The sequence below is a fragment of the Ursus americanus genome, chromosome 7, assembly GCF_024610735.1.
Source record: "Ursus americanus isolate L20-20 chromosome 7, mUrsAme1.1.p, whole genome shotgun sequence".
NCBI lineage: Eukaryota > Metazoa > Chordata > Mammalia > Carnivora > Ursidae > Ursus > Ursus americanus.
Window position 1 is genome coordinate 50,707,579 of NC_142133.1, and position 144,179 is coordinate 50,851,757.

Below are 144,179 nucleotides of genomic sequence, written 5' to 3' on the forward strand. Positions count from 1 at the left end.
AATGAAGGAAAGGGGAAAGGAAGCAGGAAGGATGAGAAGTACTGTGCTAGTGCTGCTTCACACACGCTGCCTGAACACCAGGCAGGAGTCTGCTTGGCAGATGGCCCACTCAGCCACACACATCTCCTGACAGGTGGTGCAGAGAAAACATGCCTTACAACAGTCCACCTGGGGGAGAAGAAAAGAGAATTTATTTGTCTGGCTCCTTCTGGTCTTGTTCCTACTGATCGATTTGCCTTGATCAAAATTTGCTCCCTGTATCAGGCCAGGGAAGTCTGGGGATATTTTGGTTTCAGGCAAATGACTTGTAGTGAAAGGCAGGTCTCTTCAAACTTCTTAAAGTCTCTGTCTTAGTCCATTTGGGCTGCTGTAACAAAAATACCATAAACTGCCTGGCTTATCAACAATAAACATTTATTTCTCACAGTTCTGGAATCTGGGACGGCCAAGATCAGGGTGCTGGCAGGCTGGGTGTCTGGTGACACCTGCTGTCTGGTTCATTGATAGCTGTCTTTTGCTGTGTCCTCACTTGGTGGCAGGGGCAAGGGACTTCTGTGGGGTCTCTTTAGAAGTATACTAATCCCATTCATGAAGGCTCCACCCTTATGATCTAAGCACCTCCTAAACGTCCCATTTCCTAATACCATCACATGGGATATTAGGTTTCCACACACGAATTTAGGCGGGACACAAACTATTCAGTCCTCAGTAACCTCTCTCCTGTTGGAGTGAAGAATTCTGAGAAAAGGCATTCAAGCTACACCCTGAAGGCTGACATTCCAAATAAAAGGAAGAGAATGAACCAAGATACCAGGGTTGCGAAGTGCAAAACGTGTTAGGGGAATCCCAGTGGACATAAAGTTTCAGCCAACTTTACATTTCTGGATAAATAACTTGAACTTTATTTTTTGGCAATAGGACGCTTATCAATACTTTTAACCTAAAGATACCACGCAATTGGAGATTAGAGCTCAAGAAAGTTTTCTAGTTTCCGTAAGTGCGATATTGTACAGTTGAATCCACAGACACAGAGGGAGCGATAAAGCTGGATTCTTAACCTGGGTCTATGAATGGGTCCGGAACCCAAAAAGTTAAAGTGCCCTGCCAAAGAGAGAAAATCAGCACGTCCCTTTCTGTCCCAAGCCTGGAAGTACATACCTCCCGTTTGGGGGTCAGGAGACTGGAGTGAAACTAGCCCGAATATCTCCTAATTCAGAGTTAAGAGGCAGTTCTAGTTGTAATGACATGACTGGAGAAGATCTGGACGCCAAGATGGACCTGTCACGGTACACACTCCGGCAGAGGCAGGCCGGCTTTGAAGAGCCGCGTTGCGCTAAGGGAGGTTGAAGCAGCCTGCAAATCCCGCGCCGCGCTTTCTTCCCGCAGCTGCGCAGGCGCTAGGACGGAGATACTGCCGCGCGCCTCCTGCGACGCCCCACCCCGTCCCGCCCCTGCGCGAGGCAGGACGGGAAAGCCAAGATGGACGCGTTCATTTGAACCTCTCGCCTGAGTGGCTTCCCAGCACTTCAGCCTGTCGTCGCAGTCACGCCAGCAGCTGCTGCCCATTCTTCCTCCGGAATAGGGGAGGGAGAGGGAATGAGAAGCTGCAGCGGCCGAGGAGTCACCGTGACCGACCCCGCCGCTGCCCTCGGGCCCCCTCGGCCCCGCGCCTCCGGGGAGCAGCCGGGGCTCGCCGCGCCTGACGCGTCCCGAGTTACACAGGTGCGGGCCCGGGCCCGCAGCGTCCGGTGGTTCACCGCATGTCCTGTGACCCTCGCACCCGAGGTTGACCTGCGTTCGGTGACCGGAGGGCTGGGAGCCCAGGGGCAGGCCCTGAGCGCGCGTTCGCGCCAAGTGGCCCCCGGCCTGCGGACTGGGCTTTCCGGGGTGCACCTCCCCGCGCCGCTCCTCGCTGACTTCCTTCCTGAGCTAGAAGCGGTGTTCCATGTGGGCCTCAGCTTCTACATCGGCCCCTTGCTCTGCCTTTTTGCGGAGACTCTATGCAAGATGCCTTTCCTGTGCATTTGGGTCTCTTCTTGAAGCAATTTTGTGGTTACCTTTGGCACGGTAGTTTTTGTTTATGGTAAACAATGCCGATAACTTGATTTATAGCTTATCAGTGTAACATAGTACTTTCATATGTAGCTTTTTATGTTGCCCTAATAAGTAAACACACAGAAATTTGGGGGACTATGAAAGTATTAAATATATTTTAATCGTACAAAAAGATGTTGCACTGTTAAAATAATTATGTAATAATGTAATTTTCTCAAAGTTTTAATAGAATAACATTTCGAAATTGCAAAACTGAAGTTGGATAAAGTCGCAAGTTTAATGCTGGCTATCCTGTTGACTAGGAAATAGGAAGACCAGCAGTTTTGTTGTTTTCTTGTAAGTTTTATAAGGCACGTTATTAGTTATGTTCTAAGTTCAACTGTTCTCGATTCTGAATTTTAGCAGGAGGAAATAAGTGCCACCATTGTGACATACAGTTGTCTCAGGAATAATGTTAATTCACAATAAAATAGCTGTGCACCTCTGGTTGCTGCATAGGATCTACAGAGGCTTTGAGATACTGCAGCAAGGAAAACTGATGCCAAAAAAACCTCAAATGAGAAATCTAAATCAAATTTAATTAAACTCTTAATTATGAGTGCTTTTCAGATACTAAAGGTTGTCTGTGGTGCTGACATCAAATGTTTGTTTTGATTTCTGTGTTTGAGGATTGCAGTTTAAATGTGATGCCACAAAACCTATTTTGAATGTAGGTTTTGTCTCAGAGACAGAACTGTCATCCACTTTATATACCACATTGCAGAGTATCAGAATTTTATTAGCTGTCGATTACTGTATATAGAAATGTCTTGGAGGTAAAGGAGCATTTTTCCACCCACAGCTCATCTACATCTAATGAAATTGTACTGTAATAGATTGTGTTAATGAAAAGCTAACACTCTTAAATTTGCTACAAGCATGACTATTCCATGGCCGGGGTTATTCATGCCTTGGTTCTGGTTTGACCAAAAAATGGAATTCATTGTAGTTATATGTTTAAATGAATTGGGGTGTCAAAACTGCTGATGACACTTGATAGTTATTAGGTCTTTTGTGGACTGGTCAACTAAAAGCAGTACTTCAACTACTGATGAGTTAGAAGTAATATTTTTTTGTTTGCTTCATTCCAATATGCCAGTGATCCTTTAGGTATGCTTTTCATGGAATCTGGAATGCCCTTTGATATTATGATTACTTGTATACCTACAATATGATAGGGTTATTTGACACTCATCTAAGGATTAATGACTCTTCTGTAAACCGTTATGATATTTTCATTCAGGTTTTGACTTTAGAAGCTGACCAGAATGTGTTTGAATTCATGCAGAAATAATGTTGATATTTGGAACCCATGTCGAACTTCTATGAAGAAAGGGCAACGATGATTGCAGCCGGGGATTTGCAGGAATTCGTTCCTTTCGGTCGAGACCACTGCAAGCACCACCCTAATGCTTTGAACCTTCAGCTTCGCCAGCTGCAGCCAGCCTCTGAGTTATGGTCTTCTGATGGTGCTGCTGGCTTGGTGGGATCCCTTCAGGAGGTTACAATCCACGAGAAACAGAAGGTTCCATTAAGTTTCCCATTACATTTTTGAAACATATTTATAATTTAAGGCTACTCAGATGAAAGAGAGATGAATATGATGTAACTTGTGGAGTGGAGATTCAGATTTGGTAATTTCAATCAAGGCTAAAGTGACGATATTATTGTATTATAGTGTCACAGCTGTTTAGACGTGTAGCTCATGGTGTCATAATGAGTGTCAAGTTCAGTAGTATGATTATGGTCTCTTTTAAACGTCCTCTTCACTTAGTATGTAGAGACCAGATTTCATGTTATTTGATGAGTAGATGGTACAGTTAGAAATTGTCCCTACTGCAAAAGATGTGCATGTTTCTAGAGGAGAAAAGAAATGCTACACAAGTAGATAGAGTAGTAATACTTAAATAGGGGAATGAGATGCAAGTATGTATCAGAAAATCAGTCTTTCCTGCCTTATTCCCTTTTCCTATCCAAAATACCAAATCTCAGAGAGGGGAGGTTTATGTAGTTAGAAATCTAAACTTTTCTTGTTCCCATTCATTTTGATGGTTTGGACAAGGGAAGGAAGGTGAGTGTATATGCAGTTGTGAAACAGGGAAATCTGCATTATGCATAAACTCTGCCAGTGATTCCCATGTGTACCTCACTACTCCCTTTCCATCACCCCCGCATGTGCTTAATATACCTTTTTAGTGTCCCAAGTATGTTGGTTTCATTCTCTAGATAAGTATAATTTTTGTTTGTTCATATTTTTGGCAGAATAAATGTATTATAACATAAGGCAGTTAATATGGAGAATTTTTAAGTGAATTTTTGTTCATGAAATCCTGTAAGATTTATAATACACATCCATTCTGTTAATCAGTGGCACCAAACCTTCTGAGAGTTGGGTTTGGATTGAGTCTTAATCCACAGGCAGAGAGAGAGAGAGTAGGAGACTTGTATCTGGATGACCATTTGATTTAATTAATAAATCTTGTTCCATACTATTGAAAAAGAGAGTGCTTTAACATGTCTTACATTTGTTAATTTTTAAGGAAAGCTGGCAGTTAAGGAAAGGTGTCAGTGAAATTGGAGAAGAAGTGGATTATGATGAGGAACTCTATGTGGCTGGAAATATGGTGATCTGGAGCAAAGGAAGTAAAAGCCAGGCATTGGCTGTTTATAAAGCGTTTACAGTTGACAGTCCTGTTCAACAGGTGAGTTGATTTGAATTTTAGCATTTAGTTGACTATTTAACACTTTTTTTTAAAAAAAGCTTTTATCTTAGAATTTAACAGAAATGATAAAAACATAGCTTAATGATCCCAACAGCTGGATGTATATTTTAAAATGTAGTGAAGATAATGGTAGGAAAATAAAAATTTCATTTGTTTTCTGTGTCATTACTTTTTTTATACTGTCCTTTGTCAGTTTAATGATAATCTTTAAACATTGTCCTTGATTAATTTGATTGTCAATAAAAATTTATAAGACATTAAGGGTACAAAAATATTTTAACACATGATGATTATAATTGATTGCAGAGTTTTGAATAAAAAAAATTGGGCTCAGAATAATACTCACAGAGAAAGGGAAAGGAAAAAACATCTAGTTTACTATTGTTGTAGTTGACTCTTAAGCCTGTGTTCTGAAATAGGTAACTAAAGGGAAAGAATTAAGCATTTGCCATGCCTTTTTGGAAGACAGGCAGTTCATTTCCAGTTAATAAAGGAAAACCCTTATTTATAAAATGCTGGTGAATAAATAAAAAGGGAATGGTAAGATTAGAAAATGACCATTTTTTTAACCTCGCATGTAAACTGGTAGAGACAAAGACTGTAAACGGACACTAACACTGTTGGGTAAAAGGATACAACCAGAGCACCAAGGTGTCACCCTGTGGCTTACTTGTTAATGTGAAGGAACAAATGTATCTCTACTTGTGAAGCATCTGTTGGTCTCCACCTCAACCAAATTGATTGAGTTTATCATCACTGGTAGTGGGGAAGAGGAGTAATACGCACCTCTAGCTGTAATGCAGCATGACGTACATGATGTCATTTACTAAGTTGTCTTCTCAGAAATACTTAACTTCACTATCTAGGTCTAACTTTTAATCATAGGAAATATGGGGATAAGAGGATCAACTTTTAAAATATCAGGAGATGAGGAATGGGTTGGATGTGTAGATGAAACAAGAATGGCCAAAGCTTGATAATTATTGAAGCTGGTGGATGGGAATTCATTGCTATTCTGTTTACTTAATATATATTTGAAATTTCCCATAATAAAAAGTTTAAAGAAAAAACGCCATGAGAAAACAATTGGGGGGACGGTCTACATTCTGGTCTCTTTAAAATGTCAGGGAGAGGTCACTTCTCGCCTTTCTTTTTTTTTTTTTTTTTAAGATTTTATTTATTTATTCGACAGAGATAGAGACAGCCAGCGAGAGAGGGAACACAAGCAGGGGGAGTGCGAGAGGAAGAAGCAGGCTCATAGCGGAAGAGCCTGATGTGGGGCTCGATCCCAGATCGCCGGGATCACGCCCTGAGCCGAAGGCAGACGCTCAACCGCTGTGCCACCCAGGCGCCCCCACTTCTCGCCTTTCGGCTAAAATCAAGTGTAAAAAGTCAGGGAGAAAGAAAGAAAAGGTGGGGATTGCTCTAGATTAAAAAAGACTAAAGGGGCATTCAAATTTTGAAATTTGTTAAATGGACTTTGAATCCTGGTTCTAGAAAATCAGCTAAAAACATTTTTTGGGAAAATTTGAAAAACTTGCAAATGGACTGGCTATTAAGTGATGTTAGAAAGTTATTTTCTTCTTAGGCAGGATGATGGTTTTGTTGCTATATAGGAAAACATCTTTATTTGTAGGAAGTGCATGGTGAGGTGTTTAGGGGTAAAGTGTCATGATGTGTAATTCAAATAGTGCCCCCTCAATCCCATATATACACAAATACATACACATAAACAGATAATGGCAAAATATGAATAACTTAGATTTAGGTGAGACAGATTTTCAGTGTACTACTTCAACTTTTCTTACTGAAAATTTTCAGAAATAAAAAGTTGAGGGAAAAAGGAATACATTTATAATAGTTGGATTGGTAGACTGTTTATAAGATTTTGGAGGTTTTTTGACTAGTGTTAAATTTCTTATTGGTAAACACTGAAACATTTGTACCAGGACACTGCTTATTTATTATTTTTACGTTAACTCTTTCCTCATGAGCACTATACTCTTCTAACAATTTATTGGGAAAGATAAACTGAATTATTTTGAAACCTAAGGGCATGTGTGAAAGTGTTTCTGTTCAGAAGTGTTAAAGTCAATGATCTTTTTTTTTAAAGATTTTATGTATGTATGTATGTATGTATTAGTGCTCATGCCTGCGTTCACTTGTGCAAGCTGGGGAAGGGGAAGAGGTAGAGGGAGAGAGAATCCCAGGCAGGTTCCACGCCCAGCATGGAGCCCTATGTGGGGCTCAGTCTCATGACCCTGAGATCACAACCTGAGCTGAAATCAGGAGTTGGACGTTCAACCAACTAGGCCACCCAGATGCCCTGCCAGTGATCTTTTTGATGATGATTTTTCTGTATGTAATTCATATGATTAGTGTAGATGTGAAAAATGGACTTGATGATAGTTCTTTGCTTCTCTGTTTCCATCTTCGTTTCTCCCAAGAATGATTTCCTGTTTACTGGATTCCATGGATATGTGGTTAGATGTTTTCTCTCTTTTCTCTTGTCTCCTTTCTCTTAAGATTGCTTATAAGTAGGGGTGCCTGGGTGACTCAGTCGGTTAAGTGTCCAACTCTCAATTTCTGCTCAGGTCATGATCGCAGGGTCATGAGATCAAGCCCCAAGTCAGGCTCTGTACTGGGTGTGGAGCCTGCTTAGGATTCTCTCTCTCCCTCTCTCTCTCTGTTCCTCCCCCTCCTCCCCTGCTCTTTCTCTCTCTCTCAAAAAAAAAAAAAAAAAAAAAAAGAAAAAAATGGTTAAAGTGGTAAGTTTTATGTTACATGTATTTTACCACATTGGAAAAAAAACATAGGGGTGCCTGGGTGGCTCAGTCGATTAAATGTTTACCTTCAGCTCAGGTCATGATCCCAGGATCCTGGAATCGAGCCCTGCATTGGGCTCCCTGCTCAGCAGAGAGGTTGCTTTCTCCTCTCCCTCTGCTGCTTCCCCTGCTTGTGCTCGCTCTGTCAAATAAATAAATAAATAAATAAATAAATAAATAAAATCTTTAAAAACAAACATAAAAATGCTGTTAAATAATTTCAACAAGTGATTGTCATGCATGCCAGTTGAAGTCTAATGGCTTTTCCTAGTTTGTATTTTATAAGAGGGGCCTTTTAGAAAGGAAAGTGTTAATTTTTCTGAAGTTTTTTTTCTAAAATGAGTCTAGGACAGTCCGAGAGTGATAAGATCTTTGGGTAAGTCTGGAGATTATAAAATAGCGTGGTGATTTGGAACTCTTCTGATAACTTTAGCTTTCTAAAATTGATTTGCAAACATAGTTTGTCTTTTCTTATAATATTTGTCATTAATTAGTCTAATTTTATTTTATCTTATTCTTTTTTGTTCCCATGGTGTGTGTGTTGAACTGATAAAGAGGGAAAGGTATATGTAGGTGTCATTGTTACTAGTCAGATGCCATTAGTGAAAAGGTTATTATTTAGATACCATTTTCTCAGGTAAGCATTTTGTTTTAATTTTAGGCATTGTGGTGTGACTTCATCATATCACAGGATAAATCTGAGAAGGCCTACAGTAAGTTTCTTTTTTGAAATTTTATTCATCTTACTCCAAATGTTTATCTCATTTTTTTTATTGTTGTTCAGAATAAGTAGCCACTAATAATAGTGATTTAGCCTAAGTATTTTTTTAATGGTACATTAAAGAATTTATGCTGTTGGGATTGCAGTTCATAATTGTTGAGATTTTTTTTTTTTTGGAAAAAAATGCATAAATCTTGTTGTACCCTTTCTTTTCAGGTAGTGATGAAGTAGAAAAATGCATATGTATATTGCAAAGTTCGTGTATTAACATGCATAGCATAGAAGGAAAGGATTACATAGCTTCTTTACCTTTTCAGGTGAATTGAATATTTCACTGTTTTTGTGTTTTGTTGTAGAATATTCTTGAATTAATTGGTTGCAGAAATACTGCTATTCTTATGCTTTGTTGTAATCAATAATGTCATTTTTATTAAAATAAAGTAACCAAATTTTAACAGTTTTAATTCTTACCATTTTTCCATCCTTTGCATAAAAAATAAATTATTTAATGAAGTGGATTATGGAGTTTTTTTCCTGAGAGATTTTTTTCAGTTTAAGTTACAGAAAGAAGTCATTTTGGTATATTAAAGCACGTGAACAAGATTAGTCTTTTTCCTGTTTCTCATTATCTTTTTTATACCTAGTGTTACTGTTAAAATTTCATCACATTGTCATTTTGGTATTGTTATTAGCCAGTGGCAGGAATTTCTGATTGAACTCTTAGATTTGATCTTGTCTTGGACTTTAAAAAAATATAGCTAATGATCATTGTTTTGTGAATCTTTAAATTGGAAGAAAATCTAATGTTCTATAGTTTCCTAAGCACATATAAAGAGTCATTGCTTTTACTTCTTTTTTTCTGTCCTTTTACCTGATAGGTTGCAAATGTTTGGCCCACCAAATATGGATTGTTGTTTGAACGAAGCAGTTCTACACATGAGGTACCTCCAGGTCCACCCAGGTATTCATTTTACTCAGTTCAGTGTATTATTATTTGGGCTCTTTTAGTGTTGGTTTTGAGGTAAAATTGTTTACCTAAAAGTTTGGGATGATGATAATTTCCATGCTAACAGCACAGATAAATGCCATTTTCTCGCATCTCAGTATTGTATACTTACGAGGTCTACTTCTGACTTGGCACTTAATTATCTACTGCTTTCCTCCTCTCCTCCATAGTAAAATTAAATGAACACATACTTACGGATATAAAGACTGTTCTTAGAGCTGTCATTGTTTCGTTGTGTTACTTTGGATAAGTCATTAGAGCTTTCTTAGCTTTAGTTTCCTTATCTGTTACAGAAGTACTATCATTTACCTCTTAGGATTTATACAAAGATAAAATGAGCTGATGTATATAATCTTTGACGTAGGACTTAGTATATATTAGATGCACAGTAAATGGTAGGTGCTTATTGGTAACACGTTTACCTTGTGTCCCTAATAAATTTTGAGCTCATTGAAGGGCAGGAACATATAGTACCTATCATAGTCTGGTGCAAGTAGTAGACACTGTTTTTAAAAAATTGCTTATAGATTTTAATCTTTCTGTGTTTAGATAGATGGCCTGTTTTTTTTTCTCCTTTTTAAATCACTCCTTAAAAAAAGTAGCCTTTTTATTTACTTGAAGTTTTTCTTCCTTTTTTTTTTGACACTTTTTTGTAAATGAATGTGGGACACTGAATTTCTTTCTTAGCTGCCAAAGACGCACTGCCCCTAAGAGAGGTTTAAAAAAAAAAAAAAAAAGATTGCCTTATGCTTATTACTCCATTGGCTCTGTATTGTGAAGATTGCTATTTGTAGAGATTCCCTGGGCTGTATCGATTTCCCTGTGTGTGTGCATGCATAGAATTACCATGCACAAGAAAAGATATTTCCAGGAATGAAATAGAAGATACTGTGAAAAATAGTATGTAAAAAATTTAGAGGCTTGCTTTTTGAGATGGTAGATTTCCAGTTGCTTGTATAATCTGGAGAAGATATTTCTTTGCACATCAATGGATTCATTTTGTGTTGGCGATTGACTGATTATTTGTTTATTACTAGAGAACCTTTACCCACTATGTTCAGCATGCTGCATCCACTAGATGAAATAACCCCACTTGTTTGTAAATCTGGAAGTAAGTGTATTTTTATAAATTCTTTCATATAAGCTCTTTTTTTTAAGGTTGGGGCATAAGAAGAAATGAAGGAGCTTTATGAAAATTGGGCTTGTTTTATGGAAATAAACATTTTTATTATGAAAATATATATTAAAGCAAGAATTTCTTGAATACCATGGTATTAACTATTTTAATAGTTATTCTTTTATTAAAAATAGGGCCTATAGGGGCGCCTGGGTAGCGCAGTCATTAGGCGTCTGCCTTCGGTTCAGGGTGTGATCCCGACATTGCGGGATCGAGTCCCACACCGGGCTCCTCCGCTGGGAGCCTGCTTCTTCCTCTCCCACTCCCCTGCTGTGTTTCCTCTCTCGCTGGCTATCTCTCTGTCACATAAATAAATAAAATCTTTAAAAAAAAAAAAATAGGGCCTATAATCAATCAGGAATATTGATATATTCGCTAACCTATCTGTAAATGAGTGTGGACTCTGTTCCTCAGTAATAAGTAAATGAACAATACTTAGATGAACTAAAATTGTTGTTGAAGAAAAAAGTGCAGATTTTTAAGCCTGTACTGTGTACATTTTAATAATTCATTTTCTCTTTATAATAAAATAATTTGTGGAGATGTAGAACTTTTAATATTTCCTACAGGTATTTCTAGGTGCTTAAGAATTTAAAAGTGGCCAGACATGATAGGTAATTATAAATAATGAGGACTTGAAAACTGAAAAAAATGTTTATTTTTCTTGACCAATTTTACTTGTAGGACTTTATCCCAAGCACATATTCTGAAATTCCACTGAGGTTTTAATCTTCTGTATTAGAGCTTGGCAAACTACAGCCTATGGGCTAAGTCCAGCCAAAAGCTTGTTTTTGTATGTCTTATGAGCTAAGAATGGTTTATATCTTTTTAAAGAGTTGTAGAAAAAAGCATTATGCAGCAGTCAGTATATGGTCCACAAAGCCTAAGCTATTTATTCTCTGGCCTTTTACAGAAAAGTTTGATGATAATTCTGTATTATATTGGTAACAATTACGGACAGCCTAAATAAACATGTTAGAGCCTGTGTCCGAATGGTGTGAAGCATTATTGATCACATTTTTGAATAATATTTAATGACCTCAGGAATTGCTTATTCATAATGTTAAGTAGAATAGAAAACTGAATACAGTGATTCTAATTTTGTAAATGCATGAGAAGTGTATGTATACGTGTAGGTAAAAAACACTAGAAGGAATACTCCTTAGTATATTAATAGTGGATATTTTGAGATGGTGGAATTATGAGTGATTTTTATTCATTTCTTTATAAAATACCTCTTATTTTTATAAAATAATTATTTAAAATTAAAAAATATTTTAACAGAGGGAAGCATTTAGGAAGCTGTTAGATAAGATTATAATATCAATTCAGGGTACTACAGAAGTAAAAGCTAAACTCACTAGGAGAAATATTTTGCGTGTATACTCAGTAAATAGTGTACTGTTCAGCTCTGTTGATAGAGGACAGATTTCATACAGAAGAAAAACAGTCAAGAGGTCAAACTTGGCAGAATAGTTGCTTGCAGTTTACAGATCAGGCAGTTGAGTAGCCACAGACCTTCTACCTGTGGGCGATGGGACAGTGAGTCAGCACACATCTTCAACATGTAATTGCATGTATGTGAAACTGAAAATGGTAATGTATTCTTATCTTTATGTATTTTGAGGAAGTTGATGCCCAAAGTAAATTTAAATTCAGGGTAATTATATAACATATTAGTGGATTTTGTATCTTAATTGGCTGGGTTTCTCTTTAGGAATTCTAGAAAGTCACTTCATAAAGAACTGTCTTGCAGAGTTCATTGTTCAATACCTGATCCGCTTCTCTTTCATCATTAAGGTCTTTTTGGTTCATCAAGGGTGCAATATGTTGTGGATCATGCAATGAAAATTGTTTTTCTCAACACTGATCCTTCCATTATAATGACCTATGACACTGTTCAAAGTTTGCATTCTGTGTGGGCTCTCCGGAGAGTCAAAACAGAGGTAAGGATAAAGGCAAGTCACTTCTTAGTATGAAAGGATAGTTAACACTGAAAACTTTCACATGTATTTGGAAGAATCATTTGTGAAATGCATTGAGCTTCTTAGGAAAAAAGAAATATTGTGTCTTTAATAACTGGCTTCTACCCTGAATTCTCACCAGGAAATTACCCTTTTAATCTAATTATTGCCTTTTTTTCCCCCCTTCTCATCATTTTGACTTAAGGAAGAGAATGTTGTCTTAAAGTTCTCTGAACAGGGGGGAACCCCACAGAATGTGGCCAGTAGTAGCTCCCTCACAGCACACCTCAGAAGCCTCTCCAAAGGAGATTCCCCCGTGGCTTCACCTTTCCAGAATTACTCCTCCATTCACAGTCAGAGTCGCTCGACCTCCTCACCCAGTCTACACTCTCGTTCACCTTCTATTTCCAACATGGCAGCTCTAAGGTGGGAATTAAGTGTGGAAGTGTTTCCTTGTTTTAAACAAGATTTCCCAAGAAAGAGATACCTTCTTTTCAAACTTTTCTTAATGTTTTGAAGGATTTAAAATCTCTGTTGACAGCTCTTGGGTATTTTTTTAGGGAAAGTAGCAATTATCCCAGTTGTGTTACTAAGTAAAAGTTCTTTTAAATGAGTCCTATTTAGAAGCTGCCCGTGCTTGTCATAAGATTGGTTGCCTCATTTCCGTCATTAAGTGGCAGCAATTTGATGAATATTAATTGCAAAAATATTTCGGTTTTTCTTTTCTTCCTTTCTTTTTTTTGGTCTTTGCATTAGTTTTTTCATTTTTATTAGTATCTATCCGGTAATATGGGGACATAGTTTTGTTGGTATATACATACCTGAATGTAAAGGAATGTAGTTTGGACCTTTTTGAATTAAAAAAACAGTTCATGTTCTGAGGCAGAAAATGAACTAATTTTCAGTTTTAAAATTAAAGGATGAATTCTAACAAGAATTTTAAATCTTTAGAATATAATAAAACATGTTAATATGAACCATTTAAGTAGTTATTCCCTTTAAAAAATGTATTTTTGACTGGGATTATGCCATGAATGCACTTGATACATAGAGTTTTAGAAAGTATGATTGGGAAGCATGTTCTGTCAGCCTGCCTTGTTAATTGTGATGCCCTCTCTATGTTTATTTTGCAGCCGTGCTCATTCTCCCGCCTTAGGAGTGCACTCTTTTTCAGGGGTGCAGAGGTTCAACCTTTCAAGCCATAATCAGTCTCCGAAGAGACATAGTATTTCTCATTCTCCAAATAGTAATTCTAATGGCTCCTTCCTTGCACCAGAAACAGAGCCAATTGTTCCTGAACTTTGTATTGACCATTTATGGACAGAAACAATTACTAATATAAGGTTTGGGATATATATTTTTCTATTCAAAGAAAAATGTTGATGAAAGTCTTAGAAAATACTTGGTGTTTTTCTTAGAGTTTCCTTTTAATCTTTTAATATAATCAGTTATTAATACTTATAAAAATACAGAGATAAATATTAAGGCTAGCTCAGTTTCAATAAAGGATGTTAATGATATTAAAGTGATTATAAAAATATTCTTTTATTTCCTATTTCTTCTTTAGTAGTAAGAATCTCTCAGATTTGAGGTGTTTGACGTTTTAGGGAGAAACAATTTCTGTAGATGGAACTTGGGATTTTATAGTGTTTTTTAAAAGTTTTATCTCTATGTTAGTTGAGTGTTAGCTGTTATTTATGGGAAATGCAACTCAGACCTCTGTTCCGTGTGGTCTTTCTCCTTTTACGTTCTCTTTGGTCATTCATTAATTCAGCCAGTTCCAGTGTGTGTGCTAGTGACTGTGGTTTAACAGGCAAATTGGTCACTGTCCCTGTCCTCAAAAAGAGACAGCTAAAGATGGTGACCCAGAGGCACTGCCTACTCGCTGGTAGGGCTTTGGGAAGTATTTGCTGGGTGGGAAAGGGAAGAAGGACACAGTAGGCAGGATGATCAGAACAGAAGTTTAGAAGTATGAGAGTGTGATATGTACAAATACTCTCACTTTGCTTATGCTGGAAGGAAGGGCAAGGTTGAGAAAGGGGAGGCTGGAGAGAGAGATTGCCCTTTAGGGCTGCTCTCCCTAATGAGGGCTGTTAAGAAGGTGCTTTATATGTGGGTCATAAACTTAGGGGAAAGAGCAGAGCAATAAATGTGGGAGTTGTTGGCTTATAAGTGGTGATTGAGGCAAGGGAGGTGGATTAGAAGTTAAGGAGTGTGTAGACATTGGGCTCCTGGAGGGCCTGCGGATGAGCTTGCAGTTGCAGAGGTTCTAGTAACCTAGCATCATATGGTAATCATGTGCATGTTGGTTTATAGGACTTTTCCTAAGGCGAGGGTTTTAACATTCATTAGATTCTCATAGGGGGTCTGAGACCTCCAAATAATGGATCTGGTGGTATAGAGTCAGAAGAGAGCTAGGGACTGAAGTCTTGGAAACTTAAGCTTTTGGGGGTAAAAAGAGAGAAGAGCTGCTACAGAAAGAGCAGGAGAAGCAACAGAAGTGTCATGGGACACTGGAAAAGAGAGCCTTTCAAAAAGAAAGCTGCCAGTATTTCCAGGTGGTGGTGAGGTGTGGCACTAAGCAATGAGCTCAGAGAGGAGGTACCTGGATGGCAGTGAGTTCACTGGTGATCTTGGCTGGAACACTTGGAGAGGGGCTGTGGAGGGAATGGGGTGGAAGAAGTAAATGGGGACCAAGGAAGTGAACGTTGGCATACAGATTATGTTATGGATTGCCTTTGAATGGGGATAAGGATACAAAATTAGAGGGATTCTCAGGGTCATGGGAGAGTTCTGTTACTGCTTAATTACATTAGAGAAAATTAGTCTTCATGACTAAATACCTCAGTGTGTATCTCTAAAATGTAAGGACATCTTACCTAACTACAAGGCCATTTTTACACCTAGCCAATTAACATTAAGTCCTTCATATCATTTATTATTCAGTCCATCTTCATATTTCAAGATTTTTATCTTAATATGAGAGAGTAGGCTGCAAGGGCTATACTCAGTGTAGGGAAAGCATTGAAAATGAGAGAGGAAATGATGGATAGAACGAGGAGCCAAAAAGGAGCACAAGTGGAGAGATTAGCCTTCAGGAGAAAGACAAAAGACAGTGATGGTTATTAGATACATAAGACAGGAGGCTGGGCTCAAGCCTTACAGCTGCATTTTCTCTGTGACGCAGAAGGCAAATGCGTGTTCTTAGGGGTTAGGGGATAGGTATAGTTGGAGGAAAGTAAAGCTGTGACTGCAGTGTTGAAGTAGCTTCTCTGTTTTTGTTCTTCATAAAATAAAAATTTCCAACATTTAAAAATAATTTGTCTTTAAATATATCTTGGTAAATTGAATATGTTGCAGATTCTAATTTTACAGAATTATGGTCTTCTGTTCTACTCCAAAAAGAAATCTTTGGAAATTAGAGATATGATTTCAGAAGGAGGGTTGAGGGGGGCGCCTGGGTGGCTCAGTCGTTAATTTAATGCATCTGCCTTCGGCCCAGGGCGTGATCCCAGGGTCCTGGGGTTGAGCCCCTCATCTGTCTCCCTGCTCAGTGAGAGGCCTGCTTCTCCCTCTCCCACTCCGCCTGCTTGTGTTCCCTCTCTCGCTGTATCTCTGTCTGTCAAATAAATAAAATCTTAAAAAAAAAAAAAAAGGGTTGAAGTAGAGCCTAATCTGTGAGAGAGAGAAGAGGTCATGTCGGAAGAGGTCTGACCCCTTATACCCTTTAAGGGATAGGGATTCAAGTTTGCAGCTTTAGCAGTATGTAACTTTACTAATATGGAATTAAAAAGATCATTGATAATGATTAAATTTTTTGTAATTTATTCCCAAAAAAGCTGTGGAATGGACTCAGAATCAAAGAACTGAAAGGAATTTCAGAGATCATGAAGGTCCAATCCTAGAGGTGTTATGGGGTCTTCAATGTTAATGCTTGGCCCAAGTAGTTTTAAGATTTCTTTCAGGATATTTTCATTAAGAGTTACTGTGGCAGATTTTAGAACCAATGCTGACAATTATTTTATAAATGTATCTACTACAGAGAGAAAAATTCACAGGCCTCAAAAGTGTTTATTACATCTGACCTATGTGGGCAGAAGTTCTTGTGCTTTTTAGTGGAGTCTGAGCTCCAGTTACGGTAAGTGCATGTACTTCCCTTTGATTCTGTGTAAATAAACTTAGGGCTGCTTTTTCTTTCTTTTTTTGACTTAAGTAGCTTTATTGAAATAATTTACATGCCAAAAAATTGACATGTTTTAAGTGTACAATTAAATGATTTTTAGTAAAATTATGGAGTTAATGCAACCATCACTACAATCTGGTTTTATAACACTTCTGTCCCCTTAAAAAGATCCCTTATGTTTGATTGGCAGTCGGTCTCTCTTCTGATTCCCAGCCTCAGGTAACCACTCCATACATAGGCTTTCTACCTAGTAGATTTACCTTTTCTGGAGATTTTATAGAATCATACAAAATGTAGTTTTTTTGTGGGTAGCTTCTTTCACTTAGCATAATGTTTTTTAGAATCTACCGTGTTTTAACATGTGTGAGTACTTTATTCCTCTTGCAGTATAGTAGTCCATATGTAGATACACCACATTATGTTTAATCCATTCATTTGTTGATGGACGTTTGGTTTCCACTTTTTGACCATAGTGAGTTATGGCCCTGTGAACATTGGAGTGGGAGTCTGTGTGGACATACATGATTTCTTTTTTCTTGAGAAGATATCTACAAGTCGAATTGTTAGGTTGAACCATAAATTCATGTTTAACTTTTTAAGAAGTTGCCAAACTGTTTTCCAAATAGGCTACGCCCTTTTCTATTCCCACCGGCAATCTGTGAGGGTTCTGGTTTTTTTATTGTGTTGTCCGTTTCTTTGTAGCCATTCTAGTGGGTTTGAAGTGTTCTTAATTTTCATTTCCCTAATGACTTATGATGTTGAGCATCTTCTCATGTTCTTTCTAGCCATTTATCTTTTTAGGTAAAAATGTGTATTCAGATCTTTTGTCCACTTATTTACCTTTTCATTTGGAAATAAATGATAAAACACAGACAGTTGCAAAATAGTAGGGGAGCGGTCCTGTGTACCCCGCACTCTATCCCCCAGAGGTAACATCTTAGTAATTATAGTACATGATCCAAACAAGGAAATTGACATCAGTACAATCCACACACCTTATTCGGATCGCATCAATTTTACATGTACTCATTTGTGTGTGTTTATATGATTCCATGAAGTTTTCTCGTGTGTAGATTTGTGCAAACGCCACAGTCAAGATATAGAACTTCTTTATTACCTCAAAGATGTCCCTCATGCTATTGCTTTATAGTTCCGTACACCAGACCCACCCACCCCCATCCCTGTCCCCTAGTGACCACTAATCTGTTCTCCATTTCCATGATTTTATCATTTGAAAATGTTACATAAATGGAATCATACGATATGTAACCTTTCAAAATTGGCTTTTCCTAGTGAGCATAATACCATATAGATCACTCTAAGCTGTTGCATGTATCAGTAGTTTGTTTCTCTTTTTAATTTTTAGCTGTGTAAAGTTTCAAGAAAGTAATGATAAAACTCAGCTCATCTTTGGCTCCATCACCAACATACACGCAAAGGATGCAGCACCTGTGGAGGTAAATGCAGGCACATATCTTGAGACGTTGAAAATCATTATGTTTTATAATTTGCACAGATTGGCAAGTAAAATTTTTGTCTTTCTGTCAGAAGATAGATACCATGCTGGTCCTTGAAGGCAGTGGAAACCTGGTGCTGTACACAGGAGTGGTTCGGGTAAGTAGTAAGTAGCCTTTCATCCTTTCGTAGGACCACCTCCTTGATGATGATGATGATGATGATGATGATTTTTAAACATTCTTTTTTAAAGATTTTATTTATTTATTTGACAGAGCGTGAGCAGAAGCAGGGGAAGTGGCAGGCAGGGGGAGAGGGAGAAGCAGGCTCCCTAGTAGTTCGTTGTGTGGTTATACTAAAACTTTTACCATTTTATCATCACTGGGGGTGTTTATGTTGCTTCTGCTGTTTCCTCTGGTAATGCTTTTTTTTTTTTGAAGATTTTATTTAGGGATGTACTGTATGGTGACTAACATAACATAATAAAAAATTATGAAAAAATAAAGATTTTATTTATTTGAGAGAGAGGGAAAAAGAGAGAGAGAAAGGAAGCACGAGCAGGGCGAGGGGCAGAGGGAGAGGGCGAAGCAGACTACCCGCCGAGTAGGGAGCCTGATGTGGGGCTTGATCCCAGGACCCTGGGATCATAACCTGAACCGAAGGCAGACGCTTAACCGACTGAGCCACCCCTCCTCTGGTAATGCTTAAAAAAAATTCTTACACATAGTCTCTTAACCTTTAGAGTATATGCATATTCAACTTGGCCATGGTGAGGGGGATGCCAAATTGTCTTCCAAGGTGTAGGTTGTACCAGTTTACAACATCTCCCCTTACTCTTGCCTTCAACAGTGTATGAGAGTTCCGAATGCTGCTTTATGTAACATTCTTGTGAATCCATAGTACTATTTGTCCCCCCCCCCCCCCAAATCGGTGCTTTGTTAAAGCCAGGTGAGAATGGAAGTCTAGGCGCCCACTTGGCCTTTGCTGACAGGACTGAGAGGTGGGACATAGTTTTTCCCATGGTATTTGTCTGGAGTAGATTGCTTATTGTCTAAAAGTTTCGATCTTGTTAAGCTATTCCTTTCTGATTTTTTTGGCCAAGGAGAGAGGTATTTCTGGGGCCCATTTTTTGTTGTCTGCTCTCTTAATGAGATTGTGGTCTGCCACAACTTCTTTGTGGTACCAACTTCTTTGCTACCCAGAGGCCAGCCTGAGAACTGAATGGTGTTACAGATCAGCATTTAGTTCTCAGATCTTTTACTGTGTCATTGTTGGTCAGTTTCATACATAGCTCACTCAGAGGCCTGCCCAGGATTTCATACACATATTTATGGAATCCTTTTCTCTACTTACTTCCTTTCCATTCTTCCTCTCACTCCCTAAATGGGACAGAGGGGGGTTACTGCCTTGTTATTGCAGGGTGGGGATGGAACACAGTGCTCCACCCATAATTTCTGGGGAGGACAGAAGGGAATAAGTATGCCGGCTTATTATTGTGGATAAGGATGAAAGCCAGTGTTCCTCCCCCTTATAGCTTTTGCACACCATGGGGAGGTACAGAAGGGCTACCTCTTGGCAACGAAGGCGGCAGCGCTCTGTCCATGGTCTCTGCACCTACAGTGCTTGATGAGAAGGGGAGGAGTACCACCTAGTTACCACCGTGCAAAATAGGCCTGGCCACAGGTCTTATGCTGGGGGAGGGATGCCACCCACTCCTCACAGAGGGAATGACAGAATTCTGCTCATAATCTCCAGAACACAGCTCCTGGTATAGAGGAAACAGGGCCATGGCTTTTTAGTGTTTCCTGTAGTGGAGCAGGTATGGTGAAGATGTCTCTGTCTTGCTTGGTCCCTTTTTTCCCGACAGTTTGTCTAAAAAGACCAGGATTTCTCTTGGTTTGCAGCTGTGGCCATTTTTGGGTTGCAGGCCCCTTGAGAGCTCAAGACCTGGTTAGGGGAAGTGTGAAAGAAACAAAAACGCCTAGGGAATTCATCATAGGTTATGCCTGGTCCTCAGGTCCTTAGCCAGTGTCTTCTTTACCTTTCAGAGTCTTCTCCATTGCATTATAGATTTTGTGCAGAATCTATTGTAAACAGCGGGAGGGGTAGCATGAAATGTGCCTACTCCATATATCATTAACTGGAGGTCTCTCATAGCTTTTTATTTTATTTCTTTAAAGGTTTTATTTATTTATTTGAGAGAAAACATGAGTGGGGAAGGAGCAGAGGCAGGGGGAGAAGCAGACTTTCCACTGAGCAGGCAGCCCAATGTGGGGTGATGTGGGGCTCCACAGAGGGCTCAATCCTAGGACCCTGGGATCGTTACCTGAGCCAAAGGCAGGCGCTTAACCGACTAAGCCACCCAGGCACCCTCTCGTAGCTTTTTAAAAACTTTATAGATACTAGTTTTCACCCTCAATTTGTTTTCTAATCCTGAGGATTTTATTTGGGTAACTTTGTTAATTTATTAGCTTTTGGGTAGTATATGGACATAAATATGGATTTTCTTAGAATTTCACTTGAGTTCTGAATATTTCCTTTGAGTCTTATCAGAGTTTTCAGCCTGTGTGGATCTGAACTTCTGTTGTGTTTTTCCTGAGAACCCCATCGATAGCCAAAATAAAGGGTGATTAGCATGGATTGTCAACTCAGTCTTTTAATGAAGAATTTATATGAAGGGAATATTTGAGAGTTTATGAGGGAAGGAGGCAGATTATGAGCTCAAGAGCACAGTTTGGATTACATTGGATTTGATTTCTGGAGCATCAATCAGCTTCATATTTTTGGCCACTTGAAAGTAATTGATGTTCATTCTCTCTGCCCGGAGATTTCGTTAACAAGATTGCTGCTTATAGTCTCTGAAAGCTTAGTGTCCCTGCTCTCTCTACCACCAATATGGTAGGAAAATGCATAGTATATGGGATTTTGTATAATGTTCTGACTATATTAGCATTCACTTGCTTTCCTGCCACAAATAATTCCTCCATAATGAAGAGAAGGAATCAGACCAAGAGAAATTATACCAAGATATTTGTAGTTGAATAGTGGAATTACTAAAATCTTAGTTTGGTTTTTTTTTGAAGTATTTATGTGAAAGAGAGTGAGAGAGCACAGCAGGGGGAGCAGCAGAGGGAGAGGGAGAAGCAGGCTCCCTGCTGAGCCAGAAGCTCAACGCGGGGCTCGATCCCAGGACCCCGGGGTCATGAGCTGATCCAAAGGCAGACACTCAACCGACTGAGCCCCTAGGCGCCCCTAAAATTTTAGTTCTTTTTATTCTTTAGATGTGTTTGGTGTGTATAAAATTTGGACTAACAAAAAAATTTATGCTTATGTGCCATGAGGTTTTATTTAAGGATATGATACATTAAAGCCCATATTTTTTCCCCGCATCTTTTTATTGCTTAAAGGTGGGAAAGGTTTTTATTCCTGGACTGCCAGCTCCTTCCCTGACGATGTCTAACACGATGCCTCGGCCCAGCACTCCACTTGACAGTATCAGTACTCCCAAGCCTCTTAGTAAACTACTTGGATCCTTGGATGAGGTGAGTAAAGAATTAGGTGTTGTCAAAAATTAGAGAACTTTTTTTTTTTTTTTTTAATTTGACAGAGAGAGAGACAGCGAGAGAGGGAACACAAGCAGGGGGAGTGGGAGAGGGAGAAGCAGGCTTCCCGCTGAGTGGGGAGCCCGATGTGGGGCTTGATCCCAGGACCCACGGATCATGACCTGAGCCGAAGGCAGACACTCAACGACTGAGCCACCCAGGCGCCCGTAGAAACTCTTAATCATAGGGAAGAAACTGAGGGTTGCTGGAGGGGAGGGTGGGGGGGGGATGGGGTAACTGGGTGATGAGCATTAAGGAGGGCATGTGTTGTAATGAGCACTGAGTGTTATATAAGACTGATGAATCACTGACCTCTACCTCTGGCACTAATAATGTACCATTTGTTAATTAATTGAATTAAAATTAAAAAAAAAAACAAAAATAAAATAATAAAATATTTAATTAAAATTAAAAAAATTAATAGTGTTTTAAAGAAGTTTGGTTTAAATATTAGTTCTTCCCATGGTTAACTTTTTTCTGTTTTAAAAACGACAGAATTGGAAGTTTAGCTAATACTTGGTAGAATATACATGTTTTCAAACACAAACGATTCAGTAAACATACTGACCTCCCTTGTGATGTGTAAGGTGCTACGGAGATGAGAATGAGACATTCTTTTTCATCTAGGAACCTCATAATTGATTTGGGTGGAACAGATGTACTGTCTGCATGAGAAAGTATAATTTAAGGTAGACTATTAAGACTTATAAATGAGGAACAGAGAGTACCATAGCAGATTTGCTGATAGGAAGATACATCCTGATAGTTTGATGGGGCAGGACCAGAGGCTCATATCTGAGGGGCATGTCTGACTTGGTTTGGACCTTTAGGATAAGTAGGATATCTGTAGATGGAAAGGGGCATTTGGGGAGAAGAGGAATCACGTGGGAAATGGCTGTGGAGGCAGGTAAGTGCATAACATTTTTATGCGTATTCGTATTTCCATCATGTTGCATATAAGACAAGTCTGTGGAATGAATGAATGCTTATAAAAGTACAAGGAGCCTGTTGGGGCAGGGCAGGGAATGGGTAATAATAACTTGTTTTTGAGTGTTTTCTATGTGCTAGGCATTGTTCTAAGTGTTTTATATGTATTAACTCATTTAATCCCTTAGAATGGCTTTTTTGGGAAGATACCACTCCCCATTTTACCAATGGGTACATAGAGGTATAAGGAGGTTACTTATCTAAAGTCATATAGCTAGTAAGCTGGGATTTCCACTCTTAGTAACATGTTCTTAAAGGCAGAAGGGATGAAAAGGCTTTTATTCTGAATGCTATCACCAGAACATTACAGCCTTTTGAGGATGGAGTTATGAATGTTAGGCTCTGTGTTTTAGATGTTTATCTTGGGACTTAGACCAAAGAGATTCCAGGTGTTGTTTTTTGTGTTAATTCAAGAGGAGTGAAGAGAATCCAAGTTATGGCGGCATATTAGAAAGGAGGGGAGTGACTGGTGAAGTGGAAATGGCAGAATCTGTCAGTTGATTGGTTTTGTGCTGTGCTGGGGAGAGGTGTTGGGGAACAAGGCTCAGTGTTCTCTGAGCAAGCTACGTGAACACCCATGCTTACTGAGTTAGGAAGCCTGGAGAAAGGAGGTCTGTATTTGAGAGGCATTTGGGTGCAGATGTTTACAGGAAGTTGAAAGTGAAGGTTGGTGCAAGCAATTAATTGTACTGGTCAATGTCTAGGCCGTGGTTTTATTTTTTAAATATGTGCAGCATTGAGTTCTTTCCCTTAAAGTAGGACATTTGCAGAACTATCAAAAGGGAGCTGGAGAAGTGTCAGAGTTTTGTGTGATTTGGAAGAATTTTTGTCTTTTGTAATGTAAAATGGTTTCTAACTTTCTTAGAATTCCTTTAACCCAGGAATGGTTAGTGTCTTTGTGGTAGCCATGGGGTCACAAGATGATTGTATTACACATTGATCAATGGCTTTCCACGTCTCTGGTTGATTGTGCAGCTAGACTTAGATTCAGGACCAGTGGAGCTCGGTTTTTGTGGCAGCTGTGGGAATAGAAGCTTGAATATAATAAATAATCTTATACTTGATGGGCTGTCAGTGTTGACAAGATATTCACTTAGAGATGTCCTATAATTGGAATTATGGGAATACAAAAAGTGTCAGTGGTTAGGACTGGATCTAAAGCTGGAAGCATCTGCATATAATTAGTAACTAAGATTATTTAGTATTAATTAGTAACTAAGATATGTTTGCGTATCTACAATTGAGCAAAGTAAATGTTCTCATACTTTCAGAACAAACATTTGGCTGTAGAGGAGATACCACTTTGTACCCGTCTTGTTTCTTTGCTTTCTCATTGCTCTCTTTTCCCTCTGGGGTCTTAGATCCTCAAGACATCTCTGGGCTGCCTGCCTCAAGTTACAGTTTGTGTGTCTAGCTGTGTAGGATTGCCAGAAGTGTTGCTGTTTCTTCTTCCTCTTAGCGGTGGCGTTTCTTGTGCACTCAGTGTATCCATACTCCCTACCAAATCCCCACCAAATATTGCACATGCCAAGAAGAATTTTGGGCCACCTCCCTGTGACTCCCTTCTTTTCTCCTAGACCTTGGCCCCTCAGGTGTACGCTGTCTCCCTAGCTCTCCAGTGCTGTTGATCAGATGTTTCACTATTTTACTGACCTTTTCTAGTTGCTTTGGCTGAGGATCTTGGTCTGCCGTAAGGTGCTTTGTCATACTCAGAGCAGAATGATTTTAAGTTATTACGTACAATTGTTAGACCATGTACAAAAAGAGATTTCTTTGTCCTTAATTCCTCAAAAAATATTTCATATGTGTTGTATTTCTGACTTTTTCAGGTGGTTTTGTTCTCCCCAGTTCCGGAACTGAGGGATTCTTCAAAACTTCATGATTCTCTCTATAATGAGGATTGTACTTTCCAGCAGCTTGGAACTTATATTCATTCTATAAGAGACCCTGTCTGTAACAGAGTAACTCTGGTAAGTATATTTATTTTTAAAAGATTAGGTAGCTCTCTAAGAAATATGACTATCATTTCAAATTTGTCAGAGTGCAGAATTTTGTCTGAAAAATAAAAACAAATATTTTTCATGATTTTTAAAATCTCTTACAATGTGTCATTTTTTGTACTATTTTACTTTAAAGTAATTCTGCTTAACTTTTCTACAGTTGCTTTATTATTAAAAAATTATTGAAGGGGCGCCTGGGTGGCACAGCGGTTAAGCGTCTGCCTTCGGCTCAGGGCGTGATCCCGGTGTTGTGGGATCGAGCCCCACATCAGGCTCCTCCTCTATGAGCCTGCTTCTTCCTCTCCCACTTCCCCTGCTTGTGTTCCCTCTCTCACTGGCTGTCTCTATCTCTGTTGAATAAATAAATAAAATCTTTAAAAAAAAAAGATTATTGAAAACAAATCTTGTTCAAATAGTTTAATTTTATGTTGTTAAGATTTTTGTCTTTTCATTAAAAGTTCATCTTTTTTAGTGATGGTGACTCTTAGTGTATGTATAAAAATTAAACATTTCATTAAAACAAGAACTTTTGGAAATGTTATTTATTTATTTTTAAAGATTATATTTATTTGAGAGAGAGAGAGAGCATGAGCAGAGGGAGAGGGAGAAGCAGACTCCCTGCTGAGCTGGGAGCCTGATGCAGGGCTCGATCCCAGAACCCTGAGCTCATGACCTGAGCCAAAGGCAGATGCTCAACCAGCTGAGCTACCCAGGCGCCCCTGGAAATGTTTTTTAAATAAGCAAATTTACAGTTTCTGAAATTTGGACATATTCAGTTCCATTTGAAAAATACTTGTTTTTCATTTATTTTATTAAATTTTACTTTGACAGGCAGTCTTATAAAACATAGCCATTTTTAAGACATTCAGAGACTTAGAACGCACAAATTCTATTTACATGCTCCTGTTTGTTTCCATTCTTTCCCCTAGGAATTGAGTAATGGCTCCATGGTTAGGATCACTATTCCTGAAATTGCCACCTCTGAATTAGGTATGATTGAGGTCAGACCTCACTTCCATGTATTCTCAGTTTGATTGATAAGATTTGTAGTATTTGCTGATTTGCAGTAGTAATTGGGATTTTAAAAAATTTGCTGTTTTTGAAGCCATGGGATTGAAATTTTTACTTTGCAGAGAAGCTGGGGAGCACTTTTCAGTGTTTACTCCATGTGTTCTAAGGCTAGGGGTATACTTGAAGGATGTGCTAGTTGTGTTTCTCTGAGATTTCTTACGTTGAAGAAGGCCATACAGTGAGTGGACATGCCTCTTTCAAGAAAATCTGAGAAACAAGGAAGCCTAAGCAACTAAAATAGTTTTTGGCGTGTGTGATGGCTTTTAATCATATAATAAATGTTTCAATTGTTAGGTAAATTGAGAAATTAACATAATTGCCTTAATTGAATAAAACTTAATGTTATAGTCAAAATACAGTTAGGTGTATTTTAATAAAATTAAAGCCTGCTTAAGTTACTATTGAAACACAATTTGGAAAATACTAGGAGAATATTTCTGAATAAAGAATGGTAAAACTTTAGAATTGAAGGGATTTGTCAACAATCTTAATGTATAAGAAAACTCGTAACATCTATTAGTTTCGAAATCTAAGTGGCAAAGCAAAGCATTGGCAGATTGTGTGATTTCTGGAATTTGCTAAGTAGGATAGAATGACTTTCATTTTAGGAAATATCTTTCATTGGTGTGGTAAAATGATTCTATGAGTAGGTATAGGATACCTTACTCTTCAAAGAGTATTTAGCCCATAATTTCAAGGCCACGTACCTTAGAAGTATAAGCCTAAATAAAATACATAAAAACAAATAACGGATTAAATAAAATGAATAAAAGTGAAGGAAAATCTTACTCTCTTATAGCCAAATAGAAGTCACTAAATTTCTGTACTTCACTTAGAAGTTTCTATACTTTACTTATAAACATTCCTCAGCCCCTCAGGCAGTATCTGGTTTACACGTGTTTTGGATTCAACCATGACAAACTTGGTTATTTGGTTTTCTAACATTTATTCTAGTTGACTCTAATCTTTGCTGTATGTGTACACACATAGCAAATTGATGAGAGAGAATATGCTGCTGAGGATGGCCTGGTGACAGTGGCAGTGGGAAGGGAAGACGGGAAACCTCTAAAGATAAGATGTGAGAATACAAAAACATTGCAATTTGGGGCCACTTAACAACGAAAAGCAGACCCAGGCCTCTTCAGCGCAGTAGCCTGACAGTGTAGCACTGTGACTGATATTTCTACAATGGCTTTGAGTCACTAAGGAAGGTGAAAATTATGTAGTATTGGCTGATGCGTTACGTAAAACATTCATAAAATGAATGGTGTTGGAAATAAAAGTTATAAAGTTTTGGCTAGCAGGATGTTAACTCATTGAGAACATCTTTTAATGATAGTTAAGCATTGCTATTTGAGGTTGCGTGTATTGAGTATTGTGTATGAAATACTGAAGTATTTCAGCAGTATTTTGTGTGAACTTATTCATGTAGAAATTACATGTTTTTGATAGAATGACCTTTAATTTATTGTCCCTACTAGAGTATTTTTGAGAGCAAAATGGGGAGCTATTAGTAATTGCTGGGGCAGTGGGTATAAATCATTTCTGTCTCAAACAATCTGTTGATTGTCTTATTTCTGATCCAGAGTCAGTGAGCGGAAAGCTGCCCTGAGACCTCTTTCAATTCCTGTTGAATTCAGTAGTTGGTTTAAATTTCAGGTGATCGGCAGGGAATGTTTGCATCCCGGTGGCTCTGTAATGACAGTTTTCTTTTCAGAGTAATTGGCCTTTACACAGAAGTAGTTAAAAAACTCTTATTAAAAGGGGAAAAGAAATGCATATGGGAAGCATACTTAAATTAATCTTTGTTTTTAATAGTGCAAACATGTTTGCAAGCAATTAAGTTTATCCTGCCAAAGGAAATTGCTGTTCAGATGCTTGTCAAGTGGTATAGTGTCCACAGCGCTCCGGGGGGACCCAGTTATCACTCCGAGTGGAATTTATTTGTGACTTGTCTCATGAACATGATGGGTTATAACACAGACCGCTTAGCATGGACCCGAAATGTAAGTACATGTAGTTTTTTTTTTTCTGAGTTATTCTGTTGTTGCCAATGTAATGTTTACATGATTGGTAATACAGTATTTAGAATACTTAACAGATAATTTACTAATAGGTATACCTTTTTTTTTTTAAAGGTCTTTTTTTTTTTTTTTTTTTAAGATTTTATTTATTTGTCAGAGAGGGAGAGAGGGAGAGAGCACAAGGGGGCGGGTGCAACAGGCAGAACAGGCAGATAGAGAAGCAGGCTCCTTGCTGAGCAGGGAGCCCAATGTGGGACTTGACCCCAGGACCCTGGGATCATGACCTGAGCTGAAGGCAGCCACTTAGCCAGCTGAGCCACCCAGACGCCCCTACTAATAGGTATACCTTAATCAACAAAATGGAATAATACTAAGGCTTATTGTGTCTATCTATCTATATGGTAAATCACATGTCATTTAATATTTAATGATAATGTTTTACTAGTAATTATTGAGTTTTATAACATGGGAAAGCGTGTTTGACTATAATTTCTCATTTCATCTTTGTAAAATGACTGCAAGTTATGCTAGGATTAGTGATAATCATCTTGGTTTTATTAATGAAGAAACTGAATCACAGAGAGAACACAGACTGGTGATTTGCTCAAAACAGGGCCTAGACTGTGTCTTCTGAATGGTGGCTTAGTGTTCTTTTCTGTAGTCCATACTGTTTTCACGCACAACTTGCTAGTCTGTGGGGAGGAAGGTTTGATTTGAGGGCGATTTAAAGGGATTTAGCCTAAGTGTCTGATAATGATGCAAAGCCGTGTCCCTCTCTCTCCACTCCAGAAGCTTTCTTAATAGGTAGGCCTTTAACAGGTTATTTACAAAACCAGCAGAGTAGTGTCTTTGGTATTGGTGATTCCTTTTGGCTCTAGAGATAACTCCCAGGACAGTCTTGCCTGGATCACTCTGAAGAAATCACTCCAGAACACACTTACCTTTGTCTGGGTAGCTTAGCTGTACGTTTTAGTCTTATACTAGTAAATCCATTTAAAAAATCACTTTTTTCGGGGCGCCTGGGTGGCGCAGTCGTTAAGTGTCTGCCTTTGGCTCAGGGCATGACCCCAGTGTTCTGGGGTCGAGCCCCACATCAGGCTCCTCCGCTAGGAGCCTGCTTCTTCCTCTCCCACGCTCCCTGCTTGTGTTCCCTCTCTCGCTGGCTGTCCTGTCAAATAAATAAATAAAAATCTTTAAAAAAAATCACTTTTTTCTTCATTATGAATATACGTTCTGAGGAAAATCTGGAAAATGGGAGAATTAAAAAAATAATACTGCTCAGATAACCACTCTGAACATTTTTATATTGCCTTTTAGATAAACACGATATAAATGAAAAGTTCCAGTACCATTAAAAATTCTTAGGAAAAAACCCCTCATTTTATCATCTTCATAGTAGGCTGCCATGTGGTTTTATCATAGTAAGCCAACAGCTACTAATAGAACGTTGTTAAATCAGTCTTTTTTCTCATTAGGAATAATTTGTAAACACAGATCTTTACAGTTCTAGTCATTTCCTAAGAATTTAACCTTAGAAGAGCTATTACTAGGTCAAATAATTTTCAAAAAGGTTGTCCCATTGACATTCTCACTAGCTTTATTTAGAAGTGCCCATTTCAGCATAGTGATGATTTGTGGTGTGGTGAACCTTTGCCGACTTAGTGAGACATTTTCTCTTATTCCTGTCTAAGTCAACGGGAATGGGTTTTTCAGATTCTCACTGGTTATTTATTTACTTATTTATTTAAGTAGGCTCCATGCCCAGTGTGGGACCCTGAGATCAAGAGTTGGATGCTCTACTGACTGAGCCAGCCAGGAGCCCCTCTCATTGGTCATTTATAGTTGTTAATTTTTGACTCACATTTCATGTCCTTGCCTATGTTTCATTCTCTTCTCTGCCCAACAGCCAAGGTAATCCTGTCTGACAAAGTCAGGTCATGTCACTCTGCTCAGAATCCTCCAGTACCTTCCCTTCCTACTCAGAGTAAAAGCCAGAAGCCTGCAAGGTGCCATGTCATGTGACCCATCCCTCTCTTACCTCTCTCATCTTGTCTCCTCATCCCTGTCTTGCTCACATTGTCCTCCCCACTGGCTTCCATTTCTTTTCTTGGAACACACCAAGCATGTTCTTGCCTCTGGGTCTTTTCACTTGCTGTGAAATCCAGAGGAAAAAACCTTTCCCCCACACAAGACAAGCCTAGGCCTTTTTCATATGGCACCTCAGTGCAGCCTGCTCTGTCCATTCCATGTGAAATTGTTACCCCTCCCCATACTTTTTATCCCCCTTACCTGTTTTATTTTTCCTTTAGCACTAATTAAATATGCTGCATATTTTACTTATTTATATAGCTTGTGTGTCTCTCTTCCTTCTAGATTGTGAATTCAATGTAAGCAGGGATTTTTGTTTAGTTTTGTTCACTATCTCTAGGACCTACAGTAGTGCTTGGCATATAGATAGATGCTCAGTGTATTTGTTGAATGAATGCCCTTTCACATCTGAATGAGATATTATTTTAAGAATTCGTTTTTATTTTATCATATGAAAGAATTTCTCTCTGAAATTTTCTTGAGAAAAACCTTCCTGGGCAAATAGGGACAATTTTCTTATTTTAAACAGTTTCATGAAAATTACTTTAGTCCACATTTTCCCATTCTTCATTAAATATGAAGAAATCGAGCCTTACTGGAAACTAAGGATTTCTGCAGTGCTTGAGCTTCTTGTAGTTCTTCTGTGTCACTGTGCTGTGGGACTTGTTGATGAATGCAGGTTGTTGTGCTCCGTTCTCTAGCAGAGAACCAGGGGCCCCCCTCAGGTTTCCATGCTAGGGGGAAGACTGAGCACCCACCATTTTTTCTTTTGTAAAGAAGAACAGGGCTTTCTGACTTATTTATTGGATAATAGTCCTGAAAGAGGGAATAAGGAAATCAGTTCTGAGGCTGAGTTGCTTTCGCATTTATTTATAAGACTGCATGATTAAACCCTTGCTATTCTTTTGTCCGTACATCAAAGCTCAGGATGAAATGGTCCTCAGTGACAAATGGTTTTCATTTCGCTTTGTTCAGATATATCCTTTTTTGTTTTCATTTAAATAATGGGGTGGAGAGTAGGGAGTACAGAATTTTTGCCAATGACTAGGTCCATGATTTTTGGCATTGTTTTGGGTCTTCCTTAATTTATTGATGTGTTAAATGGAGGTCTGGACCAGATACTGTTTCCTTCTGGTTCTCACATTCTGTGAGTGGTTGCATCTGGGGTTGACGTTTTGTGTCCTTCAGGATGCTCATATTTTCGTTAGAGGTTGAACCTCTGCTGGGGGCCAGGCGTGATGCCTGGCTTTTCAGATATGCATTAGGCAACATAGTTCCTTTCATGGACTCGACAGTCTCAGGAGAAGGCAGATAAGTATTTTACATCAGGTTATGATAAATGTCAGGGATCTGCAGAAGCATATAACAGGGTTGGGTAACCTGCAGAATATTAAAATAATGAAAATAAAATAGATCCATATATGCCACAAAGAGGTATCTGTATCAGATAATTTCTGTGTTGTTTTTCATAGCACCAGGTCTTATAAATGTGATAACCATAACAAGGACATTCTTTATGACTGTGGTACTTAGAATATGTGAGAGAGAATGTGTGTATGTAGGTGTGCGCGTATGTGCTAAATTTTGGTTGAAGGTTTAGGTAAGATAGCTAACAAATGCATCTGTTGCTTTGATTTTACTCTTGTCATTTTTTTTGGATAGTATTGTGTGTGAGTTGGACTGTGTTTTTTTTGAATGCTTCACAAGAAAATCTTTTCTCTTGATCAGTTTTAAAATTACTCAGTTTTAAAAACTACTTTATTCCATTTTATATTTGATATTTAAATGTCATATTTATGAATATTTAAATATAAGATATTTAGCTTTAAAAATTACTTTATTGCTATCTATCTTTATATGAAATCAACTTTCATATGGGCGATATTGATTGACAAATATGTAAGTTTTTATAATAAAGCATTGGAAAATAGCCATTGCCATTTATGGACTTATGATTGATTAATTGCTAGTTCAATGACATGTGAAGTAGCAGAGGTGGCAAAGGTGATGCTGGGGGAACTAAGACTGAACTGTGAAAAAGGTGCTTTTATGTAACTGTATGAGTTAGGATAGGCTAAATATAACAAAGTCCTCAAAAGGTATAATGGCTCACACAATAAAAATCTAAGTCTTGCTCATATATAGTACTTAGCAGGTGAACAGGCTGCACAGTTACTAGGGACCCAGGCTGATGGAGCATCTGCCGTCTTCAACATGAGGCTTCAAAGATTCCAAGATTGCCCTGGGGTTGACTCCATCAGTCAGGTACAAAGGAGAAGAGCCTGGAGGAGCATACACAGGAGTTTTTCATGAACAGGGCCTGAAAGTGGTAACATCTTTTCTTTTCTTTTTTTTCCTTCTCTTCTCTTCTCTTCTCTTCTCTTCTCTTTTCCTTTCCTTTCCTTTCCTTTCCTTTCCTTTCCTTTCCTCCTCCTTCTCTTTGTCTTTCTCTTTCTCCTCTCCCTCTCTCCCTCTTTCTTTCTCTCTTTCTTTTTCTTTTTTTAAAGATTTTATTTATTTATTTGTCAGAGAGAGAGCGAGCACAAGAAGGGGGAGCGACAGGTAAAGGCAGAGGGAGAAGCAGACTCCCTGCTGAGCAAAGAGCCTGATGTGGAACTCGATCCCAGGACCCTCGGATCATGACCTGAGCTGAAGGCAGACGCTTAACCGACTGAGCCACCCAGGCATCCCTATCATCCACTTTCATTCATAGTCACACTGTCATAGGGCCATACCTTTCTCTGAGGGAGGCAGGGATATGTAGCCTAGCTGTGGGTCCAGGAGAAAGAGGAGACTCTTTACTTTGAAGAGTAGCTACCTGTCTCTGCCATAGAATTGTTAGCCTGTCCACTGTAGACAGACTCTAATAATAATGCGTGCTTGTTTCTGACATTTGGCTAACATTGGGTTGTACTTAGCATATTTGGGATATGGCTAAAGGTTCTTGTTTTACTAAAGCAGTGGTGATCTGTGTCATCCCAGAAGTCGGGGAGGAAAGGGAACCACCATTGCAGTGCCTGTGAGCCGAGGCACTGTACTAGGTGCCTTGTATATATGATTTCATTTCTTCTTCACAGCCCCCTGAGAGGAAAAGTATTCATGTTTTTCCAGATGAAAAAATGAGTTTTGGTGACTTTCCTTAGTTTCCATAATTGGTGGAACTGATAGCTGAATTCTTTAAGATGATCAGTTAATTTATATGATTTTATCTTTTTTGGGGTTTTCTTTCAGTTTGACTTTGAAGGATCGCTTTCCCCAGTCATTGCACCTAAAAAAGCAAGGCCTTCTGAGACAGGATCTGATGATGTAAGCATTATTATTTCTTGATACTACAAATTAATTTGCGAGTACTTGTACTGGAATCTACAGAAGTGGTACTCTTACTGATTTGTGTGTATTTCTAACACCCTTTGCTTCATTTTGATACTGAATAGCGGTTATTTTGAAGGTTGGATATGTTATGTTTCCTGTGGTTATTCATATACTTTTGTCTTTAATGATCATCTAAAAATGACTGAACATAGATAATACTGCATGATTTGAGTTTGGATTTGTAGCTGTTTTACTGCTAATTAATCCTCTGGCTTAGGTTCTCAATCATATTAGATTCCATGGGTATATTCTTAAGTGATTCAAAACAATTTTTTTAAAATTGAGGTATAATTTACATAAACGAAATGCCCAGATCTGAAGTTTACAGTTTGATCAACTTTGACAAATGGACACTCATTGTAACCCATACCCCTCTCAAAGCACAAACATTTCCATTATTCCATAAAGTTTCCATGTGCCATTTTTAATCATTCACTTCCTTCCCTTCCTCTATTCTTGAAGCAACCACAGATTGGAATTCTATCACTATAAGTTAATTTTGCCTGTTCTAGAACTTGATGTAAATGAAGTAATGTGGTACATAATCTTTGGTATAAAGGTTTCTTTGATTTAGCATGATGTTTTTGAGATTCCTCCCAGGCGTGGCAGATATCAGCAGTTTGTGCCTTTTATTGCTGAGTAGTATGAATATACCATAGTTTGTTTATACATTCTTCTGCTAATGGACACCTAGGCTGTTTCCATTATTTGACTAAATTTTGGTTGGATTATGAATAAGGCTGCCATCAGTATTCAGTGACAAGTATTTGTGGACATATATTTTCATTTCTTCTGGGTAAATACCTAGCAGTGAAATTGATGGGCCATTGCTGGATCCCAAACTCATTATACCTCATTACAATCTGACCAGTGATATATGAGAGTTCCTCTTTTCTTCATCTTGGCCAACATTTGCTGTTGTCAGTCTTTTTCATTTTAACCATTTGAGTATATATAAAGTAGTTTCTCTTAGGTTTTAATTTGCCTTTTCCTCATGACTAATTGTGTTAAACACTTCTTTATGTTTTTATTGGCTACTTATCTTTTTGTCAAGTTTCTGCTCAAACTTTTTATGAGTTTTTAATTGGATTTTTAAAAATATTTATTGAGCTGTAGAAGTTCTTTGTATATTCTGGATATGAGTTGTGTACGTTTTGGGAATATTTTCTCTTCAGTATATGACTTAATAGTGTTTTTTGATGAACAGATATTTAAAAATTTTCGTTACTCATCAATTTTTTACTTCTATGGTTTGTTCTTTCTGTACCTGGTCCAAGAGTGTTTAAGTTAGAATAACACACTGTATTAAACCTTACAAAAACATCAGTGAATTCCAGGACCTGAAAATAGCATATCATATTCTCTCAACACGATACAATAAATCAAAGTGGAAACCAGAACAGACTCAATACTTGGAAAATGGAGTACAATCAGTGTGAATATAAAATTCAGTTGATTATTAGGTTGTAATTGCCAGCCCCAGCATCTTATAAACATACTAACTGGACACAAGTAGACTTCTCACCTTACCAAAATACAGATCAGTGTAATGGTCACTAAACTTGCCTATCTACACTTCCCACCTTTTATTCTGTACTTTTGGCTTCATAAGAAATCACCTAAGTTAATCTTAATTTTCTTTCTCAATCTCTGTAAATCGTGGGGGATTCTTCTCTCAGTCTCTTTCCTAATAGGGCATGACTAAAATTTTTCAAATGGGTTTTGAAGTGGTTTGTCTTAATGTCTATTGCTGGCATCTAGAAATTGCTTAGCTATTTTGATGTGGGTCTAATTTTTAAGCTTTGTGATTTTTTTCAACTTAATGTGAAAATAGAACTTGAATTGTTTTAATGATGACATCACAAGGAGGCATTATTTTAAAAATTAATATCTTCTTTATTTTTCTCAGGACTGGGAGTATTTACTAAATTCAGACTACCACCAGAATGTTGAGTCTCATCTTTTGAATAGATCTTTATGCTTAAGTCCTTTGGAAGTTTCACAGATGAAGGATGAGGATTTTTCACAGAATCTTATTCTGGATTCTTCTACACTTCTGTTTACTCATATACCTGCAATTTTTTTTGTTCTTCACCTTGTCTATGAGGAGCTTAAGTTGAATACTCTAATGGGAGAAGGAATTCGTTCACTTGTTGGCCTTCTTGTTCAGTTGGCAAGGTAAATATTGTTTGTAGATTAGAAACTGCCAAGAGGTTCTTAGATGACTTGATCTCAGCCCTGAATGTCATATAGGAACCTTGCAAATAAATTTCTGAAATCTACCTTTTCAGAAAACCAGAGCATTTTTTATAAACCACAGAAGTGTTTGAAGGTACTGGCTATGAAAAGGCCTTGTGGGTTTTTATGGGGTTCTTAGTCTTTGTCCTAAGTTTAGTGGGAAGTCACAAAAGTGTGTTAAACAACGGAGGTGACCTGTTCAGCTCTTCATTTTGACAGGATGACTACACTGTGGTGGGCGTTCTAGAACACCTGCTGTTTTACAGTAATACCTAAAGGCAAATAGGAGGTATAGTTAACACAATCGTAGTTTACATATATGAATTGTAGGTATTGTGATCCCTGTTTTAATGATGATGAAACTTGTCTAAGTTTGTTTCTAAGAACATGAATATTGTTTGTTAGTTGAGGGTTCTTTTTGCTGTGTTTTTGTTTTCTCAGTCTGTGGTTGTCCCTCTCTTTGAGGCTCTTGTAGTGTGTCCATAATAAGATTGTGTTTGGCACTGAATTCTGAAGGTCAGATTTGGGTGCTATTTCAGCCTTTGTGACCCTTGGTAGTAAAGAAAGCTGAATTTGAATAGAAATGTCAACCTCTGAGTTAAGATTATAGCACATTTTCTAATTTCTGTGATCTTCCTCGAGACTCTGAAATTCTTTTCTGAAATATGGCAATTTTAATTGATTGTCAGTTTTTTTTATGACAAATCATTACTAGCATGAAAATTCTTTTGTAATGAAATGACTTCCAAACCATAATCGTGGCTTTCTGAAATAAGTAACATTTTTATAATGTTTACATTCTTAAAGCTATTTTTTACATATGTATCTTATTTAATCTTCAAACCTTCTGCATGAGTAAAGGAGAATTTACCTACTTTCTGGAAGAAAATATGAGGTTCATAGAGATAATTTGCTGAAGACAATAAAACAAATAATGGAAGAGAAACTAGTTTTACCCCCATAAAATTTATCTAGCAAAAAGTTTAGGTTGCGTTTGTTATTTTGGTCACTTCAAGGTCCAGAAATAGAATAAAGGGACTCTAGATTTGATGATATTCTTTGTCATAAGTTCTTTAAATTGAAAAGTTGAACCGATGAATCCTAACTCTGTGGGGGAAAATGCTTTAATACCTTTCTTTTCATTTCTTTTTTATATGCACTTATCGTTTTAGGGATTTAAAATTGGAACCTTATGTAGATCATTACTATAGAGATTACCCAACACTTGTCAGAACTGCTGGACAAGTGTGCACAATTGATCAAGGTAAGTGTTTAAGCCGTTAAACATTTTCTAAACTGGGAGTGATGTTTGCTTATATCTTTCTCAGTGAATAGCAGTATATTTCTTACCTCTAGTGTCTAAGTCAAAGGTGGTATCTTTCCATCAGGTAGATTTCAGTTTGTAGTGTTTGAGCTCTGACATACAGCGCGAGATAACATTAACCTCTTCAGTGTCTGGGAAAAATTTTACCCATCCCCAAGTGCTAAGGATGCTTTGCTGTAGAGCTGTCTAATCAGTAGCAAACAACCAAATGTTACTTAAATTAATTCATACTGAAAAATCAATTCCTTATTTAGTTGCAGTAGCCACATTTCAAGTGTTCAGTAGCCACATAGGGTAGTGGCTGCCATATTGCATAGTACAGGTACAGAACATTTCCATCACCACTCTACCACCATAGACCTTGAACTACAGGGACTCAAGATCGGAGCCCAGTTGTTAGAGTGGAATCCTAGGGTTCTCTTGTTTTCTCACCTTTAGGATTAGGGTACAAAATTTTGGTTAGATTCTTTATATGCCTTGAGTACAAGAATTTGCTAAATTTCCATTCAGAATGGGATATGATAGTAGTCATTTAGATTCCGCATGTTATAATATAGTCAGTTATTTTCTGTGACAGAAAACATGAAGTATTTTGGAGAAAAATGTTATTCTGATTGTTTCCAAATGGCAGATACTGATATTTTCCCTTTAGAATAAAATGGTATTGTGGGGCACCTGGGTGACTTAGTAGATTGAGCATTCGACTCTTGATCTTGGCTCAGGTCCTCATCTCACGGTTGTGAGTTCAAGCCCCATGTTGGGCTCCGTGCTTGTCGTGGAACCTACTTTAAAAAAAAAAAAAAGAGGAAACGGTATTATCTTAATATATTCTTGTGTCTTTATAAATGTTTATCTAATTCTAAAGGTCAAACAGGATTTATGCATCATCCATCATTTTTTACTTCTGAGCCACCAAGTATTTATCATTGGGTGAGTTCTTGTCTGAAGGGTGAAGGAATGCCACCCTATCCTTACCTTCCTGGAATATGCGAAAGAAGCAGACTGGTAGTCTTGGTATGTATTGCCTACCTTGTTTATTTTTTTCTTTTTAAACTTAATTTTTAAAATTATACCAAAAAATTTACTCTTTTTCATTTTGTGTACATTTCTGTGAATTTCAACAAATGTATAGGTTCATGTAATTACCACCATAATTAGGCCACAGAACAGTTCCATCACCCCCAAAACTTCCCACAAGCTTTCACGATTCATCCAAGTTGTTGCCTGTGTCAGCAGTTTGTTGCATTTAATTGCTGAGCGCTAGTCCTTCGTGGGATGTTTCTCAGTGGTTACCCATTCATCTGTTGAAGATATTTGGGTTGTTCCCAGTTTTTAGCAGTTATGACTATAGCTCCTATAAACATTCATGCCTAGGTTTTTGTGTGAATGTAAATTTTTATTTCCCAAGAGTAGATACCCAGATGTGGGATTGATGGTTATAAGGGTAAGTATTTTTCAGAGCAGCCATACCATTTTACATTCTCACCATCAATTGTGAGAGTTCCAGTTTCTCTACATCCTTGTCAGTGTTTGGTATGGTCATGATTTTTAATTCTTGCTATTTCTGATAGATGTGTAGTAGTATCTCATTGTGGTTTTAATTTGCATTTCCTTAATGGCGTATGATGTTTAGAGAGTTCTAGATAGGAGGTTTTGTCAGCTATGTGGATTGTAAATATTTTCTTCTGGTTTATAGCTGTCATGTCTGATCATTTTCTTAATGTTTCTTTTAGCAGAGCAAAAATGTTTAATTTTATTGAAGCCAGTTTATCCAGTTTTTCTTTTATGGATAGTGCTTTTGGTGTCTAAGAATTCATTGTTCAACTTTAGGGCACAGTTACTGTCTCCTATGTTTTTTTTGCAGAAGTTTATAGTTTTATGCCTTATACTTAGATCTATAATCCATTCTGATAATTTTTTTTTAAAATAAGATATAAGGTTTAAGTTAAGGTTATTCCATTTGGGTGTCCAGTTCTTTTAACACCATTTGTTGAGAAGACTCTCCTTTCTCTATTGCTTTTGTACTTTTGTCAAAAATTAATTGGCCACACTTTTGTGGATCTATTTCTGGGCTTTCTATTGTAGTCCATTGATCTGTGTTGCTGTCCACACTGCATTCATTACTGTAGCTGTATAGTGAGTCTTAAAAATTGGTTAGTGTGACAATTCCTTTTGTTACTCTTCTTTTTCAGAATTGTTTAGCTATTTTAGTTCCTTTGCCTTTTCATTTAAATTTTACAATCAGCATGTCGGTAGCTACAAAAAAATCCTACTTGAGTTTTTTCTCCAAAGAAACACATCTTTACTTACTTTAAAAAATTAGTTCACTTTGAATAGTTAATACATATCCAGGGTCAAACCTTCAATAGAACCAAAGGACTTTGGTAAAGGTGTGTTCTTTCACGCTCCTGTTCCTTAGTCCCTTCTCCCAGGAGCAGCTGGCCTACAGGTCCTTTGTGTACCTTTCCAGAGATGGGGCCTTCCTGGGCTTACAGGAGAACCCCATGCTTTTGTCTCCTCCACAGGTTATCACTGGTTGTCAATGTCTTTGTACCCCACATGTCTTTTCCTTAAAATGCATACTGCTCTGCTTCATGTTGAGAGAGGCTTCAGAGTTCCCTGTGGCTCTGAAACAGACATGTAAAATAGTGGTTCTGCTTTTTTTAAAAAATGGTGGTAAAATCTACATAATGTGATATTTATTATTTTAACTGTTTTTAAGTGTACATTTAGTTCAGTGGCATTAAATACATTCACAGAATATTAAGAGCAGGTTAATCCCAGAACTTCCACATCCCTTGATGCTTGTGTCGAAACATTTAAGCGAAACCACTGAATATATTGGTCCTGTCCAACTCTGCTGAATGGGAGGTAGACCTGGTATAGTCTCTAGCCACAAAGAGGAGCCAGAGAAATACGAATATACCAAGTCGGTCAGCCTCCAACTTAAATTATGTTAGTCAACTTACAGGTATTCATATTATGACTTTTTTTTTTGTTAGATATGATGTTAGGTTCAGGAATATGTCATTTGCAATGCTTGTATTGGTTTAGAATATAGGATTTTTAAGATTGTCCAGCATTGTGGTAAAATTTTAATAGAATTGTGCTACTTTCTTTCAGGAAAAAAAAAAAAAGCTACTTGCAGGTGTAGCTCTTGGTGGTAGTAGCAAGTAGCAAATATTCAGATGAGAACTTTGAAGGCCAAAGTGGAGAAGGGTTTGGGTCAAGGTTAACTTAACAGAAACAATCCAGGTTTCCATCAGTTGATGAATAGAGAAAGTTTGGTAAATCTGCGTAGTGGACTGCTACTCAGCAATAAAACAAAGCACTGACGCATGCAGTCATGTGAATGAATCTCAAAGGAATGCTAAGTTAAAGAAGTAGGGCACAGAAGATTACATATTCTAAGATTCATTTATGCGACATTGTAGAATAGGCGAAACTATAGGGAAAGAAGACAGGTGAATTGTTTCTGGTGTAGGAGGAGTGGATTGTCTACAGAGGGATAGGAGAGGTTTTTTTGATGTGATGGAAGTGTTCGATATTGTGATTGTAGTGTTATATTATTGTATAATGTTTGTCCATACTCAGAGCTGTACACCTAAAATGGATGAATTTTCCTGTATGTAATTATACCTCATTCGTTTAAAAAATAATGTTAATTTTCTCCTTATGCAGAGTATTGCACTCTACATACTTGGTAATGAGAGCTCTGTTTCCGAGGAATCCTCACAGTATTTATCCAGAATAACTATAGGTAAGTCAGTGTAGTGTTAGGCTTCCCAAAATGAATTATTTTTTTTCCAAAACAAATTTTTATAAACTTTGATATCAGAGTTGAAATTAAAAAATGAAAAATTTCCTAAGTGTTTGCTTTAGAGGCCACGTCTGGCTTCATTTTAGAGGTGACCTTTTTTACTGTTCTAGTCTGCAGTCCACAGCTGATTTTCAGAGACCAGGAGTACTTCAAATTTAACAATTTTTTTGTTTTTCTAGTGTATGTAAAGAGGACTATTTTAGCCTCAGGGAAATTATTAGTTTCCAGCCTGCCAAAGGATTGCTTATTTTGTTATTTTTTAGGAGTTATTTGTTAGTGAATTTTTATTTCCAAAGGTCTTCTATGTGTTATGTTTTTTTAATGAGGATGACTATTAAAATAAAATTTCACTTTGTTGCCTTTTAGCCCCCCAGAAGTCACAAGCAGAACAAGAAGAAAACAGGTGACTTTTATTCAGATTGTGCTTATATATTAGAAATATAAAGCACTATTGTGTTTTACTGTTGAATAACTTCATGTTCATTCCCTTACAGGTTTAGTTTCAAGCATTCTACATCAGTTTCTAGTCTAGCTGAACGATTAGTTGTCTGGATGACTAATGTAGGTAAGGTAGTCCTTGTTACTTTTTACATGTCTTTGAGATGCTGGTGCCTGCTTTCGCCCAGACACCACCTTCCTCAGTAGGCCCAGTTCTAGAACTGGGAGGCAGGACAGGGGCTCTCACTCTGTGAAAGGGTCCTGCAGGACCAAGATTGTGGCCCATTAAGCCACACTTCCCTGAACTTGTCACAGCTTCCATGGCATATGGAAGCTTTTTATCTCTCAGTGGGTAAGAAATGTTTATTTACTATTCACCTTAGGCCAGTCAAAGCTGTGACTCTGCAGACTGGCCTCAAAATGGAGGACCTTAGTCATTACACGTTCACACTTGAAGCCATTGTAATACTCACATGTCAGAAGGGAGTATTTCTGGTAAAATCTAAAAGTAATTATACAGACATTTCAGGGTATGCTTTTGAAGAATATAGGCTAGTGATGGAGGCTCCAAGATGAGAATACAGTTGGGAGGAAGAGATGGGAAGAAAGGAGTTCCCTATTCCCTTTCCCCAAAGCCAGTGCTCTTAGGCTTTAAACGGAGTAAAATACTAAAGACATTTTTTTTTGAAAATGAAGAGCTGAAAAAAACCTTTAAGTTATGGATACGAAGATATAAAAAAATGGCAGTGTTGGGGCGCCTGGGTGGCGCAGTCATTAGGCGTCTGCCTTCGGCTCAGGGCATGATCCCAGCGTTCTGGGATCGAGCCCCACATCAGGCTTCTCCGCTAGGAGCCTGCTTCTTCCTCTCCCACTCCCCCTGCTTGTGTTCCCTCTCTCACTGGCTGTCTCTCTCTGTCAAATAAATAAATAAAATCTTTAAAAAAAATGGCAGTGTTATGGACTATGTTATAATGTAGTGATGTAATGAATATTACAGGATGTCTAAATTCTTAAAGAGTATTTTAAATGTCTTAGTTTTTTTGCTCTTTTTTATATGCTCCCTTGAAAATTACAATAATTGTCCTATAGAACTATAGATAGGATACCTGTCCTGAAAAATATTAGGTGAATTAGTTCTATTTGTATATTATATAATATTTTATAAGTGTTATTCTCATAAGGAAATATTTTTACCTCAATAATTAACTTTCATTATTAATAAATAACATAATTTGTAGTATAAAATTTAGAAAATCCTAAGAAAAATAAATTTTACCTGAGGATTTGAAAAATTTTAAATATGAAGTGTGGTAAAATACAAAAGAATGTATAAAATGTACAGAGAATAATAATGTGAACATTGTTGTGTACTGGTCACCTACCATTATAAATAGAACATCGCTAGTGTTTTAGAAGGCCCTGCATCTCTGCTCCACGTGATAATCTTCCTCTCACACACCCTCCTGGTAACCATGGCCCTACCTAAATTTTGTACTACCTCATTTTTTCCGTAGTTTTATCATCTTTGTATATTGGTTGGTATTGTATGTCTTTGAACTTCATATAAATGAACGTAGATATAATTTTTTTCACTGCATCCATGTTGACGCATATAGCAGTAGGTCATTCATTTTCACTGCTACATACTCTGTTGTTTGACTACAGCACCATTTATTTATCCATTCTATTGATGATAGCACTTAGGCTGTTTCTTCCCTTCCCTCTTTTTGTCATAGTGAATAGTGTTGCTACTGGGTATTTTAGTAGTTATGTCCTGGTGTACTTGTGTACAAGTTTCCGTATGGCTGTTAATGCACCATAGAGGTGGACCTATCTGTACCTGCCACGTGTTTTCCAAAGTGATTGATTGTACCAGTGGGTGGGAATTACTGTTGCTCTGCATAGTTGCCAACACTAGCTGTTGATTTACTTTAATATTTGTCAAGTGAGTGTGAAATTATAATTTTGGTGATTTTAATATGAACTTTCCTGATCACTTTTCATATGTTTATTGCCCATTTGTGTTTCCTCTTTGGGAAAGTCTTTTCGTCCTTCCTTTCTTTGCTATTGGGTTGTTTCTCTTTCTCTTAAGGTTTTTAGTTCTTTTATTATTATTTTTTAAAGATTTTATTTATTTATTTGACAGAGTGAGTGAGAGAGCAGAAGCAGGGAGAGGGAGAGGGAAAAACAGGCTCCCTGCTGAGCCTGATGCAGAGCTCCATCCCAGGACCTGAGCTGAAGGCAGATGCTTAACTGACTGAGCCACCCAGGTGTCCCGGTTTTAGTTCTTTTAAAGGGAACTTTTATACTAATCCTTGATGTCAAGACACTAGTCTGGTAGTAAGATGAATAAAATTGATTTCTTTTTTGTCAGGATAGATGATGATTAACTTGAGTCAGAGGATAATTGGGACAGTGGCAGGTCTAAATGAAAAATTTTCTCCCTTCCTTTCATCACAAGGTTTCACTTTAAGAGACTTGGAAACTCTTCCCTTTGGAATTGCCCTTCCCATCAGAGATGCAATTTACCACTGTCGCGAGCAGCCTGCTTCAGACTGGCCAGAAGCTGTCTGTCTCCTGATCGGACGTCAGGATCTTTCCAAGCAGGCCTGTGAAGGAAACTTACCCAAAGGGAAATCTGTGAGTATCAGCGTAGAAAGTTCGAAGTTCAGATTTAGTCTCAAAGTAGAAATGTTCTTCATTTTTCTTTTAAGTCTTTCTACAAGTGTACATATCGGTTTGTCTTTTATATTGTATGCCATATGGAGTTTGTAATTGAGCAGATTTTATTTATAAATTGAACATGGGAACATTTTGTGAAGGCTCTTTCTTGCCTAGACCTTTCCTTTGAGTCAGGACAAGTGCTGAGTCAGTAGATCCACTACCGTGACTCTTTCTGTACTTGTACTATATTGGTAATTAAATATATCCTCAATTTGAATATGTAACTATTTTCTCTTTCATACTCTTTTGATATGTTGAATTTCTTGAATTTAACCTTTTAAATAGGTGTAAATATATCTGTTTAATCACATAAAACTGAAGCTCCAGGAAAGGATTTTTTGGAAGCTGGGATGGGGGACACTAAAGTTGTTTAGAAGATGTCTTAGGTTATTCCTCCTGAAATTCTGTTGTCAGTCTCCTGCTTTTAGAAAGAATGGGTTCTGAGAAGCTTACAAATAGAAAATGAAATACATCATTACTCTCCAATTATCTCTTTTAAAATCAGCCTCTTTTAAAACTTAAAAATGGAATTTCAACTACTTTTTCTAGAACTCTATTTAACTTAAAAAGATATAAATGGTAGCACTACATTACCCTGAGGATCATAGAGATTCAGGGATGATTTTCCCACTCTTGGTGACTCTCGTACTTTGGGGTTTTTTGTTTTGTTTTTGTTTTTAGAGTGAGTGGGGTGAAGGGGCAGAAAGAGAGGGAGAGAGAGAATCCTAAGCAGGCTTTTCACAGCATGAAGCCCGACACGGGGCTCAGTCTCATGACCCTGAGATCATGACCTGAGCTGAAATCAAGAATTGTACGCCCAACCAACTGAGCCACCTAGAAGCCCCGTTTGTACTTTGTTTATATCCCCAGGAGAACAGCCCAAATTTGCCTCATCTTGTATTAGCTTTTGAACCAACACATATTAATCAAAGTATTGTAACTATTTGTAATCCACATTAGGTCTTAGGCTATTAATGCTTCTTCAGAGCTTCAGAGTCTGTATCAAAATTTAATTCCTAACGTCAGAGTTGCCTACTGGATCTATGAGAAAAGCAGTTTCCATGGGATCCCATCTCTGGCAGGCTGGCCCAGCATATCTCTCTTATAATCTGCACTCATATAATAGCTCTTAGTTGAATTAGTGTTTGTCCTACTTTAAACAGAAACCCCCCCTTTTTTTTTTTTGCTAATATGATTATTCTTTCCTTTACCAAGATAAGTTTTAGCTTTTTTTTTTTTTTTTAAAGATTTTATTTATTTATGTGACAGAGACAGCCAGCGAGAGAGGGAACACAAGCAGGGGGAGTGGGAGAGGAAGAAGCAGACTCATAGCGGAGGAGCCTGATGTGGGGCTCAATCCCAGAACGCCGGGATCACACCCTGAGCCGAAGGCAGACGCTTAACGACTGCGCCACTCAGGCGCCCCAAGTTTTAGCTTTTATAGCTCATTTGTTACTGTGAGTGAGAGCAGTTTAACATCATTATCACTGAAACCAAATGGTATTAATAATCTTTCATCTATTTAGATGTCATTTTAAGTAATTCTATCTAAATTCAGTTCAGTTATCTGAGGTTACATTTTATATTATTTGAGGCTACCTTTTATGACTCATTGAAATTCAGTTTATCAGCTATTTGGATCTTTACTTTATACCTAAGTCTCCCAGTAGAATAGTTTCTTTTAAACTTAGATATTCCAGGGCGCCTGGGTGGCTCAATTGGTTAAGCGACTGCCTTTGGCTCAGATCATGATCCTGGAGTCCCAGGATCGAGTCCGCATTGGGCTCACTGCTCAGCGGGAAGTCTGCTTTCTCCCTCTGACCCTCCCCCCTCTCATGTTCTCTCTCTCTCAAATAAATAAATGAATAAAATCTTAAAAAAAAAAAAAAGATTAGGTATTCCATAGGAACCATAATGAATATTTATGAACTAAGTAAGAGGGATCAGTTAGTCATATCTGCCATAATTTCTTTAGGCTAATGTTGTTTCTATGTTAAATGTTGCAAAACTTTAGCGTTTTAACTGGGAGTTAGTCTTTTGTTAAAGGAGTATAAAGTTCTTCAGAGAAAATGAGATTTTATGCTATTGAATTATTTGGACGGGAAGGCTCATATGAAAGCACATGCTGAGTTTCTGGGACAGAATGATAATCAAGGGATTAACCTTTTTCATTTGTTTTGCTGCAGCCACTTTCTGATTAAGACATTTTTATTTAGGACATTCTTATTTTAAAAAAAGGTGAAAACCAATAATGATCCATTTAAAGTACTAAAGTAAAATATGTTCAACTTCCTCCAGCCCTTGGTATATATCCTTCCAGTTGTTTTCTTCTGCTTATATTAATTGAAGATAATATTTATGTTTGTGTGGGTTCTTTAGTAATAGTGAGTGGGTTTCATATTCCACTTGCAGTAATTTGTTTTCTTTTTAAGATATTTAGGATATAGTTAGATTTTTAAAATTTATTTAGAATGCTCTGGTGGAATCAGCTTCCTGGCTGTTGTCCTAAATTTAATGTTTTTCCCTTGGCTCAATAAACAGTTTTCCCAAGTGAGCAATAAATTGTACTTTTAAAAAAGACTTCTAGATTAGAGTCCTAGTATACACTGGGAACCCAAACCAGCCTTGCTTTGGAATATGTATTTTCTCTGTACGATAGTCACAGTACATTATCCTGTATATCCTTGTGTTCAGTAAGTGCATGGTGTTTGGTTTTTAAATTATTATTACAACCAAGTCTGTTACTCAGGTGCTCTCATCAGATGTTCCTTCAGGAACAGAAACTGAGGAGGAAGATGATGGCATGAATGACATGAATCAGGAGGTTATGTCGTTAATATGGAGTGAAGATTTAAGAGTGCAGGACGTGCGAAGGCTTCTTCAAAGTGCGCATCCCGTCCGTGTCAATGTAGTACAGTACCCAGAACTCAGTGATCACGAGTTCATTGAGGAAAAAGAAAACAGGTAAAGGAGGCATGTTGTTATCTGTTGTCAGTGTTTTTTAACACTGAAAACCCTAAAAAGACATTTCAGAGTTACAAGTACCATGTATTTTAAGTTTTTATCCATCCTCGGTAAACCATACATTTTTTCAAAATATTTTGTCATTTGATAACACAAGAGTGTCTGATGACATGTGACCCTCCTCCTCTCGAAATACAGCTGTGTGCTATTTAGAAAGTCCATTTTGCTTAGTTACTGTAAGAGTTTACAAACAAAGCAAAACTCTGAACTCCTTTTTCTGTATCTTGATGAGGAAAAAAATATGTGTGTGTGTATATGTATATATATATATATGTATATGTATATATGTAAGTTTTAATGTAGCTTAAACTTATACCACTATTTTTTTTTTCTGATATGATAGGTAATACTTTATAAATCTTCTCTACTGCCATTCTCTAACATATATTATATCCCATGATAATTGTAATGCTCAGTAGTAACCATCCTGTGATATTCCAGAGCCTTGGGACAGTTCAACTTATATTTGAAAATTCTCTCCTGTCCTGTTACCTGCTGTGTCTGTCACCTGTCATTTTCCACCACTGTTTTCTGGTTCTTTTTGCATTGCTTACGGTGGTCCTGCTTTATGGAGAAGGATCATCCTATACCGAGCCACAGGGTGCTGAAGATCTGAGTTAGTCCTAACCTGCCTCTCATTGTCCTCTCCATGTGTACCTAGGTATTAGTCACCTATAACTGAGGAGTCTGAGGGACAGAGAAGTTGTGTGAAAACATAGTGGCTGGTGTGGGCTCTGGATGTGCTCGGTGTCTTTGGATGAACTACTTAACTTCTTGCTGCCTCAGTTGTTTCAACTATAAGAATAGGCATAATTGTAGCATTCATACCTCACAGGGTTGCCCTGTGTATAGAATGAGTTATATCTATATAGTGCTTAGAACACTACCCAGTACGTAGTAAAGCTCAGTGCAATTAGCCATGATTATTAACTGAGTTCATTGATTCTATGAGGCTAGTTTTTTTTTTTTTTACCTTTATAATCAGTTATATCTCAGATAGAAGGGATTATAGTATTTTGTTTTCATTATTACAGTTTTGTGGATTATGTTTAAGGTTTCTGCTAAAAAGTTCTATGGGATATGGCCTTGAGTTTTTTGGATTCTAAATTAACATGGGGCACTGTTCCTAAAGAATCTTGAAACAGCAGATTTTTCTCACCAAAAAAACTAGAAAAGTAGCTGTATGTGTGTACAGTTAGGGAGAAAAACATACTTATGAATAACTTTGTCTGCAAAGAAAATGTTAACCTCTGACGGGGTATTTCTGTATCCTAACACAGATATCTCAGCAAAAGATAGAACTTTTGTTAAGTGTTTCCTGGTTATAAATGCCCCTACTTCCACAATTTCTGTTTGATTTTGCTTTAAGGGGCTATATGGAATGTAATTTAATATAGAAACAAGTTAAGTGTGGTGTATTAGTTTCCAAATATAGCCCACTGAAGCCATTTTAACTCTGAATGTAACTTATTTATAGTGCTATTAATCCTGTAAGTCTTAGCAGTCATGTAAGTGAAACTAATTCTTTTTTTTCCTGGAGACACCATAAAATCCACTGACCTCTACTATAGGGACTTTCTGTCCTTTCTGTGTACAGGCCACAGAAGTGGCACTTTTTTTTTTTTTGGAAGATTTTATTTATTAGAAAGCGTGAGAGAGAGAGATCGTGAGCAGCGGGGTGGGGTAGAGGAAGAAGCAGACTCCGGCTGAGCAGGGAGCCCAGTGCAGGACTTGATCCCAGGAGCCTGCTGAAGGCACATGCTTAATTGACTGAGCCACCCAGGTGCCTGCAGAGGTGGCACTTCTGAGGCTGTGTTGGCAAAAAGGATGGGAGGAGGATCCCAGATGTACTGAGGGCAGCTAGACTGAAAATAACAAAATGAGGAAACCCAAAACATATTTTCCTTTGAGCAGGTTAGCATCAGAATGGCATTTTGGGTTTCTCTTTTTGGCTGCTGAAGGAGAGTTGGCTTGGTTTATAGACCAGCTGGTTTTCACTCAAAGCAAACATGAAACAAAAGAAATGTATCTCTCCCTTAGAGTTTCTAAGGGGAACAAAAATATTAAAATGAGAATAACCATATTTGGATGACTCATCCACATCTTTGTGTGGATTTACCCTGATGTGATTTCCTCTTACAGAGCAGTTTTTCTTTTGGAATGCCTAACTACAGATAACATTCCAGTTGTTTGTTTTCTTTTTTTTGCTTAAAATTTTTTCACATGTTGGTTTTGATTTTAATTATAGATTGCTCCAGTTGTGTCAACGAACTATGGCCCTTCCGGTAGGACGAGGAATGTTTACCTTGTTTTCGTACCATCCTGTTCCAACGGAACCACTGCCTATTCCCAAATTGAATTTGACTGGTATGTTAAATTCTGGGCTCAGTGAGGAAGGAAAATGATTAAGTATGTTTTTAGTGGAGTTATTGGATTTTTTTAGTTAAAACTAAAGAAATGCTCTTTCTATCCCCACTGATTTCAAATATCAACCACTCAAGTGGTTGTCAGAGCTCAAATAGCAAATCTTACTAAACATTGTGGGATTAGCATGCAGCCCATTACTAAATTTTGCTCTTAATGAGACCGTTTCATGATATAAAAAGGTACTTGGGAAAGTTTAGGAAGATACTATTGATGATGGTGAGGTTACTGAACTTTAAATAATCTTAAAGTATAATATGTAAAAACATTGTATCTTAATGTTTGTTATCTTATTATGAATATATGATCCTTGTACAAAAACACAAAAATATACTAAGCAAAAAGAAAAAATCCTCACGTGTAGTATAGTAGTCCCACTTGCTAGAGTGTTAACATTTCGGTATGCATGGTTCCCAATTTTGTTTTTCTGGTTAATAATTTTATATATTTTTAATTATCAGAAAACATAACTCTGTTTTAGAAATTGTTTTCATATTTACTATAGCGTGAGCATCCTTCCATATCTAGCATACATAGGTATACAATTATGTTATGCACATATGTAGGTAGGTGAGTATTATATACAGACATTTTTTTTTTTTTAAAGATTTTATTTTATTTATTTATTCGACAGAGATAGAGATAGCCAGCGAGAGAGGGAACACAAGCAGGGGGAGTGGGAGAGGAAGAAGCAGGCTCATAGCGGAGGAGCCTGACGTGGGGCTCGATCCCATAACGCCGGGATCACGCCCTGAGCCGAAGGCAGACGCTTAACCGCTATATACAGACATTTTTAATCAACAACTTCATTTTTATTTGCTCCAGAGTAGTTTATTGATGGAATATAGTTTATGTAAACAACCTGATTTTGTTGGAAATTATCATTTTTTTGCTATTATAAACATGCTGTCAGGATATAGTCATTTATTTATGTTAATTGCTTTAGAAGTAGAACTCCCAGGACAGCAAGGCTTTGATGTAACGTATTGTCGAATTACCTTTCAGATTGGTTTTGTGAATTTTTATTTCCGCAAGATATTTGTGTGTTCGTTTCCTAATATTTTTGATTACAGTGGGTTTTATAGTACATATTCACCTGATACTGGTTTGAATATGTTCTAAAGGTGACAGTTGTATACATTTGAAATTATCATTGAAAATTCCTGAAGTATAGTATGTGTGGTTTTATGAGACCTGTACGAAATGTATTTATCATACACACAGTATGATAAATGTATAATAATATATACCAATATAATTCTACAGTGTTTTAAGTTGCATAATTTAAAAAAATCCAGGTCCCATTCAGATACTTGGAGAGCTTTTATTTTGAGTAACATATGGAAGATGAGATCAGCTGAATGAAGAACACATTTTCATCTCCAATATTATACCTATTCTGGAACCCTGATCTTACTTAGAGACATAGCAAGCAGAGTTACCTTCGATATTTGAATTGTTCTCTTAGAGATGGAGCAGTATGGCAAAATCTGAATAATTACTAAATCTTCCTGGAGTGCGGGGCATATAGGTGTTCATTCTGTTAGTCTTCCAACTGTTTGAAGTTTTCATATAAAGAATTTGAGTTAAAAAGAAAAGACTCTCATGTAAACTGGCAAATGTTAAAATGTTTTAAATCTGGGCAGTGATGCTTGGGTGGGTGTTAAAAAAATAAATACATGAATCATCTTTTTTTTTTTCTGATTACATTCAGTTAAATTTGCATATTCAGAATGTGTTTTTGACATTAGTCCAAACTTTTATTCTTTTAGCCATTCTGGTAAGCCCCCCCGAAGTTATTATCTTATTTTAATAATTAATTTAGGAAAAGATACTTTCTTAAAATAGCTTCTTAACTCACACTGTTACTTTCTTAAAATAACTCCTTAACTCACACTGGTATAAGTACTTTTGTATGTTGTTATTCTTACTGAAAAAAATTTGCTTTACCCTTTGCCTGTCATTTTCTCTTGTAGTGTAAATATGATGAATTGTTTTAGAAAGTTCATTTGTTTTTTCATTTTTAATCTCTCTGCCTTTTGAGAAGGTAAAAGTATACCTCATGAACTTGTCACCCAGTGGCACTGTCATACACCAGTATTGAGTTAGCTCTTAGGTACACAAAGCAAATGGGAAAAACAAATGTATTTTACTTTGTGGGTATGTGTGAGTATACACACTCCAATTAAGACATTGTGCATCTATCTGAAATTTATTTTACATAACTTCAGAATTCCTTTAAAACCATATTTTCAAACTTGTAGTGAGCTATATAATTTTGTGTGGTATTTAGAATACTTATTTTGAATATTCATCCATGACGTGGCCTAATTAGTACAGAACATTAAAGATATAAAAAGAATTCAGGATTTGACTACACGGTGGAGATCCAAAAGAGAACCAAGAGAACTCAAGGAAAGGAATTCAGAGAGAGCGTAGCTTCATGAACATTTAATTTACAGTGCTCTTACATAAGTTGACCATAAAATTTAATTAAGCAAATACTGTATGGTTCACTGGGTAACTCAGGTAAATAAAATGCTGCTTTTTATAGTACTATCTGAATGTAATTCGGCATTTTTAACAATGGCCTATAATTAGATACTTATATAGAGAGACGAACATATATAGTAAGAGAGCAAATTTATAAAAGTCCTTGTCTCTTTTTACAATATATTTTCTTTAATGTTCAGGGAAAAATATAGGATGGCATATTTGAAATTAACATCAGTGTTATCAATCACAGGTTGAAATTTATTATTCGTATAGTTTGTGATGTTAGTCTTCGTTTTATTTTTTAATTAGCTTACTTCTGTTTGACAGTTTTTGAAGTAGAGGGTATCCTAATCAGATCTGTATAAATTTAAATTGGTATCAGTTATCATAGCCCCATGTATTTTAGCAAAAAGGATAATGAGTTATTTTTTTGAGTATAGTCGGCATACAATGGTAGATTATTTTCAGGTATACAGCATTGTGATTTAGTAACTGTATGTTATGCTCACCACAAGTGTAGCTACCATCTGTCATCATGCAGTGTTTTTATAATACCATTGACTATATTCCCAATGCTGTATCTTTTATTTCCATGACTTATTTGTTCCATAACTGGAAGCCTGTATCTCCTACTGTCCTTCACTCATTTTGCCTGTCACCCTACTGTCCTCCTCTCCGGTGATCATCAGTTTATTCTCGTATTTATAGGCTTGATTCTGCTCTGTTTACTCATTTCTTTTGTTTTTTAGATTCCACATGTAAGTGAGATCATATGGTATTTTTCTTTCTCCGTCTGAGTTATTTCACTTAGCATAGTACCCTCTAGGTTCATCCAATGTTGCAAAAGGCAGGATGTCATCACTTTTAATGGCTGAGTAATAGTCCTGTGTGTGTGTGTGTGTGTGTGTACACTCTACGTCTTCTTTATTCATTCATCTGTTGATGGATGTTTGGGCTGCTTTTGTATCGTGGCTATTGTAAATAATGCTATAATAAGCATAGAGTGAATGTATCTTTTCAAATTAATGCTTTTGTTTTGGGGGGTAAATACCCAGTAGTGGAATTATTGGATCAGATGGTATTTCTGTTTTTAAATTTTTGAGGAACCTCAAAATACTGTTTTCTACAGTGGCTGTACCAACTTACATTCTCACCAGTAGTGTGTGAGGGTTCCTTTTTTTTTTTCACACCCTCACTAACATTAGTTAATTCTTTTGTTTTTGATTCTAGCCATTCTGACAGGTGTGATATTTCATTGTGGTTTTGATTTGCATTTCCCTGATGATGAGTGATGTTGAGCATCTTCTCATATCTGTTAGCCATCTGTAGGTCTTTGGAAAAATGTCTGTTCAGGTCCTCTGCCCATTTTTAATTAGATTTTTTTTTTTCGATGTTGAGTTGTTTAAGTTCTTTATATATTTTGGATATTAACCCCTTATCAGATATATGATTTTCACATGTTTTCTCCCATTCAGGTTTCCTTTTTGTTTTGTTGATGGTTTCCTTTGTTGTGCAAAAACATTTTATTTGGATGTAGTCCCACTAGTTTATTTTTGCTTTTTTTTTTTTTAAAGATTTTATTTATTTATGTGACAGAAGGACAGCCAGCGAGAGAGGGAACACAGCAGGGGAGTGGGAGAAGAAGAAGCAGGCTCCCAGCGGAGGAGCCCGATGTGGGACTCGATCCCGGAACGCCGGGATCACGCCCTGAGCCGAAGGCAGACGCTTAACGACTGCACTACCCAGGCGCCCCTATTTTTGCTTTTGTTTCCCTTGCTTAAGGAGACATATCTAGAAAAATGCTGCTTTGGCCTACGTTGAAGAAATTACTGCCTATGTTCTCTTCTAGGAGTTTTTTGGTTTCAGTTCTCACATGTAGGTCTTTAATCCATTTGGAGTTTATTTTTGTATATGGTCTAAGAAAGTGGTCCAGTTTCAGATGATGAATTACTTTAAAGAGGGTTTTTCCACCTTGCATCAAATTTGACGTACATGTTAAAGTTTAAGTCCTCATAATAACCTAATGTCATTCCAGGTATTAATGGGGTTAAGGGTTTTGAATGTAGAAAAGGTAATCCGTGTTCTCAAAAATCTAAATTGAGCAATTTTTGGTTTATGAATTATTCTCTCAATTTTAAATTCGTTTACCTGATTAGGACGGGCCCCTCCTCGGAACACAACAGTAGACCTTAACAGTGGGAACATCGATGTGCCTCCCAACATGACAAGCTGGGCTAGCTTCCACAATGGTGTGGCTGCTGGCCTGAAGATAGCCCCTGCCTCCCAGATCGACTCAGCTTGGATTGTTTACAATAAGCCCAAGCATGCCGAGTTAGCCAATGAATATGCTGGCTTTCTCATGGCCCTGGGTCTGAATGGGCACCTTACCAAGCTGGCCACTCTCAATATCCATGACTACTTGACCAAGGTGAGACTCCCAGCTCCTGCAGTGTGCCTCATCCAGGCCACTGCAGTAGCTCCTGATTGTTCTATTTGCTCTTCCTTCTTCATTCTTGTACCTCTCAATCCATTCTTCCCATAGCAGGCAGAGTGTAAATTAGCATATATCGTTTTCCTGGTCAAAACTGTTTAAAGATCTTTCATTGCTCTTGATACACATTCTGGGAGCCTATGTGATCCCACTCACTTGTCCAGCCTTACTTTGTACCACTCATCCTCTTGCTCTCCACACTCCAGCCATAGGGACTGGCCATTTTAGCTCCTTGGCAAACCAAATTCTTTCACTTCAGAGTTTGGCAAACCAAACTCTTTCTCTTGGCATAAATTCTTTTTTTTTTTTTTTAAATGATTTTTTATTATATTATGTTAGTCACCATACAGTACATCCCCGGTTTCCGATGTAAGGCTCAATGATTCATTAGTTGTGTATAACACCCAGTGCACCATGCAATACGTGCCCTCCTTACTACCCATCACCGGTCTATCCCATTCCCCCACCCCCCTCTCCTCTGAGGCCCTCAGTTTGTTTCTCATAGTCCATAGTCTCTCATGTTTCATTCCCCCTTCTGATTACCCCCCCTTTCTTTATCCCTTTCTTCCCCTACCAATCATCCTAGTTCTTATGTACCATAGATGAGAGAAATCATATGATAGTTGTCTTTCTCTGCTTGACTTATTTCACTTAGCATTATCTCCTCCAGTGCCGTCCATGTTGCAGCAAATGTTGAGAACTCGTTCTTTCTGATAGCTGAGTAATATTCCAATTGTATATATGGACCACAACTTCTTAATCCAGTCATCTGTTGAAGGGCATCTCGGCTCCTTCCATGATTTAGCTATTGTGGACAATGCTGCTATGAACATTGGGGTGCATATGGCCCTTCTCTTCACTACGTCTGTATTTTTGGGGTAAACACCCAGTAGTGCAATGGCTGGATCATAGGGTAGCTCAATTTTTAACTTTTTTTTTTTTTTAAAGATTTTATTTATTTATTCGACAGAGACAGAGTCAGCCAGCGAGAGAGGGAACACAAGCAGGGGGAGTGGGAGAGGAAGAAGCAGGCTCATAGCGGAGGAGCCTGATGTGGGGCTCGATCCCATAACGCTGGGATCACGCCCTGAGCCGAAGGCAGACGCTTAACCGCTGTGCCACCCGGGCGCCCCTCAATTTTTAACTTTTTAAGGGACCTCCACACTGTTTTCCAGAGTGGCTGTACCAGCTTGCATTCCCACCAACAATGTAGTAGGGATCCCCTTTCTCCACATCCTCTCCAACAATTGTTGTTTCTTGCCTTGTCTCATGGCATAAATTCTTCCACTTATATGCTGTAAAAGTTCACCCACTTAAACTATACAATGCAGTGGTTTTTAGTATGTTCACAAAGAGTTGTGCATCCATTCCTGCTGTTACTTTTAGAACATTTTCATCAGTCCATAAAGGACCCTCATAGCAGTAGCAGCAGCGGTCACCCTCAATTCCCTTTCCTTCTAGCCCCTGGCTACCACGGGTCTACTTTCTGTCTCCGGATTTGCTGATTCTGGGCCTTTCATATAAATGGAATCCTACAGTAGGTGGTCTTTTATGACTGGCTTCTTTCTCTTGTAATGTTTTCACGGTTTGTTCATGTTGTATCATGTATCAGCACTTCGTGCCTTTTTATTGCTGAATAGATATTCCATTGTGTGGAGAGGCTGTGTTTATCCATTCATCAGTTGGTGGATAGTTGGGTTATTTCTACTTTTTAACTGTTACGAATAATGTTATCAACATGTACATGTTTTTGTGTGGACGTATGTTCTCATTTCTCTTGGGTATATTCCTAGGAGTAGAATTGCTGGGTCATATGGTAACTCTTTGTTTAAATTTCTGAGGAACTACCAAACTGTTTCTAGAGTGGCTGTAACCTTTTTATAATCCCACCAGCAATACATAAGAATTCTAGTTTCTCCACATTCTTGCCAACATTTGTCTTTTTAATTATAGTCATCCTAGTAGATGTGAAGTAATATATCATTGTTTTGGTTTGCATTTCCCGTATGGATAATGATGTTGAGCATCTTTCATGTGCTTATAGGCCATTTGTAAGTCTTCTTTGGAGAAATGTGTATTCACATCCTTTGTTTATTTTAAAATTGGGTTATCTTACTGAATTGTATTTTTTATGTATTCTGGATACTAAGTCCCTTAACAGATAAATGATTTGCAAAAATTTCTCCCATTCTTTGGGTTGTCTTTCACTTTCTGATGGTATCTTTGAAGCACAAAAGTTTTTAATTTTAATGTCCAGTTCGTCTGTTTTTTTCTCTAATTGCTCTGCTTTGGTGTCATATGCCATTGCCTAACCCATGGTCCTAACCCATTTACACCTATGTTTTCTTCCAGGAGTTTTATAATTTTAGCTCTTATGTTTAGTTCTATGGTCCACTAAGAGTTAATTTTTGTGAATGATACAAGGAAGCAGTCCAGCTTTATTCTTTTGCATGTGGTCTACAATTAACACAGCACCATTTTCTGAAAAGACTATTTGGTTCCCATTGAACTGTCTTGGCACTCTGTGGTCACTTGACCATTACTCTGAAGGTTTACTTCTGGATCACATCAGAACCATTTACTTGTTGTTCTCTCACTTGACCTCATTTTCTCTTACTTTCTAAAGCTGAGTGCCTCCCTTTCTACCACTTTTCCTCGTTAGTTTGTATTGATCCTTCAGGTCCTATTGTAAGTTTTACTTCTTTAGAGATTCCTAATAATTCTTCAGCTCCTCCTAATCGAAATTAGGCTTTTAGAAAAAATACTACTTCATATTACTTTGTACTTCTTCAATATACTGCTTTTTAATAATATATTTATTTGTATATTTTTACTTCAACACTTTTTCCCCTTAGGGCGCTAGCATCGTGAGAGTAAGAGCTCTATTTGGTTTGCTGTTGTATTCTTGGTGTTTCTCACTGTGCCTGTCAATAAAAGCACTTACTGAAAGTACTGGCAGGCAGTACTTTATTTAAGACTGCACATTTGTTTTGGTGTTGACTTACATTTCATGTTACTTTCTACCTTAGGGTCATGAAATGACAAGCATCGGACTGCTCCTTGGTGTTTCTGCTGCTAAACTAGGCACCATGGATATGTCAATTACTCGGCTTCTTAGCATTCACATTCCTGCCCTCTTACCCCCAACGTCCACAGAGCTTGATGTTCCTCACAATGTCCAAGTGGCTGCAGTGGTTGGCATTGGCCTCGTATATCAAGGGACAGCTCACAGGCATACCGCCGAAGTCCTGTTGGCTGAAATTGGTATGTGTCTTCTTCATAAGCATACACTGCCCTCTCCAGAGGAACCAAAGTTAAAAATGATAGTAAAATTATAAAAATTAAGGAAAAATAGTAGCTTTTGTTGGAATGTTCTGATGCTAATTAAAAAAATAGTGTAAGTAATATTTTCCAAGGCTGATATTAGTGTGCAGGTTATTAATCTGCATGTTTATTTGGCCAGCCTGTTGTTGAGCTCCAGAGATCCTATTTAATGAGGTAACCTGTGGTCTTAATCACAAGTGAGAGTGCTGTTTATCCTGCTTTGTCTTTACTAGGCAATATCTAGCAGTGATCTGCACTTGAAATGCAAATTTGATTACTTTGGTCCCTAGAAACAGTGTTCATTCTGTTAGACAACAGTACTTTCAAGAGAATGGAAGCGATTGACTCTTGCTTTTCTTCCTTTATGTGCTGGTAGGTATGTTGGTAATGAAATGCATTTTCTCTGTTTTTAATTGAGTCTAAACCTTTTGTGTCTTATGTATTATCTTTTTCTGACAAATGGAAATGCTATTGGCATTATTAGTATGTTCACTAATTTAGATACATAGTTCCATGTCTTGTTCTATCCTATTCAGGATCTTTTCTACGTATATTTCAGGATATATTGTTGAAGGTTTTTTTTTTTCTCTGGAATGGTTCTGTTAGTTAGCCATTGCCACAGTAATGCTACCTAACAAATAACCACAAAATTGGCCCGGCATCTCCGCTTCAGGCTGTAGATCTGTGGGTGTGCTGCTCTGGCTCTTGCTCCAGATGACTTATTCTGGGGCCCAGGCTAGAGGGTGTGCTTGTTTTATGGTGATAACATAAGGTCAAGAGGGAGAACCAAATAATGGAAGCACATTTCAGGCCTTTGCTTATACACTGCCAGCTAAGATCCCAGGCCAAAGCTAGTCACGTGTTCAAGTCCACCATAAGGCTCTGTCAAGAGTATGGATGAATATATACTAGCAGTATAGGGCAGTGAAAAATTGACACCAACAATTTAATCTACTACAATGATGAAATAAATTACTCACAAAACTGAAATTTTTCTGTTACCAAAATATGGAATAGCATAAGTTGGTCTGAGAAACATTTATTCAGAAGATACTCAAGATTGGCTTTTAAAGCTCGTTCATCTGCGAGGTGAATCATAGCACACCTCTTTCATGTTGTATATAGAGGATTTCCTCTAGATTCGCATGCAGTACGCTCTTTTACATAATTACAGTCGGAATGTATATACTATTTTTATATTGCCCTTTCCATATATCATTGTCGTAAATGTTTTTAAAAATTAATTTCACATTGTATAATATCTCATCGAATTGGTGTTATGAAAATCGTGTGTTTTCTAATTTTCAGGACTTTTTGGTTTGTTTCTCATTCTTTGCTATTATATATAAGCATTACTTTTGTGTAATATTGGTTACTTCTTTTTTTTTTTTTTTAAATTACATTTTCCCTGTAGGTAAAATCCCAGGAGTGTGAAATTTGTTTTGGACATAGGGGTCTTCATGTATAATACATTTTGCTTCCCTGAAAGGTAGAATTAGAATCAGGGGGTGCTTTTTAAAAGTATGAGTTAAGTGTCTGAAAACAATATTTAGCTTAAAAACTGAGAGTCCTTCCTGTCCGTTATTAGTATTTGAACAGTGGATTGGAAATACTAAAACAAAAACAAAATGCAAGAGATTAAAAATTAAAACATTTTTGAGTGCCCTTCCTTTAAAAAATTTTTCTACTTCTTGATAATTTTTTTTTTTCTTAATAAAATCTAAGGTTTCATAGTGTCTAAAAGTCACTGCTTTCAAATTGGTACATTAACAGAACAATTTTGGGCTTTATTTTGTAGTAAACCAGCAGTTGTGGATACCATTTGTGATAATGTCATATCTTTCTAAGTGGGGTTTTATTGAATCAATGATTCTTATGCAGCTTACTAGAAAGCTAATTCTAAAACTTATGATAGAATTTTAAGAGGCCAGGAGGCCAGCTTGAACTGTGTTATTTTCTATTTTACAGGACGGCCTCCTGGTCCTGAAATGGAATACTGCACTGACAGGGAGTCTTACTCTTTAGCTGCTGGCTTGGCCCTGGGCATGGTTTGTTTGGGGGTAAGCTTTCCCTGTGCCTTCAGATGCCTCAGTTATGACATCTGCATGTTGAGACAAATGATCTTGACACTTAACTCTGAATATCACTCTGCCTTACTGTGACTTAACCTGATTCTCAGCTGTTTTTTCTTTCTGGATATTTTTCAAAGTGCTACATTTGAAAATGGAGAGAATTTGTAGTGAAGAGTGGGGCTGTAAGGTTTTTATCCCCCTGGCTTAGATGTAAATGTTCATGAATGAACCTAAGGAATGAACTATCTCAAAAAATTTAAGACTTAAGATGAAGTGATAGCCCCCTCAGAGAGAAAAAAGAAAACTGTGTATGGTGGGGAGCTATAAGTGTCTACAGTAGTTGCTAGAGATAAACTGTGACCTTCTTTTGGCATCCTGACATTCACTGGGATCTCAGAATGTTGTCGCTGTAGTATTTGCTTTGTGACAGAATGCGATATCATTTTGTTCCATCTTTAACCACATCCATGAGACGTAGTGTAGAATTATCAGAAATAATCAAATGACTGTGTCACCTGGAAGGTAGGTTCCTTAAGAACCACCAGTACAATGTTATACTGAAACTAAATTGTATAAAGAAAGGTCACTGTGTTAGGTTTTTGATTCTTCACATTTGACACATGAACTAAAGAAGCAGATGCTATAGTGGAAAAGCAGCATACTAGGAATTGGGACTTTGATTTGGTTCTGACCAGTGAGTCATGTCCTTTAACTACAGTATTGTCTAGTGGTTAAGCAACTCCATGGATTGTTTATATCCAGCCCTGCCAGTTACTAGCTTTGTAACCTTGCAATTTGTGTGTGCCTCACTTTCCTCATGTGTAAAATAGTAGCTGTTTGGTAGAATTGTCATATTAAGTAAGTTAGTCCGTGTTTTAAACACACTGAATAGTACCTGAAACAGAGTAAGTGTTCAATAAGTTTATTATTATAGGTATTGTTGCTGAAATAGTTCATAGGTACAATAGTGAAAGGACTCAGATGTTCATAGGTCAAGTTTCATTTACATACCTAATATTTTCTTTTATTGTTAGTATAATTAACTGTATTTTGAAGCTTTAGTTTTGTGAAATGAAAGTATTAACTGAACATATAAGTATTGTAATTCTTTTTTTTTTTTTTTAAGATTTATTTATTTCTTATTTTAGAGGGAGAGAAAACGTGCGTGCTAGCACGCTCAGGGGGAGGGACAGAGGTAGAAGGAGAGAGAGAATCTCCAACAGACTCCCTGCTGAGCACAGAGCCCAACATGGGGCTTGATCTCACAACCCAGAGATCGTGACCTGAGCCAAAATCAAGAGTCAGATGCTCAACCTATTGAGCCACCCAGGCACCCCTAAGCATTGTAATTCTTAATGTGAATAATTAAGAGCTTGTTTGAATATTAAGTTATGGATAATAGTTATTTTAATTAAAAATATAAAAAACCCAACATATCTTGTCTGAAGTTAGTTCATTCTTGTATTTGTCATGGGTATGTGTTATGAATCTTACTCCATAAGATTTCCTTTCATATGTTTGTTATTTCATTTTCCAGCATGGCAGTAATTTGATAGGTATGTCTGATCTCAATGTGCCTGAGCAGCTTTATCAGTACATGGTTGGAGGTCATAGGCGCTTTCAAGCAGGAATGCACAGGGAGAAGCATAAATCTCCAAGTTATCAAATCAAAGTAAGTCCAAAATAAAGCAACAGATCAAAATTCTGGAAGCTAAGAAGTTAATTTGAAAATAGTTCTTTTCTTTTTTTTTTTTTTTTTAAAGATTTTATTTATTTATTTAACAGAGATAGAGACAGCCAGTGAGAGAGGGAACACAGCAGGGGAGAGGGAGAGGAAGAAGCAGGCTCCCAGCCGAGGAGCCCGATGTGGGACTTGATCCCGGAACGCCAGGATCACGCCCTGAGCCGAAGGCAGACGCTTAACGACTGCGCTACCCAGGCGCCCCTGAAAATAGTTATTTTCTTACCAACATTTGTAAATCTGTTAATTTTAAGCATAGGCTAGTATTCAGAAGAACTTATAATAATTCAGAACTCTTTTACATAAACATTTTTTTTTTTTTTTTTTGATAGGAAGGAGATACTATAAATGTGGATGTAACTTGTCCAGGTGCCACTCTAGCTTTGGCTATGATCTACTTAAAAACCAATAACAGGTATCACATCCCCCCGCTTCACCCTTTGCCATGATAGTGTGACTTCCTTTCTGACCTCAGTAGTAAAACTAAATTATTTTAATGTGTTTATTTTCCTTGTACTGGATTAACCTGATTTTGATTCTCTCCAGTACTACAAGTTATACAGATTTTTATCTAGAAACAGTGTATTTTGCTGTATTAATATTTGACAATAGCCAATTTTTATTTTATAGTTGATGTCACTGACAATCAAAAAATGCCCAAATTCCTTTTCATTAATTGTGCATGTTATTTGAGGACTGGTTAAGCCAGAATCACTTAGCATTATTCTATTCTTGGTTACCATTTATAAAAACGATTTCTGCTTAGTTCAAGAACTTCCCTAATAATCACACCATCTTCCTTCCCAACTCCCAATAATGAGTGCTGGATACTTGAAAGTAGACTTTTGGCATTCATTCTTTTACATTTTACATACAAGAGTATGTTGGGTAGGAGACATTAAACCAGTTTTAAATTTTAAGTCTTCTAAGCTAAAAAATATTCTAAGATTCAAGATTTTTTTCAGTTTTGTGAAAAGTGAATATATGCAAAATTAACAAAATAGTTAAAAATAGGTATTTATTCATCTATTTTGATGAATATGTATGTTAGTGCTTTCTTGGTAATGGAGATATTTCAGTGAACAAAACAAAACTAAAAATATCTGTTCCTATAAAGCACATGTCGTTGTAGGACAGCCATTCATACATAACAAATACTGTATTAGAGGGTATAAAGTACTATGAAAAGCAAATAGGGTAGTGGATGGAGTGGGGAAAAGTGTTTTGAAACCTGTCTTGGGATTCCTGATTATTTTGTTCTCTAGTTGAGCAATAATGCCTACTAATACCCTCCACCAACAGATCTATTGCAGATTGGCTTCGTGCTCCTGACACCATGTATTTGCTGGACTTTGTGAAACCGGAATTTCTCTTGCTTAGGGTATGGTACTTTGTCATTTTTTATTTCTGCTAACATGAGGAGTCTGTGTTTTTCAAGTTTAGCTTGTGAATATAAATGTTTCCACAAGGGAGCCTTTTACTATTAATCCATCATCTAGATGTAATTGGTAGTATTCTTTTGAAATTTCCCAAATGTAATTTGTAGGAATGCCAGGAAACGTAACCATGTTGCTATATAATACGAGGAGTTGACATTTCAGCTTTCTTACATTACATTATTCAGCAAGCAGTAAGTGGCCCAGGGCTGCTTTATTTTACATTCTTTCATTATTAAGGATGTAGCATTACTATTAAGGGTATAATTAATGACAGTAACTACTTGACATAATTGCCTACATTTTTCCCTTTATTCTTTAATGTTTAAACTTGTATATGAAAGCTTTTAAGTTATATAGACCGTGCTAAGATTCTTTTCTTTGTGATTTTTCTTTCATGAAGCAAGTTTTTAAAAGTCCTTTAAACTTTGGTAGCAGTTAACTCAATTTTAGGTTTTTTTTTTTGTGTTAAAATCTACATCTTCAGTTTATTTTAATGAGTTTAGCTTAGGTTGATATTATGTACCGTATTTTTCAGAGTTGCCATCAGTTGGGAACTGATTTTTACATTATTTAATATGATCATTGTTGTAAAATCTATGAACTTTGTGTGCTCTGATTGATTTTATCTCTGTTACATTTTTAAGACACTTGCTCGATGCCTGATTCTGTGGGATGATATTTTACCGAATTCCAAGTGGGTTGATAGCAACGTTCCTCAAGTGAGTATATATAGTAAACATTGTTAATTCTTTAATAGCATAAATTATGATTTTTTTGTGGGATTTTACAAAACCCTGTAAAATACTTTTTTTTTTTTTTAATAAAGCTGATACTGTTAATTATAGTATCTCTTGAAAACATGGGAACTTTGAGTTTAAGATTATGTGCCAGCCAGAGACCACAGTCTTCCCTTTTGGCCACAGATCCCGAGAAATTGTAATATTAAAAATTAAATGTACCAAGTACCCTAAAAAATTGTTTTTGACATTTTTATCCTAAGTAAGCTGTCCGTTATGGCACAGACTAGGACCTGCCCTCAGGCCAGAAGCCATGAAAAGAAACTTACCCAGTGGTTTTCCTATCTTTCAGGTGTCACCTCTCTAGAAACAGCTTGCTTTTTTTTGATCTCTAGTGCCTTTAGGTTAGGGATTGGGGAATGATGCCCACCTGTTTTTATAAATAAAGTTTTATCAGAACACGGCCGTGTCATTCATTTACTTATTGTAAGGTGGTTTTGTGTTATAACAGCAGAAATCAGGAGTTGCTTTAGAAACTATATAGTCTAAAACCCAGAAATGTTTACTCTTCGGCCCTTTAAGGAAAAGTTTGCTGACTCCTGCCATGAGAGTTGATTTTTATATTTTGCCCAGAGTTTATACTTGTTATCTGCAGGAGAGTCAGTCTGATAGTTTATTCATCCATTACCTGAAGTCCTAGATTTATTTTTATTTGATTTTTCCAGTTTGTTAACCATTAATGTGAAACAGGTGAGGACGAGTTGTTTTAATTGACTCAGCCATTTGTCACCAGAATTTTAACTCTTAGCACATTCGGATGTCAGAGATGTCAGTTCTTTCTGAAAGGGCCCTTTAAAATCTATATTGTAGGATAAAATTATGCTTTTCCCCCCCATTCCTTCATTCAGTACATATTTGTTGATCTGTAAATGACCTCTGTAAATGCTGAACTCTAGGCTATATTTAACATGCATCCGACACGTGGACTGTCCTCAAGAAACGGTAGTAAATTTACTAAGTTTAGTTTACGAAGTTAATAAACATGTACACAAATAATTGTATTCCAGAACAGAAAGTGAAAATCCATGCCAGAGTTGTCTTTAGCTTTTGTGGAAATGTGGCCCTTGGACTTTAAATATAGTTATCTTTCTGACATTTCTTTTACTTCAGATTGAACATTTTAAAATTTGGCCTTGTTTAAATCAGGGATCCCCAAATACATATAACAAGTTCATAGTTCTCTGTTCATTGATACTTCTTGTCACTCTTCACTTTTCTTCTAGTTTTCACTCATTTAATTGATTCTGTAGCAGGGCCCCTTGTAGGGTACAACCTAGTGTCAAAAGAGGTATTAAAAGGTCACTTTGTAAACTGCTTTTCTGTTTGTTTGGACTTAAGGCACATCTAACATAACAACAACTAGGGTCTTCATAGCACTTTGTCCTTCATTACAAGCTTTACTATACAACCTTGTTTTGCTTTTAGGCAGTGCTGTACTGTGACTTGTTCTAGTACTGCCCTCAGTGAATGGTGGGAACAATGCTATTTTTGTTTATTATCAGTATGTCTGCATCCATAAGACCGTGAACTCCTCAAAGTCAGCTGCTGTGTCTTTTCCATCTTTCCTTCCTAGCAACTAGCGCTTAGTAGCAAGAGCTACTGTTACACTGTTACAGTGTGCTCTTAATTGAAAAAAGGCGGAGTGGTCCAGAGTCACCCAGCAATTAAGAGGTGGGGTAAAACTGAAACTAGCTATTAGGACTTCAGATCTGAAGAGTTTTGCATTGTACCCTGTACAAGACAGAGGAGTTTGGTGGTATTTTCTTGTTCATTTCTTTTATACCTCACCTTGCCCTTAAAGGATTATATTTCTCCCTTTGATTACTCCTTATATTTTTGAGTTTTTTTTAAACTTCAGGAGACCGTAGGAAAGATGGCAAGGACCAGATTGAGGAGGGGTTCTCCCTCTCCTCCCCCAATTATTTACAACCTAAGTTCTTTTTTTCTTTTTTTTGGTGGGTAGCAAAGCAAGATTTATTAAGCAACAGCAAAGTGATAGTATAAAGCTCCCGAGGAGGGAGGGGACCCAAGAGAGTTCCCCTCAACCCAAGTACTTGATGCTTTTTAATTGTTTATGATCAAGTATAGTGTTATAGTACTGCACAAATTAATGGTAATGCTGATGATAGCAGCTAACACTAAGACTTACTATGTAGCAGGCATTAATTTTAAGAGCTTTGAGTCCGTTGAGTCTTCTCATTCTCACAGGAACCTAGAAGGTAGGCACTTATTGTGCTCATTTTACAGATGAGACACGGAGCAGTCAAGAAAATTGCTCACGGTCAGAGCTAGTGTGGGCCCTGCTGAACCTAGGCCTTAAGCTCCAGTTTTGAAGACAAAAGGAGCTTATAAATGCCTGCTGTCAAAATAGAACTGTTCCATTCCTCTATGATGTTATAATAAACACTTTATATAAATGTTATAATTAGGTTATCTGTGTATATATAAATTAGTCACTTTGGAGTTATATCAGTTTTTCAGAATGCCACTCAATTTCTTTCTTTTTTTTTTTTTTTTAAAGATTTTATTTATTTATTTGACAGAGACAGCTAGCGAAAGAGGGAACACAAGCAGGGGGAGTGGGAGAGGAAGAAGCAGGCTCTTAGCGGAGGAGCCTGATGTGGGGCTCGATCCCAGAATGCTGGGATCACGCCCTGAGCCAAAGGCAGACGCTTAACGACTGCGCCACCCAAGTGCCCCTTGCCACTCAATTTCTGAGTAAATAACATTCAAAATTAAAAATAAAGTCTGGAGAGGAAGGAAGAAAGATGGAAATAGTTATCAGCCTATATTACACAGCCAGCATAATTGCTTACCTTATTGAGATTATCAAAGAGAAAAGGTATTTCAAGTTTTTTAATTTGGTGGTATTCAGTACATAAGAAGATTGTATCATAAGCGAGTTTAGAATATTTATTGGTTTATTATAGACTGCATCCTGAAATGTTACTCTCCTAAAGAGTCTTCTAAAAAATTATAAGAATAATTTTTAAAATTTAATTTGAAGTTAATTAAATGATTTAATTGGGTAATTTAAATCAAATTTAAATTTGAGAAAGTTTTTACTGCTTACACTATAAGGAAAGGGATGTGTTTCTAAATAGTAGTTACAGATAAACACATTGATGGTTTAGTTTAGCGTGGGTAATTAATCTAGTGACTAACCTTACTCTAGTAGGCGTAAGGGTAGAAATAGCTCATGAATAAGAAGTATATGTCTCTGGTTAGAGTTCTTTCCAGTTGCTTTTTTCCCTTTCCCCACTGCTTTCCCATATCTTTGCTCCAGCCCTATTCTACAGTCATCTTTGCATTTCAGTTCACTGGTGCGAAATACTGTCACCCTGTTGTTGACTCAGAATACACTTCAGTCATCCACTTCATATGCATACAGTCCTATTCAGTTATTGTTGGGTCTGTCTTAGATTTGAAGTTGGATTGCATTTGATGTGATTAAAATATATGTCTTTGAATGAAATGGCTTATTTTATATAATTATGACCATGAAAAGCAGTATGTTTTTTCTTTCTTTTCTTTTCTTTTCTTTTTTTTTTTTTTGGTAAGGGACCCTGAGGGGAGGGGCAGAGGGAGAGGGAGAGAGAATCTGAAGCAGGCTTCATGCACAGCACAGAGCCCTATGTGGGGCTTGATATCACAACCCTGAGATTATGACCTGAGCCAAAATCAAGAGTCGGATGGTTAACCAACTGGGCCACCCAGGCACCCCAAAAGCAGTATGTTATTTTTCAAATCATTTAATATTTGTAACTTAAATATTAATGTCCAGGTATTCTTGCTTTCTCTCTTGACAGATTATAAGAGAAAATAGTATCTCTCTCAGTGAAATTGAATTGCCTTGCTCAGAGGATTTGAATTTGGAAACTTTGTCGTAAGTCAGAAAATATGTAAATCAAATGAACTATCGTAGTATCTTGCATAAATAAATAGAAATATACTATGTGGGAGAAGTACAGTCCTTGATTTCAGTAATTCTGAATTCCCCGTGTTTCTAACCATTATTTATCGAGGCTCACAGAGTTGATTTTTTCTTTGTTTAGGTCTCTGAAGTGTAGAGCTCTTGCCCTCAAAAAACAGTATCAGAGATTTAACTTATACATATTCCTCTTTTATCCTTTTCATTTAAAAAAATTGGCTGTTATTTTTAAAAATTACTTTCTTTGCTGTGTGTGAAACATGCAGTCAAGGTGCACACTTCATCAGTAAGGGCTGCATGGTCCTTCTACTGAAGAAACCTGCTGATGGAGCAGAGGCACAGTTGAGCATTCCCAGAAGAATATAAACTAGTTTCAAGAACAGGAATATTTATTATTTTTATCCCCAGAATATAGTAATAATGAATTTTTAAAGCAAAACAATGGTAGGATTAAATTTCTTGTCATCTGTTTTCAGGCAAGCACATGTCTACATAATTGCAGGAGCTTGTTTGTCTCTGGGTTTTCGATTTGCTGGCTCAGAAAACTTATCAGCGTTTAACTGTTTGGTAAGAAGTATCTTAGTTTACTCTGTTCTCTTTTTTAACAAAGTGTTGATATGCTTCTTTTAACCTCAGATTTTTTTCTTTTGCTTTTCCAGCATAAATTTGCAAAAGATTTTATGACTTATTTGTCTGCACCTAATGCTTCCGTAGTAAGTCTTTTTATGATCATTCTCTTTGGGAATAAAACTGAACTTGAAGAAAATTCACTGACAATTCAGTTACCTATGTGTTGTTAAGTATCTCTGCAGTTCGTTTGAGTTTATTTGAAGTTTTGACTTATCTTTGTATTTGTGTTTTGGGGTATTAATTAAGTGAAAGTATGCTGACCCTTGAAGGATGTACAGGTCTCTAATTCTTGTGATAACAAAAACCGTATCCTTCATGGATTGTTGTACCCAGTGCCATTCTGTCTAAGGACTGATTATTGATAACTGCTTTTTTTAAAAAAATTAGCGCTTAGTAAAAATGCAATTCCTTTTGAGGCATTGCTGCTCTAATGACAGGAGATCGTAAGATTTTATTTCCTGATAAAACCACACAGATTTTTTGCAACATTAAATATAATATGAGAAAACTGGAAAATCAGTCTGAAAGTAGTTAGGTAAATTTGATTATGGTGTATGTAGACATTGTTATACAATGGAGCTATCAAACTTGTGCTATAAGAATTTTTTGAGTAAAAATTGTTTATATATAATAGATTTAAAAAGTTAAAAATATCATGTATAGTAATATCTCAATTTCATTTGAAAAAAACCTCGTAGATACCAGAAAAGATTTAGGGAAAAGGTCAGAATGTTATGGCAGTTCTCTTTGGGTGTTAGTATTCCAAGGAATTGTTACTTCCTTTTTGATACTTTATTTTCTGAATTTCTACATAACTTAAATTTCATAATCAGAGAAAATTTTCGTTTTTACAGATTTTTTTAAAGTTGTAAGTATTTATAGTCTAATGATGGTCAATTTAGTTTCGATAATAAATGTAATGCAACAGTTGTAGTAAGTCCTCTTTTTGTGTTACCAGACAGGTCCTTACAACCTGGAAACCTGCCTCAGTGTGGTGCTTCTGTCTCTTGCCATGGTAATGGCTGGCTCGGGGAACCTAAAGGTTTTGCAGCTTTGTCGCTTTTTACATATGAAAACGGGTGGTGAAATGAACTATGGTTTCCACTTAGCCCATCACATGGCCCTTGGACTTCTGTTTCTGGGAGGAGGAAGGTAAATGAATATATGTTTTTTATTTAATGAAAAGATCTCATGAACAAGACCTGTAAGAGTGAATTATTTTGGTTTTGAAGATACTTGAAAATTTTTGATCCTGACTAGCTGTTAGCATATTGAGGAGCATTGTTACACTTTAAAACGGTTTTTTTTAAGTTTAACCATCAATTTATGCCTTACTTAGTAGAGTTACCATCCATGCTGTATATTTGCAGGAGTCGGTACTCAGTTCTTCAGTGTATCACCTCTTGTTCCCCACTGTTTAATGACTTTGACCCTCTCCTGAACTACTCTCTCACTAAGGTCATGAACAGTATCAGTCATCAAGTCCTGTGAGAGTTTCTTAGTTTTCCCTTTCTTTGCTCTCTTTCCAGCATCTGTCATTCCTGACTACCTCATCTTCTTACAAGACTTCCCTGTAGACTACCAGGTAGATCAAGATAGAACTCAGAACAGCTGTCTCTGCCCTGGCTGTGCCTCGCCTGTTAACTATTACTTTCACTTCTACCCCAAAATAATCACTGTTTAGTCTCCTAACACCTTAGACTGGCTCTGCCTGTTTTTGAAATTCAAATGGAATCATACACTGTGTATTATTTTATACTTACAGTTGACCCTTGACCAGCATGGGTTTGAACTGCGCAGGTCCACTTACACACGATTGTTTTGGTTAAATACAGTACAGTGCTGTAGATATATTTTGTCTTCCTATGATAATATCTTCTTTTCTGTAGCTTTTTCTGTATTGTAAGAGTACAGAATATAGTACCTATAACATACAAAATATGTGTTTATCTACTGTTTATGTTGTCGGTAAGGCTTCTAATCAATAGTAGGCTATTAGTTAAGCTTTGGGGAAGTTGTAAGTTATTCATAGACTTTTTACTGTGCAGGGTGGTTGGTACCTCTAACCCTTACATTGTTCAGGGGTCAGCTGTACTTCTTTAGCTCAACATTGTTTGTGAGATTCATCCGTGTTGCATGTAGCAATGGTCTATTCCTGTTCTGTGCTGTAGAATTCCATTGTATGATTATACCACAGTTATTGATCTTCTCTGCTCTTGATGGATGTGTTTTTTCTAGTTTAGGGGTGTTATGAATATTCTTGTGCATGTCTTTGATTTTGTTGTATCTAGATCTGTGTGTGGATCTGTGCGTGGATCTGTGTGTGTGTATGTATGCTTAACTTCTGTAGATGATGCCATCGGTGCTCACCCATCAGTGAGTGTCGTATGCCATTCCAGTTGCTCCCTATCCTTCTTAACACTGGTTTTATTGCTAGTCTTTTTAATTTTGCCATCTGGTAGTAGTTGTGGTTTTAGTTTCCATTTCTCTGAATAATGATATTTAGCACCTTTTGTATCGTTAATGGCTATCTGGAAATCTCCTTTTGTGTTGTCTAAGTCTCTTGCTACCTGTTTTCATATTGGCTTAGTTATTTATTTAAAAATTTTATTTGTGGTAATATACACATAAAATTTATTTTTTAACTTCTGAATGTGCAGTTCAGTAGTAGTTAGTGTATTCACTAATCTCTAGAACTTTTCCACCTTGCAGAACTGAAGTTCTGTCCCCTTTAAAGAACAGCTTGCCCCCTTCCCCTAGCCCCTGATGGCCTCTGTTCTACTCTGTTTCTGTTCATCTGACTATTCTGTATTGGTTTATCATTATGATCCTGAACCTTTGTCACTCTTACGTGTTGTACTTACCTCTCCTGCTGTATGGTTCACCTTTTAACTCTCTTAATGGTGTCTTTTGATGAACAGAGTTATTAACATTTTTCTTTGATGGTTTATACTTTTTTGTCCTTCTGATGAAATATTTCCTTACCCCCCCATCCCCCAAATGAAGATACTCTCTTTATTTTCTACAAGTTTTTTAGCTTTTCCATTTACATTTGGGTATAAAATCTACCTGTACCTGATTTTTCTATATGATTTTTTGATAATTGATGCCCCACTATTATTGAAAAGTTTATCTTTTCTCCACTGTTCTGCAGTACTATTTTTGTTATAAATTAAGTGTCCATATGTATACATTTATTTCTGGGCCATTCTGTTCAGCTGGTCTATTTTTCTATACTTGCACAATACCACAGCCTTAATGGTTGTACTTTTATAATAAGTCTTGATGTCAGGTAGAATTAATCTTCCAAACTGTGATTTCTTCTTCAAAAGTGTGTTTTTCTGTTCTTGGCTCCTTGAATTTTTATGTGAATATTGGAATTTGTTAATGATTTTCCACACTGAATAACCTGATAAAATACTGATGAGAATATGAGTCTGTATATTGGTTTGGGAGGAATTGAAATCTGTTATAATATTGAGTCTTTCAATTTGTGAATATGGTGTATTGTTTCATTTATTTAGCTTTAATGTGTGTGACCTTGGTCAACTGATACAATTTCTACAAGTCATATAGGTTTATTTTTTTCTCTTCTATAAGACTGAATTAAACATTGGAGCTCACCTTTCTGGAAGTATAAAAAGTAAAGATTATCAGAAAGGTGTGCTTTCTTTTTTAACAGGTTTTATAGAATTGTTCTTTCTTTAATTATTTAGAATTAAGAATGGTTAAAGAAATCTTACTATGAAAATTCTTCTTACTTTATGATTTTTGAAAACATATTTTCCTTTCAAAATAAACCCCTGCGTCTCTCTTGTTTTCTTATTCTTTTTTTTTTTAATTTCAATTCCAGTATACTCTTATTCAATCTTATTTTTCATTGTTTCACACTGTGACCTTGCTCTGCTTTCATATTGAATAGATTTTCTCCCACTCTGCTCTGCTTTTGTAATGATTCCTGGTCTTTAAATGGTTATGTGCACTCTGTGACAACATTTAAATTTCTCATTGCATAGCCACATCCTATGTTTAATCTCAAAATTTCTAACATTAATATATAATGTTTATCTTTGGATTTTGGTTTTGTCAAAATGGTAAAGAGACAATGGCCTGTTTTATGCACATGTGAAAATAGATATATTTCCTTAAATTTCGAAGTCTCTTCTTCCTAATTCATTAAATAATGTGTGCATATGATAACTGTTAAGTTCTTACTTAATACCTTAATTATTAAAATAGATAAAGACTTGGGGATATGTATGTGTGCGTATGCATGTGAATGTATATAATAAAATATATATGTATATTGATTATCTGTAACAGTGGTTTTATGTGATGTCCGGTACCATGTTTTTTCAAAATATTTGTAAGAAAAACTTTAGAATTTTAGAGTAATCTGCCTGTTTGCCATGCAGAGTTTGAGCAACTGTAGAATAATATAAGGAACATCTCAAAAGATTTTATTAAGAGTATGTGGCCTTTACTTATTTATTTTAAAGATTTTATTTATTTATTGAGAGAGAGAGAGCACGAGTGGGGGAAGAGGGAGAAGCAGGCTCCCTTTTGAGCAGGGAGCCTGATGCAGGGCTCAATCTCAGGACCCTGGGGTCATGACCTGAAGCCAAAGGCAGATGCTTAACTGACTGAACCACCCAGGTGCCCCAAAAGTATGTGGCCTTTATAAAAATAAGTTTATCACATTGATAAGAAAAAAAACTATTTGTACTTGGAGGAATAGTTGTTTACACATTCATTGTAACTTTTTATGATAACTTTTACCTTTTCATTTAGTCCATCATTCTAAAGAAATGCTTAGGCTTTACAGAAACAGAAAAAAGTTTGAGATATACCCAGTTACAAACCTTGTATTTTTAGAAGTGAGGGTTATTATTATCTAAGGAGGTATGTATACAACTGGAGAAGTGGTATTGTTCATACGTGACTTTTTCAAAATCTGTAATCTCTAGGATTGCATTCACGGTCCTCATTACTGTGATATTTTCGGTTAAAAAACCATGTTTGTTAATTCAGGTTTTGAAAGTTAGCATCTGTGAGATGTTGGTTCTGCTTTCATTAGTAGATGATCTTGAAATGGCTTAAAGACTCACTGAAAAGTGAAACATTGACAGTGTTGACACACTTGTATCTGTCAAGGCGTTTCATCAGTGGACCTTGCCACAGTACCCCAATTTCCTGATTCTCAAGAAGGCCTTCGAAGTTTGCACAGTGTAATTAATAATGTCCTTCCCTCCTGCATTTGTTTCACAGGTACTCCTTGAGTACGTCAAACTCTTCCATTGCTGCTCTCCTCTGCGCCCTTTACCCGCACTTCCCAGCTCACAGCACTGACAACCGGTGAGTCTCTGTCCTCAATGTGATCTTGCATAAGATAAGGTCCCTGAGGGGTAATTTGATGGTGCTTTGGTTCCATGGACTCATTTCCAAATTAGTTTATTCTCTTCTTGAACTTAGTTATCTTCCTGACTGAATCTTTTAAAACGTTTCTCTAAGTATTAGACCAAAAGTGGACTTTGGACATCTGATGGACTGATGGATCAGTCTTCCACCATTCTTTCATAGGTAGAACTGCTGTAAACCCAGAAGTGGGCCAAACAAGGTTATCTTTAGGGAAAAGTTAATCAAACAAAAGATAGTAGCCAACAGAAGCAAGACAATATATTTTATACCATAATTGTTTAATTCTAAGAGAGAAATTGGTCTGATTTAGTGGCAATGTCTATATGAATTCCTTTTTTCCCTCTTTTACATGAATGGTGATAAGTTTTCTATAAATGAGATAGAAGGGACACGAAAAGCAAAATGCTGCAAAGAATCAGAGACAACTTAGAAGTGTCAGTGAGCCCTAGAACCTCAGACATGTAGGAAAGATGTGATCGTACAGCAGCTCTGCATTTGCGAGCACAAAGAACCGTCAGGGCTGCAGCCTTCCCGGCAGGTTCCAGCATAGCTGATTCCTGCGGCATGTGCAGGAGGGGGAGGAGATAGCTCCTTAAGTTCTAGTGACATCCAGGATGACCAGTATGTTCAACTCAACTTTCAAGAGAAGCATCAAGAGATGGAGCTCTGACCGTAGTAACTAAGCTGTCACGCTCTAGTGCAATGTAGTTTAAAATAGTAGTAATAAACGAAAGTTAGCTGTTTTATAAAAGTGGCCTGGTCTGACGTCCAAACTCTGATGATAGGTGGAGCACAAGCATATTCTTGTTAAATTAATGCAACTCTGACAAGTGGTCTCTTGCTTGTCAGTTTAGGAAGACTTTTTGAGTTGTTAAAGTCAGTAATTAGTGGTTAGGGTACAACTAAGAGCCACACTTCTGTATTGCTGGGAGAGTCATTTGGTTTAGCTATTTTACACAAAGCAATTTGGTGATAAGCACCAAGAACCTTTATGCAACTGATGAATATCCTTTTTTTCTGGCTTTGATTGCTTTTAATTCCCTTTTTTTTTAAACAAGAACAGATCTACACCTTTATTTATTTATTTATTTTTCGGTAAGGTTAAATCCTTCAGGGGTACAGCAGCACACAGATTCTGTGGCCAATGGCTTTAGCAGGAAGGTTGCTTTGGAATTTGGCACGAACCATGCCACTGTTTCCATGAGCATGAGTTACTTTTTCCCAGTCACTGTGTCATTCTTTGCTTTGTACATATAAGCGTATCTCTTGCCTAGATAGAATTCAGTTTCATTTCAAGCATGAACACTGTCAATTTTAAGAAGAGCTGGGTGCTCTCTCTGCTTCTGGAGACCCTGCTTATAGCCAGCAAAAATGGCCTCGGACCACAGCCTTCCAGACACATTTGTCATTTTAGGAGTCTCTTCTCAGTTGGCCCCACTTACTTGCACCCAGAGTTCGGCAGCAGAAGCCCCTCTCTGCTTTTCATTCTAATTAATTTATAGGAAAGGGTAGGTTTGGGTGGGAAAAGGGAAGCTATTGCTGTAACTAAAATTTAAAAAGAAAAATTTGAAGTCTCATTTTATCCTTTTATGGCATCTCAAAATGTAAAAACTTCTTTGTCTAAATGCTACAATATAAATTTTAAAATTAAAAATTTTTTTTGAAAACCCAGAAAAGCACACACACAGAAAAACATCATAACCCCCCCATTAGTTTTCGGTGTCCTAGATCCCAGATGTGTGTATGCGTTTGTGTAAAGATGCGTACGTAGAAGAGCCTTCCTCCTCCGTACCAACCCTTGAGCCAGAAAAACAAAGAACAAGAAATAAGTCCCCTGGAAGGTAAAAAGGTGCCTATGTGGGGCATTAAAGGATTATTTGAGAACTGATTTTATAAGTGATGAATTTATCAGTAAATATTTTCATGTTAAGATAATTTTACCTCATCTATAAAGCCTCTTAACTGTGAAAATGCAAATAAGGAATCCTTGAGTCAAGGATCATGTGTCTATAATTTTTTAAAGAGAATCTCTCCCTTTAGTTTTTAATTGAATCTCATCATCTTCCTTTAGGATGATTGTCATGGGAAGATAGCAACCCCACCTTCTGTCGTGGTTCCATGTGTGGGCAGCAGCAGATTGTAGAGCTCACGCTGTCGTCACCCTTTTGTTACCTTCTTTCTGTGTTTTCTGTGAGTAGGTACCATCTCCAGGCTCTGCGGCACCTGTATGTGCTGGCTGCAGAGCCAAGGCTTCTAGTGCCTGTGGATGTGGACACAAACATGCCCTGCTATGCCCTTTTAGAAGTTACCTACAAGGTAATTCTTTCCTCCTTTCATTTATTTGTAATTTTGTTACCACTCATACATCTTTGCAGGTCAAAATATTTCAAAAATGTTGTTCTTTAAAAGATGACAGAGTGAATTAATCTCTTATAAAAATTGAAGCTTCTAAAGTTCTTGTACATCCTGCCAGGCCATTTGGGCTGATTTGTAGTTTATGAGGGTAGTATTTTAGAAGTCATCAGCTGCTCTTTTATCCCTAGAGCCTATAGTTTGAAAATGTCCTTGTTCACTAAAGTGTTCTAAAAAATTAGTCGAGTTAGAACTATTCTTAGGTTTGTTTGCAGAGTGCTTTAAGATCATGTATTTGATGAGAGATCTTTGATTTAGACACAGATTGTAAGCCATGTATCCTTCCTTCATTCGGAATATTATTAAGTACCTTCTGTGCTTCAAAACTATGCAAAGGCTCTGGGGCATAAAAATTACATCGTTGTATTCCTTAAGGACCTCCTGTCCATTGGGTAGCCAGGCATGGGTGCAGTAAGAATAGAATGTGGGGGTATGTGTAGAATGCAGGGGAGCAGAGAAGAAATGTCCCTCCAGCTGTTGAGGGTTGGGGAAGTCGTCATGCTGGACACTGTTTGGGCTGAGATTTGCCAGCTGAGCAGAGGCCGTTCCCAGAAGACAATATGCGCAAAAACCCAGAGGTCTCAGAAGTACAGATCTTCTGTACTGTTAGCGTGTGAATGGCGTAAGGTGATGCAGGCCCTGCAAAGGATTGTAGACTTAGCCCTTAAGACTTGATACCAGAGAGTATTTTATGTCGTTTGACCATCTGTGTAGAAACTGGGGGGGGGGAAGAGAAGTACAGAGTGGAGATGTTTCTTCTTTGGAGCTTCCGTTAACCACACAGTGAATTGTGGCTGTTCTTTTACATTCGTAAAGGGTACTCAGTGGTATGAACAAACCAAAGAAGAATTGATGGCTCCTACCCTTCTTCCAGAACTCCACCTGTTAAAGCAGGTAAGTGGGATGTGATTTAGGAAGATCTCTGCAAGAGGTTAATTCAACCAGAATAGTATAGCATCAAAGGTAGCTAAGTTAAAGTCTATGCTTTCTTGGTGTTCTGTAGGAAATAGGAAAGCAGCGCAGGAGGAATTGTCATGAGGAACAGAGAAGGTCTTTACTTGCTGATCTTTACTGAGAGGTTAGATGGCCGTAGAACTTGATTCATGTACATTTTTGTGTAGAAATGAAGCTTGTTAACTTGTCAGTATCTCTTTCCAGCCTAGTTATTTTTATTTTCTCTGAGAAACATGGGTTTCATTTTGTCAAACTAGCACCTTTTTAGCGTTCGATTGACTGTGTTCATATTTCTCTTGGCAGATTAAAGTAAAAGGCCCACGATACTGGGAACTGCTCATAGATTTAAGCAAGGGAACACAACACTTGAAGTACGTATACTGAATTTCTTACATGTATCTGTGAAGTGAATAGAAGTATATGGGAAGGTAGAAATTGCAGATTATTATCTAGAATGTTCCTTGTTATCCTTTGATCTCATGCAAGACAGTAGAGTATATGTTGAATAAAGTGGTCTATAACTTTGAAACAGAATTTGTATTAGAAAATTAGTTTTAGTTTTCTTTTTTTTTAAAGATTTTATTTACTTATTTGACATGGCAGGGGGTGGGGAGAGAGCAAGCACAAGCAGGGGGAGCGGCAGGCAGAGAGAGAAGCGGGCTCCCTGCCGAGTAAGGAGCCTGATGTGGGGCTCGATCCCAGGACCCTGGGATCATGACCCGAGCCGAAGGCAGCTGCTTAACTGGTTGAACCACCCAGGTGCCTGAGTTTTAGTTTAGAAGACAAACCCTCACTAGTTATATTTATTCATTGAGAAACTTGTAGTGACCTAAGTTGGTACAGTAACGGAATTATCTGTTGGAGCAGTAATGAAAGATAATCAGTGTAAGAAAGTAAGGCTGGGGGACGCCTGGGTGGCTTAGTTGGTTAAGTGTCTGCCTTCAGCTCAGGTCACGATCCCAGGGTCATGGGATCAGGCCCTGCATTTGGCTCCCTGCTCACCGGGAAGCCTGCTTCTGCCTCTCCCTCTGCCTGCCCCTCCCCCTGCTTGTCCTCTTTCTCTGTGTCAAATAAATGAGTAAAATCTTAAAAAAAAAAAAAAAAAAGAAAAAAGAAAGGCTGGGAAAAAAAAAGTAAGGGTGGCATGTATGTCTGTCTATAAAAGGAACTTCATAACAATTGATGTTTGTCAGACCACATCTTTACATCTTTTTATCATTGTTTTGTTGGCTTGTTCTCATAAAATTAAGATCATGATAGATTGTTTTGGGGTGGAAATAATCATATGCAAGTAATTAATGAAGAGAGTGTTAATTTTATACCTTGAGTAGTGTGTAAATTAAGTCTTTAAATTTCTAGAAAGTTTAACAAGCCCATAAGAGTTTTTATAGTTTGGTACCGATTTATATTTCCCTTAAACTCTCTATATGATAGCCGTTTTCTGTATTGTTCTCTTTAGATTTGCAGCATTAATTTTTTTCTGTCGCAAACCAATCAATAGATATTCAGTACCTCCAGTGGATAGAAGATAAAGGGAATATGAAGAAGTGTTAGATAAAATATTGCCTTTGAAGCATACACTTGAGTGGGCAGAGCACCTTTTTACTTAACTAAGCTCTGTGAACCTCAACACCAAAGAAAAGTAGAACTTTGTTTTGGCTTTCTCATAGGGACTGATTTAATTTTAGACACAGTAAATAATCATGTACCCTACTGGAAAATGATAAAGACTTCATCTCATGTGAACGTGGTATTAGGAGACATTATATTTCTAGCTGAGAATTACAAATAATACCTCATGTAAAATTCATTCTTTTTTTTTTTTTCTTCAGATCAATCCTTTCTAAGGATGGAGTTCTGTATGTTAAGCTCAGAGCAGGTCAGCTCTCCTACAAGGAAGATCCAATGGGGTGGCAAAGTTTGTTGGCCCAGACTGTGGCCAACAGGAACTCTGAAGCTCGGGCTTTCAAGGTAGTATTGATTGGTTAAAAACTGAAGGATGAGATGGAATAATTACAAATCCCGCAGCCCACCCAAAGCATGTACTTCTGTGATAACATTTATGGGACCGTTGAGGTGAATCTGCTCTCTCATCACTGCAGATTATAAAGACTGGATCTATTTGTTGTTTTATGTAGCAACTATAATAAAATATGGCCATCTGCCAGGACTCTAAGGATGACTTACATTTAGCAGTAGGGACAATATATCTTAACACTGTAAAAATGTTTAGCTTAATAATTTTACTTATTAATCTTCAAATCTGTTAAGATTTGCTTAATTCATGGCAGAAACAGAAGAAGATTTTTACAAGGTAACACTAATTAGTTTCTGTTTTAAACCCCCCATTGTTGGTTAAATCTTGGTGAGGATAAAATGATGACAGATTTATTTTATCAGTTCGCTTTATTCTCATAGTACTTAACTGCTGATTTGAGTATTTCGAATGAAAAGTTAGAGTGCGTGAGAGAATCTCATTCCCATCTCGGTCAGTACATATTTTACTCTACACTTTAGAACTCAGATAAGTTCCCCACACTAGAAATGTATTCCATAAGCCAACTTTAAAATTTCTCAGTTTAAGTACACTTTTCAGGAATTTCATGAGCAAATGTGCTCCTGCTGAAGGTACATCAAGTGGCAGTGTAAAGTGGTCAGGGCCCTTAGAGGTAGAGGCAAAAATGTGGCTGGTGGACTGACTACGTGGTGGACAGTGGACTTAATTAGCATTCTTTGTTTTTCCACATAAGGGGATAGCATTTATTTTAATTTAACTCGCATTTCATTTTAGACCAGTTACTTATGACTGAGCCTTTATAATAGCTCCCAGGGTTTAAGTAGATGCAGTTGACATCAGTGAATTTTGTTTGGCAGTGTTTGATAGGATGTCTATGAAATAGTTTTGAAGGACTTTGGATATGATTTAACTTAAGCTCTGTTGCTCATATAAATTAGAGCCCATCTCAAAGACCCTAATTTGTAAAGAAAATAGAGAAGTTTATACTTGATTTTGATTTGGGAAATTACATAAAGATTAAAAGACATCTCAATTTCCTGCTTCAAGGGAATTCAGAAGTGAAATATAAATCTCAGTGGAAAATGGTAATATTTTTGTATTCCATATATTCCATATTCCATTTTCTTGAACCTTGAGTGTTACTTTTTTTTTTTCCAGTTTCTTTATTGTGGTAAAATACACACAAAATATGCTGTTGTAGCCCTTTCTAAATGTATAGTTGAGTAATATTAAGTCCATTCATATTGTTGTACAACCATCACCACCGTCCATCTGTAGGACACTCTTTCATCTTGTAAAACTGAACCTCTGTACCCATTGCACAGCGACTCCTGTTCCTACTTCCTCGCAGCCGGGTGCCCACCATTCGGCTTTCTGTCTCTGAATTTGATTATTCTAGTATTCTCAGATAAGTGGAATCATACAGTATTTACCTTTTAATGAGTGACTTATTTGAGTGGTAATCTTTTTTCCTTACGTTTTCAGTAACAGTTCTAATTTCTTACTTGTTTTTCAGTAGGTTAATTGAGGGAGAGGGGAAAGCCTTTTGGGGGCAAGTTGTGTAAGAAAGACCTGTTTATTATTGGCCTTTTGATAAACAGTAGCTCTTGTTTGACTTGTGCAAAAAAGCATCTTGTAACTTCTCAGCAGAACAGGTTGGTGAAGCTCTAGCAAGTTTGTACAGCCTTGGGCTTTATGGCAACGTTGTGTGAAAACAGTGAGGTAGATTTCTCACAACTGCATATACCACAATTTGAGCAGTAAGGAAAATAACCTCTAATATCTCACTTATGTTTGTTGCTGTTGTTTATATTTTTAGCCAGAAACAATTTCAGCATTCACTTCTGATCCAGCACTTCTGTCATTTGCTGAATATTTCTGCAAACCAACTGTGAACATGGGTCAGGTATGTGTATCATATGTTTTGCTCAGCTGCCAGACTACAATGGTACTATATTTATCTGTGGACACGACCACAATATCCATACCTATCTTTGAGGTTGATGACATGCCTTGGGTACATTGGATGATTTTTGCTTGGCAGATACAGATTTTTCATAGTCTAAAATTATTAAATTCAGTAACTTACTACCTTGATAGAAGAAACAACTTAAAATTCTAAGACATTAATTTCAATACTTTCTTATGTGCATTCTTGTACTGACTGATATTTTCACTGTTTACTGTCTCTTATTTTTACATAATTTTACTGTTTGCTTATAACTTTTTTTCTGTTGGTCATAAAACTGTTGCTCTCTTCAGGATTCAAAGGGTGCCCAGCAGATCTTTTATTTAATCCAAAGCTTGGATGTAGGAATTTTATATCTGGGATTGATGGCCGGTTCCCTATAAGTGTGTGTAGCTCCGGGAAAATTTTTCAACTTCTCCAAAATGCAGTTTCTTTGTTTCTGAAAGTGGGATTATGATAGAACCTACCTGACGTTGTTGTTTTGAGGGTAAAGTGAGATAATCGTAACCCCTTTAACTTACTGAATCTTGACTATTTATTAGACGCTTTGCTCAGTATTTTATGTAATTTTCTTATTGGATTCTGACTCTGAGGGTAGGTACTTCGTCATTCCAGGTTTACAGATGAGGAAACTGCCACTCAGATATCACATACTAAGACTGCACAGCTAGTAGTAAGGGCTGGGCATGCACTCAAGGCCGCAGGTCTCTGATGAAAGGCCGTGCCTGCCCTTGAGCCTAGCTGGATTTGATTGTGCTGCCTCCTCCGTACCTGCTCTGCTCAGTGTTTGTATTACATCTTTGTGGATGCTGGGTTTTCTTTTTGCATCTTGCTCTTGCCAGCCTAACCCAGGGCCCATCTCTGTGGTGTCCCGTCTGCTCATTTTACCCCCGCTGATCCTTCCTCTCCTCACAACGCTTACATACATAACTGTCCTTTGGGACTCAATTTTACTATATTTTGATGATGGTTAGTGTTGCATTCACTATGATTTTATAAAGAGATAGCTGTTTTAGCCTACGTATTATTGACTGTAGAGCTTAAGAATGGGCCGTAGTAGTTGCTATACAGTGTTGAATTGATTTCAGAATATACATTGATGTGCTACAAAAAGTTTCTGATTTTCCACAGAAACAGGAAATTCTGGATCTGTTTTCTTCAGTACTGTATGAATGTGTTACTCAGGAGACCCCAGAGATGTTGCCTGCATACATAGCAATGGATCAGGTATGGTTCAAAAAAACAGTCCAATTCTGATGACATTTATACTGTATTTTAAATAACGTACTTAACAATGAGGTAAGATTCCCTGTGTGTCCATCTTTTTGTTTCTCATTTGCTTTTAGAAATTCAGAAAAGGAAACCCTGTAAAACTTGACAGCTCTCTACATAACAAAAAAAGTTTAGAATTTATAATGACAGGAATGACTCCTGGTGGGCTGTCTTACTCCAGGGTTCCCATTCTCCCCTTTTCTCTTTTCCCTTGACTAGTGGAGGAAGAGCACGTTCCCTCCCTTTCCCCCCTAGCATCCTTGGGTGGTGTCTTGCCTCCTTCTTGACAAAGCCTCTTCATGGAAAAGATATGCAAATGAGCAGTAAGTGAACAAACAATGCCCTAGTGATGGCAGTAATGTGAAATTACGCCTGCGTGATTAAGCTTGCAAGAGGTTATAGTATTAGTATGTAGTGATTTAGAAAGCTGGAGTTCATTTTTAAATTTCTTTTGTGTTATTGCTGTTCTAGAAGAGCCTAAAAGTGGTAATACAGAAAATGATGCTTCACTGCTTCCCTAAAGGATCAGGCCAATTTATTCACTTTGGGTTATTAGTAATACATATGACTTTTTAATAGTATCATACCTTTCAGACCCCAAATTGCAGTTAAGCTTAGCCAGTAGTTTTCTAACTTCAGTTTATATGAGGAATCTTATAAATACGGATCTTCAGATCCCATTCTGTATCATGTGCTGAATCAGAATTTCTGGGATGAGGTCCAGGGCTGTGATTTTAAACAATTCTTTAAGTGAATGTGACATGATCGGTTCATAGATAAGCATGTGGGACTCAGTATCTAAAGCCAAAGGAAGTAATCTCTAATGGCAAAATAATCTTTATTGAAAAGTAGGAAAATGACATTAGGGAGGGGAGAATGCCCCAAAACCTGAAGATCACATTCTTTTGAGTAATATTCATAATTAAAAGGCAAGTTCTAATTTACCCAGATAATTTAACCAGAATGGCAATATTGTCTGGTATCCATCCACATTTTTTTAATTGGAAAGTATGATTGTGTGATGTCCACGCTGACATTGCTTCTCACAGGGTCTCTCTATATAGCAGCCAAGTAATGAGTTGTGTTTTTCTTTTGTTGGTTGAAAGCATTCCCTTTTTATGCTTTGAACCTTTATCCCTTCAGGGTCATGGGCAGGTGTCTACAGAACATCCCTGCTAGTTGCAGGCATGGTGACTTTGCAGATGGATCCCAAGAGCAGTATTATCAGTATATTGTTTTGCTTTCTGACCCCTGGGATCCCCGGCCAAGTCATCGTAGCGGGTCTTCATTTTTCAGAGCCGTTGAGCCAAGAGTGAGCTCATTTGCCTTTGTTGCTTTTACCTAAAAGCTGTTTATGTGGGGAGCGTATCGAAGAGAGTGGGCATGTATCTGCACCCAGTGGAGGGCTCCTCTGTGGGGCCGACTGCATCAAAACATGGAATGGATTCCCCTTTGCCCTTTATTGATCTATGAGCCATATTTTAAAAATACTCTGTTATACAACTCTGAGGAAGAGACAGAGCAATTTCACTCTTTCATTAAGTGGACTGCTGTTCCTTTCTTCTCTTTGAGGCTATGAGAAGACTAGGAAGAAGAGAGATGTCTGAGACATCTGAACTTTGGCAGATAAAGTTGGTGTTAGAGTTTTTCAGCTCCAGGAGCCATCAGGAGCGGCTGCAGAATCACCCTAAGCGGGGGCTTTTTATGAACTCTGAGTTCCTCCCTGTTGTAAAGTGCACTATTGATAATACTCTGGACCAGTGGCTACAAGGTAATAATAGCATTGTGCCTGGTGCTTTTTTATCTTTTATTTTTTAATTTTTTAAAATTCTTTATTTAAATTCAATTTATTTCACATATAGTGTATTATTAGCTTGAGGGGTAGAATTTAGTGATTCATCAGTTGCATATAATACCCAGTGCTCATCACATCAAGTGCCGTCCTTAACGTCCATCACCCAATCACCCCATCCCCCCACCCTCCTCCCCTCCAGCAACCTTCAGTTTGTTTCCTAGAGTTAAGTGTCTCTTAAGGTTTGTCTCCCTCTCTATTTTCATCTTACTTTATTTTTCCTTTCCTTCCCATATGTTCCATCTGTTTTGTTTCTTAAGTTCTGCATATGAGTGAAATCATATGGTATTTGTGTTTCTCTGACTTACTTCACTTAGCATAATATCCTCTAGTTCTACCATGTTATTGCAGAAGGCAAGATTTCATTCTTTTTGATGGCTGAGTAATATTCCATGGTGTGGAATACACACACCCCCACATCTTCATCCATTCATCTGTCGATGGACATCTGGGCTCTTTCCGTATTTTGGCTATTGTGGACATTGCTGCTATAAACGTTGGGGTCCATGTGCCCCTTCAAATCAATATGTTTGTATCCTTTGGATAAATACCTAGTAGTGTAATTGCTGGGTCGTAGGGCAGTTCTATTTTTTAACTTTTTGAGGAACCTCCATACTGTTTTCCAGAGTACCTGGTGCTTTTTAGATACCGAGACTCAGGTTTTTCTGTTGTAACGTTTTCTTTCGGTGCTAAGCAAGATTAATCTGAATATAAGCTAGAATGGCTATAGATGTAATGTTTTCAGTTAGGCGAATTGGACTCTGCTTATTTACTTCAACTTCTATAAAAAATGTATTTAACTATGCTTAATACACCGTAAAAATGTATACATACATATATATACATATATGTATGTATACATGTATATATACATACATTTATATATACACACACACATACACATATACATACATATATATATATATATATATATTTTTTTTTTTTAAATACCACTTGACCCTTAGGAACTTGTTTTATATTTTCGAGCACCAGATCCTGTTTCTTTTCCAGTGCCTCTCTGCTATTTCTTAGGGGTGTGGCCTATCACCTAGCTGTTTTTTCCCCTTTTTTGTACCTCCACCCTGTGTACACTGAAAACTTGATGTGTGCTTAGAGTGAATGTTTGTTTTACCAGCTCTGTGAGTCATTCAGTGGGAACCTGGGACATCGTGTGACTATGGCTTGGAAGTACAGACTTGTGATGGCAGGGGAATTGTGAAGTTACTCCTAATAGTGTAGAAGTAACTGTGCCTTACGTGAGGCAAATGATGGGCCTTTTGATTTTTGGAAATGTGTCTAATGTGTGATATATGTCTGAAATCGATTTTTAGCCAACAAGTGATCTTTCTATTCTCTTCAGTTCCTTCAAATAACTTCTGATACATATCTGATAGCAACCTGTTTGGGGGGGGCAGATGGAGAGGGAGAGAGAGAGAATCTCAAGCAGACTTCCCGCTGAGTGTGGAGCCCCAAATGGGGCTCAGTCTTATGACCCTGAGGTCATGACCTGAGCTGACATCAAGAGTCGGATGCTTAACTAAATGAGCCACCTAGGCTCCCCTCCCTGCACATTTCTTTCTTTCTTTCTTTCTTTCTTTCTTTCTTTCTTTCTTTCTTTCTTTTTTTTTTTTTTTAAAGATTTTATTTATTTATTTGACTGAGAGAGAGGCAGCCAGTGAGAGAGGGAACACAAGCAGGGGGAGTGGGAGAGGAAGAAGCAGGCTCCCAATGGGGCAGGGAACCCGACGTGGGGCTCCATCCCAGGACCCTGGGATCACGCCCTGAGCTGAAGGCAGACACTTCACCGACAGAGCCACCCAGGGGCCCCCTCCCTGCACATTTCTTAATTGAATCTTTTTTTCTGTTGAGTTGAGTTTTTTTATGTATTTTGAATATATGATTTGCAGATTTTTTAATTTAGTAGGTTGTCTTTTCATTTTTTTGATCGTTTCCTTTGCTGTACAGAAACTTTTTATGTAGTCCTACTTAATTCTGCTTTTGTTGCCTTTGTTTTTGGAGTCAGTTCCAAAAATTCAAAACCAAAGAATGATGTCAAGGATCTTATTGCCTGTGTTTTCTTCTTGGAGTTTTATGGTTTCAGGTCTCACAGTCAGGTTGTTAATCCATTTTGACTTATTTTTTGTGTATAGTGTAAGATGGTCCAGTTTCATTCTTTTGCATGTGGCTGTCCAGTTTTCCCATCCCCATCTGTTGAAGAGACTATCCTTTCCTCACTGTATATTCTTGACTCCTTTGTTGTAAATTAATTAACCTTATATGTGTGTGTTTATTTCTGGGCTCTCTGTTCTGTTCCATTCATGTATGTGCATTTATGCTGATACCAACTATTTGGTTACTATAGCTTTGTAGTATAGCTTGAAATCTTCCTTTCCAGTTTACATGCCTTTTATTTCTTTTTCCTGCCTAGTTGTTGTGGCTAGGACTTCCACTACTATGTTGAATAAAAATGGCAAGAGTGGGCATCCTTGTCGTGTTCTTTGTCTTAGAAGAAAAGCTGTTAGCTTTTCATAGTTGAGTATGATGTTAACTATGGCTTTGTCACATATGGCCTTTATTATGTTGAGGTACATTTCTTCTAGATCCACTTTGTTGAGTGTTTTTATCATAAATGGATGTTGAATTTTGTTAAATGCTTTTTCTGTATCTGTTGAGATAATCATGTGATTTTTATCCTTTTTTTTAAAATTTGAAGTAGTTTATTGATTAATATTAGATGTAATAATGTTTAAAATGTTTTAAAGATGAACAGTTTTAAAGTAACAGAAAAATCAGAATAAATGAGAATATTCTACATTTGGAATAGGGAAATAATGATTTCCTCTTAGTTTATTAATTATTGCTTCATTATCTTTTGTTCTGTTATTGTGTTATATCACTTTGATTTGCAGATGTTGAACCATCTTTGCATTCCTGGAATAAATCCGACTTGTGTGGTTTGTGCGATCCTTTTAAAGTATTGTGTTTTGTTGTTGTTGTTGTTGTTGTTTTGAGGAACTAAAAAAGAATTTGTTTATTGAGGGCAAGAGGATGCAAACAATATAAAAATCAGAAGTTTATCTAGCTTTCACTGACTTTTCTTTCTCTGCTTGTCAAATGGTGGATATTACTTGTACATTTTCTGAGGGTCCTGATTTGTTCATGGAATCCTTTATATAGGGGGCAGCTCTGGGGCAGATTCCTTAAGAGACCCTTAAGAAACTCCTTAAGAGACCCTTTGGGAAAACTCTCATTGGGCCAGAGTGTTGCTCAGTGCGTCCTACTTCTTTCTCTTCTGCTTCATGTCTACTACAGAATATTCATTGCATGCGATGGTGAGCCCAGGAATTAGTGAAAAGAAGCTCTGGAAGTCTGCTTTGCCATCTCGGCACTGGTCCGTGTCCTTCATTATTTTTCCACAGCCAGAGGGTCTTTTCGATTTCCAAAAATCCAGGGAACTGCTTTTCCATGAGTGCTCTCAGGTCGTCCTTTGTTAAGTAGACTTCATCCCTAGCAGACTTGTGGAACATGAACGTCATGGTTTCCATGGCATGTTCTATTTCAGATAGCCTTTTGATGAGGTCTTTTGAAACCTTGGCCCCTTTTGATGTATTGTTGAATTCAGTTTGCTAATATTTTGTTGAGGATTTTTGCATCTATGTTCATCAGGGATATTAGTCTGTAATTTTCTTTTTCTTTCTTTCTTTCTTTTTTTTTTTTTTTTTTGTAGTGTCCTTGTCTGGTTTTGGTGTTAATGCTGGCCTTGTAAAATGAGTTTGAAAGTATTCTCCAATTTTTGGGAAGAATTTGAGAAAGATATGTGTTAATTTTCTTTGAATGTTTGGTAGAGTTCACGAGTGAAGCCATCTGGTCCTGGACTTTGCTTATTGGGAGCTTTTAGATTACCAATTCAGTCTCTTTACTAGTAATCAGTCTATTCAGATTTTCTATTTTGTCATCTCTCAGTCTTTTTTTTTTTTTTTAAGATTTTATTTATTTGACAGAGAGAAAGACAGCCAGCGAGAGAGGGAACACAAGCAGGGGGAGTGGGAGAGGAAGAAGCAGGCTCCCAGCGGAGGAGCCTGATGTGGGGCTGGATCCCAGGGATCCAGGATCACGCCCTGAGCCAAAGGCAGACACTTAATGACTGTGCCACCCAGGCGCCCCCTGTCATCTCTCAGTCTTAGAAGGAATATATTTCTAGGACTTTACCCTTTACCCATTTCTTCTAGGTGGTCTCATTTGTTGTTGTGTAGTTATTCATAGTAGTCTCTTATGATTGTATTTTCTTTGCTATCAGTTGTAATTTCTCCCTTCTCTCATGGAGCTGTTAAATATGTTGCTTTCCCTCCCTAGAACCTTTTTTCTTTCATTCTCTGCCTACTCAATTTATATTCATTCTTACAGCCTTAATTTAAGTGCCCCCTTCTTGTAGGCCTTCTAAGACCACACTACTTCAGGCAACTTTCCTGCCATTTTTATTTCTTTCTCCCTCCCTCCCTTTTCCCCTTCCCCTCCTCCTTCCTCTCCCTCAACTTTTATGTATCAAAATGCCTTTGTCTACAATAGAGGACCTAACTCAACCTGGTTTAAACAATAAGGACACATTATTGGAATAGGTAAGGTGGTCTAAGGGTCATCTTATTTTAGTGCCTTCAGCTCCATTGCTCTGAGGTTCCATTATTTACGCTCTGTGCCATGGCTTTATTCTCAGAGTGCTTTTTCTCATGATAATAAAATGGCTGTCCTTGCCTCAAGCTTGGAAGAATATAGTTGCTTCTAGGAGCTTTGCCATAATAATGAGGAAGTTTCTTTCTCAGAAGCCTCTAGCAGATGTGTTGTCAAGCATCTCCTCATGTTCTCTGGCTAGAATTGGAACTCATACACATTCCTTAGTCAGTCCCTGGGGAAGAAAATGTCTCTTACTGAGTAGCGTAGGTGTGCCAGTTCCTGAACCAGTCACTGTGTTGAGAATGGGATTGCCTTGATTGTCCTGGACTAGTGGTTCTCAAAGTGCAGTCTCTGGAGCAGCAGCAGCATCACCTGAGAACTTGTTAGAAATGTAATTTTTCTGGGCCGCCTGGGTGGCTCAGTCGTTAAGCATTTGCCTTTGGCTCAGGTCGTGATCCCAGTGTTCTGGGATCGAGCCCCACATCGGGCTCCCTGTTCAGCGGGAAGCCTGCTTCTCCCTCTCCCACTCCCCTTGCTTGTGTTCCCTTTTTCACTGCCCTTCTCTTGTCAAATAAATAAATAAAATCTAAAAAAAAAAAAAAGTACTTTTTCTGACCCCATCCAAATAACTTTGGGAATGGGGCCCACTCATCTGTTTTAATCAACTTTCTCACGTGATTCTGGTGTGCCTTAAAGTTTGAGAAAGTCTGGCTAATAGTAATGAGGATCCAGTTCTGGAGCTGAAGTCAGTCCCCTCAAATGTTATATACTGCAGGGAAGAAGGGTCGTAAAATGGGTGTTTGGAGAGACAGCCTCAGTGACCACTACCTCTTTATAGCACTCATCACAATTTCTAATTATGCATTTGTTTGTATCTTTATTTGTGTAATGTCTCTGTCCCTTACAACACTTCATACTCTTTGGTGACAGGTACTCTGTCTGGTTTACCACCGTAGCCCTAATGCCTAGCATAGTACCTGTCTGGTGTACGGTAAGTGCTTAATGAGTTCTGGATGAGAAAACAAGTTGCTTCAGTTCTGTGTTTCTCTCACAGCTGGGGGTGATGTGTGTGTGCACGCCTACCTCAGTGGGCAGCTCTTTGAGGAATCTCAGCTGAGCATGCTGGCTTGTTTCCTTGTCTACCACTCAGTACCAGCTCCATGGCACCTGCCGTCTATAGGACTAGAAGGTAATTGCAGATCTAAATCCTCTTCAGTACCTGTATTATTGACTCACTTATTTTCTTAAGGTTCTTGGTAGGAGGCATTTCTAGTGAGTTATTTTCTCTAGTTATGTTTGGTTTTCATTCATGTTTGGGTGTTATGGTTGAGAACTTTTTCTAAAAAGACTATCTGAACTTTATACATGCATAAACTTTTATTTACATTCAGAAAAGAATGGGTTCTTCTTCATAGAGCCCCAAACACCAGTATATACTAATAAATTAAGTGGTTACATTATTTTTCTTTCTTAATTTTTATTAGTCATTTTTATTTTTCTTTATTTTCTGGGTTTTTAGTTTGGATGTTTCTTTTTAATCACATAATCTTAATTTCTAATATTATAAAGCTTTAAAATGACCAGGTACCTGATTTTGTATGAATTTGAATGTTTTTGTAATACAGAGTTTAAAATATTAGCACCTCACTGTATGTTTCAGAATATGTAATCAGATATGGAGTTTGCCCAGTAACCTGAATGATAAAATATAATTAATTCTACGCACCTTTATTATTATCACTTTCAAATTTCTGCTTATTAATTGAGGATTTAAAAATTGTTTCTAAGAAGAGCAAAAATTGCTCCATTTAATCATTTAAAATTTAATAACATTACTAGTTTATTGCTGTTTTGAAAACCTCAGAAAAAAATGCACTATCTAGAGACTTCTAGTTATAGCCATGATGGAATTGCTTATATTGGACTGACTCTCCTACAAAAACAAATATAAAAAGTTTGACAAACTACATAAAAGAGCTATTTAAAGGAATTGGTAGCAACCATGCTGGCCAGACTTGACTGAGGGGCCACGATCCCCATGAGAAGGGAAGCATAATGAGGAAACTCCGTATTTACCCTGGCTTTCTCCCAAAGGCATTTGCCAGTTCATAGCACAAGAAGTAGAGTCCCAGCAAAAGGCAGTGGTGCTGCTGGGCAGAGTAACCAGAGGTTGGGTTAACGATTGCCTGAGAATCTAGAACTCGAGCTAGATCCCTGGTAGGAGGGAATAATAGGAATAGTAACTCAAAAACCTGGACATACTCTTTCCTCGAGACACATACCAAATCTTACACATGCACAGGATGAGACTTCAAGAAATCTAGCAGAAGCTGGGAGACTAAAAATGTGAGCAAAGATTTCAGCAACAACGTAGTTCCAAGGAGACAAAGGGTAGAGTTCCAGGGCTGCCAAGAAGTGAAGTGGCTCTGATAAGCATCCCAGCCATTCTGATGAAATCACAGCAGGACCAAGCCCTAGGAGTAAAGGTAAAAGGTGAAGCGGACAAGACCTAAAGTTAGCCTCAAGCAGAACACAGGAGATCTGTTTGCATTCTGTCTGCCTTATAGAAGAAACCATAACCTTCTTAAGAGGAACAGACTATATCCTGAACCTTTATGCTTTTTAATACACAGTATCTAATGTTGAATCAAAAATTACAAGACATAACAACAACAAAAAAAAGGTAACAGAAACTGACTTATATGTGATCTAGATATTAGTTACTAGATTTGAACTTAAAATAACTATAACTAATATTTCCAAGAAAATAGATGAAAAGATAGAGAATTTCACCAGAAATCTGGAATCAATAAGAAAGAGTTAAGTGGAAATTCTAGAACTGAAAAATATAACTGAAATTAAGAATTCAGTGTATGGATTAAGTAGTGTATCAGACACAGCAGGTAAATGAGCCAGAAGGCAGGTACGTAAAAGTAAACAAATTGAGCACAGAGAGAAGATGATTGAAAATACAGAAAAGGAACATGGTGGAACATGGTGAAAAAGTCAAACATGCAAATGGTTGAGATCCCAGAATAAGAGGAGAGAGAAAATGAGATAGAAGCAATGTTTGAAGACACTGAGGCTGAGAATTTTGAAAAATGGAGAATGGACATCAACTTATAGTGAACCCTAAGTGATAAATATGAAGAAAACCACACATAGTCACGTAATGGTCAAACTACTAAAAATAAAAGAGGAAACAATTTTCAAGCATAGACTTCCATTTCCAGCTAGGGTGGGGTAACGGATCTGATTTACTATCCTGCTTGGAACCAAAAAAACTGGACAATGCATATGAAGCAGTGGCTTTTGATACATTGTATATTAGGCAGTGAAGAACAGTGATCCCTGAGAGATGAAGAACAACGAGATAAGCCCTATGATTGCCCCAGCTTATAACCTTGAGAGGTCCCAGACTGTGGGGAGGAGACAAGAACCTAAAGGGAGCCTGGGAGACTCTGTGAGTGGTGGTGATGTTGCTGAGAGTACAGGGACACCAGAGGAGCTAGAGTTTACAAGATTAAATGCCAGAGAGGGTAGAGCTACACAAAGAGAATGTCAGGCATCTGCAGAGGGTCCCCCTCAACTATCAGAAGAGTGCTTACTGGTCAGCACATGCATGTGAAGAAACTGAGGTTGGGGGAAGAACTGTCTACGTGGATTAGAGGACACATTGCCAGTTGCTTACACAGGTTCAGGAATAGTGCCTCTTGCCACAACTTCATAATTTAAGGGGCCATAGATACTCAGAATGGTCTTGCTCTAGTAATGGGAAGTATTTGGCTCTAGACTAAATTGACCTGAATGTATTCAGGCCCTACCAGCAACTCTTAAAAGCATGGCACAAAAGGATCAAACTGTTTTTTCAAGAAATATAATTCTAGAACAAAGCTCAAGAACATAGAAATACAGAAATATCTAGCACCTAACAAGGTAAAATTCACAATATCTGGTATACAAAGAAACAGGAAAATAGGACCTATAATGAGATAAAAAATAATTACAACTGACCTGGAATTAACACAGATGTTTGAATTAGCAGACAAGGACATTAAGACAGTTATTATAACTGTTCTGTATTTCAGAACATTAAGAGACATGGAAGATATAAAGAGACTGTAATTGAACTTTTTGAGATGAAGAATGCAATGTTTGAGATGAAGAGTACACTGAATGGGATTAATGGGCAGATTAGACATTCCATAATAAAAAATTAGCAAGCTTGAAGACATAGCAATAGAAACTGTCTAAAATTAGTTGCAAGAGTAAAAGAAGGAAAAAAGAGGAACAGAGCATTAGTGAAGTAAGCTGTGGAACGTAAGGCACCTATTTTACATGTGATTGGAGTCCCTGAAAAAGAGAGAAATTGAAGGGGGCAGGGAGTGCAACAGAAAAAAATATACGAAGAAATGGCTGGAAGTTTTCCAAATTTGTTGAAAACTGTAAATCCACAGATTGAAGAAATTCAGTGAATCCCAAGCATGAGAAATGTGAATAAAGTTACATTAAGGCACATCATAACCAGATTGCCCAGAACTGGTGGTGAAAAAGTCTTAAAAGCAGCTAGAGGAAAAAGACATGTTACACACAGATAAAAATAAGAGTGACTGTATTTCTCGTAGGAAGCAATGTAAGTGATAGATTAGTGGAGTAAAGGACTCAGGAAAAGAAAATATGTTAGAATTTTATACCCAGCAAAAATATCTTTCAAAACAAACGACCATGAAATAAAGCCTTCTCCAGACACACAAAAGCTGACAGAATTCACCACCAGCACACCCACACTATTGGAAATGTTGTCTACTTAAGTCCTTTGGGCAGAGGGAAAATAATATGAGATGGAGATAGGGGGCTTCACAAAGGAATGCAGAACACTGGAAATGGTAGTGGCATGGGTTTATTTATGCAAGGTTTTTATTGCTTTTAAAAATACTTTTTTAGGGGCGCCTGGGTGGCACAGTCGTTAAGCGTCTGCCTTGGGCTCAGGGCGTGATCCCGGCGTTCTGGGATCGAGCCCCATATCAGGTTCCTCCGCTAGGAGCCTGCTTCTTCCTCTCCCACTCCCCCTGCTTGTGTTCCCTCTCTCGCTGGCTGTCTCTCTCTCTGTCAAATAAATAAATAAATCTAAAAAAAAATAAAATAAATACTTTTTTAAAGACCATTGACAATAAAAATAATAACACTGTACTATGGAGTTTATAAAACATGAAAAGTGAAAAGTATGACAACACTAGCTCAAAGGCTGGGAAGGGAGAAAGGGAAGTACTGTTGGAAGGCCCTTATGCTAATATGTGAAGTAGTATAATCTCACATGAGGGTCTTCTTTGATAATTTAAAGGTGTATGCTGGAAGTCATAAAGCAATTACTAAAGTAAGAAAACAGAGTCAGAACGTACTGCAACAGAACAACTACAGTGGAATCATAAGAAATCATAAAAAGTAATCCAAAAGAGACAGAAAAAGAGGACAGTGGGGAACAGAGCACAGATGGAACAAATAGAAAACCAAGAGCAAGATGATATGTTTAAACCTAACCATTTCAATATCACATTGAATGTAAATGGTCTGTTAGATTCCACAGTGTATTAGTATGTTGGAGTTGTTTCATATCTTCCTGGATGTTTTTATTCTCTGTGCTTGGGTTTTAGCAAGGTCTGGGGAACACCATAGAATAACAATTAAATAGGAAATGTGTCTTAATTTCTGTTGAGGTTTATTAAACATTTAGTTCAGCTGACTGGCAGAGGCCAATCAATAAAAGGAAATACTTAGGAGAAATAGTTGCCTCCCTCATATTCTGTGTAGCAAAGCTCTTTCTTGTGTTAGTTGTACCTTAATCAGAAAGCCACTTGATCACATTGTGAGATTTTTCTCTGTTCATCTTCATGAGATCCTGTGATCATGTCCCCTCTGCTGTCTGCATGTCTGCTAGGATGCTTGCTGTGGCCTAGAGTCACAGGGAGCACATACATGCATGTATATTGGGGCTAGGAGAGAGGGAGTAGTGCACAGTTGTATGTGGTGGGATGGAGGCAAAAAGGAAGATGATGCTTAATAGGATCTTCAGGCTAGACCCTTCTACTTCCTTTAGAGCAGTGGTTCTTGACCTTGGCTGTGCACCAGAATCACCCGGGCAGCCTTCAGACCTCCAGATGTCCAGGCTGTAGTCCACATGAATTATGCTGGAATCTTGGTGGGACCACGGTTGAGAACCTTTGCTTCTTAGAGGTTGAGGCATTAGGTTAATTTAGATTAACTTGTATTTCTCATTTTAAGCCTGTGGGTTTTTTTTAGATACGTATTGGAGTGTATAGATTATGGTAGTTGAAAGTAGACAGGCATGTTTATTAATTATATGTAAGTAATAGATAATTAAATATTAATAGTTTCAGATGTAGTTACAGGTCACTTTCTGATGTACAGAATGGAAACATTTGCATTTTTATATCAAATTATTTTTTACAGTGCATTTGGGAAATTCATAATTTAAATATTATCTTTGGGAAGCTGTTTTCAAAGGGAAGAATGTCAGCTTTAAATGTGATTGTGTATCTGAAGCTTCCTTGAAAGGGGTGTACAGCTGAATTTATTTAGAAGTGTGACTTTTCCCCCCCATTTCCATTTCTTTAGGGAACACAAGCTTTGCTGAACTCCTCTTCAAATTTAAACAGCTGAAAATGCCAGTGCGAGCTTTACTAAGATTGGCTCCTTTGCTTCTTGGAAATCCACAGCCAATGGTTATGTGATCATGTCTGGTGGTAAACCTACCCTGAAACGTGACTTCTGCACAAAAACATGACCAAACAACAAAGCTAAAGAAACGTTTATAAGTTTTATAATACAACTAGGGGGAAATGAGCTGCACAAACCTCAATGTATTTTAAAATCCAAGTGTTTTAAATATTCCAGAGGCTCTGTTGCTGTCAGCATTAACATTATATGATCTATAAAAGTGAGTTAAAATTTACTTTTGTAAATAAAGTTTTTTGGTTTGTTTTCAAAGCTCTTGATTATTTTAGTTTGGGATTGCAGAGAGTAGAGCAGTGGGGGCTGGGGTGGATATTCATTTTTAAAGTCTTTCAACTATGGTGATTCTGATGAAGTGACTATGTTCAAATTCGCAAGGTTTTTAAAAAACTCCGTCATCAAGTTTTACTTTCTGCAGCAAGAAAATGGCTTTTAGCATCTCCTAAGATGTTGCAGTTTTCCTGTCTAAAATTAGTGTGTACTTTCTGTGGCAGTGCCAGGCATCCTCGTGGTATGAGCAGTCACCTTCAACAGGAGGACATTTATACCCTAATGAAGAATCGCTCAACGCGAAGCCTGCTCTAAGTGGAGAAAATACGCAGTTTCCAGTATAGAGAGGTCTTCAGAAATTGCATTTAAAAATAAATGATGGTTCATTTCCACCCAAGATTTAGAGACTGTATCAAGAGTTTGTAGACTAAATAACAATGAAAGATATTCACATACAGATGCCTCCAGCTTCAGATTTCCCATACAGGAAGAAGAAAACTCCCTGCTGTCCAGATCCTGACATGTGCCTTATGCTTCCGGAATGGCTAGTGGGACCCTAAACTGGTAGAAACAGCAAGATCCATTCAGTGATTTCACATTTCCACATCCTGAATTTTGCTGTTTAGCTTTCAGTGTAAAAATCAAAGCAAATAGAAATGTTTCCATTGAGATTTTGTCAAAAACCCGTGTGGCATTTGCTTCTGCGGGGGCTTGGGGGGGTGGGGCACGCCTCTAGAGACGATGGGTTCTCTCTAGACTCAGTATTCCAGCTGCGTGCTTGTCCCAGGGACTTGTTCCTGCATGTACAGCATAGGCAAGATGTGGCTGCCTGGGAGGGTGAAATGTGCTTCCCTTTCACACTTAGCTAGCTTTTCTTATAATTAAAACTAAAAGAAAACAATTAAAATGGTAGATGATAGAAATTCCATTTGAATTTAGATTTAAAGAACTCAGTATCTGGGCAACTGTTGCTGTCTTCAGTCTCAGTTGTTTATAATTTGTATTCTTTTCTCTGAAGGAGAACTTGAGAGACCATTACTTGCACACTATGTATTCTCATATATGAAGGAGAACAGTCATTAGAATGTTGTCAACAAAAGCAAAAATCAGGCTTTCTAAGAGAGAGGGCAGAATAAAAGATTGCAGATGGCCTGGACACAGCATTGTCTTTATAGTTTGGACCTAGTGTTTAGGTACAGGGAGTAAAGAGGGTATTCTGGGCAGTCTTTTGAGCAGACATGCTAGGATCATCAAATAAATTCTGGTTATTTATGGTTCTCAAAAAATTGGGAGAGTAGCTCTCACCAGAATATTTCAGCTTCCTCAAAGTTAAGACAAGAGCTGGAGAAGTGCTTCCAGCTCCTAAGGGTTTTGGCCCAGAAATGGCACATGTCACTTCCAGTCATAGCCTGTTGGCAGGAAGTAGTCAAATTGCTCAACCTCGTGACCCTACTCTTCCATGTGTCCATGAAGGGGAGAAGAACCGGACACTTGTGAGTACTAGTTGCTTAATGTCTGTCATAATATGGTTCCTAACGTATCCTGCGTTCATCTTTTCTACTTCATACAGCTATAAATGCTTCCATAGATGGACATAATTAAATAGTAGTTACATACACGCATACTCAGAGAGATTATTGTCTCCTGGGGCAGGGGGTGCTGATATCTGTGCCCCTCCTTTGAGTAAGATGTCGTGTGAAGAGGTGAAGGCCTGAACTTGTGGGCAGCTCTGAGGCATGGATGCCAGACCCTAGCAAGAGTGTCCATTGGGTTAAGCCCTGCAGAGCTTTCCTCAGTGCTGCCCAATCTTGAGTAAGGCCACTTTTTTACCCTTTGTCTAGAAACCAGCTGACTTCATAGCTTATGGTGATCCCCGCTCAGAAATCTGACAGCCCAGAGGAAGCAAGGAGGAAGGGGCTTCTCATCTCTCAGCTTGATGGTCAGTGCACAGACCCACTCGGTGGGAGGCCTGGGTGCCTGCTGGGCACAGGCCAGAGTTTGGGAGCCAGGATTCTGAGTAGAAGCCCCAGCATGTGGAGCCAAGGCAGGAATTGCCAGAGGAGTGGATTGTGTGTGCACCATGGATTCTGAGGAAAGCCACGTGAAAGCCCAGTCCGAGGACAGGAATAGACCAAAGTCAGGAAAGGATGCTGGGCAGCTGAGTGAAGCTGAAGGCCACGGACCAATTTGAGATCCAAACCAGGAAGACTTGGTTGGCAGCACACAGACTTAACATGCCTCTGGTTGGGGGCTCGTCTTCTGGGTTCCACCATCCTCATACCACATTTTGTAGGAAATGCCTACTTGTATGAAGAGCTCTCCAATTCAGCTATGGGGGAGGGGACAGGATTTGGTCCCCTTTGTACCCCCAATGTCTGCAGTATTCAACCAGCAGTGGAAGGAAGCAGAGGGGAGGTTAGAGGGGCAGCTACTAAGAAGGTGTACCCAGGCTAGAGGCCTCTGTTAGCAGTCACCCTGCGGATACTCATGTAGTTTACACAGGTTCCCAGGTGACTGGCTTTTTCCTGCTTGCCAGGGCCAGCCAGGTTTACCCAACTCTGAAATACATTACTTCTCATTAGTCACAAGCTGTGGGGAAGGTTTTTTTGCTAAATTGAAAGAAAAGCCCCTAAAGCCATATCCTAACTTTTTGCTTGTGGATAAGGATGGACTTGCCTGTTGGCCATCCTCTTGCTTTGCTCCATGTTCTGTCCTTGAATGAAAGGGAGGCCGGGATGGGGAGTAGGCATTGTTACCCCAGGTAGCAGGACCTTCAGTCTTCAGGCAGCTGCATAAAAGGTCATCACTGGATGATCTCTCTGGCCCTCTTTCTACAGCTGAGACCCCTGAGGCTTAGGGAGGGAGGTGGCTGGCCCAAGGCTGCACTGCTCCCGTCACAACCCCTAACAAGCCTGGGCTTTCAGACCATACTGCTTCAAACCCCCGAATCTGGTTCATTATTGCCTCTCTTAGTGTAGGAAATGCTGAGAAAGAGGCAGATTAATGTAAATTAGGAGGATGTTGCACCGCCGAGTTTGTGGACCCTGCCCTTCTCTGTGCATCTTTAGAAAAACAAAGACCTTTGTGTAGTTTCTTGGAGTTAGATTGAGTTAGTCTCTGTGCTGCTTTCTTGGTCATATAATCACTATCTTAATTTAAAATGTCTTTTAGCTAAAGATATTTCTTCCTGTTCTGTGGTACATTATAACATGAAATAGGAAATTTAGAAAAAAATTTATACTAGGTTCAATAAAATCAGTGAAAATCTATGAATAACTGCATGTTCATAATTTCCACCGCTTGTACTCCAATACTTAGGTGTGCGATCTGTTGCCTTGTCTCTGTAGTTAATAGATCCATCTCTGGTCTTAAATTTAGGTATGCTGCCTTGTGGGAGCTGTAGTCCATGGGCTTCCAGAACCCAGACGTGCTAGATCGTGATCTGGGTAATCATGTCACTGGCGGGACTTACCACAGGGACAGTGTTTGGAAGCTAGTTAGTGCTACCCACGTTCTTTCATTTGTCTTGTGTTCATATTCGTGCCTATTTTTCATTTAATCAAGACTTCTGTTTGCTTACTGTGTACCATTCCAGAGACTAAGAAGATAGTCTCATCAACTGGAAATGTGGGTAAATATACACAGCTCTTCAACTGTTGAAGGAAGAATCATTAGCAAATCCATTGTAATTAACATCCCTAGCTGCAGAATCTCTGTCCGGTAAGATCTAGATGAGAGGAGCCCTGACCCCCACTTTATGAAATTTTTGCAAAACCCCAGAGGGCGGTATGGGTGCTGTCCAGTGTCATCTTGCTCCAGACTCCCTCTCTGCTTCTTTAATCTGTGGGTCATCTCACTGTGCCCTCTGCCTGGGCTGGATGTCACCTCAGTATCTTCACCCCGTCGTCCTCTCTTTGCTCAGCCTCCAGCTGTTTCCCGTGTGAGGCCAGGTAAGAGTGTGCCACTGTGAGAAGCCAGTGAGAGATGCGCATGCGAGGCCTTGAGGTGGAGACGGCGGCCAAGCCGTTACTCTCCTTCACTGGTCACGGGCGGGCAGGAGGGCAGATGGCATGCACCTGGCTGCGGGAAGCTACTGCCAGCTGTGACAGGTGCCCCCCACCCACGGGTTCTGTAGTTTTGCAGGGGCTTCTCAGCCTGCTGCTCCCCAAACATTTCCATCTACTCCCCTTCATCAACACCCTTTCTGCTTGAGTCCCTTAGCAAACGCTGCGCTGTTATGTGAGACACAATGACCCAGGTGTGAACTTAGCCCCATCCCCAAGTCCTGTAAAAACCACTCACCACCACTTGGTTTCCCCTGGTTTTGCTCATGGAATTTCCAGCCCCTTGGCTATCTCTTGAGCTCCCAGTGCTGTTCACTTCCTTTTCCATGATCAAACCCTCAGGTGTGCTCTGATACTCCCAAGATTTTGTGACAGTCCTGTAATCCATGTACCAACTCATCTGGATGCTACCAACCTCAGGCCACAGAGGCAGTGACCCCCCTGAGTGGCCTCGGGTTTCTCCATAATGCACTGAGAGGACTCACTGACTAAGAAGAACACAGTCTTTATCAGCTGAGTAAGTGGAACGACGTGGGTTGGCCCCGTATTGTGCCAAACTTCCCCGGGAAGTCACTAGATGCATGAGTGAGGAGAGAAACCACCTCTTAGCTTAAGTGTTTCTACCTTGGCCTTCAGGGGCTGGAAAGACTAGGTGTCACAGACAGAAGTACTGTGATTATTTGCAACTGGAAAGTTCCAGAGGACTCAAAATGCTAAGCCCTCATGGGATGGAGAGGGTTGAAGAGCAACTGTACTGCTTCCCGAAAGGAGTCAGCTTTTTACAAGACTGGATATTCTATCTGGGCTTGACTGTGAGGTTCCTGGGAACCTTGTAGTTATAAGAAGTTTCGAGGCAAATCAGGCATTTCCATGGGAAATAGTGGTGAAGGGCTAGACAGTTTCTAATTACCTCTTACTCCCTCTCTTGTTTCAGCCTTAGACCCACACATCAGTGAGCTCCGTGCCTCCCTCTAGTCTGTGGCTGGAATTCCCCAGCATTGCTTCATTCTGTTCTAGCAGAGTGTCAGGAAGGGCTCCAAGGACCACTGTCCCCAAGATGCTGATTGTCTAGGATGGGCTGGCCACATCCTGTATCCTTTCTCCTCACGTGTTTCTCCCCTTCCTGTCTCCTCCTCTTTTCCTTACCATCTTCTAGCTGTTTCTTTGGCCTCCCCAGTGATCCAGACCTCTTCCCAGACTTTCGGTTTCTTCTCCCTCTGCCTGTTCTCAGTCTCCACAGAGGCTCCTGCTCTGGTCTCTTGGCTCCTTTGGTCCCCCCTCCATGTTACTACTACATCTTTCCAGGTTACCCAGGGGTCAGGGCCTTTGCTGGCTGACCCCCACTGGAAGGTGGGGAAGCCATTCAGACTGCCGTAGTCCTGGTTGTCCCTGCACCCTCCTTCCTGAAGGCCTGAGGAAAACTGGAGGCCCAGTGCTGTCCCTCTGTGGCTCCCGGAGCCTGGGAAGGAGGCAGCGGCTTGGTGTTGGGGCAGGGGGAGGCAGGGGATGGGCGGGAGCTACAAGAAAAGAAAGCGAGGTCAGCGCAGAAGGCAAACTCCCAAGTGAGGAAGTTCTGAGCACCTCACCACAGGTGCGTGTGGGAAAGGGGCTCAGGCAAAATCAGCTGCCACCCTCATTGCTTGTGTAAGTGACCAGATCCAAGAGCGGCCCCTGTAACCACTATTTGTCTCTTTTTTTTATTGTGGTGATAATGCAATTTTCTTTGGAATTTGAGATTCTGGCATATATAGTAGCTGTTGGTCCTCAAATAAGAAGCCTGTGGATGAATTAAACTTTATCCCAAACTTGGTTTATCACAGAACACACTTGACCTTCTTTTTCCTAGGGTCAGAATAGGCTCCATCACACCCTGCAAAGAGGCGGGGTTGGCTCAGTTTACAAGGTTTTTCTGGTATAGCTGCCTCCCCCAGGCAAAGGGTTCCTTCTGCATTTCACCAAAGGTTTCCCCCAATTTCAAGTAAACGCAAATATAAAAACCAAATTTAAACAAAAGAAAACACATTCTAAAGAGTTCGTGATGCTGGTTAAGCAGTCATTTTCTATAAATGTGTCATCTATTATGTGCTTCCTCCCAGTTCTCCAGGTGCTTGTGCCCCTTTTCCCCCAGCAATCTGATTTTTGCCGAGACCAGGAGCCCTAGGAGCTCCTTCTGCCTGTGACAAGATGAGACTCTGACATATCCTTCAGGGACCCAGCTACTAAGCTTGCTTCATGTGGGAGCAAAACACATACCACTTTTGATGAATGCTGAAATTAATCTCTCTTCCCTCCCAAGAGCCACCAAGGTAACAGCCCCCTTTCCAGAAAGGGTGACTTCAGTGTCTTGCATTTATTTGTTTGAAATTTTCAACTCAAATCAAAACCCTACAGAGGTTTTCATTACTTAGATCAGCATTTCCAAGAGTTTTCGTAACAAAATTTTTTGATATGCAAATTGGGATCTGGTGTTGCATACATGATTCCATAGTCAAATTCATTTGGAGAGTTTTGATATAAACACAGGTAATTACTTTCTTTATCATTGGAGTTCACAGAGCCCTTACTGTGCTAATATGCATGAAGGGATGCTGTTCTGTTTCCCCTTCATGCCCGCTAGCCCAGGAGGTGACTGCAGGGGCACAGAAGGTGGGGATGTCCGACCCTGCAGAGCCCCAGAGCACCCACACTCACCTGGACTACCTGCAGCCCCCCGCTCTGTTCCCTGGGGACCTAGGGGGCACACTGGCGCTCCCGACTCCAGACCCAGTGATGTGGGTTCTGGGCCTGGATCTGAAATGGAAACAGCAATGTGAGCACCTGGAGGAAGGGTCCAGCCCCACCACTGGGGTGCGCCCCCTGGCCCTCGTCCCCAACAGACCTCCTCACACAACTCCGGGGTGACCCAGGCTCGGTGCCCCATTGCATGGAAGAACTCCACCTTCAACTTCAGGAACTCCTTGTAGAGGTCCGGCCAGTGCTCCCTGCCCAGCAGGAACTGGAAGATGCTCCGTTTGGATGTGGGGTTGTCCTCCTCCATGTCGGAGGCAATGTAGCTGCCATGGCAAAAGAGGGGAAGCTTGTCAGGCCTGAATGATGGCTGCCAGCCTCAGGCAGTGCAGCGGGGAGAGGCTGCAGAGGTCACACTGGAGGACCCAGGGCCCAGGGCAGTCTATCCAGGAAGGAGGGTCGGGGAAGCCCTATCCGCAGGGAGCCCGGCTCCAGAGAGACAGTAGGACCATCCTCAGGACCAAGCCTGCATGGGCCAGGCCAAGCTTCTGGCTCCCTGCCATTTCCCTGGGGCTTCCTCCCTCAGGTCACTCCGTGTCTGAGCAGCAAGTGATGTTTCTTGGCTACTTTCACGATTTTAGGACCTTACTCATTGCCTTTCCCTCCCCTATGACCGTGTGACCCCCTAAAAGCCTTGTCTGCTCTGTGGCCATGAGGAACCACCAGTTGAAACCCTTGGGCTCATAGGCATGGCCAAGCCATCCTGATGGGGTGGTGAGGCTGTGCGATGGGGGGAGCTGGGCAGAATTGAGAGCAGGTCCCCGAGGAGGCACTCACAGGGCCAGGAAGAAGTGGATCCTGTTGTAGAGGTGTCCAGGCAGCCCTACACGGCCAAAGTATTCCACCACCATGGAAAGCAGGTACTGTGTGGACGCGGAGGGCAGGTGAGGGATAAATAGAGGGGGTGAGAGTGTCTCGCATGGGCCACGGGTCCTGCCCCATCCAACGGCCATGGTGGGAACCCCTCAGGGTGGGCTGTGCTGAGGCCCTTTGACATGTGGAGAGGAATGGACTGGAGGCCAGGATAAGATGCCTGTGGGCAGGGCAGGCCATGGGTGCCATGTCCTTTGCTTCTCTGACCCTGAGAGCAGGTCTCTCCAGGGCCTCTCCCACCTGGCCAGAAATCTAGTTCTCTGTTCCTGCCCCCATGGGGTGGTGACTCTGTGGACCCCTCGGTCCCTCATCGTTTTGGTGCTACAGATACCTTATCAGATACTTTGAGGAAAATGTCAGCTTCCAAGAAGCTCTGGATCACGGGATCCTCTGCAAAGGAAGGGAGAAGTGATGAGGGCCTTGGAGCAGCCCTTCTGGGAGAAACAAGTGAAGGGCTGTGGGACATTGCAGAGGGGAGGAGGAAATCCAGAGCCTCCCCAAGTTCCTTTGTCTCCCAGAAGTGGAGGCAGCCTCCTTTCTGCCAGAAGCGTTGTGAACCTTATTATTTGTGACCACGGCTATTCCTTCCGGGAGGCCTGTGTGGTTGAGTTTCAGCTGTGGGGCATGGATTTCGCTATTGTAATTTAACTTCCATGTGATGGGCGGGGATACATTTGTTGATCACAGAGATGTGACCCGGCCTCAATGCTTAATACATTTGCCTTAAGCCAGAGCTTGGATGTAGCCATGGTCTCTGTGACACCACACCCATCCTTGTCACTTTATCATGCTGTGACCAGTGCAAAGCTTTCTCCCGCCTCCCATTAACTGAGCGCCCTGAGTCTGTGGCAGTCAGTTTGCAGCCCTTAGGGGTGGTGGGCATCCTGCCCTCGTTCTCCTGGATCCCCTTGCTTCCTGCAGATAATGACCTGGCCTCCCCCACTCCCAGAAGGCTCGTCTGGAATTTGAGTTGTCCCCTGGAGGTACGATTTTCCAGGGGAAACCTGATAATGCTGGGTGCTATCTATCTCTCGCTCCTGGCCTGGGACAATGACACTTGCACAGCAGGGAGGATGGAGGAGTCAAGGATCATTCCGTCCTCCTCAACACTTCTCCAGTCAGTCTGGCTCTCTGCGATAGAACTTTCTGTGATGATAACAGTGTTCTAGATCTGCACTGTTCAGTGTGGTAGCCATTAGCCATGTGTGGCATCAAGCTACGGCACACTTGAAATGTGGCTCATGAGACTGAGAAACTGAATTTTTAACTGTAATTTTAAATGAGTTAAATAAGCTTTTAATAGCTACATGTGGCTAATGAACGCTGTATTGGACAATGTGATCTCAGTGCTGTCCCCAAACCTATCACACTAAATCCTGCCTCTGGGCCTGATAGCACCTTCTCAGACAGACTTTCCCTGAGTACCCCACTGCATAGAGCTCCCCTGTCCTTGCTCATGCTCCATCTCCAGGCACTGTTGCCTTTGAAAAACGTTACTTCTCTGCCGTCGTCATGGTTGAGAGCAACTTATTTCTGTATGGGTTTGTTTTTTGTCTCCTCCCACCTTGAACGTAAAGACAGCAAGATCTAGGTTGTCTTTCCATCACTAATCTCTACAATCTTAGTTGGAGGGAATACACAAATGCATCTCAGTGGGCAGAGGATGGACCCCTTGGTTTGTTCCGAAATGTCTTGACCGTAGAGTACTCTTCACTGTAGCCTCCTCGCTCTCCCTCCAAGAACTTGTCTCAGAGAGGAAAAACCTGCCAGCCCCGCCGCAGAAGCAGGGTTGCTCTGTGTCTGTGCCGCCCGGACACCTGACAGCTTAGAGCCCAGGGGGAAGTTTGAGCATGACCCCAGAGCCCCTGCCTCCAAAATGACTCAGCTCGGAGGGGCCCTGAACACTCCACCCGCTCAGAGCACACACCCAGAAGTCGGTAGAATGCTTCTTGGTCTTCAGGACGGTAACTGGGTCTTCTCCTCTTGTTCATCCTGAGTTTTGTTCCCTCAACATGATTGACCGTCCATATGTTCCTCTTCTGTCCCCTCTTCTTCCAGGACCTCAGCTCAGATATAGCTTCTGAGGTGGTGGAGTTGGAGGCCGGGACGCTGCTCACCTGGGCAGCTGCAGAAACAAAAGATTCTGAGTGAGCCTGAGAAGTGGAGTCCTTGCCTTGCAGCTCGCTCTGAACACTGGACTCAGTCTTGTGCAGACAAGATGATAAGTGGTCACTCAGCAGTAGTGACACTTCGGTGCAGGGAAGCTGAGGCATACCCGAGGACACATACCTGCCTTGACATCCATCAATTTCCTCCTCTTCCGGCCTCTCATTCTCCTGGCTCTCTGCTTAGGGACAGCCTCTGAAGAGGCAGAACTGGAGGCCAGAGGGCTCCTATTCCGTGGAGCTGCAGAGAGAGAGGACGGACCCCATATCATCATGGCGGGAGGACCCCCTTGGGAAACGCTAGGCTCTTTCTTTCCCACTCACCTTGAGAATTTTGCATGTGACATCTGGAGGGATGAGAGAATGACCATCACCCCCTTGCACTTGTCTATAAAGGAGGGTAGGAATTGAGTTATTATATCCCTTTCTTTGCTAGGCAAAAGCTGCTCTCCTGTGCCTCTTTCCATGGATTGTTCTGCCTAAAGGATACCTCTATAGAGACAGATGTAAAATTCTCTAGTCCTAGCTGTCTTTAATACCTCGAAAGTGCACAGGATAGGGACTTCCCTGTCTCACCCTGAAAGCGCTTTCCCCTGCCTAGGCAGAGCCAAACACATGAGAGCCGAGAGGAGGAAGGAGACATAAAGTTGGAGCCATGGTGTTCTGTCAACTTCGAACATTCAGAGACTGTGGGTAGAAGCCAGACGACCACACACACCTGCCTTCCCTTCCATGCACGCCCTTTTCTTCTGACTCTCCGTTCCTGGGTCCTGTTGGCTTGGAGCAGTCTCCGAGGCAGCTGATGTGGAGCCCAGAGGGATCCTGTCTTCTCTGCATATGAAAAAACCGGAAGGGACTCAATCTGATTCTGACCAGGCCATTTCTATTGCTTAACCTGCTCCTTGTGAAACCTAATAATAATTAAAATGGCAACAGTAGCTAACAGTTATTGGTTGCTTATTGAACTTCCAACATTGATCAAGGCAAAAAGAATGACCTCATTCAATTCTTATAATGATCTATGAGGTAAGGTGTATAACTTACATGATTTACAGATAAGGAAATGGTGACTTAACTTGTGTAGGATTTGTTCCTTGACCGAGGTTAGAGCACTTGGGATTTGGGATTAGGACTCGTATCTGACCAGTGCTCAAGGGAAGAATGGCCAGGGGCAGCGAGGGTTGAGCCTCAGTCGCCCTTCTATGAGGGCCAAGCTGGTTGGCCTTACATATTCAGTCTAGTGCAGAAGTGAGAGACACTCACCCAGAGCGCACTTCCTGGCTCTTTCAGGATCTAGGCCCCTCACGCTTACCCGGAGCACAGCCTCAGAACAGTGTGAGAAGAACACTGACTGTAGCCGGGTCTTTGGAATCAAATGGCTTCCAAGATTCCGGAGCCCTTGACATGAGTCACTGATGACCTCACACCATTCCACCAGGAACTGCTCTTTGGTCTATAAAAGGCACTCAAGGAAAAGATGATGGGTCTCAAGGGGAGGGCATTTAGTGTCCCAGCCTGAGTACTGGACTCACCTCCTCTTATCCCAACGTTATCTCCGCTTTGACACTCATCTTGTGTTTAACCAAATCAGCTAATGATTCCAGATGAAAGCAATACAGCCACATATCAAAACACAAACTTAAAGCTGACGAATTCCTCCTGCATAATGAAAGGAACTCGTGTAGTTTATTTTACTCTCTTATTTCTGTTTAGCTATGATCATTTTAAGATTAAAAAATTCTAATTTTTATATTTTGAGATAATTGTGGATTTACATGCAGTTGTAAGAAATAAAACAGATCCTGTATAACTTTCACCAAAGTCCCCCAATAGTACAAACTTGCATAGCTATAGCGCAGTATCACAACAGGAAATGGACGTGGGTACAATCTGTTGACTTTATTCAGGTATCACCAGTTTTACACACACTTGCTTATGTGTGTCTTTAGTTCTATGCAAGTTTTTCACATGTGTGCACCTGTGTGACCACCATCAAGAGACAGACCAGTCAAGATTCAGAGCAGTTCCATAACAAGGTTCCTTCATGCTAGTCTTTTAGAGTATCCCCCCCAACCCCAGTAACAACCAATTTCGTCTCCATCTCTTTAATTTTATTTCAAATTTATTATGTAAATGGAAGCAGATAGCACATAATCTTATGCGATTGGCTTTTTTTCCACTTAGCATAATTCCTTTGAGAACTATCCAGTTGGTTGCATAAATCAAGAGTTCATCCTTTTTATTGCTCTGCAGTGCTCCATGGCCGCGTGGTAAAGTGCGTATTTCGCTTTGTGAGCATTTGCTATTTTCTTCTAAAGTGGTCCTATCATTTTGCATCTCCACCGGCAGCGTCTGAGTGATCCAGGTTCTCCACGCCATTGCCAGCATTTGGTGTTATCATTAGCTTTTATTTTGACTCTTATCATGGTTTGAATGGCATTTCCCTAATAGATTAAAATGTTGAACATCTTCCACGTGTGTCCACCATCCATGTAGCCTCTTTGGTGAAATGTCTGTTCACATCTTTTCTAATTGAATCATTCCTTTCTTTACTGTTGTATTTTGAGAGCTTTTTATATATTCTAGATACAGGTCCTTTGCAAATATTTTCTAGCAGTCTGTAGTTTGTCTTTTCACCCTCTTAACGGGGTCTTGATGCCTGGCTGCTCGTCCTCCCAGTGAGGGTCTCCTTAGTGTTGCTTCAGGTCCTTCTTGTTAGCGAGACAAGCTGGATCCTACTAGAATTTCAAGCACTGCTGTGACCAGAGCTCTCAGACCAGTACCAATTTCTTTTTAATTTTTTTACTTTGTGCAGTGCAGTTGGGACCAAGCCGCACTCAACATCTGAATGCAGACTTGCTCTGCATGACGACCCCCTGTGCTCCCAGCTGAAACAGCCATCGAAGCCTTCTGCAGGAACCGCCCTTAGGGGCCCAGCGGAGAAGCTCAGTCTGCAGAGGCCAGGAGACGGCCCCTCCGGCTGCTGTGCATGTCCGAGGCTGGCCAGGGAGCCCATCACAAACCTCTGCCTTTGTCAGGCTGCAAGTCCCAGGCCAGCTCCATCTTTCCAGCGTGGGGAAATACGCTCCACCCACCATGAGGCCATGGCAAGGACGTGGATGTGCGGCTACAGGGGCAGGAAGGAACAGGACCACCGTCCGTCTATCACACGCATTAGGAACAACCATGTGTTGGGGGGCTCGAGAGACACCGATGGGGAGTGTCTCCTGCATGGTTGACAGGCAGAGTACAGCTCCAATTCTTCAATGTCAAGAATCATTGCTCTGCACCTCTGCTCCCGCATGAGTGAAGTAAGAGGGACTGAATTTACCCTCCCACCTGAGGTAACTAGAGGACAAAATATATGAAAAACCAAGTTCGCTTTCAAGACACGGGACATGAGGCAGCGCAGAGGAGTGGTCCCTGAAGGAAGGGAGACAGATGAGGTGCGGCCTGGGGTTGCCCCAGATTATTATTAATCATTATTAATTACAAATTCTTTGTGAATGGGCTTCAGAACATGAATGTCCTCAGTGGTGGCAAATTTCCATTATTTAAAATTAGTTTTTTGGCATCAAGAGTATCCCTACCATAAGGTAGGTGATGAAGTCATTTCCACCAGCTGCTCTGCTGGGACCCAGATGGTGGTCAATTTTCATCTTTGTTGAAATGAGCCAAGAAATGAGGCCATGGTTGCAAAGCTGGGGATGTTCATTTGCTTGTGGAACTTTTAAATAGGATCTTCCAAACTGTGAAGACAACACTTGGATATCTTTATGTTGGTGTGTTTGCTTTGGAAAACAGACCAAAAAGGAACTATTATATTATAGTTTCACTTCTCAGCAGGTACCCTGACCTTTCCCTCTGTGTGTTTGAAAGGTATTTAACCCAGTGATTGAAACTCCTGGTTTCCTCACCTCTAAAATAAGAGAACGTATCTCATACAACTGTTACGAGGGTCAAAGGATCAAAACCTATTTGTCAAATGTTACCTGGCAAATGCTATAGTTGCAAGTCATGGTGAGGTGTCTGTCCCTCATCTTCAAGTCTGAACACATGCATTGAGTAATTCCAGTGATGTAAGATCCCCTTGTCCTGAAGTGCCCTCTCGTGGGAGCAAGAGACTCAATGGGCTGTTGCCTTAGATAATAGCTCAGGTGATTGAAGCCTTTTGTTAAGGAGCACAGGTCTGGAGCTAGGTTCCAGGGTGGGGCAGTTGATTGGTGGCATTTCCTAGTTACCTCCTGCCCTGCAGGGTGGGTGGGTCAGTGCTTCTGGTCAGTTCATTGGTGGGTGGCAAAGCCCGGTCCACCCCTTCAGTGTTTGCTAGGTGATCCCCAAAGTGGCCAGTAGGTGGCACAAGTTGCACACCACTGCCACCGCCGGCGGCTATGCTCTTTTCAGCCCTTCTCAGAAGGGAAAGGTCTATTTCTAATCCAGCCTGGGCTTTATGGCAATGCTTAATCACATGGAAAGGAACATGCAATAACTACTGGTATTTCTGTAAACACACATGCTAAGTGCAGCTGCCAGTTGGGGATGAGGACAGAAGGAACACTCAAGTGAGAGGTCTCTTGAGGACAGTCTATAAAAGGAAAACCCTGCGGGTTTTTAATTCAAGAGCCTCCCAGTTAACCTTTGTGACTCATAGAAAGAAACATTTAGAACCCAGAAGGACAATGATAACACATTTTGTGGATTGTAACCTGGTCCTCGGTGTACCCTGCCCCCTCCTCTATTCCCTAAATGGCCAGTTTCAGAAGGAAAGAACAGTCCCTTGGGACGGGGCAGGCATGCCCACCTCCCAGCCCCTGTAGGGCCTGGCTGAGGGGCAGAGGCAGCACCTTCTGTCTTATTTTTCTCTTCTTTGGTCCTGGCAAATTGCCTGCGTCTTGCATGCCTCCTTTCTCTGTCCTTTCCTCCTTTCTCATCCTACCATTAATGAAATTGGCATCAAATTATTAAGCTGAAAAGGAGACACATCCCAACAAAACAAAAAGTGAAGTCTGGTCAATGGTGGGGCAATAAGGACTGGATGCTCTTAATTTTAATGTCTGGGCACTTAAAACATTGTAATAACGTACACATAACATAAAATTAGCCACCCTAACTATTGTTACGTGTATTTAACACATTCGTGTGGTGCAACTGTCACCCCCATCCACCTCCCAAGTTCTCCTGTTGTAAAACTGAACCGCCGTCCCCATGAAACACTAACTCCCCATTGCCCCCTCCCCACTACCGCTCGCAACCGCCATTTGGCTTTCTGTCTCTACGAACGTGACTACCCTAAGCACCCGTCTAAGTGGAATCATATCGTCCTCGTACTTGTGTGACTGGCTTATTTCACTGCGCAGAATGTCCTCAAGATTCATCCACGGAGCACGCGCCAGACTTCCCTTCCTTTTTAAGGCCGAATGATATTCCATGACCTGTGCAAACCAGATTTTGTTTATCGTTCATCCACCCGTAGATGCTTGGGTTGCTTGCGTGTTTTAGTTATCGTGAATAATGCGGCTATTACCGTGGGTGTACAAAGATCGCTTTGAGACCTGCTTTCTGTTCTTTTGGGTAGGTACCCAGAAGTGGAAGGGTGGTAGTTCAATTTTCAAGTGTCTGAGGACCTGCCCTGTTGCTTTCCATAGAAGCTTTTACATTCCCACCAGCAGGGCTCACGGGTTCTAATTTCTCCACATCCTTGTCAGTGCTTGTTTCTGTTTTGTTTTGTTTTTGGATAGTAGCCATCCTAATGGGTATGAGATGGTGCGTGGACACTAAGTTTGTTTTCTCTTGACTGGGCTAGGCAACCTGATATCTTCTTATGACACTGGTCTTACAATAAAGACGTCTTCCCCACCCCCACCGTCTCCTCAGAACTTCTGCCCACAGCCCTCCACGCGTGGGTACATCTAGGGCCGGCCCCTCTACCCCACGGACCCACTTGAGAGCAGCTTCATTTGGACCAATAGAATTTCCCGAGAGGCTTGAGATCCTCTGAGGACAGGAGCGAGGCAGGCTCATTTGTTAACTGCACTGTGCTGCTCTCCGGCCCCACAGGGGGAGGTCCAGGAGTCTCTCCCTCAGCAAGCCTCTCCCTGGAAGGAGCCCAGGGGCCTGGGAAGATTGAAGTCCTCAGCCTGCCTTTGAAATATCTCATAGCATCACCAGGGACGTGACAGGGGCACATTTACCCAAAGAGGGCAGGAGTTGCCAGAAGTATCTGCCACCTAGCCTTCGGTCGCCCCAAACACTCTCTTGGGGTCAACTGCTATATATCGTTGTGGGGCAGCCTCTTAATTATAGATTCATTTCATTTAAAAAAAACTTTCCAAAAGCAAAGTGAAACTTTCTTGCGCATCTTGTGAGAGACTCATTCTGTGGCAGACGCCAGTCAGCAAAAGGCAGTCTGCCCCCACGGAGCTGAGACTCGGGAGGAGGGCCGGCCGTGACTCAGGGTGAATGACCAGGTCCTGGGGGCTGTGGGAGTGCCGGTGCAACGCCCTCAGGTAGGCCGTGGCCTGGGTCCCATATTGGCACTTAATTTGTTCTGTGTCCTTGACAAAAACGAGCTTGATAGCTACTGCTGGAGTTTCCAGGAGATTTAAAATGAGCTAATGATGCACTCGCTTAGAAGCTTCTGGAATAGGGAAATGCTGTCAGTGTTCTCCGTCTTTTCCCTCTTGTGCTCAGCACAAGATGAGAGTGTTGCTGAGCCCAAGTTCAGGCAGAGAGAGGAGGGGGATCAGGGAGTAAAAGCAGGAGTCTTTTGGTGGACAGCGGCCCTGGCAGACAGACAGACAGATGTGCTCCCTGTAGTGGGGAGGGGAAGGTGGAGGAAGAAGAGCTCCAGCTCTGGGATTCCTGGCCCACTCTGGCCAGGGATGAGGGCCCTGCCCAGTAGCCACCACTTTCTGATTAAGCTGGGGTTTGTCTTCCGGAAGGGCTCAGCTTTCCAAGTGAGGGCTCTGCCCAGATTTCTGCTTTATGGATGCAGCCAATGGCCCAACTGTCCAGAGGCAGGTACAACTTATGGAAGTGCAGGGGAATTCTAGTTTTATTGTTCAAAAAAAAATCACATCATTCCCTGAGCATTGAGCTTACGTTTTGAGATGTTTTTTGGCTGGTAATTAAAGGGCTATTCATGGGTAAGGGCTTTTTATTAAATGGAAAGTAATAACTTCTGTGAGGTGGCTCCAGAAATCATCTTGGTTAATAGTTTATAGTTTGCCTTTTGCTGATTTCATCTCATTCTCTCCTTTGACACCCCTGTGTGGCAGCAGGGTCCCCCTTTTACAGACGAGGAAATGGAGGCTGAGATAGAGGCCCGCTGCAGGCTGTGAGGGGGTGCCTGGGGCATCTCAAGGGCGTGCTTATCTTGGTCCTGGCTTCCTCAGTCCCTGTCGGTTGATCTCTGTCTTTGGCTGTGATTCTGGGACACACTTGCTGGCATTTGAGAAGCTCCCTTTTAAAGAGAGAAGCTTAGTTTGTATCTCAGCTTTAGGCAGGTGATTTAAAACACCACCTAGTTATGTCTGGGGTGTGGACAGAGGGAGAAGCTGATTGAATGCAGATCCTGCTTGGCCACTCACGAGTTATCCAACCCTTAAAGTTTCACTTGTAGTTTATATCTTTCCCCTTATCAGGGTTCTTCGGTTAACTAACCAGGGGCAGGATATGACCAACCCTTTCTTCTCCTTCAGAGGCTAAAGAACACAGAGAACGGTGAGGAGCACAGCGGTTGGGAGGAGGGGGGTGCAGAGAGTGGGGCCAGCTCATTTGACAAGGAGCCCTGGGAAATGTGAACGTTGTATGTTCTTTGCTGAGTCAGAGCATTAGCTGGCCTCCTCTATTTTTTGCAGATTCCCTGGAGTTTGGTTGCAAAGGGCCCGGCACCTTCCTGTGGCTTTTGAAATCTGGAGTGTGGGCAGCGTTCGGCAGAGACTGAGGTCCATGGCTGGGGCGCCCCCACAGTCCTTCCATGCCTGGCGGCTGCAACCTTTAATTTGCAGACTATTGTGGTATTGTTGGTGTTATTCAGGGTTTTGGTTTCAATAGAATCTGTGATGATTTCTTTGTTATTTCACAGAAATTGGTACCAATGGTTGGCATGTAATGTGGTAGCCTTGGTTCTCTTGCTTTTGCCCAACACCTTTCCAGAAGAGCAAGGCAGTGGGAAAGGGAGTGTGGTTAGTTTGCTGACCTGCAAACATTAACCGTGGGTGCCTCATACTCTTGCTCAAGAATTTGGCCAGGCCTGGGGCATTTATAAGTTTGCAAAAATAATATAGTTGGCCTTTGTTATTTGCCCCCTAAATATGAAGAGGCTTCATGGTTTTTTTTCCCTAGTGAGAAAGAAAAAATTCTGCTTTTCTTGAATCTGGCCAGATCTCACAGGGGTGACAAGTTTTAGAACTCACATTTGCTGTGCTCCTGTCCCTCTGACTTTTAGAGACTTGTCTTATTCCTTTGAATTACAGATACTCATGGCACATACTCCTTGGGATCCTTCACATTGTTTCTGGTGAATTTCTGAAGGTCACACCGACCTTTCTATCATGATCCAAGAACTCACAGGGTTGATCCTTGAGGCCAGTGTTCCTCTCTGGGCACTGGAACACCCAGCTCTGACTTTGCCTGTTCTCCTATGACTAATCACCTTAGACACACCCCTCCTCTGTGGGGACCCCTCTTTTGTGAGGTGATGGAATGTGACATCTCTTTGGAGGAATTCTTTATTCCTGGGATATTTGGTGGCCAGGCTGTGGACCCCATTCTGGCTTTCTGAAGATATGTGGTGGTCCTGACATAGACCACCCTGTTTTAAAAGGGACAGGACCCCAAGGATCCCTCCCAGCCCCTTGTTTCCCATAACCACAGCTTTCTTTAGGAACAGAGGCTCAGACAGCAAGTAAGGTAAAGAAGGACAGGAACAGAATCTGTAGAGTGATTTTTTTTGGAGTAAGTAGGTGGGATCTTTTTAAAAATATTGAGATATAATTTTCATTATAAAATCAATCTAATTTGATAAATTAACCTGTTGCACCCTTAATGAATTTTGATAATTATATAGAGTCATGTAACCACTGCCACAATTGAGATACAGAACATTCCAGCACCTGGAGACGTTCTTTGAACTTCTTTGGAATAACCCCCTCCCTTGGCCCCAGCAACCAGTGACCTGTTTTCTATCACTATAATTTTGCCTTTTCTAGAATTTCATATAAACGCAACCAAACAGCACGTGGTGTTTGCATCTGGCTTCTTTCACTTGGCATAATCGATTTGAGACGTGGCTGTGTCCCCGTGTGTCCCCGTGGTCAATTCCTCTCTACCGTGGAGTGGTTTTGCATTGCACGGAGGTGCCACGTTCGACTTTCCATTCACCAGCTGATGGGCATTCGCGTTGTGTCTAGTTTTCGGTGATGAAGAAGAAAGCTGCTACAAGCATCACGTACAGGTCTTTGTGTGGATGTCTGTTCTCATTTCTCTCGGGTAAATACCCAGGAGCTGGTTTGCTGGGTCGCAGGATGGGTGTATGATTTGTAAGACACTGCCTGTGTTCCAAGGTGGCCATGTAACGGCCTGTTTCCAAAGGGGGCACTTTTAGCCCAGGACACATGACTGCCCTTCCTGACGTCCGTGGGTATCTTTCTGCGCAAGGATTTTCAAGACATTTGTTGGACATGGGATCAGGGTACATGGCTTTTAGGCAAGAGACGATTGCATATCTGTGGGTGAGATGAGTCTGGTTTTGAACTCCGGGTGCTGTAGAAAGGTTTGCATTGTCCTCCTGAGGAAAGCAGGTACACCCTGACACAGCACAGGTGGGAGTCACGTCTCCCCTGTGTCCTTCTAACTCTCATATGTCAGTTTTGCGTGTGGGCCTCAAGTGGCAGTTCCAAGTTCATCCTGAGTTGAGATATGCCTGGAGGCCAGAGGGAAAATATCTGGGGCTGTCAAATCTGGTGGGAAGTGATTAATCACGGAGACTTTTCTGGTACGCTGAACTGACCTTTCTCCCACGTGCAGCAGGGGCAAGCAGGGTCAAGTTTAAATCCAAGATGACAAGTGTCTGGATTAAGGAAGGTTGCTGCTGCATGCTTGGCTTGGGGTCAATGGCTCTGTGTCTCACACCTGGTGAAAACTGACTCCCAACTGAAGGAAGAGTTATGGGGGCTGAAGCACATGTTGACTCGGCTTTGGGCTGGAACTTCCTGCAAGGTGTTCCTGACCCCCATGCCCTTTGCATGTGTTGGGGGCGTCCTGGTTTCTGGCAGCACCCGAGTGACCGTGTTTTACCTTGGAAGCCTCTTGCTCACGGTGCCTCGAACCTTCCGAGTGCAAAACAGCTGCTTCTGTTGGAGTCCCTCGGCCATCTGCCAGGCAGTGGGTTTTGTCCGTCTGAGCTTGCAGGCACCTGCTGCTGTCTGTGGGCCCTGTAGTAGCTCCGGATCATGAGCTCTGTGGCACTTAGACAGTGTTGCTTACTGATTAGCAGGTAAACTTGGCATCTGAAAAAAAGGTGTTCTCTTTTGCGTTCTCTGAAGACTTGGTTACTGTGGAACCCCTAGTTTATTTATGGTTCAGTGGTGGGAGTCCAGGCATCGGTTGGGGGACACACATGGAGGTTAAGGCCCAGAGTCAGACTTGGGTGAGGTTCACTCCATCTAAAGCCTTGGTTAAGGAGGGTGTGTGTCTCAATTTTCTCATCGAAAGCAGTGACTACACACTAGAAAATGTCCCACCTTGAACTTCCAGACTATAGCTTATCCTTTCCAAAGGTAAGGGGGTCCTGTTCCAGTGTTGGAAGACCCTGGGAGGCCCACCCCACCAGCCGGGTCGGCAGTGTGAGGCTGTCTCTGGCACACAGCCCTCTGACCTGCAGGCGCCAAATCTTTCCTGGGGGTCTGCTTCTCCTTGTGGCTGGTCTCAGCGACAAAGTGCTGCCTGCCTCCGTGTGTGATCTGGTGTTCCCTCACCTCCCTTAAGACCAGGCTTTCAAAATCTCCCTGAAAGAGAGCAGTAGGCAATATTACCTAATTTGTCTTTAATCCGATAGTCCTAGGATAATCCTGGAGGGGAAAATGGTCTGTTGAGCATGCCCTGGCTTACTCAATAAAAAACACATTGGGAAACAGTGGTATTTTTCTGTTTTAAAATAGGTAGGTTTGGAAGGACCTGGGAAACTGTGGGGTGGAGTTACCAAATGACTGTAATTGTGGGAGAAGTATTTTCTTCTAATTTTGAAACACATTAAACAGGATACACAATCTTCAAATAATTTACAGTTGGAGGAAGGCTCTTTCATCTCGGGGCGGGGGGACACTTCTCCTGGTTGGAGAGGGTGGTCGCGGGGGCTATGGGAAGGGACTCCAGGGGACCCCTGTCCTGTTCTCTTCCAGCTTCAATGTGGCCTAACAGAGTGGAAAGTCATAGTGTAGGAGGAAAAAGCCCCTGTTTTTTTCTCTCACAGGAAGCAGGAGGCTGCTGGGCTGAGCACAGATTACCAGTAGGAGAAACTCACCCCGTTGGCACAGATGAAAGGCTGCCCATGGGCCTTGCTGGCAGCCACGGAGGGCACCGGTCACACTGGGCACCATGATGCTGGCGCTTCTCTTTGCCCACACAGCTCTCATCGGCATGATGAACGAATATCTGTTGAATGCCTCTCTATGTTGGGTACCGTGCCAAGCATTGGGAAGCCAGGACACAGACATGGAGGTATCACCCTCACCAAGAAAGAGAAAGCACGCTGGTGCAGGACAACAGTGATTGGTGCTGGGGTAACGGTAAAGGGGAGGGGGAATGAAGCATGAGAGACTATGGACTCTGAGAAACAAACTGAGGGCTTCAGAGGGGTGGGGGTGGGGGAATGGGATAGGCTGGTGATGGGTAGTAAGGAGGGCACATATTGCATGGTGCACTGGGTGTTATACGCAACTAATGAAATCATCGAACTTTACATAAAAAACCAGGGACGTACTGTATGGTGACTAACATAATATAATAAAAAAATTATAATAAAAAAATAAAATAAAGTACAATTAGATCTAAAAAAAAAAAAAAAGGAGCCTAGGCCTGGCCGGGGAGGGAATGTCATGGGGGCTCCCTGGGGCAGGGCTTACAGCAGCACTTGTGGGGAGGGTGGGGGTTGGACAGTCTCAGATGGCATAGTAGGAATGAGTCAAAGAGAAGGGAGGGGCCGGGGAGACCCTCCTACAAAGGCCGATGGTGTGGACGTGGGTGCTTGGGAAGTGGGCGTGCCATGTACGCGGGCGGGCTCGGGTGAAGGCGGGGCTGGCAGTGGGCTTGGGATGCAGGGCCAGACTCTGTGCCCCAAGGACATCAGCCCAAAGTGTTTGGATGGTGGGTGTCTTGGATGGATCGGACAGGTGACCGTGTGGTCTTGTTTCAGACAAACATGCTAGAGGGCCCCAGGCTCATTGGCACGGCCTTTACCTCCAAGTAGCTGGGTCTGGCTGGGGATTCCTTCGAAATGCGTCAGTCTTCAGGTATCTGCCACCTCACATCTATGTTCTGTCAACCATCTGCTGTGAAACACATGCCCTGCTACCTGCAGTTCGCATGTACGTGTGCATCGAACATGCATGCACACAAACACGCCCCAGGCTGACTCCCTGCTCCCCGCTCTTCAGTGTGAGTCCCGGCTCTCCATTCTCCCCGAACCGCAGACGTGGACGGCCAACCGCCCACTTTCTGTCTCCACCTGGATCTCTCTTAGGTGTCTTGAACTCGACATAGCCTGAACTGAACCCTTTATCCACCTCCCTTCCCAGCCTGTCCTTTCTCCAGGTCCTCCCCACCCCCCAATCTCTGCAGAAGTCCACTCCTTTCTCCCAGCTACTCAGGGTGAAAACCTTGGAGTCATCTTTGACTTCTTTTTTTCTCTCACACCTGATGCTTCATCCATCAGGGGTCCTGTCAGCTCTTCCTCTGCAATACACCCAGAATCCATCAACTTCTCCCCATGCCAGCTGCCATCATGCCCCATCTGACACTGGGGGTGCTGCCCCCGCTAGACTCCTTTCTCCCCTTGACCCTCTGAGCCTGTAGACACCCACTCTCCTGCTCAGTACCATTTCCCTCAGAATAAGGGAATAATAATTTTCTTGGCCCACAAAACTCTCCATGGTCTGGTCTGTGGTACCTCTGTATCTTTACCTCTGACTCAGTTCACTCCACTTCATATTCTCCTCCTTATCAGACTCCTTGAAGTCCTTTAATATGTAAGCTTGCACCTGCCCCAGGACCTATGCACTAGCTGCTTTCTCCTCCTGGAAAATTTTCCTTCTGATATGTGCATGGCCGGCTCTTCCTTTCCCTTCTGGTCCCTCACCATAGAGACTTTCCTGGGCCGCTCTGTATAAAACAGCAGCTTCCCCTCCATCAATCTTTTTTTTTTTTTTAATAACTAAGAAATAAGCCTCATATTGTGATATTGTGTGGTCTTTATTAAGATGCCAAAACACAGGAAAACTTTAACGAAACATTTCTATCCCAGGGACTTGCCCAAGCATTAAAAATATTTTTTCTAGTTCACTTGAGTTTACAGAAGGATTTCATCTGTTTTTGTAGATTCACTGCTGGTGATGAGGATGTTAAGAGGCCAGGTGTAAGTCAAGAAATTTCATGAGCATTTGCAATAAAATAACCCTCCATCATTCTTTTATCCCTTAATTAGTCCTGCTTCTTTCGGTTTTACTTACACCACTTGGCATTAATTTTGTTAATTGTCTCCTTCTCTTAAGGAACTACATGAGAGCAAAACCTTTGTCTAATTTTCTGATTATCGGCGGAACCTAGAACAGTTTTGGCATTTGTTCTGTAAGCTGTTCGTAAGTATTTGCTGAATGAATTGAATGAACTCCTCTTTTAGCGGCTGTGGAGGGGCTGGCTTGGGAAGACATTGGATACTATGGTGGTGATCTAGATGTGGCATGATTAAGGCCTAGACTAGAGGGGTGGCCTCAGGGCTGTGGAGGAAGGAATGAGTGAGGGAAGAGTCTTTAGACTGGATGTTGCAGGAGAGCGATGCTCGCTTGGCCATGCTTTAGGTGACTCTTTATAAGGGTTGTGTTTCAGACTCGAGACCTGAGTTAACCGTAGGTGTTGAGATGCTTCCCGGTGTCTGGCCCACCCCCCTGCCGGTCCCTGGTTCCATGGTCCTGGGCCCTGCCCCAGTTCCTCAGCTCTCATCCCATAACCTTACCCCAAGCGGCTAAGCCTGAGGTAGTAGACCGACATTTAGAGGAAAAGGTAAAGTGTCCCTTCCAAGCTAAGCAGAAAAGATCAAAGTTAAGTTGATCTGTGATGTGAGAAAATGTAAGGATGTGTAAATGTACTAGATTATATCCGGGGGCTTGAATTTCTTTAGATTTTGTAGATGGCCATTTGAAATTAGTAATTTAATATTATGCTTTGTTTTTAGCCTGCAGCTCATTGTCATAGAGGAGCGGAGTGGGGTGATAATCATGGCTTTGGCCGTGAGGCTGTATCAGCCCTCGTCATTGACTTGCTGGAAGCTGTCCAAATGGCCCACAAGGGGCCGAGGAGGTGTAAAGAAAAATTATCCCAAATTTGGAATTGAGGAAAAAGGATGCCTCCATGTCCTTTTAATGTCATACTTGAGCATTGTCGAATAGATCCACCGAAGGGTCATTTAATCTCTAGGGGGACGTATCTTTGTTTCATGTACTAACTACCAGCTGTCAGGATTCAGACTCTGTGAAGTTACACATTAACTTACAGAGGGTAAGTCTCATGTGCCTTTTGCCTAGTAAAAATGCAAACCATTTCTGTCTGGTTGAAAAGATAACCACCGATGTTACAGTGTTATTGTACCATAGAATATTAACTAGTTTTATATGTAACTTAGTGCAGTGAACTGAATGTTTTTGTCCCCCCCCATCCCACCAGCCTCCCCAAATTCATGTTGAAATCCTAATTCCCAAGGTGATGGTTAGACTCCATGCCGGGTATGGAGCCCAATGTGGGGCTTGAACTCACGACCCTGAGATCAAGACCTGAGCTGAGATCAAGAGTCAGACACTTAACCGGTTAAGCCACCCAGGTGCCCTCATCTTATTTCTGAGTGTGTGTTTCTCATGGAGCACTGGTCCAAAGGTGGAGACAGAATGTTACTCTGTCAGTTCAAGCTAGACCCACCATTTTACTCTGCTCATTCACTTCCTATTTTCTTTTTAATCCATTGTCTTTAAAAACATAAAGAACATGATCCAGCAACAAGTCCCGGCCAAGTCTATAATTAAAATTGGGGGGATGGGGAGAGTAGGCTCTGCAAAGCGCCTTCTCCACCATCGTCTGAGGGGCTCTGAACTAGATCTTGCAGTTTGCTTGCGGTCTAGGAGTTAGACGTATGGTCTTGCATCTCGTATGTGTTAGGAGACAGAAGGCCTTAGCAGAGCTGCTGTGTGGTGCGGTGTAGAGGCTGGGCGGACCCTCTTTTGCACACGGCCTTGCCTTGCTCTGGCATTGGTGCCCCCTGGAGGCACCAGTCCTGCCCTGGCTCTAACTGTGTGTGTAATTCACTGAAGTTGCCAATAACCACTTATCCCCGTGGGGCTTTATTATCCCCCAAGGGCCAATATGGAAAGCTCACCTCCCTACCCACTTCCCTCCTCGAGGTGTGGAGACAAATGAGAGGAAGAAACCCCCCCCCCAAATGGAAAAGTGTTATCCGAGGGTTAGATATGGGTAAAAGATGACTCCCTGTCCTTTCAGTGTCATCCCAGAAAACACTGCTTTGTGCAGGATTGTTATTCCGGATGGGAGAAATTGTGGCTGCTTCATTCATGGGGTCCATGTCACGTAAGACCATCCTTTTATCTCTGAGGTGGGTGGGAGTGGAGGGGGGGCCCGGGGGCTACAGTGTTTCAGAAATGGCCTCATTTTGCATTTCCTCGGGTCCTCAATTGAGACAGCTTTCTGGTCTAAGAAACTTTGAAAGTGGTTCTTGTTTTTCTGAGACCGTTAACAAAAAAAAAAAAAAAATCATCAGTAAGAAACTCAACTGAAGGTCTCGGGCTATTCTCTAGGTCAGCGAGGCTAAGTTTCTGTGGCTCCAGAGTGAGCAGCCACGCCCGAAGGTGGAGGTTAGTGGGCCGGTTGGTGCTCCAAGTGGAGCTCGTTTCAGGAGGAATGGATGGATTTTCCCGGTGGGGAAGGCCTGCAGCTGAGTGCTGACAGAGCTGGACCAGGGGGTGGGTCGGGGTTACTCTGTGAGTTACAGACAGATTCTGATCTGAGAGCTGGTCTGCCCTGAAGTTAGGGGGAATCGTGGACCATGCTGTGATGTGTAGAAGCCTTCTTTTTCTTGGGATTGCAACTCCTAAAGGTATTTGCCTCCTCGGTCTCATTTAAAATGCTTATTTTACAAGATGCCTTTACGAGGAGCGATGTCCATGGATGTTGTATTTCTAACATGCTGTATTGTTTACCTCAAGGAAAAATGGGCTTGCTTTACATTATTGACTCAGCATGATGGAAAGTATTACCTGTTGGAGCTGGAGATGGGGCCGCCATTTTGAAATAACTACATAGGTTCGCCTGTTCAGGTAGGATGCAGCTTCTCCTATTAAGCACAAATGGATTTTGAAAATCCACATGTGTTGTGATACATGCAGTGGGACTGGTTTCTCTCCCCTTCTCCACTCTTTCCTAGGGCTTACATGTATGTATCCATAACACACATACACACACACATGAACACATGAGGATATTTTGAAATACGACTCAACACTACAAAGAGGCGCTTTTAGTCTAAGAGCACACAGGAACTCTGCTATGGTGAGTTCAGTTTTGGCAGTCTGATTGTCTTGTGGTTACTCTACCCTGAGGCCAGACCACAGTGAGGGCCTCCCCTATCCCCACCCAACCACACCAAAGTGGGGGAAGGGGCCATGGGGAACACAAGAAGAACTTTTCCCCATCACCCGTGAGAAGGTGACCACAGAAGCCTCGCTTGAAGGTTGGGATGGGGGTGACTGTTTCCCAGCTCCTGTCCCTGTGGATTCTGTGAGGGTTGGAATATATGGCCTGGTATAAAGTAAATGATGGTCTTACTCATCCATCCGAACTTGACTGTGTCTGACCAGGTCTCAGTAAACTGTTGGACACGGACTGTTACCCTCACCTACTGTTGAAGGCAGTAGCTCGGTGACATCGCTAGCCAGCTGGATACGTTTCTATCAGCATTGTGGACAGGGAACATTTCTTTGACCCTACTCTAGCACATTTCTCCTCCCCCACCTAGTTTCCTGGCTGCCACCATCTACCATCCATCTACCATCCATCTAACGATTGATTTAATTACATATTTTACAAGTGAGTCCCATGAGGCTTTCTTTTGGAAACTGTGGATTCAGTGAATAAGGCGGATGGATCCCTGTGTTTTGGTAGCCTTTCTCGTTTTTCAGAAGGGATGAAATCATAATATGATGGGAGCTAGCAGGACTTGTAACTTCCATGGTCAAAGTGGTAGATTTTAGGGAGGCCTACAGCCATGTGGCTTAGGGTCACTGTTGTCATTGTCATTGCTGTTGGGGAATGTGCTATCGCAGGCAGGCTGAGATGGCACAGCAGCCCTGTGGAGGAGGACCCGGATGGAGCCTTCATGGAGAAAAGAATGTTCCCAATCTGGCTTCTACCCGAGAGTGGGAGTGAGCCCACACCCTCCCCCCCCCACTGGCTAAACCAGGCAGATTGTGGGACTGGGGTCCCCTGGTTGCTTGGGGCTCTCTGGGAGCTCTGCCTCCTTGTTCCAGATGGTTTTCTACCCAAGCATGAGCGGCAGATCCACGGCAGGTGATGCCTGGGAGAGGGGCCTGAGCAAAGCATCGCCAGGCATAACAAGAGGGGGCAGGAGGGGAGCACAGACCCTCACGCAAAGGACTGGGTTTTGAATTCAGTGGGTGAGCTACTTCTTCTTTTGAGATGTGTCGTTTGACTCTGTGTCTTGGAAAGCCAGCCCTGCCTCCCTTGCCTCAATCGACTCTTGGATTTTGTGAGTGACCATCCCACAGTCTTCCGGCAAAACACTTCTGAGGTAGACTCCTTACAAAGCCTCGTGCAGTATTCAGAGCAGGGCTAGAGGCAAGGCGCCAGGGATTTGGGTTCTGGAAGAGCTCTGGCTCCCAGCAGTGCACTCAGACTGGCCCATTCTGGTGTCTCCACGGGAGACACAAAGCTGAGACCTGCCTGGGTTCTAACTGGAAGCATCTGCCTATAACTGGGCCCTGAAGGGAGTTCCAGAGAATCTGGCAGGAAAAGGGGTCACTGGGTGATCTGGCTTCCTCCCATCTGCCCCTGGTCATTTCTGAACTAAAACCTGGCCCCAGCCCTCAGGCGTGACACCCCCCCCCCCCGCCCCCGATCACAGACACCTGCAAATGGTGATATCCTCCCAGGGTTCTGGGTAAGTAGTACAGTGGAGGTGGCCAGCATTTAAACGACACCGCTGACATGGCTGAATTTATGGTATGGTACCCTCCTAAGAAAGGAGATGCAAAGCCCTTTTGACAAATTGTTAATTAAAGAATGCAAGTTGTGGAATGATGCATGTAGCAAATTTTTATTACATATGTATGTAAGTATATAAAGTTCTGGAAGGTTGTGCACTAAACCACTGGCAAAGATTGAGAGAAAAGGAGAACTTTAGCTTTTTACATTACAGACGTCTATTTTTTTTCTCCAGAAATTTCATATGGTCTTGAAAGCATGACTTATCATATAATACCTACACTCTGTACTTCCCTTGCCACCTGACAGCCTTAGAAAACACAAAACCAGTTTTAGCTTCAAAACTTCCATTGACTCTGCTCACATTCTGCACCTTCCAGCTCTCTCCACGTGCTTCCGGTCCTAGGGACCCTGGTTCTGATTGCTCAGCTACGAGGCCTCGTTGCTACCATCATCTGCTAATTTCCTTCGTGATCATGGGCCTTACTACTGGCAATTTTTCTTGATCAAGGTTCAAGTTCACAAAACCATCCTTTCCCTTGTAGTGAAGCAATTTGGGGAGATATTTTCCACAGGGGCAGGGGGAAAGGAATCTAGATCAGTACAAACTCATAAACCGTTCGAAGGGCCCCGCGATGCTTTCGATTTCTTCTTCCCTTTCTTCCCTGATGCTTTTGCACGATAAGCTTCCTTTGTTTTCCACTGTGCCTTGCCTCATTCTCCTCTACTTTGATTTCTTTACGAAATCAAGCCACTAGTTTGATGTGAGGCTGTCCTGCATGTGAGGTCCCCTTCAGGTAGTCCCATCTCTTAACTGTGCTCTGTTGATACACTTATCACAACCAAGTTGTCTTCGATCAGAGGGTTGGTAAGTTTAGATGCAGTCAGAGCTGTAGGAAATGTGGAAACATCACAATCCGTCCTCTGAGGATTCCGCCGATACTGGCCATCAAACGGGGCTTCCCCGGCTCGGCAGGCTCCGCAGTTCGCCCACAGCCTCCTTCCAGCTTCTGGCTTCTGCCTGGAGCAATCGGGTCATTAATTCCTGAAACGCTAAGTGGGTGATGCAGGCTGGGATCCGGCCAGCAGCCAGGCCTGGACGGTTCAGGGGCCGGGGCCTGGGTGTGTTCTCGCACCCTCTTCCTCTGGCCATCGGGGCTTCCCCTGTCTCTGCCATGGGCCTCCTCAGGCTGCCCCGTGCAGGCTCCGGCCTCCCTCTGCCTCCCTGTGCCTGCTGGACATTGCAGTCTGCAGGCAGTGTGGACTTCAGGGTGTGCTCGGCCTGTCCCAGAATAATGGGAGTAAGAGGGCCGTGTGAAGGGGGGTGTGCATGTGCCTTACCACATCCCTTCCGACTTGGGGAGGGTTTGCATGAGGAAGGACTTGAGTATGACTCTAATAGTTATCAAACAAATACAAAAACAACAGCAGCGCAAGAACAAAGAGAGAGCTTGCATGTGGCAGGGCCACTGGAGGGTTGTGTGGGCCTGGGCGAGTCCCCTTCCCGAGCCTGGTCTCACCGCTGCGGAGGCCAGTCAGCCTGACTCCCTGCTGGAGACCCTGGGCTTGCAGCTGCTGAGACCCTGGTGCTCGCTTTCTGCTGGGCCGGCTGCTGTCCCGGATCTCTCAGGGCCTGGCTGAGGAGCCAGAGGAGGGCTCCCCCCCTAGGCACTCTCCCCCTCCTCCCAGACTCATCCACCTAACCAGGGTGGCCTCTCTGAGAACCCAAGGGAAGGCTGGACCTGCCATCAGTGAAAACGTGCAGCTTGCGTGACGTCTTAGGACCCGTGGCCTGAGTTAAGAGTGGGTGTCTTAGGGAAGTGCCTGCTCCTCGAGCAGTGGGGTCGGCCCTCTGCCCTCCTTCACACAGGGACCCGGAGCCGTGACCCGCCAGCCAGAGAAAGGGGGAGCGGGGACGCTCAGGATGAAGGTGGGACGGTCCTGGGCCCCCGGAGTGGCTTGGGCTGTAGTGGGGTGGCTGCTGGCAGGGCTCCAGGAGACTGCAGTGTCCTGGGGGACGCCCCTCCCCACCTGCCCAGCAGAGACAGCTGACCAACCCAAGACATTTCTTACCACACGCTAGTCACTTCTGCCAAACCTTCCAAACCTGCCAATAGCAACTAGTGAGCTTGTGGAGGACACACGACAGCTGGGCCGGGACTCTGGGAGACCGTTGCTCCGGCACGGCCACCCTTCCTCGTCTCCTCCTCTCTCTCCCTCCCACCTGGGTTGCTCTGGCCTCACAGCAGTTGTAGGAACCATGGGGTTGCAGTTAACAAAGTCCACGGGGATCGCTGTTGATGTTTTGGTGAAAAGGGCCTGGAATGCCCCTTGCACGGTTGACCTCCATTCCCAGCCCTGCCCCTGGCACTTCGAAGTGACAAACCCCATTGGGGTGCTGCCACTCTAGCATGGATTCACTCTGTGCTGAGCCTGTGCACCGGGCTTGTTCCCATCGCCGCGACATGTCAAGGCAGGGGGGTGGCCAGAGGCCTGGGTTTAGGAGTCGGCCTGGCCTGTGCCCAAGTTCTAGCCCTGCCACTTACCTGCGGGGTGACCACGGGCAATTTCCCACCCTCCCTGGCACTTGGGCTCCTTGTGGGTAAGCGGGGATAATTACATAACACGTTGGGGGGGGGTGGGGGGGTCATAATGACATAATTACATTACAGGCTCGCAGGACGACATGAGGTCATTCTTACAGAAGTTCGCTCAGCCCCGGGCACGTGGAAGGACTCGGAGTCATCAGCGGCGGCGCAGGGCGGCTCGGCTGCATTTCTCACCCACTTCTCCGGGCGAAATGCTGTCCGCTCCCTTGCTCGCATGGCTCTACACCGCGTTTTCCTTTAAGACTTTGCAGCGTCTTTTGTGCTGTGGGCGAATCAACAGCTTCGTTACTCAGCACGGTGATGACAGCTACGCCACGCAGCTGTTCAGCCACTCGGCGGTCACTTCTCCGGCAGCTGCCCACTGCGGGCGGGCCCTCTGTTTCCGCACGTGGCGCGAGGGCGCCAGGCCTTCCGAGGAGTCGTCCGTGCGGCAGGCCCGAGGCGGGGCTCCCTCCCCGGGAGATCTGTGCCTGAGCTCGTGGGTCCCCGGCCGGCCGTGGGAGGTGGGCCCCTGAGAACGGCGCGCGGACTCACGGGATCCGAGGCTCCTGCCGTCACACTTGCTGGGGGTGAGCTCTTCCTTTCCCTGGAAAGTTCAGGTCTTAGAAGTGGAGTGAAGACTTTGTTGACATGTTTTCCCCCTTCGCTGAGTCACCTGTGGTTTTTGTTCCCAGAACCCATTCTGCTGCGTTTGGGTTTGGGGAGAGCCGTGTGTGTGCCTTGCTTCTCCCACAACTGAGCCGAGCCTTGCCTCACCCCTTCCCACACCCTGACCTTCCAAGGAAAGCTTCTGGGTGTGCGGTGAGCAGTTTTCTAGTGGGTGAGAAGAGAAACAGAGAGTGACATGCCTGTTTGCCTCATTTCGAACATTTTTAGTTCAGTAAAAACAACCCACCAAAACCAACCTTCTACCGAACTCACCTTTTAGAAATACAGCGTGCCCTCTTGAACTCGGCTGTCTGGGCCCGGCTCTGGCCCCCCCCCAGCGCAAACCCTGCTGGTGCTCTGTTCTCAGACGGGTCTGGCCTGCTCTGTGCCTCTCCCCAGGCTCCCCGGCCACAGAGCTTCCTTCCCCACTGCTCAGCACAGGCTTTTTACCTTTTCCTCCTTATTGGTTTACAGCAGATTGCCCCAACTTGATGGTGAACCCCGGAGCAGGGGGAACATTCCTGGAAAAGCAAATCAAAGTCACTGTGGATGAAAACAATTCAAACACGGCAAAGCTCAGGGAAGAAAGTTTCAGTTGAGATCCAGCCCCCCAGAAACAAGCGCTGACCACATTTGCTGTGACGTCATCCCGTTAGTTCTCTCGATGCGGGTACCAGGTGAAGTTCATGGGGCCTTACACCCAAATGCTATCCCACTGGCCATCACTCTGGTGGGAACCCACCAGCGCTGCACTCCTTTGTCATTTCTTTTCCACTTCTCCTCTTCCTGGCCTGGCACCTACTATAATATTTTGTAAGACATTGGTTTCTAAAGGGGTCTTCATTGATGACCTTGGCTGGTCATTCAACACACTTTTCTTTTCTTTTAATTTTTATGTATTTTTGTCATGTTAAGTTAGCCAGCATATAGTACATCATAAGTTTTTGTTGTAGTGTTCAATGATTCATTAGTTGTGTATAACACCCAGTGCTCATTTTTTTTTTTAAGATTTTAATTATTTGTTTGACAGAACACAAGCAGCGGGAGCGGCAGACAGAGGGAGAGGGAGAAGCAGACTCCCCTCTGAGCAGGGAGCCCAACATGGAGCTCAATCCGGGATCCTGGGGTCATGACCTGTGCTGAAGGCCGATGCTTAACTGACTGAGCCACCCAGGCACCCCAACACACTTTTCTTGAGAGGCAGAATGACGAGTGATTAGGAACAGACTCCCTAGCTAAACTGCTGGGTTTGGAGACTTGAGTATACCTGCCTGACCCTGGACAAGTCACATAAACTTTCCATACCTCGGTTTCCTCCCGTCTACAATGGGGATGAATCATAGTGCCTACTTCATACGTTTGTGCTGGTGCTTGATTGTGTTTTTATTATTATTATTTTTAATTGAGGTATAACTGATGAATGGCATTATATGAGTTTCAGGGGTACAACATGATTCGGTATTTGTATATACCGTGAAAGTTATCATTTTTCATCATACAGAGTTACACGTTTTTTTCCTTATGATAAGAACGTTTAAGATTTACTCTCTTAACAACTTTCAAATATGCACTACAATATTATTGACTGTAGTCACCATGCTGTACATTAATCCTCATGGCTTATGTATTTTATAACTGGAAGTTTGTACCCCTTGACCCCTTCACCCATTTTGCCCACCACTTTCCCTCCCCTCTGGCAACCACCAATCTGTTCTCTGTGTCTATTTGTTTGTTTGTTTGTTTTTTAAATTCCAGTATAATTAACATGCAGTGTTATTTTAGTTTCAGGTGTACAACATAGGGATTCAATAGTTCTATACATTTCTCAGTGCTCCTCACGGTAAGTGTGCTCTTTATCCCCTTATCTATTTCACCCATCCCCCCCACCTCCCCTCTGGTAACCACCCATTTGTTCTCTGTATTTAAGAGTCTGTTTTTTTGTTTGTCTCTTACTTTTTCTTTGTTTTGTTTCTTAAATTCCACATGTGAGTGAAATCAGGTGATATTTATCTTTCTCTGACTTATTTCACTCAGCATAAAACCCTCAAGTTCTATTCATGCTGTCCCAAATGGCAAGACCTCATTCTCTTATTCTTTTTTATGGTTGAGTAGTATTGTATCTATATATCTATATATCTATATCACACCTTCTTTATCCATTTACCCATTAGGATGTTTCCATATCTTGGCTCTTGGCTCTTATAAATAATGCTGCAATAACATAGGGGTGCATACATCTTTATGAATTAGTGTTTTTGTTTTCTTTGGGTAAATACCCAGTAATGAAATTACTGGATCATATGGTATTTCTATTTTTAATTTTTCAGAGAAAACTCCATACTGTCTTCCGCAGTGGCTGCACCAATTTGCGTTCCCACCGACAGTGTAGAAGGGTCTCCTTTTCTCCGTATCCTCACCAACACTTGTTTCTTGTCTTTTTGATACCGGCCATTCCAGCAGGTGTGAGGTGTTATCTCCTCGTGGTTTTGATTTGCATTTCCTTGATGATTAGGGATGCTGAACATCTTTTCATGTGCTTGCTGGCCATCTGGATGTCTTCTTTGGAAGAAGGTTTATTCAGGTCCTCTGCCCATATTTTAATCAGGTTGGTTTTTGTAGTTGTTGGTTATTGAGTTGTTTGAGTTCTTTATATATTATGGGTATTAACGCCCAATCATATATATGCTTTGCAAATATCTTCTGTCATTCAGTAGACTGTCTTTTCATTTTGCTGATGATTTCCTTTGCTGTACAGAAGCTTAATCCTACTTGTTTATTTTTACTTTTGTTGCCCTTGCCTTTAGAGTTGGATCCAAAAAAATCATTGCCAAGACTGATGTCAAGAAGCTTACTCCCTATGTTTTCTTCTACTCTCTGTTTCAGCAAGGCTTTTTCCTGGGGTTTTATCTTGTTCTTTCATTTGGAATATATTCCTCTGCTTCCTCATTTTGCTTGGCTCTCTCTGTTTGTATGTATGTATTTGGTGAAATTGCTGACTCTCCCAGTCTTGAAGGAGTGGCTTTGTGTAGGAGATGAGCCTTATTGTAGAAAATTGCCCTAGCTCTTGGTTGTCTCTCCAGCCTTTGTGATTGTCTACGCAGGCTGATTTATCCTTGATAGGTCCCAGTTGTTGGGGGTGTGCCAAGACCTGCCAGTATTCCAAAGGGAGGGATCTCCATTAGCCCCTAGTTTCAGGCTCATTGGAAGCCAGACCTTCAGGCAACAGCTTTTATTTTTAAGTTTCTTTTTTTTTTTTTTGATTCATTCACTCTTAATTAATTAATTAATTAAGTTTTGAGAGAGAGAGAGTGCACGCGCCCACACACGTGAGCAGGGAGTAGGGGTAAGGGCAGAGGGAGAAGGAGAGAGAGAATCTTGAGCAGGCTCTATGCCCAGCACGGAGCCCAATGTGGGGCTCCATCTCACCACCCTGAGATCATGACCTGAGCCAAAATCAAGAGTCGGGTGCTTAACCGCCTGAACCACCTGGGAGCCCTAAGGCAACAGCTTTTAAAGTCTGCAAACATACACAGTCCTACGGGACCACACCTCCCAACCAGGTGACCCGGAGGTATCCCCTGGGTAACAGTTGCAGAAATCAGAGCTCCAGATGAACGGATAAGCTCCTTTCTGGAAGGTACCCGTGAGCTGTCGTGAGGCCAGTAGGAGTGCAAAGATACCCACCTCCATTCCCTAAGAGGCTCTGTGGCCTCCAGGTGTGTGGTGCACCTGAAGTGTGCCCCGCAGACTAAAGCTCCAGACGAGGAAATAGGCCTTGTGTCACAGGAAGAGTGGGTGTGTTTCAGTCTGCTATCTGTGCTGCGCCCTGGGAGGTAGCCTGCCAAGAACTGTCTCTCCGATGGTTTTAGTCCTGAGGGACCCAGAAAAGCAATTGCCCCTGGCCAGCAGAGCCAGGTGTTCAAGGGTGTCCCCTCCGTGAACTGTGTGCCTGCTGGCTTTCATGGAGCCGTGGGAGAGCACAGGGGCAGGGTGGTGGGGGAGCATGGGGGCTGTGTGGTGCCCGCTGGCGCTAGCAAGGTAGACGAAGGGTGCCTGCTAGTGCCTCCATCCCTGGAGAGAGTCCCAAAGGCCCTGCCCCTCCGGCAGATGCTGAAAGATTAACCAATGAATCTCCTTCACGTCAGGTCTAGTTTTTTCTAAACTGCAGCCTTTGTGCTGGGTGAGTGAGTCTGCTCATGAGCCTTTTAAGAGCAGAATCTCGGTTCCCTACAGCACTTTGCATCTCCTGGAAGTGAGCCCTGTTGGTTTTCAAAGCCAGATGTTTGGGGGGCTATCTCCCTAGTGTGGGTCCTGAGGGTGGGGGTGTCTGATGTGGTATACAAACTCCTCACTCTTTGGGGAGAAACTCCATAATTGGAGATCCCTTCCAATTGTGGGTTGCAGTGTGGTATGGCTTTGGGGGAGACCATGTCTCTTCCTCTTGGACCTGTCTCTAGTGGCCCTAGTCTCCTTTGTTATGGGGGGGCGCTGTTCCTCTGTCTTTCAGGTCTTTGTTCGAAGGCGTAGCTTCACAAGTAGCTGTGGATTTGGTGGGTCTGTGGGAGGAGCTGAGTTCAGGATATTCTTATGCTGCCATCTTGAACTGCCTCCTCGGCTGTGTTCTCAGCAGTGCCTGGCCTGTGGCTAACATTGAGCGAGAGTCATATTGACTAGCTATTAATGCGTAAGCACGGGGAGCACGGGGAGTCAAGGCTACAGCAGCTCTTACTCATGTATACGTACCCAGCAGCACGGTACGGGCTGCCGGATAGAAGTCAGCTCAAGATTTCTATCCGTGGCGATCCTGAGGAAGGGCACTTAGCCCAGAGTGGGAGGGGGTGGAGAGCATGCCCCCTGCAAGTGCGCCTCGACCTTCATCACTCCTCGTCCACAGAGAGAATAGCATTTGCTCCACACCCTGGGGCATTTGTGGCAGAGGCTATACATGGCTGCAGGTGACCAGCTGAATGGCCCCCTCCTCCAAGCATCCTAGTCTCGCCCTTCACTGCCTTCTTTGGGGTGGGATGGGGCGGGCACGCTGGGGGAGGGGCGCTGATGGTGTATGTTGCACCTGAGCATCTCGGCCCTGTCCTTCCTCTGCTCTCTTCTTGCCTTCAGTCCGGCAATCCTGTGAGCCCTTTCCTTTTTGTTCGTTGTGCCCTTCCTCTCAGTGGTTGGTTATCCTGACTCCGAGGGCCACCATGGAGGCAACAAGGAGCTCAGAAGTTTATTTCTGCCTAACAAGAAAAGAGCATGATTCCTTTTGTTTTCTGGTCCATATAAAAGAAAGGGGAGATGGGGAGAGGACAGGCTACAGGGTATTTTAATTATACCCAGACAGATTTTCTAAAAAAGTTCTCAGCAACCAGCCTTCTGTGAGGATGAGAACAAAACACTCTCTTCCAGAGCTCGCCCTTGGTCCTGGGCCACAGTGGAGGGCATTCAGCTGCCCTACCCTTACAGTGAGCCACTGAGGGTGAGCGATGCAGAGTTTCCTGAGGGGGCAGCGAGCAGGGATTCCACCATGGTTTTAAAAGCCCGCTGTTTTGGTTAGATTGCCTTGTTCTGTTGGCTCCTAATGGATGGAACTCTAAGTCAATGCTGAAATGAGCTACAGTGTAATTCCAAACAATATATGATCGTTATGTGTACGCAGCATTGGGACGTGTGGTTTAAGGTTCAATTACCAAATTTACCTTCACAGCATTGCATTTTGGGGTGATAGGAAAGGGGTTTGCATGAGGAGAACACGGTGGAGTGTTGGGAGGTTGCCTGAATGGGCACGGGTCCCAGGCCAGGCACATCTGAGGGGAGTAGACAGGAGGTCTGGGGCTGCTTCTGACTTCTGGTGAGTTGATCATGTGATCTTGGGCAAGTCCTTCAACCTTCTTGTGTCCCTTTCTTCTTCTTTAAAAGGAGGAACAGTAAACTGTGTTCCAGATGCGTGTAGGTGTCTCACTGGGAAGGTTCCTTGGTCAAGTATGTCTGGAAAACACAGCCCCTGCTTTCCGTTATAAGACTCATTAGCACATTACGGGGTCTGCAAGTAAGAAAACTGGTTAGGATGCTCAGCGAGCGTTTCCCTCACTTTTTGACCACAAACCCCCCTTTTTGTGGTGACGGTGGTGGGGGGGGTTCAGTTTGGGAAATATTGGTCTAGGTGTTCTTCCTTTCTCGAACCTGTGATGTGCAGATCGTTGCACAGCGCATGTTGGTGACTGGGCCTGAGTGTGCCTCTGTTCACAGCTCAGCCTCCCTCCCAGCTTCCTGGAGCGCGCCACCCACCGAAGCTCCAGTCCCGAAGCCAGCACCTGAAATCCTTACTGCTCCTTGTGGGTGGGTGTGGGGCATCAGGCAGGATACCTACAACTGTCTCCTCTGTCGCTGAGCCTTGCACGCTGCAGCTACCCTGGGGCCTCTCTGTTCTGCTCCCCGTCCTGCACACCCCATGTCCTCTCTCTGCCACACTCTCCAGAGCCACCCTTGCAGGCCCGGCGCTCCTCTGCCCTCCCCTGGACCACTGTCATTAGCTGACCCGAGCCTCTCCCCTCCCTCTGCCCTGCCCCCCACCCCCACCACCCCAGGTCTGCTCTTAGGAGAGTGGGGCTCAGCTGATTCCCTCCCCCTCCAAGGTTCCTCAGCTTGAAGCAGAAACCGTCCACCTCTTCCCTGCGGTCACGAGTGATTATACCTGTAGCTTATTACTTCGTGTGGCTTGAAAAGTCTTCTTTTGTTTGTTTGTTTTTAAAATCAAGATAACTGCACGTATGTAGCTTTTTTTACTTTTCAAAGACCTCGTTCACGATTCTCCTATCACGGTCTCCGATCCCCAAGTGTGGAAGGGGGCGATCGCAGAGGTCTTGTAGGCCCCCCAGCCCACAGAGCAGAAGAGGCCGACGCAGTTGTCACATTGTCCTGGCAGTGCCAGGAGTCCCACGTGGCCTTCCTTCAGGCTCCCCCTGTACCTCGGTGGCCTGGCCAACTGTGTAGACTGAAGCGTCCACGCCAACTGGAACACTGCCCCTTCTTGGGGACACACCACTGTGTATTTGGGCCGGCTCCCAGGCTGGCCACACAAAGCCGTGTTCTTCTGCTTCCAGAGGCTCGGGAGCGGGGCGCAGAACGTCCTTCCCTGGGAGGCTTGGCTTCTGCATCAGGAGTGGGGCTTCCTTGCACTGGTGTTTGTCAGGGTGTTTTGGGGTGTGCAGGAGTCTGAAGCCAAATTTTTTGGCCTATATTGGAGAAGCAAGTTTTGTTATGTAAACATTTGAAGAGGGAGTGGAGGAAGCCAGCATGGAGAGCCCTGGGGGCAGGCAGATGCTTATGCAAAGTCACACGCAGCCCTGTCAGGGACCGCTCATCAGTGCTGCTCAGGTCCTGCCCCGTGAAGACACCTGCCCCTCCTTCTGGCTGTCTCTGTGGGGCACTGGCTCCTCTGTCCTGCCTCCTTTCTTTTGCAACCAGTGCAGCTCCAGAACCCTCCAGCAGCGCCCCAGGTGGACATGCCCACTGATCAGAGTTGTGGGACAGGGAGGCTGTGGCCATTGTCATTTTCCACACTCGGGCCCATGAGGCATCTTCAGCACCTTCATACACCACATGACTTATACGTGACAGCTTTCTTTAAAACAAACAAACAAACAAACAAACAAACAAACTCCCAATATAAACAGAGTAGTTATGGAACCTTGTCCTGCAACCCAATATGGCATTAAAAAAATCCTAAAAAACACAAAAAGCAACTGGATGCTCTGAGTCAGCTGTATGGAGACATTTTGAGTTTCCAGGGTTATTGTGATCCTTCCCTGCCTGGCCTTAGCTCTGGCCCCACTTCCTCTTGCAAACAGGGATAAGGGGCTGGCACTGCCTGCCAGGCCCGGCTCTGCTAGGGCAAAGCCAGAGCAGGACCGTGTTTAACTGAATTCTACAGACCAAATTTTCCTATTATTCCATACTTGCACTGTTGTTAACTATGAAAAATTTTTTTCCTGTTATTTTTGGTGGAAATTGCTCTTCAATAGCCTTTTTATTTATTTATAAAAAATTTTTAACGATTTTATTTATTTATTTGAGAGGGAGGGAGAATGCGAGACAGGAGAGCATGAGCAGAGGGAGAGGGAGAAGCAGGCTTCTCGCTGAGCAGGGAGCCCCATGTGCGGCTTGATCCCAGGACCCCGAGATCATGACCTGAGCGAGCGGAAGGCAGATGCTTAAAGACTGAGCCACCCAGGCGCCCTTCAATAGCCTTTTAAATGACAAAGCCAACAGATAGAAAACATAAAGGGACAAAGGAGAAAATAAAAAATGAACCATAATCCTACCATCCAGAGATAGCCATTCTTGACCCTTTGTAATATTTCCGGTTATGAGTACACACACACACGCACACGGGTATACACATTTTACTGCAGTCTTGAAATTGTTGTGTACGTAATTTTGTATAGCCAGAGCTTTCCACTTAACTTTAGAGCACAGCGATGCTTCTCTGTCATTACATGTTCTTGAAATCACCCTCTTGAAATCACTGCTGTTTCCTCCATCGTATGGACGTACCGCCGTTTGTTTAACCATTCCCACCTTGTGAGGCAAGTACACTGCTGCCAACATTTTTGTAACCGTATATAATGCTTCAGTGAACATCTTTGCAAATAAATCCAAGTTTCAGACTTGTGCCTAGCAGTGGATTGCCAGAAGGTCAGTGAGGGGTAGAACCAGGATTGCCAAATTGCTTTCCAGAACAGCGATCCCAAACACGGATGCGTGAGGCTTGGGTGCACGTCAGCCACCTTTGCTGGGGACTGTGGAGGTGTCAGAATTGTCCATCTTGATTTTTGCTTTCTTCCTGTCACTCCTGAGGTGATGTGAGAAATCAAGATTTGACTTGTTGCTTTAAGGCCAAAAGAGAGTAAGAAAATGAATGCTTATTGAGAATGTACCGTGTGTGGCACCCTGTGGAAACAACGATAATAATAACATGATGCCTGGGAAGGAGCTATTTTCTGGAACATTCCACACAATTGGCTTCATGAAGTCTTTACTAACATCTTTATTATTTTCACTTTTAGGGTACCTGGGTTTTAAAGAGTTTGTATAGGAGGTGAAGTCATATAAATCACCCAAGTTGTGGTAAGCAGTAATGTCCAGTGGGCATTCTTACTTCTGGTTTTCTCTGTTCCTGATCAACCAGCCGTCAGTCCTGGGCACACTTAGGCCCAGGCTGGATGCTTCCTCCGAGCAATGTCGAAATTGTCACTTTGCACATGATTCTAAGTACGTAGACTCCAAAGAAGGCCCTGCTGGGGGGTCTAGGGAAGGTGCGTTGGCTTTCTGAGGTGATTTTTCTCTTTCCTTTAGGTTTGGATGTTTTTCCCCCCTGCAAACTGCTAAGTTCAGAGTCTCGGGGGGTGAAGTAGATTCTGAGCACTGGAGACGTGGAACACAATGATTCTCAAATTCAGGCTTATTTCTTTCAATACCCATAAAAAAGATGTGTAGAAACGTCTTTGCTAAAACCATGACACTTGCAGCCAGCCAGCCAGCCACACATGCAGCCCACGTTCAAAGTGGTGAAGTAATGTGACCGACGGTGCTGGGGAGACGGCCCAAAGAGTGCCTTCCAGGAGGCAAGCCCCTGGTCTGAGGGTTACACCGCCTGCCACCGGCTTCTTCCTCAGACGCCCCGGTGCCAAGGATCACCCTGGGGCAGAGGGTCTAGCATTAGACCCTCCAAGCTCCTTTCTCTCTGGGGTGCTTGCCTCTGCCCCACACCGGCAGGAAAGTGAGAAACGGCCCGTTGTGCTGCACGCCGGCGTGGGACGCCCCAAAACAACACGGTAGCATCTGATGTTCGCAGGATTGATGGGGGGCTCCAAGTGCTGCTTATGTGGCCCTGTAAACATTACGCAATCTCACTCAGCCTCAGCTTCCTCATCTATAAAACGGGCTCATAGAACTGCCCCTCTCTTAAGTTGGTTGTGATCCTGTACTGAAAGATCGTAGATTGGAAATGTAGCATAAAAGCTTACAAGGTGCTGGGTGAATATTGCCTTTCTTGTGTCTCATCCCACAGAACAATCAACAGGGGAGCACAGGCAACAACCTAGGAGCACCTAGGGTGCTTCTAATGGCGGGCTTTCAGTATGTGGAGAGGCTTCGGAGGGAGATATTTTTCTCTAAGCACAGAGATATTCTTGTGCCCTCAGACCATGTCCACACCACAGGCATGATTCAGGGCAGTTCCTTCCCGTGGGGTTTGGAGTCCCCATTCCTCCTCACCCTGGTGCCCCAGGGAGTCCCTTTTGATTCGTGTCCTCTGTGTCTTCCCTGAGTCCCCGTAGGCTGCCTTGGCTGAGAGCCCGAGGCCTGTGCTCGTGGGTCAGCTATCAGGCAGAGGTGCTCCCTGGGTGCCTCAGCCGTGTGGGGAATGGCAGGGAGCCGTCAGGTGCGGGGTACGGAACAGCAGGTGCATGGAGCGTCTAGAGGCCCACGGGCAGTGCCAGGCCATGGGCAGACAGAGGTGGGGCTGTCCCCTCTCCTGCTGTGACCTCAATACTATTATCAGACCAAAAGCAGGAGACTCTGATGGGGGCAGAGGGCCCAGCTTCCCCCGGGGCAGTCTCAGGAACGGGCAACTTCATAGGCCAGGGCCACCAGCCCCAGGAAGGCAGCCCTTGGCTTGTGGCCTGGGGCCCAGTTCCCGCCGGGTGTGACCACGCCACCTGAGCTGCATGACACAGAGCTGGTGATTGTCATGCCGCTGTCTCTTGCAGGATGGCTCTGGGGCCTGCCTGGCCCGGGGGCAATCTTGGAAAGCTGGGCTTCTGACAGTTAGCCCTACTGACAAGGAAAAGGGCCTCGACCTGGGCCTGCTGTGTGGCAGTCCGTCTGCTAATAGGATGTTACTGAGCCCAGGACTGATTTGGAGCTTACTAACCCTGCTTCCAGAACTGGGCTTGTGTTGTGCCTATCCTGGAGGCTGTATTTTTTTTTTTTTTATTAAAAAAAAAAAAAGAATATCTTACTCAGGGTGTAAGTAACTCTTCACAGCTAATCCCAGTGTAGAGACGAGTGAATGTTCTTGGTGTTTTTTCGAGGTTTCTTAAAGGAAATCTCTCACCGTTCTCTTGGGCGTGGCACTTGGCTGCTGGGAACAGACACAGTTTATCTTGCAGAGGAAACTGTTTTGCAAGAGGTTTCCCACAATTATGGTCTGAGGGAGGGTCCCTGCCAGCTTTTCTTAGTCATTTGGGCTCGGGGGAAGGTGGGTTTTTGTTGTTGTTGTTCGCCTTTTTTTTTTTTTTATCTGAAGGCAGGAGCCATCTGGGAGTAGGCACACATGGGTAATTACCCCGAGTTAGGGAGACAAAAGGATTGCTGATCAGCAGCTCTCAGGGCTGCTGCAGGTGGCTGATGGCTTTTGGTGGAATGTCACAAAGTACTCAGGCTGCGGGGTGAGTCAGAAATCCTTAGGTCACTTGTGGTTTTCTTTCATGGTTTTGCTGTGACTATTAACTTGTTTTTACTTAACAAGAAAAACAGGTGTTTGGGTGTCTGTTTGAAATAGTGCTGCCCTCTCTTAGCAGCTTACTGTAGTCACATGGCTGTCCCAGTTTGGTCGACACTAAATAGATAACCATAAATGAGGGAGGACCAGCAAACCCTTTAGACAGGGCCTCCTGGGACACTCAGATCCTTGTGATGCTCATGAGGAGGGAAAGTGAGCTTGGAGTCATCCATCCTTTGATGAATTTGAATTGCCGGCTCAGTGAGCGGGCCCCCAGGGCCCTCACACACCCCTCTGGAGCTCAATCCCCCTTTGGAAGTGAGTGCCTGTGATCTGCCCCTGGCTCTGATTTTTCTGTATCCTGCCCGGATGAGCTGGCAGCTCTCACCTTGACTTCTGGTGCTTTTTGGATGGAAATAAAAGCAGCACATTTGTCCAAACACGGTGTTGGGCTTTCTTTGCCCCTGGCCAGGCACCCAGGCTCTGCAGCGTTTCCACTCCCGCTACCATGGGCGCGCACACTCCGAATCCCCAGTACCAGGAGAGAACGCCTGCCTCCCCAGCTGCGGGAGCTCACTGCTTCCCTCTGGTCCTCAGGCCTGAAAAGATGAGTTTCAGGCTTCACTGCAAAGCCCTTCAGAAATGGGAATATTTGGTTCCAATCAAATCTGCTCTCTTCACAGGAGTGAAAGTGATGGGAGGTGCCAGATGGGGCCCTCAGCCTTGGGACTGGAAGTCTCTAGACTCTGCCAGACAAACACAGACTAGGAACCTTTTTTTTTTTTTTTTTTTTTTACCAGGAGTTAAAGGTGGCCCCCAAATGTCCTCCTTTGACCCCATTCCCCCTGGACCTGCATTATACCTGTCTGTGGCCTTTAGACATGGAGTTCTTCAGGGTTGGGCTTTTAATTCACAGCTTGGAGCACAGGCGGCTGGGCAGCCAAATAGCAACTGCCCAGGGCACACCTTCCTGGTCCTCTGCCACCAAGCCGAACCCCAAGGCTGTGGGCCCCCTGGAAATCATGGGGTGCTCAGACTTTCCCTTCTATGGCAGGGAGCTCCAGAGATTTGCTGCCTCACCACATCACCGCAGGAAGAATCAGTGTGGCGGGTGAGTCAGACATTGGGGTCATTAGAAATGAATGTCGCAGGAGTTGCTTTCGAGGGAGGGAGCCGGCGGGCGCGGCGCTGCAGCCAGGGAAACCGCTCTACAAGTCACCTCTGCCCCCACCCCGGCCGTGTCCTCAGTCGTGTCCTCAGTCCTCGACCAACCGTGCCTGGCACGTAGCAGTCAGTTGATCGGTCGGAGGGATTGTTCTCTTTGGGAGGTGAGAGGTGGCGCGGGTGGGGCACCTGTCAGTGCGTCACGGGTCACTTTCAGGGCCATCTTTTATCTTCTTCTTCCCCTTTTGTAGTTCTTGGAGGGACACGTCAGCAGGACGGCAAGTAGGACACCTGGGCTGCTGTGAATGAGTGAGTGCATGGGGGGGGGTGTCTCACGCCGGGGGGGGGGGGTGGGCTGCCCGTGGGAAGCGGGGCTGGCGCCTGGCCAACCTGACTGAACCCTCGTCAGTGAGAGGGCAGCCAGCCGATGCAAATGCGGGGGCAAGTGGCTTGTGGATAGAGGGATGTGGAACTTCATCAGGACGAGGCCCAGAGCGCACTGGAAGCTGCCCTTGCGGCAGATGAGTTTGCTTTAGTCTTTACGATGCCCATGTTCGGGGAGTAACTGTGTCCGCACTGCAGCCCCCCCCCCCCCCCGCCAGGCCTGTGGTCAGGCGGCTGAGGGTGGCTCCTCACCCCGGCTGATGACGCTGTAACCAGCCACCGTGCAAAGGTCTCAGGTCTGCTGGCACAGGAGCACCCCGACCCCTGAGGGGGTGGGTGCGGCTGGCTGGTGAGGCGTCTGCCCTGCTGCCTGCACTCAAGGGCGGTGGTGGCCCCGCTCAGCCTTCTGCCCCCCTCCCCCAGGACACCTGTCATGCTGGCTGGCACCATGAAAACCCTGAGAGCTAGCGGCCCAGGCTCAGAGGTGGGCAAGGGTCTTAAAATCCATATGAGCCATTCCTAAGGTTTCCCTTGATTTGACCAGCATTGATTGAGCACCTACTGTATATGGGGAACTGTATCAGAATCAAAAAGAGGTAGCTGTTGCTGGTAACAGGTGGGCCAAGATATTCAAACAGGAGTTGCTGTCCTGCTCCCTGGAGCCTGAAGGAGTTCTTAGAGAAATGGCGGGGGCGGAGGCCGGCAGTGGTTCTCAGAAAATGCCAGCAGAAGAGAAATGTTAATCCTTCTACTATAAAAACCGGATCCTTAGTTTTTGTCTGTCTGGTGGTAGCTCTAGGAACAGAATCATGCCAGATGCTTGCTTGCTGCTCACCTGCCTGGTCTGATATTCCCATCTAAGATCAGGCGTGGACACGAAGCATGGAGGGTTGGTGCCCAGAAGAGGGACCTGGAGGAGGGGAGACCCCCCTGTCCCAAATCCTTGATGCCTCCTCCTACTCTGTCTTATGGGCTTCCAAAGAAACCAAGGCGTGTCTGGGGTGAGCTTTGCTCTGTGTGTATCCTCCTCCCTCTCCTCCCTGTGCTGGGCAGTGCATGGTCTTTCCACTCCCAGCACACCAAGTGGCCACAATCTCTCCCCCCTCTAGAGTCAATACTCCCCCAAAACAACTTCTCACTTTGTGCCAAGCAGCGTGTGGCCAGGGGAGAGACAGCCAGGCTGGGCCTGTTCCCAGGGAACACTTCCTTCAGGAGAGAGAAAGGACACAGTGAGCCCAGTGCGGACCCTCCCAGCACAGGCTGAGTACCCCAACTCTGAGCAGCTGAGAGTTGCAAACATGTGGGAGGCGTTGTCATTTGGGCCTTCCTTCCTGAGGCTGGGCCAGCTCACTCTTTTGAGCTCACGCTTCAGCACAGTGTCTTGGAGAAAATGGCGGATGGACCCCCACACCCCTACAGTGTTGAGATAAACACTTTGTTTATCTTCACCCAGCTTGCTGACCTGCCCCAGGGAGGAGTTGTGTCACAACTGACTGGGGAGACTGGTGAGAACCTGAACACGCTGGACTACAATTACAAGGGAATATGGCCACCATGTTGTTTCATTAATGTTCTCTTTTTTGCATCCCATGCACACATGACCATGAGTCTCACCCATTGGGAGGAAGGGCAAGGGTTCTTCTCTGTTTTCTTTCCAGATGGGAAGCACATCTGGGGTAGAACCAGTCTTTTTGACATCCCATTTCTGTCCTACCATCTGCTGGACCTATGGGCCTGGCATAATATTCCAAACAGTACTTAGCAGAACCAGACCCCTTCTGGAAGTTCCAAGGCCTAGAATTGAATGTGATGCTAGGAGCCCCCAGCTTGCCTTCTGGGACCAACCAGGTTCTCCAATCCAGCTTTTTCACAGAGCTGTGAACTTTGCAAGTTTTAGGCCATGTCATCCTTATTTTCAACAAGTTTGTTTCCTGCACAGGCTGTAAGATTTCAGTGAAATTCAAGTTTTCTTGAGCGTTGATTAGTCACAAATGCTATTAGGAGAGACAATATTCATTAACAAGTTTGCCTCCATGTCCTTGTTGTAGTAACACCTTACAGTCTGCTTTGGCCTCATAGGCCAGTTTCTGCTCCCTGGTGTCTGGGGCCTCAGCTGGGGAGACACAAAGGCTGGTGGTGATGGGAGCTGAGGCCTGGAATCATCAGAAGGCTTGTTTGTAATTGTGGTGGTTGATGTCAGCTATCAGCAGGGACCTTATCTCTGGCACTGTCACCTGGAACACCTAGGTGTGGCCTGGCCTTTCAGCATGGTGGCCTCAGAGGGGTCGGACTTCTTACATGGGCCTCAGGGTTCTGGCTGCAGGTGGAAACTGCATCCCCTTTTATGCCCTAGCTTTGGAAACCAGGTGTGACCCTTTTGCTGCATGCTTTTGGTTGAAAACAAGTCCCAAGCCTGCCCAGATCAAGAAGAAAGGAATTAGATCCTACCTCCTGATGGAGGAATGCAACGTTTTGGAAAGACCCTTGGGGTGGGAGGTATTCTTGTGGCCATCTTTGGAAACACAGTCTGCCATAGAACAATCAGCGAGGAGGAAAATGTACAAGTTTCCCATTTTGTGTGTCTCATTCTACCAGCAGGCACAAGGTTGAGAAGAGCAAAACTGGGGAAATTCTCAGGAGCAGCCAGTAATGAAAAGGGTGGTGGGTTTCTCATACAGTGGACCAGAAAACACCTGTGTGGAGACCAGGGGACTCAGGGACCGTTGCTTTGGAACATTGTTTGCTGGTAACGTCCATTCTGGACTCTTAAATCTGAGTTCTTGTGTTATGCAACAAAGCATCCCTCCCCTTGCCATTTCGGGCCAAAAACACGCCACAAAGAGTAGTGACAGTTTTCCATTAAGGTATTTTGTGCAGTGTGTGGGGGCCAGTGCCTGTGCAGCAAATGAGGCTGTGATCGTTGCATGACTTTCTCATAGTCTTTAATAAGGGGCCCATACAGGAGTGGTGCGTCCTTTCTCTTCTTTAGACAGAAGATGGAATCCGTCATGGTTTCTTTCTTTCTTTCTTTTTTTTTTTACTTTGTAAAAAAAATGTTCTTTTTAAGATTTTACTTATTTATTTGACAGAGAGAGAGACTGAGAATGAGCCAGGGGGAAAGGCAGAGGGAGATAGAGAAGCAGACTCCTCGCTGAGCAGTGAGTCTGACTCGGGGCTTGATCCCAGCACCCTGGGAGTTGAAGGCAGATGCTTAACTGACTAAGCCACCCAGGTGCCCATCCGTGAAGGTTTCTATCTGATTACTGCTGTGAGGATTTAAAAAGTTGACCCCAACTCTTATGAGTGATTCCTAAGAGGCAAGGAATTTTGTGATTATAATTTTAATATTAATCAGTTGAATATCTATTCAAATGGATAGAAAACTGCCTTATTCTAAATTATATTTTAATGACTTTTTTTAATGTTGTTTTGGGCATCTGATACATAAACACATCTTACGGGCGATAAACATAATTATTCAAAAAAAAATCTATGATCCAAGGATTCTTTTAATACCATCTTCTTGGGCCTGTTCATGTAGGAGAGAAAGTTCATGCCTCCATTATCTGAACTGAAGTGAATGGAGATATCTCAGGGGCAAGTAAATTTGGTCTAAAGCCCAGGTGGCTTATTGTAGGGCTTTTTAAAAAAATTTTTGTGGCTATCATGTTTTGATATTTAAATGCTAGATTCAAAG

General features: G+C 41.5%; 2 protein-coding genes and 2 pseudogenes across 7 annotated transcripts; 1 reads left to right on the forward strand and 3 right to left on the reverse strand.

Moving 5' to 3' along the window:
- The first annotated feature begins 1,458 nt into the window (after positions 1-1,458).
- Positions 1,459-95,772, forward strand: ANAPC1 (anaphase promoting complex subunit 1). 6 transcript variants are annotated; one of them, XM_045808939.2, is made up of 49 exons: positions 1,459-1,722; positions 2,276-2,391; positions 3,383-3,619; positions 4,635-4,796; positions 8,304-8,355; positions 8,580-8,680; positions 9,242-9,324; positions 10,407-10,480; positions 12,347-12,492; positions 12,716-12,936; positions 13,644-13,853; positions 16,553-16,648; positions 18,060-18,150; positions 18,242-18,307; positions 21,556-21,690; positions 24,567-24,707; positions 25,667-25,727; positions 27,627-27,814; positions 33,152-33,226; positions 35,202-35,470; positions 36,703-36,794; positions 37,720-37,868; positions 40,536-40,614; positions 41,041-41,077; positions 41,169-41,239; positions 43,574-43,752; positions 46,586-46,800; positions 49,109-49,227; positions 53,937-54,208; positions 57,301-57,535; positions 59,564-59,655; positions 61,205-61,339; positions 61,741-61,823; positions 62,711-62,789; positions 63,492-63,566; positions 67,454-67,530; positions 68,052-68,142; positions 68,235-68,288; positions 69,164-69,357; positions 73,474-73,560; positions 75,822-75,939; positions 76,852-76,929; positions 77,293-77,360; positions 78,822-78,960; positions 80,826-80,912; positions 82,107-82,202; positions 83,820-84,018; positions 89,822-89,956; positions 95,401-95,772. In XM_045808939.2, exons 3-49 carry the CDS (start codon positions 3,407-3,409, stop codon positions 95,514-95,516), a joined length of 5,835 nt encoding a protein of 1,944 aa, XP_045664895.2. In that variant the 5' UTR covers positions 1,459-1,722; positions 2,276-2,391; positions 3,383-3,406; the 3' UTR covers positions 95,517-95,772. The 6 variants fall into 6 exon arrangements, with proteins under 6 accessions (XP_045664895.2, XP_045664894.2, XP_045664897.2 ...); XM_045808938.2 differs by lacking the exon at positions 2,276-2,391; XM_045808941.2 differs by lacking the exon at positions 2,276-2,391 and having other exon boundaries at positions 18,245-18,307.
- Positions 74,725-75,032, reverse strand: LOC123799639 (large ribosomal subunit protein eL33 pseudogene; annotated as a pseudogene).
- LOC123799640 (protein S100-A10 pseudogene) lies at positions 87,377-88,796 on the reverse strand (annotated as a pseudogene).
- A 6,809-nt stretch (positions 95,773-102,581) lies between the features above and the next one.
- LOC148109688 (putative speedy protein E7) lies at positions 102,582-105,948 on the reverse strand. The gene is made up of 6 exons (XM_087863200.1): positions 105,801-105,948; positions 105,439-105,636; positions 103,843-103,901; positions 103,416-103,501; positions 102,730-102,904; positions 102,582-102,641 (listed from the first exon to the last, which is right to left on the reverse strand). Exons 1-6 carry the CDS (start codon positions 105,946-105,948, stop codon positions 102,582-102,584), a joined length of 726 nt encoding a protein of 241 aa, XP_087719326.1.
- Between the last annotated feature and the right edge of the window lie 38,231 nt (positions 105,949-144,179).

Excerpts from the sequence above, each read along its gene's own strand:
- ANAPC1 (XM_045808939.2), top strand. The coding sequence starts at position 3,407 with ATGTCGAACTTCTATGAAGAAAGGGCAACGATGATTGCAGCCGGGGAT. Across the intron at positions 24,708-25,666 it reads TCTGTAACAGAGTAACTCTG|GAATTGAGTAATGGCTCCAT; the intron begins GTAAGTATATTT and ends TCTTTCCCCTAG. Across the intron at positions 67,531-68,051 it reads TTGAATTTGGAAACTTTGTC|GCAAGCACATGTCTACATAA; the intron begins GTAAGTCAGAAA and ends ATCTGTTTTCAG.
- LOC148109688 (XM_087863200.1), bottom strand. The coding sequence starts at position 105,948 with ATGATATGGGGTCCGTCCTCTCTCTCTGCAGCTCCACGGAATAGGAGC. Across the intron at positions 103,502-103,842 it reads TCCTCAAAGTATCTGATAAG|TACCTGCTTTCCATGGTGGT; the intron begins GTATCTGTAGCA and ends GCGTCCACACAG. Across the intron at positions 102,642-102,729 it reads CCCCGGAGTTGTGTGAGGAG|ATCCAGGCCCAGAACCCACA; the intron begins GTCTGTTGGGGA and ends TTTCCATTTCAG.